This window comes from Streptopelia decaocto (assembly GCF_964273445.1).
Source record: "Streptopelia decaocto genome assembly, chromosome: 2".
Lineage (NCBI taxonomy): Eukaryota > Metazoa > Chordata > Aves > Columbiformes > Columbidae > Streptopelia > Streptopelia decaocto.
The window spans coordinates 69,787,951-69,932,129 of record NC_138655.1 but is presented as its reverse complement, the minus strand read 5'-3'; the positions used below and the strand labels follow the sequence as shown (position 1 = coordinate 69,932,129).

Below are 144,179 nucleotides of genomic sequence, written 5' to 3'. Positions count from 1 at the left end.
TCACCAGCAGCTACACCCACCGAACACACATTTTTGTGGTAGCCAGCCACAAGTCTGAAGGATTTTTCTACTGCACATGAAGACTGATTCTGCGTACCGTGATGCCATAAATGCTTGGTGGGGCTGCAGGGGAGCTTCCTGAAGCATTTAAGGTTTAAGATACCTTAATACCTGGAAAGAGACCAAGGAAGTAAAGATGGATATTACCGATACACCTAGTGCCTCCACCTTATCTCATTAAAACAGGACACCAGGAAAAAGTCTCCCAAGGGCGTTGCCCCTCATGGCCTCACCTCTGCAGACCTTTGAAGATCAGCTGCAGCCAAGACATCCTGATCCCCACTGACATCCAAAAAGCAGTAATGCATATGTAACATAAGCAGAAACTGGAGTCCTAATGCAGAACATGCAGGACAGAGACAATTTTCAGCTACCTTGTTGTTATTTCATACCTCCAGATTCAAGGCAGTTCCCCAGCCCACCTAAGCAGGATGAAGGCTCACGCTTTATCTCCCTTCTTTGTACTTCCACATGAACTGCTGGTGAATATAGACACTTGCTGAGAAGCAGAGCACAGGTCAGGAGCTCACTGGGGCTAAGCCAGGCTACCCCACACTTGGGTGATTTATTTTTTTCTGGAGTGCTTGTGGGTAGAGCTTATGTGGTCACCTGGGCCCAGCAGGAAAGGCATCAGGTTGGGAAGTTAGGAGCCCTCAGCTGCTGTCTTGGCCACACCATTGCTGCTATGCAATGAAGAGCATTGCAGTGATCCTGCACAAACAGGATCCTGTATCTGCGAGCTGGTCTCAGCACCGAGGTTAACACCATTTTTTTCACCCTTCCCTCCCTCACTAAACTCAGGGAACAAATACCTCCACCCAGAACCCATGTCCCAGCTCCCACCTGAGCTGAGAGGTTGAGATGTCCTTCCTCGCTCAGCCCAGAAGCTGAGAAAAGGTTATCCTGAGGTCACCTTTGCAGCAAGAGGCATATTTCTGAGAATGTTCGTGACCACAGAGTTCCCACCATGCTTTGCTTCTGCTGCACTGAGCCAAGAGCCTATAGATTTCCTGCTCTTAAAATACATTAATGTAATAAAAGTCAGAATTATATAGCCTGGTATTTGTGATCTACAGCCCTAGGACAAACACAACAAGAAATAAGAACATCCTGTGGCAACTAAAACAATCCAAGACTGTTGCGCAGTGGGGGGAACATTTTACCCACGATGGAGAAGAGCTATTGTGTCTATTGCAGCCAAAACAAAAGTGACACGGAAACATCTGCAATACTTTTTTCTGTTTTTCAAGTTAATAGATCAGCATTACTAATGACTGGCCTCGGCAGCTGTCCTGTCTAATTACCAGCTGTGCTTGGACATTATCATCTAATATTAATACCAGTGGAAGCCCTTATTACATTCAGTTTATCATGATGTCATATCTGGCTTCTTGCCTTTCTTATCCAAGTCTGCATAGTTAACCTAGACAAGTATCACTCCCTGCTTCCAGACTGAGCTGGCATTTTCAGAGCCTCTTTGCTGAGGATGGTTTTAAGAAAAGTATCACAAGATAAGCAAGGCACTGTAAACATACAATTAGCTTTATTCTGTCCAGAGTCTTTTTTTTTCCCATATCATCAGCACTAAATCTTTGTGCATAAGCACAACCCCAGTGACCAGCTAATGAAGCTGAATTTTAATTTGAATGTGTTTTGACCTGAAGAAAAGTGCTTTTACTGGCACTGACTGAAAGACTTAGATGAACAACCAGCAGCACTCCAGTACTGCACCTATAGCACCCAAGAGGAGTAACCCAGACAAAAGACCTTTCCCTTTCAAGCCGTGGTAGAGCCATGCCTTTCCGTCAACTTCAACAAGGAAAAAGGGGGAACATTGTCTCTTTGCACTGAAGTGAATGACCTTACCACTGCTTCTGAAGGTAAACTGAGGAGCAGTTCAATTCAGGAGAAAACTTAGCCTAAGGATTACACTATAATGTGTTTCAGGTTCTGCAGTACCAAAACATCAGGAAGAGGTGCACTGGGGCGCTAACTCAGGGTCTGTGTACTCTCCTGAGGGCAATGTAGGCTTTAAATGTCACACTGAGTCCACAGAAAATCAAAATATTGTACTAATCTCTGGGTTAAATGTGTGGCAGACAATAGGAGCTTGGTTTTTATTGCTATTGTGCTTTGGCAGCCAGATACCCAGAGGAATGCACCTGCAGGGACTAGTGGGGAGCCAGATCATGCCTTTAAGGCGGAGATGCATTTTGGCTTCCTGCTGGTATCAACTTCTAGGAAAGGTGCCCTGTTTCCACAAAGGTGGATGTAAACCAAGCATTTTCCATAGGCAATTTGGCTTGTTGTTACTGCTTATGAGGTTTTGTTTCCCCTTCTGCCAGACCACTAAGGAGATGGGCCCCACATCCCCTCAACCTTGCCACCTCAGCCCCCCTTTGTCATACTGGCAGCAGGTGCTGCAGCATCACTTCAGAAACCAGGTGCTTCTACCCCAGGGGTACAAACTGCATGATCCCACTCGGTGTAAAAGGGCCACATCAGTTGCAGAAAGTGCTTCCAGGACGGCTAATTACAGGAAATGGACCCAGGCACTGATGCTTTGCATATTAAGTATCTCTTACTGCAAGGATCTTCCCTGCTCTTCAATTAAGTAATATTCAGAGGAAGTACTGGGAACAAAGCTCCTCCATCATCATCCTTAATAGCTGGTAAAACAGTTACTTTGACCCCTTGACAATTTTGCACAACCACAAAAGCAGTGGATGCTGTCATTAGGCACAGCAAGTTGCAAAAGTCTGTATGAAAGCTTGAAGTTTCCTCATGGACATCTGCTTTGAGGTCCTTACCTCCCACGCACTCCTCAGTTGCCCTTCTTTGTGGTCATCTGCAAGAAAACCAACAATTATTCTAGTGAAAAGAACCTAACTTGCAAGCCAAAATTATGGTCATGATGCTAACACAAGGGTGTCAAACTCATTTTCACCAGGGGCCTCATTTCACTCAGGTTGCCTTCACAGGGCCAAATATAATTTTAGGTCTGTATAAATGTAGGAGTAGTTACATGTATGCAGTCCTAAAATTACATTCAGCCATCTGAAGGCAACCGTGGGGCTGATGTGGTCCCCAGTGAATATGAGTTTGACACCCCTACACAGGTCTCCTTTACTCCAGAGGAGACCAGACTCAAGTCCTGAGCCATCACACACAAATCTAATATAAATGAAAATATTGACTTTTTAGCATATCATTAAGCACAATAGCAAACCAGAATCTGAATCAGGTTACTTCAGTCTTAAAAGGGAATAAGTTACAAATGAATATTGAAGGGTCCTGTACTGAGGAGCCTTCAAAATCATAGAGTTACCGCGTGTAGGACATACATACATATGCATACATACAATGTGTAGCTGATCAACAACTGGAAGACCTTTTGCCAACTGTTCTCCTGCTATAAGTTTTGCTTTTTTCACTACCATGGGAAGGCAAGGAAGAAAGAATCTGAATTTTCAGCTAAAGCACCTGTATGTGGTTTTCCTTTTTCTCTTCAGTACAAGTGGTGTGAAATAGGGTAATTTCCGTTTCATATTACAGCCCATAAAGTCAGCCATATCCTGGGCTGCATCAAAAGAACCATGATTATCAGGTTAAGGAAGGCGCTTCTACCCCTCTACTGGGTTCTTGTAAGAGCCCACCTGGAGTACTGCATCCAGCCCTGGGGGCCCCAACATAAGAAGGACACAGACCTGTTGGAGTGAGTCCAGAGGAGAGACATAAAGATGATCAGAGGCCTGGAGCATCTCTCCCATGAGGACAGGCTGAGAGAGTTTGGGTTGTTCAGCCTGAAGAAGAGAAGGCTCCAGGGAGACCTTATAGCCACCTTCCAGTACCCAAAGTGGACCTACAAGAAAGGCGGAGAGGGACTTATTATAGGGCATGTAGTGATAGGAAAAGGTGTAATGGCATTAACCTGAAAGAGGGTAGATTTGGATGAGATATAAGGCACAAATTATTCACTATGTGGGTGGTGAGGCACTGGAATGGGTTCCCCAGGGAAGTTGTGGATGCCACATCCCTGGAAGTGTTCAAGGCCAGGCTGGATGAAGCTTTGAGCAACCTGGTCTAGTGGAAGGTGTCCCTGCCCATAGAAGGGGTTTGGAACTAGATGATCCTTAAGGTACCTTCCAACCCAAACCATTCTATGAATATTTAAACTATTTTGGTAGGGGTTTTTAAAGTGAATTAAACAATATGCAAATATACACGCCAGAAACAAGGAACAGTTGAGCACTAGGGCTAAATTAAGATCAAAGGCATATGCATCTGGATGTGCTTCTTATAACTGTTTTTTCTTGCACAGTAAGTACTAGGAACTGTGCCTATAACCTAAACAATACAGAGCATTGGAATAGTGGAAAGGAAATTGGGAAGACAAATAGAAATTGTTTGATATCAAACTTCACATTTGAGCTTTTCTTAGAAAATATAATAATCCTCTATAAAACAGAAGATATTTTCATAATATTAAATACTATTTTCTGAAGTATGGTACCTAGACAAAAATTACTGTCTGGTGGAAAAAGAAAACCAAAACTCAAATGGACTTAAATAATACAAAGTTGCTGAGTCCTCAGTCAGCACGTGGTAGTAGCTCAGAGCTCCACCATTTCCTTGCATGTGTGTCAGAGAACTTCTGACTCAGCCGCTCCAGTCTCCTTCACTTTCTCTTGCTGGTTTCCACACATCTCTGAGAGTATATCAAAATTATTTTAGTCTTATCACCTGTTGAAGCACCTTCAGGAGTTAAAAAGAAGAAAAAAAAAAATACTCCTTCCAATGAGTTACGATTTTAAGTCTGTGAGTTCAGGAGAGCAGATTTAGTGCATGGTGAAGATGATTATTTCTTTTCTTTCAGAGCAAGCAAGAGCCCCAAACATCTCTGCAATTACTTCAGACCCCATCACTGGTATTTTACATTAATTTCTGTCCATAAGATTTTTTTTCAGGTGAATGTTCTTGTTCCTGCTGGGTCCATTTTCTCAGGGCTCACGTACCTGCACCTCTGTGAGCAGCCTTGGAAAACTGCAGTGCTCCTCAGCTAGCTGCTTGCTCCCTTGGGACGCATGTGTACACCTCATGTCAACGAAGTTGTTCCCAGCCCACCTGTGAAGAGGAATTGTTATTTTCTTATTTGAATATTGAAGCAACACCAGATGAGACAACAAAATATGCCAGATGGAGAGGTCAGAACAGCACAGTCTCATTTACAGGACTCCAGACCACATCAGTTTTTTGTCTCCTTCCAGTGTACAAGTCCCAGCTGTGTCTCATTTGCTGGTGACAGAGGATGCCAGCAGTGAGAATGGGAACAAGATGCCAGGTGGGATCAGCCATTTCACCCCTCTCCACAAGCCCAGGTGATTCTGACAAAAGTCAAGGTGGCCCCAGCAGCTCTCAGGTGTTGAGGTCTGAGCCTGGGGAAAGAGCGCAGATCACTGCCTCCAAATCCTGGGGCTCTCACAGACCCTCCCTTCACTGTCCCCTCAAACCAGCGGGAAAGAAGCACCTCTCCCCGCTGAGCATTGCAGGCATCTCTTCTGCTGCCATTCACAACACCAGTCCCCCAGATTAGGCCACCACATGGAACACCAAATGAGATGATGAAAAGCAGTGTGCATGCAGCACAGCTAAAGGTCACTGCTGCATGTGAATTCACTTTTTAAAAGAATTAATTGAACAACAGTCTGACATTTAGCCTGCAAAGGGATCTTTGAAAGTTTGCTTGCAGAAGCCTGATGTTTGCAGCTTGCAGTGTTTACTGCTGGGGAGCAGAGGATCATTGTTATTCTAGAGCAAATAAAAGAAAATGGATCAAATTCAACTCAGGAGAAAAAAAAAAAAAAAAAATAAAAAAAAGCTATAGGCAAACCTTGCATTGGATTCGCTCAGCTCTTTCTCCCTGCTTTGTTTCATGGGACCAGTGAATAACATTAAGGCTGAACAAACATTTCCAACACAAAAAGTAATTTCCGCTTGCACATAATGTCTTTCCTCAGGGCTGAAGTTTCACACACCTTTTCCTACCTCAGAAATATTTTTATTAATGTTACTTGAAGGAATTAGAGTCTAAATAATGGTTAGGCAGGTTTTTTTAGGATATAGAGGAAGAAGGAATAAAGGAAAGGAAATTGTGGTGTTCTCTTCCTTACGTTGTCTTTTTAACCAGCAGCTCAGTTGCAAGTGTTTCGTCCCTCTCTTTCACAAACAGGCTGAGCTGGGTGGTCTGATCAGTATCAGTTCTGAGGGGCCAACAGACTATACCCATTCTTTCAGCTCACTTGGATTCTGCGTGCCCATGGGCCATCCACTTCCTGCTGACTATATGTATATATATATATATATATATGCTTTTAAGCTCTGGAAGGAACATGCAACAGAGTCATTATTGGTGACATTGAACACAGTGGTTGCTCACCCAGAAGCCTGTTCCACACAATATTCATTAAGTGTTTTGTCTCGCAGGGAAGCTAAAATGAGGATTTTCATTGTGGAGTTGAACCAGACTATTCTGTTTTCAAAGCATCTGACATCTGAATGGAGTGCATATCAGAGCATCTCATCCTTTAACCAGCTTTCTGTCCATTAATAAAACCAAACAAACAATACCTTTCCTCCCATCCCACAGCAATGTAGTTTCTTTAGTAGCCTTCGGTGTGGACCCTTGCCTGTTTGGAAATCCACACACATCCTCTCTTCTGGGCACCTTATCCACATCACTTAGTGACAGCCCCATGGGGCTTCGGGAGACTAGTCACGTATGGTTTCCCTTTAAAAAAGCTGTGCTGACTGCTTCCTGTGTTTATATCTACCTGCCCAGTGCTCTTACTCCTTACTAACAGCTTTACCATCTTAACATTGCTGGGAGTCAAACTCGCTGCCCTGCGATTCTCAGGATGCCCTCTAAAGTCTAATTTATAAAGGGAGTTCACAATTAGAGATTTCAACTCCCCTTTAAAGAAAAAAGGCTCTTCGTGTGCAATGATACTGATTTTAAGTTTTGGCAATGAAAATCTCAGTCTGGTGTCTGTATGTTCTTCTAGTCACAGCCAAGCCTGTGATTCTCAGCATTATAGCAACTGCAAGCAGAAGCTTAATTCTTCTTTACATATCATGTTTTGCCCAATCACCTGCTATTTCTTGAGTAACACACAGTTTAAAGGGAATCTCCTACATACACTAGCACATTCTAGCACTTGGCATTAGAATGCACATAGAGACAACACATATATCTCCCAAATCACAATATAAACCAAACATTTTGCTTGAAACAGTATACATTTTCTGACATATTTGCATAATGACATATGACTCAAAACACAATTATGATCTGCTTTCTGGATATACATGAACGTACACAGCATCATACTGCAGACCGTGTGCAATGTGAAGATACCCAAGCCAGGCTTTCAAGCTCAGCTATTGTGTAGGTATCAGAGAAAGGAACAAAGCCGGTTACTGTGTCAGGGTGGTCCCTGCAGTCACATGAGGTGGACTGGATAATTGACCTCATTAGTTTACAGCTAGCTCTGCAATTAGTGGTGCAGCCCTTATTACAGCCAAGCAGGCCAAGCTTAAGAAACAGGTAGATTTGCAGATTTATTGCAAGTGCATTTAGGTCGATTATTAAAAAAAAAAAAAAAAAGAAAATCCTTTTAATTTCCTAAAGGTACATTATGAAGCTGATTAATCTTATGGCTGGCAGGCCAGATTGGGCCTGGGACCTCTCATACATTATGGCTTTGGATCCCAGCTCCCCTGTCTACTGGCCAGAGTTATTTATGCTTGATCTCTGTTGCAAACCTGGGTACAGTACCCAGCCATCAGTCCTGGGGTCCTTCACAGCCCACTTTGTTTCTCAAGCACAGCTGCTGCACAGACATATGTGGCAAGTTTCTCAACATCCAGTACTAACATTTTGCAATTCCTTTAATCTGCACACTTCATCAGCAGAGTTCCTCATGTTTACAAGCTCTGATCAATCAAGTCAAGGCAAGTTTACCGCTGTGTGTTTCCTACAGTGAGTTGTTCTGTTGATGCCGTTTCAAATGTGAGCTGGCTGCTTTGACCACGCTTCAGCTTGGCAGAACAAAACATCATGTTGATGTTCTGGTGATCGAAGGGATTGTACAGACCTTCTTTTCCATGAGGGAGCCTCCAGGCTCCTTGCAGACAGCAGCACTGACCGCTCCAGCCCCGCACCCCATGGGAAGCGGCACGTCACTCCCTCTCTCCCTCAGCAGGGAGGATCCGCGGAATGTAACCAGCACAGACTTCCAAATGTGATGGTCTGTATCAAAGGTTACTAAAGAAACAGAGCTCACTCATGATTAGAAAAAGGGCTCTAAAAACTAAAAACAGATTAAGAGCTGGGAAGAAAAGGGCAGGCCTTAGTGGTCTGAAGTGGTTCTGAAGGCAGAGTCAAGCAGAGAGGTCTCCCAGGAATCAATGCTGAGACTGTTTCTATGCAGCATCTTTCTCAGATATGGGAGTGAACAGTGAAATAGCCATGTTTTTGCACAACAATGAGCTCCTGTTTTGTATGTCGATGGCAAAGAATTTCAGAAAGAGCTGACAGAGCCGAGCAGGCAGAAAAGTGGCAAGTGAGCTTTGGTGTTGATGTAAGCAAGGAAATGCACCTAGAGAAAAATAGTCTACCTGTGCTTACACCATGTGGAGCTCAGAAGAGGCAGTTACAACTCAGAAAAGAGATCTTGGAGTGATCATTGGCAGCCCTCAGCAATTTCTAACTCAGCATATAGAAGTAGAAAGGAACATCAACATATGTTGGGCATCATCAGGAAGAGTAATGAGAACAAGACAGAAAGGAAAGCTTTGCCACCACATAAGAAGTTGACAGCCTACATCTTGAAAATGATGTGTGGCTTGGGTCTCTGCATCTCAAGAAGAACATAGTGAAATTAAAGAAAGTACAGAGAAGGGTGACTAAATGGGACAGTACAGTTGCCCAACAAGGAGAGATAAGAAACTGGGACTCTTCAACCTGCAAAGGATAAAGCTGAGGGATATCACATAATGATATATCAATATAATGACACAATATCAAAGCTGGTGGCCATGCTACATGCCAAACCTTTGTTCAGCAGATCCCATATTGCAGGAACTAGAGGACACTCAAGGAAACTGGCTAGAAACCAGATTAAAAAATGTTAAAAACAAACAATTCCTTACACAGAAGGTAGTGAACTTCTAGGACTTGCTGCCACAGGATACTGTAGATATTGATAGTATCAGCCAGTTAAAAATGTATTCAACTCAGAGACAATGTATAAATCATTTCTGAAAGGACTGGACAAAGCTGTATTCTGTATAATTTTTATGACAGTGATTCTATATGTTGAAGAACTACGAAGGTCACAGACCAACACAAATGGCACAGCTTGCATAATCTCCTTAAACAGCACCTCCTGTTGCCATTAAAAGCTACATGAATTTTGCAATCAGCTTCAAATGAGGCGCATACCACAGAACCAGCATAAGCTCCCATATATCATGAATAGGACTTGTTGGTAACCCTGTAGCTAAAGGCTGTAACGGATTAAAATCTGCTTGGTAAAGAGGATCACTTTCAAGACCAGAAACTTTAGTGGACTGCTACAGTTTTGACTGGATAATCCAGTTCCATCATACATGGCCAGAGTGGACCTCATCAGATCCTAAGCAAAATCTGAATGCAAACATTATGACATATTGCTTACCAAAGTACAAGAAATATGTTGTTGATACTCAACTGTGCACTTCATTGTAATTGAATACTGTGAAGCTGTACATTTTTCTGTGAACAGCCTAAAGATACAGCATACTGTATGACCTTCAACTTTTAGGACAGAGACAGACAAAACAACTCATTTGTGCAAGAGCCATGAACAAACAGGGATTTGTTGGGCTGCATCAAGGTTTATCTGTGCTTTTTCTTTTCTTGATTTAGAGCACGGGTGTCAAACTCATTTTCACCAGGGGCCACATCAGCCTTGCGGTTGCCTTCAAAGGTCTGAATGTAATTTTAGGACTGCAGAAATGTAACTACTCCTACAGTTATACAGTCCTAAAATTATATTCAGGACTTTGAAGGCAACCGTAAGGCTGATGTGGCCCCTGGTGAAAATGAGTTTGACACCACTGATTTAGAGGATTGTTTGGGAGTGCAGCATAAGGACACTCTCAAGAGCAACATTCCCTTTTAAAACTATCTGCAAACTAGCCCCTAACCTCAATCTCTTTATATCACATATTTTTAAACAGTGGGAAATCTAGACTACAAGGAAAAAAATTTGCATACTCAGCTCTTCCAAAATCCCAGACCATGCGATAGCTTATTCATCTGGTTTGAGTTGACCCTCTCACAGAGAATGAGCAAGACTGAAGGAAGAGGTCATTTATGATGATTTACTAAATCTCTCCTATGCCAGTTTTCAGTAGGAAGGGTAATACTGGTCACAGAAAAGAGCCTAAATCATGCCCTGTATGTGAGCTGATAACATCAAAGATAACACACAAGGGAAACATTGACCTTTGCAACTACTGGTGAGACAGAAGTCCCAGGTTTCTGATGGGAAATGGACATCTAGCAGTGAGAGGACACCAAGAATCACCTCAGGTAAAACCTCCAAGAACCCTAAGGCAGTACCTAAGGACCATGGTGTATTATACTCTGCTCACTAAGGTGTGTCAGTCTCAGACACTTAGTAGACAATTCTGAGTCTTCTATAATTCAGTTCGGTTAATTGGAAACTACTGGCTTTGGTTTTGCTGTCCCAGAACCTGTGAGAGAGTCGCAGGAATTTTCTAGGTCTAATTTATGTGTGCTAGCCTACGATTCACCACCAGCCTATGTTGGTAAGGAGATCTAAGAGAAGGCTTGAAGGAATGCAAATGAGCATTATATCTCAAGAATCAGAGCTAAAATTACACACTTAATCCATTTATAAAGCCTGTTTCTTATTGCAACACAAATGATCACTCCCATGATTCTGCTAAACTGACTGGTGTGTCCCAGTTAAAGTCTTGTACCACCAAGTCTGTTTAGAGTCCTGTAGATTAACTTCAGTTTTGGGAGTTAGAGATAGAAATAGTTACTTCTCAGATATCTGAAACACTAATCACAGGTACTGGGTACCTGTAAAATTGTATTGATGTTTAGTTCCAGAAGCTGTAACTTTTTACCAAGACATACAGAAACCTTTTACTCCACATGAACTTATGACCTTCGAAAACAAACAAAATAAACCACCAAACCCCACAACTGCTTGCTTCCTTCCAACTTTTTTTTTTTTTTTTTTTGAATAAGTTAGTATTAATGATTGCCTGCAAACCACCTCACCTCCTTACCACAACAATGCATTTGTGTGGGAGAAATATCATCATTCCTCTTTCAGGTTCAGATTACACAAAATCCCTCTTTACTCAGCAGCCAAGATACTTTCTGAGGAATTTCTTAGGAGAATGAAAGAACAGGTCAAAACAGGTTGCTACCCAGTGCCATCCTAGATAAACCCTGATGTACATACTTACATAGAAACCTAGATAGGAAGGATCTGTTCATATAATCACGGCTTTTTGATGTGGTTGTGCATCAGGGCATCCTGAACACTCCCTATTTCAGATCATCAGAAAAGGAAAAGCTGAGCTGTAACCTTCTACTCTGATGAAAATTTGGATCCATGGGTTTTGTTGGAGGTGAAAGAGTGAGAATTCCTAAATTAAAAAAGTTACATCTGTGATAACAGACATTTTCCACCCAGAAGCCAAGAGTCTCTTCATAATTTTATAATGCTTCCTTAAACAGATTAGATCTGATTAACAACTGCTTTTTAGAAGCCTGTGTGATAACATCAACTCCTCCCAGCTTTTGGTTACCCTCTCCACTTCATTTACAAAAATATGAGTTCATGTCTGGTGCTCGCTTCTAACCTCTGCTCCCTTCTTGCTCAGACCAGACATCCCATCTGCCTTTGTGCCCTTGGAAGTGTCTGGCTGAAGGTCAGCTTTGGAACCCATCTCCTTCTTCCACCATGAAATGAGCTACCTTCAAACTTTATGAAACTTCCCATCTCTTCATCACACCATACCAGGGCAAATAGGTGTTATATGTTCTCTTCATGCAATCATATGGGTATTTTATTACTTCCAGCATGCTGTACAGTACTGCTTCAGAAGACATGAACTTAAAGCCTGGCCTGCTTAAACAAAACACAACTCAAAGTATGGCACTATACCTGCTCCCCATATGTTAACTCTTTTTCTGTTCCTACAAGTGCTGTATTTCCCTGTTTGCTAAGCTTTCTTCTCCCTTTTATGCCTCTTACCCTCTGAAGGACTTGCCCAAATACTTGGCTACACGAATGTGCACTTCCAGTCAACTACAGGAATACCTGAGCAGGGGGAAGAATTTGCAAAATGTAGATTAAGGCCTGAGGGAGGAGGACAGGAAGAACAACAGACAACAAAATTATATTTTTGCCCTATAACTTCTGTTGCCAACATTCTAAGAATCATGGAGGCTGTTTGAGTAGGAGGAAATGAAAGAAAATGTGCACATTAGCTAAACAGAAATGCACATTAACCATCACATACATTTGTACATAGAGTCTGCATGAAGCAGAGGATATGCATTTGAGACATGCTTCACTTGTGGACATGTTTGACACACATATAACTCCTACTCATGGACCTTGCCTTGCTGGAGGCAATATAATCAAGTTGTGTTTTAATAATAAAACTGTACTTTCTAAAAACCTATTGATAACTTTGAGTGTTGTTATTATTCAACACTCTTGCCATCTCTGGAGACTTTCATTTAATGTGACACCAGAGCTGAGCTCATTCTCTTCATGGGAGGCCAATATGCTTTATCTAGTTAAAAGAAGCTCTACCTCCAGGATTAAATATCTGATTTCATTAAGACTTCTGAAAGCATTTAATTACAGATTCTTCCTCTTTCCACATTCCTGCAGTTACACAATATTAAGACACCAGGTGATTCTCTCATTTGAATTTCATCCCCAACATCTTTCAGCAACTGCTTCTTGAGCTGCAAGTGTTCCTGCTAGGCCCTGGCAACAAAACCCTGATAATGGCAATGCAATGTACAACACGTCCACTTGTCTCTGACATGTAACCAGAGGCAGCAACTGCAGGTCCAGGGCTTCAGGGCACAATAAGGAGGAAAAGCCCATCCAGGTCCAGTGCCTACCTCCAATAGGCAGCACATCTTCTGAGGTTGTGATATTGTTATAATCAGTCAGGAAAGGCAGCAAAGGAAAGACTTGATTTCAGTTCAAACCAATAAACATCTGAACTTAGACACATAAGCAAAGAGAACAAACACTGAGAAACCGATACATGAACAAACCTGATTTAATCCAGGATTTTGCTTTGCCTGATTTTTGAAGGACCGTATATAACTCTGGCAAAGTTATAACACCATTCCTGACTTGGCATTAGTTACCCAGAAATAGAAAACAAAACAAAACAAAGTGATAGCAGTTCCAGGACAAGCCAAGTTTTAAGCCTACAGGCCATTCCCCTGCCTTCACTCCTGGGTGCTCTCACCTCCTGGCTCCTTATATCCCACCAACAAATGAACTGCATGGTAGGAGCTGCAAATGCCAGAGCATGGAGAAGAACAAGGGCAGCATAAATGGCATCAGAGCAATGAGGCTCATCAGGCCCTTTATTGACAGGGACTACCTAGAGAGACTGCCAGGACACCCATATTTATCCCTTGGTAATCAATTCATTTACTGCAAGTTGCACACAAACTAAAAAGAAGCTCAGAGAACACAAATTAGGACTCCAATGATGCAAATAGGTCTGTTCATCTATAAAACCCTTTATTGTTGCTAGACCCCAGAGGACCCATCAACCTCCCTCACCCTTTTTTCTCTTCAGTGTGATTATGTAAAATACAGGTCTCTTCTACAAACAGTGATGGTCTTTCAGAGCTCACCACCGTCTTAACTCAAACTTTGAGAAATTAAGTTCCTGCCTGGTATTCCTTAGGTACAATAAATCACAATTTATTAATCCATTATCTTATTGAAAAAACTTAGATCTACCTGGATAGACAACGAAAAATACCATCAAGCCTGGTGAATATATACACTCTAGACATAAAGGTCTGTGATGGGTGAGTTCCAGGTGCTGGAAGACACATGTTGATCAGAGAAGCAGCCCAGCCCACAAGCAGAGGGCTGTTTGTGTCCTGGCCTGGCTGCTGCGGTGGTGCCCAGCTGGACTCTGCAGCATTCAGCTGCTGGTCACAGCCCAGCCAGCTGGCTCTTCAAAACCATGCACCTCCCTCTGCCAGACTCGTAAAATGTCACTGCTCAAATCTACAGATGAATCAGCTACACACAGTGTTGGTTAACAGTAAAATAGCAAAGTAAGCGACAAAAAGATTATGCTCAATCTGCTCATGTGCATGTGTGTTCACTTGCACGTGCGTGGAGCAGCAATGAAACATGAAGGTGCCCATTTAATCTGTGCAACATATATAAATGGACTAATAAAGATGGCAACTAAACATAATAAATGCATTCAGTGAATACACAGCAGTTTGCCTGTTTGGATATACTTCATTTTGCAGGTCATTTATCTACACCCTTAAAATAACTTTACTTACAAGCATACAATTCCCATCAATAAATATGGACAGTGATTCATTTTTTTTTTCCTAAAGGAAAAACATAGTCCACAAAATTACTGTATAGATACATGAAAATACTTTTTGTTATTTTTATATGTGGATATAGGCATATTTCATACGTGCACAGAAGAAGATTATACTCAAAAAGTGTTCTCCAGCCATTTGCCACCATATCTACCCATTAGGCTTTAGTACACACAAAAATGGGTTTGGATCTTGCAAAATAAATCATGTCAGATGGGTTAGGAAGAGGAAGAGAATAGGAAGGGTCTGTGATGAGAAGATGAGCAGTACGACATGTTTTTGAGTTTGTGATTGATCCAGGGCTGATCTTGACCAGCCCCTCTGATACTGTCAGGACCTGAAAAGAAATCAGACAGCAGTGGACACCCAGAGCAGTGGCCCTAGAGATACCACCAGGCGGCCTGTACTTATCCTTAGATACCTCAATTCAATTTCTGCAGGTTGCGTACAGCCTAAAATGAAGCTTGGACTCCGGAAGCAGACAGTCCCAACTGCAGAGTCAAAATCCTGCAAGAGGAATTCTTGCCGAGCTTAAAACCAGTCAACCAAGCTGTGATGAGCTCCACAGGTCAAGACAGTATTACCACATGGTAGGGGGGGAAGGGGAAGCATGCAAGGGATTGCCTCATTTTTAGCAAACACACGGTGGACAGAAATGATCACCTCAAGCACTGCTGGCTAAAGGGAATTGACAATCTGTCCATAGCCTGCTGCAAGGCACTCTGAAAAGAAAATGAGATTATTAACTTTCAACTGTACACTGTTAGGCAGTTACAAGTCAGTTGCCAGAAACAACAGTATTACTTGGAAAAAGAAGTTCCAAGAACTGAAAACTTGTCAGGGAGCCCACGGTGTATTGTGAGGAGTTTGTCCTGCAAGAGGAGAAAGGAAACTGCACGCGCTTGGTGAGCGAGCCACCATCAATATTAAGAAAAATTTATTTGTAGCAGTGCTCAGGAAAACACTTCCTTGCCTTTACCAAATAAAGAAAGGGAGTACTTGCTCATTGCTGCAGCACAGAAGCAAAATTCCAAGTGTTAAAATATATGAACCCTGAAGACCTGGTTAAGACAACTACAAAATTACATTTTACAAAGCTTCACCCTGCAAATACTTTCCTGCTACGATGACCACTTGGTTTGGTTAAAAAACAACTATCAGGAAGCACAAACAGTGATGACTGGCATCTCAGCAAAGAGCCAGAGCAAAGCTCTGGCCAGAGCCAGAGCAAACACAAACCAAGGCAAATTTCATATAACAGGAACTGTATTAAGTAACAAAGCAGCGACTGACAATGGATGTTAGGTTAAACTGGTTCTAGTACAGCTGCATTTAGAGCAGATCTACAATATAACACAGGTTTCTGTAAACAAAGTGGTTTCATATCAAGAAGGGGGTGGCTGTGATGCTGAAAACTGATATCAGTTTTTATGGTTATATAAGAGGTAGATAAAACTTCATAGAAAGCTCTCTGATTTTTGATTCTAAGTTCCACCTCCACTTTCTGCAACACAAGCCCACATCTGCCGGGGACATCAATGACTGCACACAACAGTCATCATACCAGCTTGCCACTCCAGAAGAACGTGCATTGGGAGATAAGAGGTAACGCCACCCCCAGTGTCGGGGCAGAAGGACTCCAAGAGAAGCCAAGGACAGGACTCCTGCTCCCCTAAAAGGCTTCAGGCAACAGCCAAAGAAAATTAAACGAGTGCCTCAGCTCAGAAGAGTGCTACAATAAACAGATAAAGACGTTTCAGTTGCAATCTCAGGCAGCCACGCGAAGCAGCTCACAACTTATATGAACACGGATAGTAAATCCAGATGCAAGCTCAGGAGCTTGTGTTGTACAAGAGTGGTCAGCAAAGCTGGGTTTAGCTGCGAAAAGATGGATGTGCTATGAGGACCACCATCCCCAGCAGCCTGCCTACCCCTCTCCTTCAAAGCCCAGAGGTAATTTTGCTTACACCTTCCCTTTGAGTTATACAGTATTTTCTTCCTTATAAGAAAACACAGGAGACAAGGCAAGGAGGGAGAAAAGGGTCAGCTAACACATCCTGCCTGTTAGAAGCAGACAATACTGATGTACTCCCCCACCGAACCCCTCATGCAAAACCATCTGCAGTCTGATGGAAACACCACCTGACAGAACTCAGGAGGCTCACAGGGAGAAATCTGCTGCTATCAGCACAATGCAAATAGATGAAAGAAAAGTTCAGTGAAAGCACTGCTCTAACCGAGGAACAATAACGCAAGTTTATTTGGTCGCTGCAGGTCAGGCTTTTATTGGGAAGTTCGCTACTCTGTGAGTGGCTCTTGAGGCTGAAATAACCCAAAAACTCCTGTAAACGCTCTTTCATTTTAGCCAGATCTAGATGTATAATATTAAAAAAAAAAATAAATAGAAAACTCTCTAAATAAGAACAGAGCCATTGCACTCCAGATTCTTTCCATATGAAGCCTTAATTTCAAACAGATGACAATCATTATGTGAAGCAAACAAGAGTAAAAAATACTGAGTAATGGACTCTGAAATGTAATTATTTTAAACAACTTAAAAGGCAAAAAACAAACCAAACAATAAAAAAACGCACAAACAAACACAACAAACCAATAATCCACATATTTGCATTGAGGAAACAAAAGCACAAAGACTGAAGACTCTTGCATCTCAGTGCAGCCTCGAAGGCGCAGTTGGCTGGTAGCACAGCACGTGCTCTGCTCCTTCCCCCTTGCTTTTCCCCTTTGAACTCTGGTGTCATCCTAATGCGGTTCAGGAATTTTATGCAAAAAAGGCCTGATCTAACTTAAAAAGTCAAACTCATGGTCTAAACCAGTTTGGTCTCTTTAACTCCTTAGCACATGGTGCATTTATAGCCCAGAGAAACTTGTCTGGTCAACCTGTGCATCAGGCAAGAAGTCCTACTGTATCATAGTAGAAAACCTAAGGGGTTTATTTAGTCTCCACTTACAGGTCTAGAGCAGTATTTTTATTTGTAAGTTAAAAGCAGACCATGTTATTTTATCCAAATCCTCTCCTTCTCTCTCATTTCAGTATTCTCAGTTTATTAGAAATAATGAAGACTTACTTGTCTTCAGCTAAGCAATAAGAAAGATCAAGTTTAGGCTGGTTCTTGAGGTACAATAAAATATAAGCACAGAAAGGAAAATTCCCAGGAACAATCACATTTTTCATCCTGCAAAGCAGGGTGGAAATCACATAAGATTCTGCAAATTTCAGTTTTAGAACAAACAAGTCTTAGGGTTAAAGTGTAATATTTGCACGCATCCTGATCTTCAGGACTCAAAGTTCAGCCATATGTAGTTAAGCAGAAAAGCAAAGAAGCAGATTACTTTTTAAAAATCACAGGGAAGCTGTAGTTCTTGCATTCCTGACACCCTGGGAAGGAGGAAAAGACAAACAACCAAACAACCAAACCCAAACCACAACCAAAACAACAACCCACCCCACAAAACAAAAATAAACAAACAACAGCAAAAACAACCATCACAGATACTTTCAATTTACTTATCCAGACAAGCACAGGAGAGACCATTTATCAGCAGTGCAAACTAATAACTGGAGCCACTTCTACTTTTTAAATTAGTGCACTTGCTGTCTGTTGAAGCAAAATCTGCAAACTAGATAAAAGTCATGGATAACTGTCTTGAAAATTTTAACCATTGTGTTGTGAATCAAAATGTGGTGCGAATAGCCGGTTGGTTTTACACAGTCAGCTGTGGACAGTTTCAGTGGCATCTAGAAAGCTGTCTGACATGAGCTGGAAAGATTTGCTGCCTCATTCTTTGTATTCCTCCACTTTCTAGAAAGGGACTGGAGCTGAGTAATGCAGACAGAGGTAATTTCACACTTACGCCAGCATTTTAAGCCAGCTATGACAAAGTTTGACAGGACAGTTGATAATTACCATTAACCCTACAAGATCCTAAAATTTCAGATCACAGAACTTCCAGCATTATTAGGTAGAGAGGTTTTAATTCCTTTCACATGTTTTTATAGCTGCCTCTGGCCTTGCACAGTTGTGTTCATAGTAACTGATGCTCCTGGCTTTAAGAACAAAAAAGGGAATGCCAAAAAAAAAAAAACAACCCACAAAAAACCCCCAGTCCCATACAAACACTTCAGATCTGTTTAAAACAATTGCAAAATGGTTTTCTCTAAGATTTGATCACTTGCTGCCATGCAAAAGATTTTGCTTGTAATGCTCAGAAGTTTTCTGAAAGGTTTTAGTTACACAGAGAAAAACAAGACTGCTTATCTTGGGAGAAACTCACAACGCAACTCACAAGCAAAGAGGTTGCTGAAGAAAGAGACCTTGTTTCGGCTGGTCCAAGTTTGCTTTTCACGGGTACTACTAAGCTGGACAAAAACCATGCTGATGGTAACAGCCACCAGTGAGATCCCCAGCATCCTTCATAGAACGAAGCCAAAAGAAAACTTTATTTTTCCCCACCTTTAAAACATAGTCAAAAATCAAAACGCTCACAGGCAATTTTTACGCCATCCAGAACCAACACTGGCATCAGCCTGTTTTGTCTCTGCCACCAGCTTTAAGGTTGCACTTTTCGGGTTGGTTCAGCAGAAGCCACTTAGGCCAAGAGCAGCCAAACAATCCAAGGTGAACGGGGGGGTCCCTTGTGGGAGGCGGTGGGGACAGCAGGAGCTGGGCAGCCAGTGGCAGCCGCCGCACACCAGGGCCGGTGTTAGTGCTGATTTAGCTGCATCTGCCACAGCGATTCAGTCAAAAAGGCAGTCGAATGAATCCATGGATCCGATCGCCCCTCTGAACAGGGCTCCAGCTTTAGATATGGGATACTTTTGCAACGGGGAGGGAAAGCAGAGAGGAGATAATGTCAGAGAAATATACCAATGGGAGGGAAGGTTTTGAAATTTAAAGGTGTCTTTGGTCACTGGTTTGAGATCAGAAGGGGAAGGGTGGGTGGTTGCTCTGATTTGGTGAGTAAAAGCCACATGAAGCAACTGTCTGTAACAGCATAAACAGTGGGAGGCAGAATTGCGAGAATAATTACAACCAAGGAAAGTGCAGAGCAATGCAAGAGCAGCAAAACACCACACTTGCCGAACTCCTCCCCTGCCCCAAGATTACACCTCTGATATAACCACAGAGCTACATTTTTGGCATTCAAGACAAGAGTGAAGGGGGATTAAAGAAAAATTGTAAAAAATTGAAAAGGCATGTTGCAATGCCAGGAAAATGGGACTAGACCCAAAAAGGAAGAAGTCAGCTCTTTTAGCTATCATCACCTTTCAAATATTTGCCAGTTCTTCACAAATGATGTGTTGTTTATTCTTCTTTAAGGGTAAATACTTCAAAATGTTCAGCCACAGAAATTTGTGGGTTTGGTTTTAATTTTTTTTCTTTCCTTTAAAAAATGGCTTTATTTTTTTCCTTCCCTCGAACTAGATAGTCATGCTGACAGCTGTAGAATCCTACTTTGCTAGGCTTTCTCGGCAGCTCAGTGGAGATATTCAAGGTTAAACACAGTGTCTTAGATTCTCTGCTTCTCTATAACTGTACCCTCCCTTTCCACAAAAAGGGAAATCTAAGTTGTTTTTCCTTTAGCTGTTAAGCAAAGCTTCATTTTCTTTGAAAATTAATCTATTCTATGCATGAGGGGGGAAAGGGAGGATCTTTTTTGCAAAGCTGTTTTGCAAATGAAAACTGAACAGGGCATGGAGCAACTGCAATGGCCATTCTGACCCAACCAGAAGTGCTGTGCTTCAGAGAAAGTCCCCATTACTGAAATTCCAGTCCTGGGACTGGTGCTGCTTTGACCCTTGGGAAAACATTCCACCAACCTCAGCACCTCTTTCAGGTTATTCAGAAGTTCCTCCTGTGAAGCAGACACGAGTGATGCCATGAGAGTCACAAGTCATGATGAGCAAATCTTCAGAAGGATGCTTCTTCAGTTCACAGTATTTCATGTTTGAGTCTAGTTGCCATCATATTTTAAGAGCTCTGCTCTTATCTGTCCATAACCTGCCTCTGTGCCTCCCACAACATTCTGGAGCCCAGATCCCTGGCTGCATCCCAAAACAAAACTGCCCTCTGCATCTCTATGGTGGCAACATGAAGAGCTGGGCTTTCTCACTGGGCTGGTAGTTCCTCACGGAGGTGACAGGAATTAGTTACCTGCCTGTAAGAAGAACGTAAGCTCAGTCACCTGTTTCAGAGGAAGAATTCTAAAGTAATAGGTTAAAGTTTAGCTAAGACTTGTGAAGATGTCTCTTTTTCCAGTAGAGATCCAGATGCTATTTTTTGCTCTCCTAACTTAAAAGAAAAATAATTTGTCTTTCCTACTACTCAGCTATATCTATTTATCATAGGTTACTCGAACCAACAGAATGACTCCTGGGAAAGCACAGCCTGCCCCTGTGTTGACCCTTAACATTTCCCTAAACATTTACAGTGGTTGCATATACAACAAAAACTGGTTAAGAAGATACACTATCTTGTACTTTTAAAGAAAAGAAATCCTGCTTTCAGTAAGTAGAGGAGCATTTGAAATTAATCTTTGAGACATTTAGAGAAGCAACATATTCAAATATTCATTGAATTATTTTACTCTCTCCCTAACTGTAAGAAATTATCAAAACATAGCACGGTCAATAGCAGGACTGTCCTTTTTTTTGGTGGTGGTTTTTTGTTTGCTTGTTTGTTGTTGTTTTGCCAGCAAGGAAAAAGTCTGTTCCAGGCCACATTTAACCCATCGCCTTTTAATCCAACCCCCATCAAGTAGAAAATAAGCTCCTGTTCCTTCTCTCCTGCATTATATACAGCTGTATTAAATCTATTTTAGCTAGTTAACATTCCAAGTCCAGGCAGTCATCAAGCTACATCCACAGGATGCAGGAACAATCACTTCATTAGCCATTTGCAACAGCTTAGTTTTCAATAAGCTTCATGCTCTGAATAATCAAGATAGGCAGAAGTCAAGCCCCACTTCATCAGTTTTGGTTTTTTTTTTTAAAAAAAACCAAAACCACAAAAGAAACAAAAAAACCCAAACCAACCAAAAAAACCCAAAACAAATCCAAACCAACAAAAATCCCCCAAACAAAACAAGCCCCAAAACAGACAAAACCAAACCAATCAACCATACAAACAAAACACAACAAAAACCCCACAACCATACACAAGTTTGCGTGAGATTGCCTGTAACTGGAGTTCCCCAAGTTGCAGTCTACTTGCACATATGCATCTTGGTTGTACATACACCACAGTTCTATATTTCTGGTAACCACGACAGGGAAAGTAACTCTTCTGCTCTTCATATTTGGAGCACGGATGTGCCCAGCACCATCTAAGCTCCTTCACAGCCACTTGACTGGTAGCCACAAAGTAAAGATAATAAAGGCTCTTACAGAAAGGGAAAGAAGGGAGAAAAATGAGCACACAAATGAATTCATTCCAGTTCTGTGTTTTTAACTATTCTGTTATCAAAAGAATGAGGCATGGAGTCATCTATAGTGTTAACATGAAGTACCAAACACATGTGTGACTACTTATCAGAGGGTTTCTTCTCACCAACAGCAATTTCACAAACACTTTACTGACACTATGTTAGCCCCGGTTGCTCACATTATCTACTTAAGAAGCGGCAGGAAGAACACTTAACGTAACCCCAGCTGTAGTGAAGTACTTGGCAAAGGAGGCGGACACGGTGTATACACAGAGGTGACCTTTACCTTTGTCAACTAATACTACAAACAACCTGGGCTGGTCTTGTCTAAAGAACCTCATACCATTGACAAAGGCAAACCTTTCGAGGTGAGAAGTTTAGTGAAAAACCTGGGTACCTTTGTGTCACAATTAAACTGGACCTGAGATTACTACAGGAAGAAATTGAAGCTGAACTAATTTATCTCAAAAAAGCTTGGGTAAAGGTTGGTGCAGGGTACGGATGTTATTATCCATGTTTTTATCTAAAAAATCCAAAACCCACAAACCAAAACCAAACCCCCTTACAACATGCTGTCTCCAAAACTGAAGGACAGTTCCCCTTGGTCTACCAGCAATAGTAAGGACTGTAAGAACAACACTCTGAAAATCATACATAGGCATGTGCTGTGTAATTCCTTTTGCCATTGATGAGAATATCTTGCAAGGCAGAAGAAATGTAGGCTCTTGGAAGAGCCATCTCACATCCACGCCCAAGATCAAGCAAAGGAGAGTTGTTAGGCACAGTGCTCCATGGCTCTCCATTGGGGAGAAGGGACAACATCACTGAACAGCTTTGAGAGAGTGACAAGGACATTCCCACTATCACTGCAGTCCCCAACAAATCACACTGATTATTACCACATTGCCATCATTCCTCTGCCTCTAGTTCTGTCATCTCTCTGAAAAATGAAGGAAAACTTTTAAATCAGCCTTTCCGGTCCTACAGCCAGAATTGCATCTAATGGATCTTTTTCGTTTATTTTTTTCCTTTTTAATTTCCCACACATCATTGACAGGACGAGAGCAATTAATATGTCTTGTTTATGTCCAAGTCAAACACACAATTAACAGGCAGACTCAAGTGGCCCCATTTCCCGAAGAAAGTCCATTACGCATTCCTCTGATATTTCCTACACAAGATATAGGAACTGGGACCAATTAAGCCCATGCACCAGAATATTCAGAGTATGCAGTAAATGAGCCACAACCAAATCTAAGGCTCAGTACACCAGTATCATTGGTCAACTGCTTCTACACCAAAACACAACATTTTGCTGTGTTGTGGATATTTATACCAGCTGGTTGTAGTGTGGTATCAGCTACATGTAGCATCCCAGCAGATATTGATGAAACACCATGCAAAAGGCACTGCCGGTTCACTGTTCAGAATAATGTGTCCTCTTCTCCTCCTCCTCTAAGCAAATGCTTCATATGGAAGCATTTTTAACTAACTATCCCAGCAAAAATGGGTCAGAGGCTCCCACCTTACCAAGTATTAAATCAGTTCAACCACCAAAACCCAAAACATTTCACTCAGCAGCTTGTGATCTTCAAAACTAAACCACCCATCAATCCAAGCTGCTGCACACCAGGTCTGCAATCTTGAGGCACCTTTTGAGGGATTAGGTGAAGGGAGGGTGGACACTGCCAGCAGTCCATTATGTGTTGCTTGGTGGCAGGACCAGAGAGGTGCTCATAGGCAAGTGGCTTCCAACACCTACTACAAAGCAGACCAGGTGTGCTGGACTGAATTGGTAGCTCTAAAATGTCTATGTCTAAGCACAGTTGAAGAGTTCTCTCTAGTTGCTGTCCTGACGAAGCAAAAAAAAACCATCCCTTCTCTATTGACCAAGTGCTGGTGGGGGTGGGGTTTTGGGGATTTTTAGTGATGTCAGTGATTACTTAAGATCACTCCTAACATTTGTCATAAATTTGACTGCAGGAACCAACTGAGTTAATGGATTATACTCAAATGGCCTCTTAAGCTTTCATGAGGCTGAAGATCACTGATCCAATTGGACTGAAGCACCAGAGAAACAAAGCCTGTCTTAGGGGACTGACTGTGACACAATAAATAGATCCAGTCTCTGGCAAGTCCTTCGTCAGAAAAAAAAACCCCAGACCTCTGGGGTCTGGTTTCTACAAACCCCATGACTCAGAAGGAGATACAGTTTCCTTCAAGATTTGTTTCAATGCTATTACACAGGGATGAAATGCACTTTTCAAGGCAAGAATACAAGACAGAAAACTGGAAATGGCACAGAATGCCTCCTAGCGGTCCAGAACCAGGCAAAGGAAAGAGAACAATGAAGCATTTCATTGCACCAGGGACCTGACTGAGCAGACTTAAGATGGCACTGACTACAACTTATGCAGCAAACCTGACAAGCAGGGCTGGCCATGCCTTTGACAGATAACACAGCAGTAAAACAGCCTCTCAAGTGACAGGGTGTACATGCTCCTGCTGTGGGGCTGAATTTCAGTTGTAACTGGTTGAAGTGGTTTAATGTGCTTTGTCTAAACTACTTGACATAAATACGTACAAATGCACAATCCGTAATTAAATAATTCTTTGCTTTTTATTTTAGGTATTCACAAAAAGCCCAGGCCAGATCAGAAGAATGACTGGCTTTGACTACAAAGGGTGATTTTTGAGAGCTACTGCATTCAAGCAAACCATGAATATAGGCAATATGGAGTTGGTTCCTGTGGTTTTCAGCATCTGTGAATGACACAGAAAATTTTTGGGTTTGGTATTTGTCTTATTTGTCTTTTGTTCCTTCACCATATTAGTATAGCCACATCTGAATGGAATTAAATATGCAACTTGATCTCACCATCTCAAGGATGCATTTCTTTTTTCATTTCACATGGGGAGGGATTCTTTACACTGGCAATGGAAATGATGCTTTCCACTCCCAACATTTCCCTGATTTAAAATACTACAGGAAAAATTGCAAGCAAAGGGTACATTGGCATTCAACAAGCCATCGCTTACCATACCATGGCAATCATCATCTATAGTGACAGCTGTTATATCCCCGAGATCATAGAATACTTACCAGGAACTGGTCATTTGAACTGTGTCCATCTAACTGGCACGCATCTGAAACTACCACCCTACTAATCCAGTTAGCTACCTGAAAACATTTTGAGACCAAAAAGACCCATTAGAGACATGGATACCTTGATTAAACAATTCACATACATCAAAACCATGACAGAAAACAGAAGCTAGAAAATTCTTCTTGTTTTCACTGAACCTGAAACAAGGTTTCTGCTCTGAAACAAGCCAGACCTGCTCAGCAGCAGCCAAGGCAACTACAAAACTTTTTCTGAGATTCCTTGGTCTGAATATTTCCAATGCTGAAGTTGCCACAGCAAAGAAGGGCTGGGCTCCTTTCCCAGTTCCTGTGGACTGGGTATGGAGTGAACAGTTTTTCTTGGACCATGTCACAGGATAGGTGCTTTCCTTTGCCAAAGGAAAGTTTGTAGGAAAGGCATATTTCTAGAATTTAGAGGAAGCAGTAGTGAAGTATCTTAAAACACTGTTTTAATCTCCTTTCTATTAGCTGTTCACTGTCAGTATATAAACTATACATGGCCAACTGGTTAGTGTTAGAAACAGAAGTGATGTGGCAGACAGTATCTGAAGAGTAAAGATTTATGATCAACTTTGAAAAGCACAGTGAAAGGATGAGAGGCAACACACAATCTACAGGAAAGGAAATCCCAATTAGGTATTAGAACAAAAAAAATCTTCACCATGAGAGGTGACAAACAACCAGGCTCGCCAGAAGGTTGTGTCCTTCAAGATACTGAGAATTTGACTAGACGAGACCCTGAGCAATCTGACCTACCTTGGAAGTCAACCCTGTTTTTGCAGGGGTTTGGACCAGACGACCTGAAGAGGCCCATTCCAACCCAAAAGAAAGGCAGAAGTGGGAGCGTCCAAACCTTGTGACTGAACCAGTATCATTAAGTACTGAGAAAGCAAGCCAAGTTGTTTTAAGATAGCGAAATAAACAAAGCTAGGTGATTAAACAGTACATAAGGAAAGAAAGCAAAAATCTATAAATTCAACTTAATACAAAATTGAACGAATAACTACTTCTAAAAGCTAAATGTTCAGAAGACTAAAATGTCACTGAGGATCACTTCATGAGAACATTTACTTAATGCACTATGAGAATGCATAATGGATAACAGATATAATGCACACCTCTAATGTCAACATATGAACTCATCAGTACCTTAAACACCACAATCCAATCTTTGAAAGCATAAAAAAGAAGACTCGGAGAAAGGTGATAAAAATGAGACAGAACTCCATAAGAGGGAAGACCAAAAAGCTTTTTAGAAGAATCCAAAGCATGAGTAATATCAAGGTTATTTAAGAACTCCTAAAGACATCCATCTACTGAAAGAAAGATGATGCATTTAAAATTGAGAGTTCTTCTGTGTGTCTTATTAGTTACTTTAGAGGCAAGGAAACCAGAAATGATCATTTCAGATGGAGGTTACTGTCTATGCCCTGAACCGGTGCTATGACAATTACTCGGTTTATTTTCAGAAGTAGCAGCTTGTTTTAATCTCTGAGTTTGGTTTTGAGATGGAGTAGCATCACCTGGCCGAGTGGCTTGGCATGGTAAGGATCAGTTGACCCTGCATGAAATGCAAACAGAATGCTACAAATGCATTCTCCAAGATTGAAAACAAAGTGAACAACATAGTTAGTTTTCACCTCAATGTCATAATTTCTAGTCTCTAGATAACCTACTAGCTACGTGCCCAACATCTGTTACACAGAAAGTGTTATTTTTTTATTCAAAGTACTTTAATACCATATGCATCACATTCTCATAATATCGTAACTACGTTTAGTTGATTAATTTTCAGTTATTAGAGCAAGGCACAAACTTGGGAACTATTTACTTGGAGGAATTGTTAATGTAGTGAAGGAAAGCTTCGAGTAACTATTTATCAGTTAATCTTCTGAAGCATATTTGCATCTCCTTACCTTGAAGGGGAAATATAGCAGAATAAGGTTTTGCTCAGCTCTCGAATGCATTACATTACTTGAAAAAATAGAGCAAATAAGAAGCATTCTGCACAGTAAGAATTAGAAACATTATCTTACTTCTGCTAACTTGTGACAGAGATTCTCTCTGTTGCTTACAGTACATAACTCAGATTAGGACCATTGCTGTGATGAAATGCAAAGTGACTGCTAAACCCTTTTGTATAGTACTACCATAAAAATAAAGCTACTAAAATACAACTTCATTTCATACTGATAAAACAAACTGGCAGACTGAGAGAAAAACATTCACAGTTGTGTGTACACACAGATAACTGTTTTGTGCCTTCCAGTATCTAAACAGGCTCAAGAGGACCTAATTAGACCTGGCACAACCTAGTTATTCTAAGTTTGCACCATAATATGTAATACACTTCAACTCAGTTAAAAGGCACTGGTATTTCTCAATAAAAGTCTTCGTGCAAGCAAATGAGAAGAGATGGAGAACAGAACACTGTCTTTAGAGCATGCATAGGAAATTTATGCTGAACAAACTGAGCGCAGGACAGAAAAATGACAGAAAGTTTACTGATTGTCTTCAAAACACAACTACTGATCTATTTTTTTTTTTACTTACTCTGTTTGTATGTGCTATCAATGTCAAATAAGATAGCAGTGGTCCTTTTGTTTTTTTCCTTCTACATTTGATCTGAACAAAGCAGTCATAAATGCAGAGGCACTGGAGAGGAGAGTGGGATTTCTACTAGAAATTATTCATATGCCTAACAACACGGGTATGTCACACAGTAAGAAAAAGTCTTTCTCAGAACAGTTAAATCAAAATAGCCACACAGGTTCTAAAAAACGCCGACCAAAAATATAAGTATGGGAAGACAGATCAGATGGAAAGGAATTGAGTATGCCTGTAACTCTGAAAGGACAGCGTCAATGTTCCTATTCAAAGCTGAGACACAGAAGAAGTGTGCCTGTAAGTGGAGGACCACCACTGGGAGACAACAGCTAAGCAGAGACGCCAAGGAAGCTCACTTTCAGCAGGGAGCTCTGATGACAGCCACCACATTTATGGTAAGAGAAGCCAGAAGAAAACTGTGTGGGGGAAGCTATTCTGTGGCCACATTTGAAAGGTGCGTAGTACAATGGAGCATGTGAAATGCCCTTTACTAGAGGGACTGGGCATGTTTGCAGAAGCCCTATGCTGCTCACCAACATGGCACAGAAGCTGTGCTGAGATGGGCAAGCCGAGCGCAGCCCATGGCAAACAACCACCACCAGTTACCCCACATGGGATGGGCTGAGCTAAGGGGTTCTGAGCCAAACAACTTGAGGCTGCAGACAGCTCTGCAATCTGCTGCTTCCCCTCCCCACCTTCAGCAGAAGAGGGTGACTTTTGCAGGTTAAAAATCGGTAAGGGGATCGGCTGGAAATCAGATTGCTACTTTGACAACTTGATATGTGGGTTTTCAGTTGTGCGATGATTTATACTGCAGTTTTATGTGACCAACATATAAAATGACTTGTTGAATTAACAAGGGTCAAAACCATCGTAATGCTGAGACCTGTTTACAGGTTTACTTGCATTATAAGCCATGGCACTTAAGTTCTGTGAACAGGATATCACTGCAGTAAGAGTTAAAAAGTGAAAATCTATTTGGCTTTGCGTGTTCAATGATGAGCCGCACACTTATGAAATCTGAAACACTAATATAAGAAATTTTGAAAACTTACAGGACTTCTACACAGCCCTTCAGATCCTCCTGCTTTTTATTCCATAAAAGGTTACCCAGCTCTGATCCAGAGCCTCTTCGCTGGCAATGTTTTTAGACAGATGTATCTTGAGTGTGCAAAATGGTTTCTGAATTAATACATAACCTTATTTTTACACACCACATACCCCTCTGTCCCAAAAAAAGTGTTAGTTTGCTAAGATAAATTAAATCCAAACCATTACCAAAACATTGTTCACTGGTACACAGCAGAAAACTGAAAACAGTATTTTGGTGGCTAAGATGCAATGTCAGGCAACCACAAACTGTACTTCAGAAACGGTACAAAATCCAGGGGGACCACAGCGTATGTAAGGAGAAAGGAAATGTATCAATATTAAATGATGGCACTGTCACCCATCCCATCCTCTTCACTGAGCGTACCAGAGGACTAAGTCTTACCACATAACCACTAAAATAGACTGTCATCTTGACACACTTCAAGATCTTGCTAATAAATGTACCATGCCATTGCCTTCATAAATTCACTTCAACCTCAAAAGATTTGCAGGGCTATCCAAAAAGAGCGCTCAATGAAAGACAGTTAGAAATTTGGATGCTTTATCTGATAGTAACCCCACATTATCTCATCCTATGTAAAGTAGCAACATAACACTTCAATTTGTTAACATTTCCCCCACTTTGTGTATGAAAACTCTTGTCTACTGCTGCAGAAGTAACGGAGAAAACACTGACTAGAGCAACTTGGAACAGCAAATCTAAAACAGCCATAACAGCCAAATATAATTCCACACAACTTTTGCATGAGTCTAGGTTTAATTTGCTTTACAGGACAGTTGGCCAAACAATGACATTTATCATAAAAATATCCTCTTCATTAAGCAAATTTCATTTCTCTTTCCAAAAGAAAAGTTAAAGTATACTCTGAACGTTCAGTGGGTCATTTTAAAGATCAGCCCACACAGATTTTTCTTAACAAAACAAAGCAATTCAGTTAAAAAATGCAGACCGATGTAATGACATAGCCATATTGCTTTTGGCTACGTCAACTTTAAAAACCATGCCAATTTAGCTATTTTTCTTTAGGTTTTATTAGAAAAAAGCAGCAGATCAACATTACAATTCAGAGTCTAATCTAAATATGCACTTGACAATGAAGCACATCTGAATACGAAGTGAAAAAGGATTCCAGAAAACCTTCAGTTTTGCCAGTCTCCTGCAATCCAAATCATGTATCTTTTCTTCTGGCTTTCTGATGACTGAAATCAAACAAGGAACAAAAGATTTATTGCTATGAAAACAAAACCGTAGTACAGTAGTATGAGTCTTGGGCGCTACACGTATTCCATCAAGTTAACTTAATAATTTCCAAGTGTATTTAAATCTTTTGTTTGGCCATGAAAGTCCATAAGCTGACTGACCCAAGTATAAACTGAAACGGCAGGTCTGAACAGAAAAAAAGTTAGACAGCATGTTAACCTCCAGTTTTCAGACAGTAATAAAAAGATACATTTCCAACAGCCAAGAAATTAAAATGAAAAAAAATGAAAAAAGTTGATCTGACATTCAAGAGCTAAGTTTATTCTTAAGCTCATTTTGTTTGCACCCAAAATAATTTTAGACCCACCAGAAAAAAATAGCATTTATGGACTATCACACAATTGAAAAAGAGAAACATTGCATTTTGACTTGGTTATTTTCCCCCAGTGAGGTATAAAATCTACATATAAATTTGATACTCCACTATAACAAATTGTACTTTTCATAGTTCTGATTTAGTTTCCATTAAACCCTGTTTACATTTTTCCTTAAACCACAGAATTCTTATTTCACGTTACTGAATCTGGTTTCCAGCTCTCTCTTTCATTTATTTGTGGATCTATATTTAGTAGTCTGGTTACCACTAACCAGGAAAAAAAAAAAAAATTCATGGAACTTTCTTCATTACAACAGCACTTTCAGCAGAGGTTACCGATGTGCAAGCAAACTACAATGATATGCAGCTCTTCAGAGAGACTATTTCATTGATTATGTTTCCGCTGTTCAAACGTTCTCTACATTATTTGCTGGAAGAAACTCCTTCAATCTTGTAAACATCAGTGGGCGCAGTTTCACTGGTACGTGTGGTAGTTTCACATCCTTACACAGGAAGGCTGGTTCACAGCTACTGAGAAGCTGCGGGAGTTCTAACAGCTGACGAACTGTGGATTCTGCTGAGCAGAAGTTTCTTCTGTTGCTGCTTAACAGTGTAGCCAAAGTATCAGCCGAGGTAGCCCAGTCAATCCTTGCTTTTCTTTAGAACCTCTCAGAATATTTCTGGAAGGGTGACGTTGCGAAGCAGCCACTGCTGGGAGCGGCTGCCGTTGCAGTCTCTGATGCTGGGTACCTGGCTGTCCTCTTCGGTCGCTTTGTCCAGGCACTGGTTACTGTTCACATGCAACAGGGTTAATTTCTTGAAGACAAAATAAAAAAGAAATTAGTTTTACAAAAATCACCAGGCATAAGCTAACCAAAAAGCCTCTAGGGGCCATTTAAGTTCTTCCATAGGTAAACAGGAACTAGACGAGACCCCTTGGTTACCGACTCCAGATTCCAATTCTAGAGAAAACTTATATATGCCATTTGGTGATGTAGATACTAAACACATTGCTTCATTAAAAACATAACAGTCTGAACTTTCAAATGATATTCTTTATCAAGAAATATACACCATCCTTTAAATAGGACTATACAGCTAGGGATCTTTGAGGAGTCAGAAATTAAGATATACAACAAGATATACAACTTCAACTATTAGTTATAATAGTAGTTTTGATCAGATTAGAATAAACATATTGAATATGCATTCAAAAAATGCTTTTTGTCTTACTTGATGACACAAATTTGACCTTACACTATGTTCTTATAGTACTATGTTCTCTTAAAAAAAAAAAAAAAAAAAAGATGTGTACAAATTCACATATATATATTTTCCAGTACCAACTAATCTTATTTATGCAATCTTCCATACACCACTCCATCTACCTCGACACTATCCTCACAGAGAAGAGATCTTCGGAAGGTGCATTTCCTGCCACTGTACTATGGATACTCATCAGCGCATCAACTTGTCTACGGTACTGACTGGCATTACTATCAGTATTTCTTCTCTCACTCAGCAGCATAACCAGGACACTGGACTGTCTGAAAAGTGGCAGAACAGGCAGGCTTTATGTGCACACGCAGCAAAATGAAAAAAAACCAAACACAAACCAAAAAAAATCCCACCACAAACACACCCACACCAAAAATAAAATGAGCACAATCTCCTACACTCATACAGCAGCTGAAGAATGAAGGAGGCAGTTGGAACAGACTTAAGCAGACAAATAAATAAGACAAAGCTTTCCCCCCTGCTCCTTTCTTTTTCTTCCCTGGCAGACATTTTCTTAGGTGCCTCCTCACTCAACTTTGTGGGCAGGAGTTCTAGCTAAGTATTCTCTAACTTATTTTTGAGCTTTATTAGCCAGCTTTAAGTGAAGATCTGAAGATTATATCTACATTTTTCCATTGACAAAATAAAGAGAAAAATCACGTACAACCAAATTAATGGCTGAGGATTCCACATTAAAGCAATTAGGTGTCTAAAGATGCAATGTTCTTACCATTGATAAGGCAGAAATAAAATACAAAGCACTTGCTATTTGGTGAATCACTGCATGTAGTAATACTACTCATGCTATTTACTTCAGTCAGGTAAAGTAAGTATATTAAAAACAAGAATGAATGGTTCCCGAGACTCAAATTTAATAATTTCAAATAACATATAATCCTGAAATCCTTCAGCATCTTTCTTCAGTCTCCTAGTGTGCAGACATCCTAGCAGAGATTCACTGTCTTCCACATTAATTGCCATCATAATAAGAAAACAACCCACATCATTCATTCATCCTTCCTTATAGTCTTAAAGGCTGTAGGTTTCGTTAACACCTCAGCTACTAAAACCTATAGTAAGTCTATTTAGTTAGAAATACTCTTTTTTTTTTTAAATCAATGAAATTTTTTTTTAGTACCTAAATATCTACATGTTCTTGTTATAAAATAATCATTGTGATTAGACTGGCAAGATTGTGCTTCCACAAATTGTCTTGTTACTGCCTTTTGCAATAACTGATTCTAAATTAAGAAGCTTGAGAACTATTTCTTTCTAACTAGCCAAGCCATAAGTCAGAGTTCTTGACTGCATCACTCAATCACAAAATTGTGCTTCGAGCTTGCAAATCAAATTAAGGATGAACGTATCAACAGTCAATGATTTCTAGATGTGGCAGTTCAACACAGGGATTTCAAAATAAATTTGAACATTATATACAAGAAAGAGAACGATTAAAATAAAGCTGTTTTAAGCCTTAAATATACCAAGATTAGAAATGTAAAATCTTCCTTATAATTTTGGGATGCTGATTTTTTTTTAATTAAAAAACTATTTCCTTTTAGCTTTGTGCAAGGTAAGAGATCGTTAGCATTAGCTTTTACTGCCCAGTAGAACCCTGGAATACTTTTCTATTGTTGATCTCCTTGTAGCATAACATTACACTGACAGATCAACTTTCTCCAGAGAATCCAAAACACAATGAAAATATTCTTATAAAAGCTCCCCCAAAACTTACCAGGTAATTAAAACAATACATATGGCCACTGAGTGACTACACCATGAATTAATGACAGAGGGAATGCAGTCCTGACTTTTTCTCCTGTTTTGACATGTTAAATAGTGGTCCCACACTGGTATATGTTGTTCTGTAGGTTCACGTAAAAACACAAGTTGCCTCTTTTTAATGTCACGTGTCATTAGAAGACTTACCACTGGATCATATTCCCAAAGCTGATTTCCTTTTAGATGGTGGCACTTGAGCATTGTTACTGGGCCATTAAGTTTGGACACATCTAAACACAGATCATCGGTTCGAATTTCTTTGTTGGCAGTATATGAGAAAACCTAGGCAGAAAAAGAATGAGAGGAACTCAAGCAAAAACTTCAACTAAAAGATTCCTAGGATGGGGGAAAGGGGAACACTTGTCCACTAACTTTTTTTTTTTTCTCTCCCCTTCACCATGCATAGAAAGAATTTTTGGGGTTTTTCTAGGGTATAAACACTATATGGACAAGCTCTTCAGACAAAACTGCCACTTTCTAATTGCAAACTACTTCCTGCATAGAAACAGGAGGATCCCCAACACAGGTAACCTTTGATTGTTTTCTGGTATACAATCAAGAATTATTAACAAAGTAGAATGAAAAACCAGATGTAAAATAAATTCCAGAACTGACACTCAGAAAAATGTACATTAAAACCAGCTTTTCAGGTACAGGTGCCATTTTATTTTATTTTACTTTATTTTATATTACCTTATTTAATATTACTTTATTTTATATTACTTTATTTTTTTTTTTAATAATTATGCCAATCAGGAGGTCTAATCAGGACACAGTTTCAGAGAATGTACAGGAGGTGAAGCCTATCTTGTAACAGTCTTGTCCTCCCCTCCTTTCATTTTTTGCTTGGAAGCTGATCCAATATCTACTGCAATCAGGCTTCAGAAACCTATAAATGACAAACCACCAACAAATTGTCTCATGCATTTCCTCTTACAGGGATCTTCTTCAATGAGGGTTTCCCAGACTTTACAACTTCAGCATATTTTAAAGATAACTACTGAAATAATCAGAAAATTGTTCTGATGAGGTGTTCCAAATTGTTCAATACATTAAGATAATTTAAAAAAAAAAAAAGTCACCTGATTGCCACCCATTCCGTGGCAGTTAAAGATTCCAACTTTCTCATTTTCTTTTCTTGCCATGTTATCCAGACATTGATTTGTCTCCACGTTTCTTATCTGGGAGTGAAGAAGAGCACATTACAAAAGGTTGATGTTTTTAGGGGAGAGCATTGCCCATCTCAGACCACACCGGCACCTGTTCTCTCTGCTATACACCCAGAGATTATGTGAATGAAACGTGAAACATAGGAACCATACTACAATGAAAGACCACTATCTGTGACTCAAACTCCCAAGTAAGTGTTCAAGCTACCAGGTTACAGAATCATATTTGTTTCTTCACTTTTTTCTTGAGAACTTTCCATCTTGGGGACTCTTTTTGTGCAAAGACTCGTCTGCAAGAAGAACAGACACAATCGAGCCTCCAGCCCCAGCAGTCAGAAGTTTTAAAACATTGTCCTAGGCACAGTGGGTTTAATTCCTTTTGAAACCAAGGGTGAATGGGTTCCATTTCCTCACTTGAGTTACAGCCTTAAACCCTGTATTCCTATAGGGTAAGCAGGCACAAATATCAGTCTCCTGATATTCATGCAGTGGCACGAATGCCTGCTCCATTTTGTTAAAAACTTTTCTTTAAAAAACAAACAGTAAAAAGCCACCCTACAAGAGGTTCAATATGACTTGTACGGAAGAATAGGTACCTACTTATTCAGGACAGCATCATCTGTACTACTGCTGCAGTGAGTTAAGAAGTTTAAAGAAAAACAGAGAAATGCCCAGCAAGGCTTAGGAATCACTGGAATTTGCTGGTCACTGAAGAGGGTTCTGGGGGTAAAGTTCAGAGCAGTTTTTCGGTTAAGTCCTTGCTTGGCCCTGTCTTGTTTTTTTAAGTAAAAGTCTGCCCATACTCTGCACAGAGAATATTATAAAGAAAGTTATCGATAACTACACATTTCTGAAGGAGTATTTCTAAAGCCCTTTATGTGACTTTTAATACTGCAGTAAAAAGGGAAAACATTCATACTACAGTACTATATGCCAAAGTCCAGTTTTCCACCCCATTGAGAAGCCAGATGTATCGTTTTACAGATGACAGGAACACAGGTGCAAGATACCTGAACTTTGCTGGAGATAAATTGTTTGCACTAGTCAGTTGCGAATACAAACAACTTACTGTGCAACATACTTTATGTAGGCTAGATAAATACATAGCGTAAAATCTTACCTCTCCTAGAGAAAAGTAATGGCGTGGAATTTGGGAATCAGGATAAACGTTCTCCAGGTACCAGGAGAAAGGCCTACACTGGAGCTTGCGTCGTAGTCCAAGTCGTGATGATATGTCCCCATAATCAACTTTAGTAACTCCTGTAAGACCAAACAAGTTTTATTGAATGGCTGCTAGCAAACTTTATATAATTCCACTTAAAACAAAAGTGATCTGTATAATACACTTTGCACAAAAGACTTTTTCTTTAGGAAGTCATCTCTATGCAAAAATAAATTTTTTTAAAAGTATATAATTATGCTGTTTATATTCTCAGAGAGGACACATCAGTCACTACCTGTCACTTCTTTTTCCAGATAATACAAAAGATGGAATCACTGCATCTGTGCTACACATGATGATTTCTTACCTGTGGTTTGTGGAACAATTTAAATGCAATTGCTTACTAAGTTATCACAGGGGAAAGGCTGAAACTGTTATAGTCACAAATGCCGTTCTATCTCCAGTAGCAAGTGGGGTGCACATCTATGGAGCATAACATAACAGTCTCCTCCTCTGGAGTATGGAGAATTCCATTTTAATTTAATTCTGTAAGCCAGGTACCACCTGCTGGACCCTTCATCATCTAACTGCACAAAGATACAGTCAGGAAGCGGCTTTCATACAGGGAACTAATCCTTTAATAATTCAGTATTTGTTCAATATAACTGCAGCTTTTGCAGGAAGTATGTTCACCATTAGTACTGTTATCACTTTTTGTGGTATTTTACTTGCATTTTTTCTCATTTGCTCTTCATTTATCAAAGAGCTCATTCTTCCTGTACCTTCCCACTCCCTTGTGGTTGTTTTAATTCCTTCTGAAAATTAACTTGTGCAAGTCCATCCGCAAACAGGGTGAAGAAGGTGTGCATGATCAGTACACATTTTTGCCTCTACGAGAATTAAGCACTGTTGTCATTAATATTCCAATAATATTAATTAAGGGTAGGATAACTTCTTGTTTTCAGACATCACATTCTGTCCTTATTTTCCACACCACAAAGGCCAAAAGTAATACACCAAAAAAAAACCAAAACCAAGTCCAAGCAATTCCCCACACAGACCACAAATACAGCTCAATTGGCCACTACACCTATAGACCTCCAGCTGCATACAATTTTCAGAAATCCCTCCACTTTCAGGACTGTAAATTACCTCTAAAATTGTTGACCTTTTGAAATTGAGTTTGAGACATTTTTAAGTTGGCCTGCTGCGTTATTAAACCAACCTGCCAGCAGATGGTGTATTTCTACTCAATTAAGACAGATAACTGCATAATTTCAGCTAAATGTTTGTAAATATCAATAAAGACATTAGCAATTTCAATATTCTAGAAAACCCAATAGCCAGGCTTTTAAACTGCCTTTTTTTTTTTTTTTTTTTAGCTAAAGACTTTAAAAAAATATATGCTGGAGAACTATAGTGGTAAGGAAATGAAAGTAAAATAAGGTTGTTTTTTAATGAAATTCTGAGTAGGTGAATGAAATTTTAATATCTCCTGGAATAGAACCCCACAAAACTTCAAGTCTGGGCTTTCCCAGTCACAAAAGAAATGCCAAAAGCAAAAAAATACAAGAAAAACAAACAAAAATTCCACCCCAAAATACTGCCTTATCATCAGCAAAGCAAATATTTTCTCTAGACTAAAAGGAGCACTCTCTCAAGAGACGATGAAGCAAGAAGAGAAAGGCTGTACCAGCCACAGCTAAGGATGGAGTGTGTCATTATTCCATGATGAAAAAGCAGCTCATGGATGAAACAGTTATCATGCCATCCTTACAACAACCTTAATGATACTCAAAACTCGTTCATCAGTTGCTACATGGACCTTCAGAAAACAACACTGTTAAGGCTTTGTCACATCACTGAATGGCAACAAGAACTGAAGCCACAACCCTAAAGAATTAAATGCAATGTGATACTTAATAGCACACAAGCCTGCTGTTTCTTAAAGTAGTTTTAAATGTCACCACAGACAAAGAAAGAGTGCCAGCTGATTCTCCCTCTGTTACAATGAAATAAAAGGTGTGTATTATATTCCATTTAACCATTTTTAGCCTGAAAGATTTTTTTTTAAATCCTCTCTGAAGTTATGTCTGTATGAACCCATATACTGGCATGTGGACCACAGTTACCATTGTGTCTGCAGACAGACTGAACAGCAGAACTGGTTTAGTTGCCTTAAGGGTGTCCTCTAACAACGTGGAATTACTCAGTTTCCTTGCTCTCTGGTAGCTTATCTGTATCACTCAAAACCAGCTTGAGTGTCCCTATACATTTCCACTATAGAGTGCAATGTCAGTTACACATGGGGAACAGATCTTTTGGGGAAAAAAAAAAATGGAAGCTCATCAGGAAAACTGCAAAATGTAAAGTATCTCAAAAATAAAGTACATGTCTAAATCATTATTTCCTTCACAGATGGGTAAAATGTATATACACACAGTGACATATAACTTCCAGTTTTTCTGTACTTGTTTTCAAAGGCAAACACAAACAAACCAACTGACCAACAAACTCCCACAAAACAAGAATACAGAACAAAGATTAGATCAAATCTTCCTCCCAGGAGACAATTAAGCCAGACTTTACAGGTATGTGCATCATGAGGAAGACAAATCATGTCCACTAGGTGTTCTTTCAAATATTTGTCTTTGATTCATTAAAAAAAAAAGAGAATTATTTACCAGTAGTTACTACTGTTCCCTTTACTTGACCACGCAATATATTCCCTCCCACCCCCAAACCCTAATTACATTAGAGGCATGGATGTCCCTGATGATTCTGTTTATCACACAGCTTGCTGCTTTCCGTGTGACAATCACATGCGTTTTTTTCCACATGTATGCCTAAAGATGTACTCAAAAATAAATACTGATAAAGCAAAAAACCCTACATCAAATCATCTTATCACACCAAAACATACAAATCACACCAAATTGTACAAATGTAAGATTCAACTCAGCACTTGCTTGTGATATCACTATTCTTGAAGAATTTTGGTATGCAGTACCAGACAACTCTGATTAATAATATATAATGGTCTTTACTTATACCTTTACAAAAACATACATATAACGATGCATATCAGTAGAATACCCCTCCTTCAGCTTAATTTTCTTATACTTAAGCTTCCCATCAGCTATGTTGCAACAGTTCCACCATCCTCAAAATTTCAAAAGAGATGAAGATTTGGTTGTCATGTTTAATATGTGGCAATATATTTATGTTAAAATGCTTGGGGAAAAAAAAAAGGCAACATGATGTTTTTCATCATGAATATAAACTGCTCAATCATTATCAAAAGTGCAATATGAAAACTGGTTCATCTAAAACTAGTCTCGTTAAAAATCATGGAACTTGTTTTTATTTAGTATTATGAAACTAAATAAGCAATAATCATTTTAAATGAATTAGAACAGCTAAAGTATTTGCATTCCAAATTAATGTTATTAGGGAATAGTAGCTGAAAACAAGAACACATGGTATCACTCATTGGCTCGGCTACATTGCAAGATGTGGACTCAGTCCCTTCTCTGTCCTCTCTATCAACCATAAATAAAAATGTTATCCATTTCCAGTCTGTACATATTGAACCTGGACTTGCCATGCTTGTCTAGAGCCAAGTGCATGCAGCAATTATAAATGAGGCCTACTGATCCAGTTTTCAGGATAGCATGTTTATGCCTCTGCCTAGATGGTTCTTGCTCAGGTAATTCTGCAACGCTGCCTTTTCAGGACTTCTTCCTGTTCACTTAGCCCCGTTGCAACAGAAGATATCTTCCGAGGCAAGCTTTTGGTCAACAATGAAATTATTTCCATCCAAGCTAGATGAGGTTCTACTCAAGCTCATTAGAGCTGCTTTTTGGGATGTCCTTCAGCTCACTGGCTGGGAGATGAGAGGCTGCTGAATGATGAAGATGCACCCTGGACAAGAAGCAGGGGGGTGCAAGTAGGAGCTGGAAGCCAGACTCACATGCAGCATGGGGAAACCACACAGCCTCAAAGTATCCATGCTTCATCTTTAGATTAAGGATACCAACAAATTCTACCCCTGTCAGTTTCACCATTTATTAGTAGTTAGGAGAAGCTTAGGAGGAGGTAGCTGTGGTGAGCCAGCCTAATGTTTTGCAGCTGCTGGTGCAGAAAGGGGCAGCTTTTCCTTGCTCAGCCTCAGACTCCTGCTGCACCTCCTGTGCTGACAGAGGTGCTAACCTAACCAGCAGAGAGCCAGCCCACAGGGCAAACACTCCTGACAAGTTCTGCAAGTCAAATCAGTTGACAGAGATGAATAATCAACAAGTGAGGGGAGGTAAAGCCCCATCACCTGCCATGAAAAGCAAGGAACTCTCCTCACAGCAATCTCAGACTGCCACCACCAGCTTGTGAAGCCTCAGCTTGGACAATCCAGCCCTAGTATTTTAGACTAAAGAAAGTGATGAAAGGACAGCACTAGAAATAAAGAAGTGGCAGAGTCCACAGAACAGAACAACTGGAGGCAAGAATCAGATTATTCACCTGCACATGCTGGATCTGTTTTCTGAAAGCCCAAGAGGAACTGGTCTGTGAAAAAGTGCCCTGCTGTGACACCTGTGAGGAAAACTGTCAGCTGATGAAAAAAGTCTACGGCTTGTGCCATTTCTGATGTGGAGAATAGCTGTAGTGTGCAATGAGACAGGCCTGACTTTGGCTGAGCAGCACCTGCTGCAACACTTTCCTGCCCAGCCTCCATCTGCAGCTGCACCTAACCAGAGAGATGGCTTCTAAAATGCATGAAAGCTTAAAACAGACAAGTAACAATTTCTACCAGGCTGTACTTATTAAAGAAAAAAGGATTACAGGCTTACTTTTCAAGAGGGCAGTTTTCCATTTAACTACATTACATCAATAGTTGAAAGTCTCTTGAGTTCCTATCATTCAAGCAGTAAGCCTTTTTTCTTTTCCAGACAACACAGATTACATGAAGTGGGAAAGCTACCTGAGAATCTTAGGTTTGCTTTCCTGGACCAATCCCTCTGCAATTCACTATCTTAGGGGAACAGAAGAGAAAGGATATAAAGGAGGAAACAAATTTCTCGTTACCTAGGCTCAGTGATGCCTGTCAGTGTATTACCTCCTTCAAAATCCAATTTTCTCATCCATGTCAACAAGAAAAAAGCCAGGTTCAGAGAAGATTGTCTGTTTTCTTCACTCATCTCCATGCAGGCTTGCAAACCAGCATCAGCTTTAAAATTCTCACCTTGCTTCTTGCAAGAACTCGTGATGCTATCACAGTAATACTGAAAGTACACATTATACTAGCAAAAGCTTTCACAGGCTGCGTACTGTACTCTGCCACAGGGTCACTACACCATCATTCTGTAAAAACTAAACATTTACATTTTTATATTAGAAGGATACCTGGAAAAGCAGAGTATGGCTAAATGAGCCTACGTAGCAGAGATTCTCTGAGTTCCTAAGACAACTCCTCGCCGGAGAGGCTCACCAAAATTTACACTGATGTTATTTACTGTCAACAGGCAAAATCAGGATCTGCGACAGTCAGGTAAGGTTGGAGATACCAGAATAACAACATAAAGTGTGAACTTCCCAAAACAGTAATCCTTGCTAGTTAGCACCCACTGGCTCTCATAACTTAGGTGGATTTGTGGGGTGAGAGACATGAGTGGCACTGAGTACATCGATGTGTTCTTTCTCTGAACATCACAGCTAAGAATGACCTCAGTACTAACAACCCTCTTCACAGCCCCAGGGAACTCACTAATTTCAGAATAAACCAAATTATTCAGGTACTATACGATCCTATTATTGAAACATTCAATCTCTAGCTGCAAACTTCAGTGTAGTGTCAATACGGATGGGGTGCACTGAAGAGGTCATGTGCCAGTCAGCAGGTACAGATGTTCTAAGAGGAGTTTTATCATGGTGTTCAGCAATTTACATTTGTTTTTAAGAATTAGGTTATTTTTACAGCTAGGTGTTCCAGCTCCTTAATACATTTTAAAATCTAGCTTGGCATGGATGCATAAAAGCAATCTTAACCAAAAATGATTGCACCTATTTGTATACAATTTTCTGACTATCTATATATGTCACGTTTTAATTCATAATGCTTCATTAGTAAAAACCCAGGGCAATAACCATAAGCTGTTAGCTTCTGATTTCACCTAAAAAGCTTTGAGTAGTAGCAAGAACTATTTTTTTAAATTAAAAAAATCTTATACAGTCATTCAAGTAGTGCATTATCTTAAGACAAAAAACCACCACAAGTCAGCACAGTTACCTGGTCTCACAAGTATTCTGAAAACCTGTAATCTAAAATTTGACAACGTTCACCCTCATAACACATTGTATTACAGCTTTTAAATTTCAATATCAATGCAGGTTTAATAAGCAGGTCATAAGGAAATACTAGTTTTAAAGATGGAATAGCAGATGTGGCATACAGAACTACCACTCAGTATTTAAAATCAAATGTCTCTAATGTCTCAAGTATTGTATTTAGAGATGATGTCTGTTGCTACCCAAAGTTTGTCTCTCTTTGTCTTTTTAAATAACAACAACAAAAATATCCTGTAGTGGAAAGTAATAATTCAGTATTTCCCAGGCTTTCTTTTTTTTTTTTTGAAAAGTTTGAGTTCATAGGAAATTTGCTCTCATATTTTACATCCTCTTGTTTTGTTAACATCCATTTTAAGAAACATAATAAATATCATCACAGTCAAGTATATTGGCAATTTGCCCCTCTACTCTGGATAGTGAAATGCAAACTCTACCAAGCCAGAAGATGTTAAATTTGCCACTCCTACAACAAGGTTTCACTTAAATCACTTCTGATATATTCAACCTGGAATGTCTACAACACAGAAGCCAGAGGCCAAACCCTAGCACATTATGAGATGTATTTGGATGGCTAGTTTTCAAGCACTATGGCAGAGCTCTTTTACATTCCACTGAGCTTTAATTCTATTGCACAGAAAGCTCATTCATACATCATGTGTGTGGCTTTTGTTTGGTTGGTGTTGGTTTTGGTTTTTGTTTTGTTTTTTAAAGAAAAAAAGACTTCAGGGCACATGTCTGGCTAAGAAAATTATTTTTCAATTAAGACCTTTTTTGTACATCTTAAGTGAGCTTTGTCTTACAATCTTCAAAGCAATAACATTTTTATTTAAATACTCATTTTCTTCCCAAGTAGTAATAACATTTTAATTCTTAATAGGTATTTCTCATAACTGAAGCCATGCTCACCCGGGGAAATGATGTAAAAGAAGTTTTTGAATTCATCCATCCAGACTTCTGCAAGCCGCCTGTTATTTTTGTTGATGATCTGCCCTGTACCTCCTGGAAAAGTGTACGGTGTTGCTTTTCTGAACACATGCCCAACATGTGAACAAGTTACAATTTCCAAAGTGCCACCACACTGCCAGATCTGAAAGGGACAGAACAATTACTGCATAGCTTCAAAGTCATTTAAAAAACTTTAAAAATGTTAATCACTTGCTTCTGTTCAAGTTGGAGAAACAACATTTGTTGAGTTCTTGAACAAATACATACTGCATGGAAGAAAAATGTACAGCTGTTTCCTGTTCAACAGATAAAGATGCTCACAAACCCAAGTAAGGTAGCATAAGAAAGAGTATGTCAGGTCTCATAGCAACAATGCATCAGCAAGAGACTACTTTAGAGAACTGGGCAAGCTGACAGTGACGGAAAAATCTCACAAGAATCACAGGGAAGTAACAGGTGACCGATCTGTCAAAAAAAGTCCATTACAAAATAGAATCTCCATATAAAAACCAAACAAACCCAAAACAATGAAAAACAACCAACCAATCGAACACACACACACACACTTCTCAAATAAAGCTTCTAAAAATATTTTGGTTTTATTTTGGACCTCTAAAAATGACAGATTTGGAAAACTGAACTACTTCAGAAGTATCCACGTATATACTCCGAGCTGATAAGCAAAACAAATGAAAGTAGCGCTATTTGGTAGGAACAAAAGTGAGAACAACGCTGGTTAGGCCCACATCCAAATGAACACATGCAATCGTCAAGCCAGAAAACAGTAAGAAGAGAGAGTTTTTAACAGAGGTGCTCACATTTCACTGACACATTAAACCGTGCACGGATGACATCACCCTTAACTTATGCTCCCCAGTCAGCTTTTCTAACTGAACTCCTTTTAACACAGACACACACATTCATTCTTCAGAATGAGCATTCTAATCTTTTAATCAAAAGCTCTGCCAACTATTCACCGTGCACTTTTCACTGACAGATACAGTCTCTGCATATCTCCATTGGAGGAACTTGACAGGAAGCAAAGTGCCAAGAGCAACAAGAGAGGACGCTGATGCAGGCAGCAGATCTGTATTTTACAGAACTCAAGATGTGCTGCCCTGAGTAACAAAACATAAAAAAGAGAAGAGTTTTACCTACCCTGAAGGAAATTTCTAAGTTCTCTCCGCCCCAAATATCCATTCCAGCATCATATGTTCCGATTTCCTGAAAGTAATCTCTGTCTATTGAAAAAAGACCTCCTGCCATTGTAGGTGTCCTGAAGGGGAGGTAGGAAGAAAAAAAGTGGCATCAGTCACTATGAAAACATATACTTAGGTACACTTCACAGTTACACTGACAAAATGGCTTTTTATTTCTCAAGTTCCTAGCATGTTCCTGTTCAGTAGGCTTCCATCCAAATTCAGTTACCACTGATGTACTTGCTAGCTCAAAAGTTTCTAGAGATGGAAGCAGTCTGTGACAGTTCTGCTTATTTTCTCACTTCAAACTGGAGTCTGGATAGAGAAAGAGCCCCTAGAAAGCTGCTGTCACTCTTGAGAAAGACTTCTGCCTCCAATGCTGGTAACTCATAAGAAATAAACTAGTTTGTTACACAAAATCTATGCTGCTGGCAACCATTCCTGAAAAAGTTCTGGGAGGCCAAGAAGTGTCCTGCTTGCGTTCACTGTTACTGCTTCATACAAGAAAATTGTACAGTCAGGGTTACATCCACATTTTCTTCAAAAATTCCTTACTGGTATAAAAATTATAACTGCTAGTTTCTCCTAACATTAGCAACATCTCCCAAATTTCCTTTTAGTCAACAAATACGCAATAGGTAAATTATATATTAGGCTGATGATATAACTTCATAGTTCAAGTATGCAAGTGATTTACATTTTTAGCATAAATTATTTTCTAACACTAGTCTTTTTCCTGAAAGGCTTTGAACCTTTTCTGACATACACAAAATATAAGCTAGGTCACAATCTAACTAAAAATGTATGTGGCTTTTTTCCCCTAAAAAGGAAACTAGGGGGCAGAGGGAAATAAAATTAGCCATATCCTGACAAGATCTCTGGATTTCTTAAATGAAAAACAAATAAGAGTAAAGACTATACCCTCAACATTATGGTAAGTAAATATTGCCCACTTTTCAGAAGGGTAAGGCCAGAAAATTTAAGTTTTAACTTGTGTGTAACATGTAGTGTTTAACAATTGATCTGTGTTTCTCATTACCTTTGTCGTAACATCTACATGACATGCAAGTATAAATTTGCCTCCTATCCAATGCACTTTGAAGACACTGAGTTTCTGTGTGTATGCACACACACAAATATATACACACATATGCCAAAAACCAATGCATCTTGTAAAAATACGGTTTACTTTGTTGAAATAAAAGACCAAGGGTCAAAAAAAGATAAAAATAAGCTTCAGTAAAAACCATTGCATCAGCATATAAAGCAGTAAAAGCCAGTAAATTGGCAGTAATTGACATAAAAATATTTCTAAAGTGATGAGCTGATTGCTTCTTTCACAGCCACCAAAAGTTACCAGCAACCAATCCACGTAAAAGAACTTTTATGCTGTTCCTTCAAATAAGACAAAAATGATGCTACAACATGGTTCATTAATTACAAGATTAATAGAGGAAAGATACGAATAAACATCAGGTGAACATTTTTACCAATTTAATAATTTCTCACTACCTAACAGGAAGGGTTCTATCTCCTTTCCGCCGATCCATCTCCCTCTGAGGAACAGGATACCAACGAAAATTCAACTTCCAGTTGAATCCACCATAGGTCATGTCAGAACCTGCCATATATTCGAAGGTGTCATCGCTAATTACATCAATGATGGGACACACTACTGTTCTCCTAGAAAAAAGAAAGAACCAAAACCTACTAGTCAGTGTCAAAAAAGGCTTTTAGTGTTTTTATTTTTCATTTTAGTCTAACATACACAATTTAAGTTTTCAATGTAATCTCTTAACAACAGTACTTAATAGATTAATACCATGGAGCATACTCAAATTCTGTCTTGCTAATTAGGGTTAGTTCATCTAAATAAAAATTTGTTTTTCTGATGCAATTTGGCAATACAAGCTCTTTTTTCTAAATAGTATCTGCATTATTATCAGTAATAAATATTCATCCCTCTGCAGATGGAAAAAATGATCATAGGTTCTTCAAAGCTTCATAGTGATTGTAGAGAAAATAAGAGCTTTCATTTCTAGTTAAGCGGTCAAAGTAACGTGAAATTAAAACTCTGTCATTAGCTCTGTGGAAGTGTTCTTATATGCCCTTAGTACTAAGAAATGACAGTCACTGTTAATAAAGTATAACTACTGCATCAAAATTGATAGAAAGAGGCCTCCTTGTCACTGTCCTAATATTATGAATGCATATGCCCACAGCAACTAATTCTAATAATCTTAAAGACACTTAAATAACTGTCCTCAAGGAGGAAAGCTCTGTAAAAAGATTAAAGGGTTTCAACTAAATTCAAAGGACTCATTCAGTTGGGCCATTTGCAAAAATTGTAACAATTTATATATCATAGTCCCACAAAAATGTGTATTAATGGTAGCTTAAAGGTTAGTATTATGTCTTTGGACAGTTCTGAACAATGATTTTTTTATTACTTGCAGCTTTTTCACCATATAATGCTATATTTTGTAACATTAAATTTTAAAAGTTATTTTTATCTATAAACATAAGAAAACTGAGATTGTAACACTCTGTAATGCTTAATATCTAATCTATGTAATATGCTGGTCACTAACAGACTGGTGTGCAACTACAGAGTTCCTACTCAGATGTATGAATGGTTCATAAAGCAGACGATTCTCCCACTTTTTTTCTCCTCAATACAATTTCCACCACACTATCACGGATACAAGTGTTGTGAATAGTGACTTATGATAGAAATAGAAAACTATGATACTGCAGTGTAGATGAATATGACTCCAGTAATATTCTAACTTTAGAAAACACATCCCAGAAGATGAAGTCACAGCACAGACTTCCACAATAGAAATATGCTACTAAATAAAGAAATCACAATGAGAACCTGAAACACGGTAAGCCTGACAACTCTTGCTCAAAGTGTTGGTGTTACATGAGATCGGGGTTTCCATTTCTTCCTCAAGAATATCTTCCCAAATTCATGAAGGAACAGGCCAGGCTGAAGACAAAAAAACTCAAATTCCACTGTTCTCTCAACTCCATTCATGCTCAGATCTCCTGCTATTTAACACATTATCCCATGCATCCTAATACGAGCTTCATGTTAAACCAAGTTTTACTTGTTGAAAGTTCCACTGAACTACCCTTTTATCCTTATACAAACGAGAAGTACATAATTTATCCAGCCCTTCAGAAAGAAAGTATTTGCTTGTAGTCTATATTGTAATACTTGAAACATTTCTTAATAACAAAGTAAAACAACATGGACCAATAGATGGATAATTACCTGTCAGCTTTGATCCTTGCCAGCAGAGGTTCAAGCCAGCCTACTGTACATTCACAATGAGCATCTAAGAAGGTGATGACCTGGCCTTTAGAAGCAGCAGCCCCCTTTAATCTGGCTCTAATCAAACCAGAACGCTGTTCCATTCGAATCACATGAACAGGTACTTTTAACTTTTTCACGTAACTCTCCAGTGGTCTTTTCAAGAAGTCTGCAAAGAAGAATCAAAACCAGGGAAAGTGTCAGTTACATAGCTCAGGGGTTTTTTTGTTTGTTTGTTTGTTTTCTGTTTTATATGAAGAGACTTGAAACAAGAGACATTTTCTCATTTCTTTTTTAGCCTTTTCCTACTTTCTCAGTTACGTTTCCTCTGCTGCTTATTCTACACTTCACAATATGCCCTTCCACATCACCATGTGTTTCATTTGCTTGAGCAGGAAATTCTTCCTCCTTTTCATTATGGAAAACACAAAAATTGAGAGAGTGTACAATGTTTACACAGAAACCAGGTGGGATAAGCAAGTTTTTATCATGGAGTAGATGTGACACTTGCTTTCAAAAACATATGCATAAGTGCTCTTGGACATAACAGTTTTCTACCAAGAAAATGCAGAAAGTGACCCGACTAGCTGAACACAAGAAATTACTTCCTACAGGAACATAACTTACAGATGATTTCTTTACAAGCAGTTTAAAACACGATCAAATTGATTTTTCAATTGTGCTTTCTCTAGATCTGGCTAATATTTTTTTTCTATTAAATTATCACTATATCACCTAAAAACAAAGACAAAAATCAGCCATACATAAATGAATATCTGCAGCACCAACAAACCTCAGTGTAGCTGAGGAGTAAGTTATTTAAAATAGAACAGCCATAACTGACTACCATTTGCCTAAAGACTCATAATTACTTGCATTACAAAGAGCTGCCAAATTAAGAAATTTCCCATTGCCAGGCACAGTTTTTGCCCATCATAAAAAATTAGACTATGATGGATGATGCAGAAAGAAGAACTAAGAATTGAGGAAGAATGCAATTGACAGTCACAGAAACAGACTCCTGCAATAACTTGCAGATTTCAAACTTGTAAAAACAGCAAAATAGCCTTAAAACACAGCTACAGAATATATTAGATTATACACTCAAAGCACATGGGAGTTGTACTACAACAGTGCAAAGTCTGTAGTAGGATTTAGCATACGATGGTAAGTAACTCATACAAGAACAAGTGTGACACTGGAGCGGGGGGGAAGCACAGCATGAACTCTTAGTGGCTGTTTTGTAAATCTCAAGAGGCAGAGCTGACCTGAGGGTGATTACCATTCCTTAGCAGTGCTCGGATGAATGAGTTCTAATCGCCTCCTCATTTTTTTCTGCACATTGTCGGACTGTCACCAAAACCCACAGAAATAAGTTCTGACATATCTTGAAAGCTGAACTGCACTAAAAGAGCCTAAGATGTTGATAGATCCTAAATGTTTGTCTCCAGAGAAACTCAGAGCAAGCTAATTCTTATTTTGCATATTAACAGAAACTCAAATTAATAAATGTTTATTGTTACAAACCAAGTGTACATGTCTAAACATTTTGCAGGCCTTTGGGGGTTGAGCACAAACAGAGATCATTTAGCTGAGTCTGTAGCAAATATAATCTCATCTCTTTACTGTGTAGCTTTCCAAAGCCACTAATTTAAAAAAACCACACAAACAAAGTAGTATCATGGTAATTGTTATAGTTTTAATGTATATGGCTCCCATGATATATACAAAGAGGATAAACCAGTGAAGCATTTCTCTCTATGCTAAGCATCTCATGAGCCAGTCACACAAATCAGGATCTTCATCTACGCATTTAACGTGTAGCAATGATAAGCTTTTAAAGTATTTCTAACCACTCAAAGCTGAGTGAATATGGGCTGGGGTATCAGCCCCTGAATGCAGAGTTACATTAACAGGATGATAAAATTCTGCCAGAAGGAAGAGAGGAAGAATGATTTCAATAATATGGCTGCAGCCAGTCACGAATTAGCATAAACCAGGAAGTTACATTGCAGTAAGTCCTGGTCAACATACTGCATATAAAAATTTTAAGTCTTACCTACATTTTCTCTGCAAAGTATCACAAATTTCAATTGATTTTTTCAAGTACTTTTCGACTTTATTTTTTTCCTCTAAGAAACAATCACAGATATGTGCAGTGTTTTCACTATGGAGGGAATATGGTTAAGAACAGTCCTCCCATGTTTAATCACGTCCATAAAAATATTCTTATGAACTACCCCCTTGTTCCAAACTTCAGAAGGGAGTAGTCCCAGAAACAAAACATTGTGCCAGACATTCAGTAACTGTGCCCTTAAAAAATGAGTAGATCTTCAGCAAAATAAGCAAAAAGGTAAAGCTTGATGTCTCATCCCAACAAAAGAATGGAAAATAACTCGGGCATAAAGATTTCTGGTGTTCCTTTGCTACCAGCAGTTAGGGTTAAACGTTCAAATCTAAGTAGCATATTTTCTCTCTCTCCAGAGCACTGAATAGTCCTTCAATGTATGCAACATATTTTGGCCTACAAGAAATGCCAGAATCAAGCTGTAGAGATTTTCTATACAAACCTATTGATCATATTTATACTAAATCCTCTATTAAACCCTCAAATGAAAAGTTTTATGCATTACAGTCAGTTCCTTATGAGTGACTCAGGCTGATAGCTGAGTACATTTCTAGCATTGCTTCATACACTTCAAACAGAGCATAAGGTTTGATAATATTAAAAACAAACGAACAAGCAAACAAACCCAACACACAAACACTTCTACTTGGAACAATAATTCACGTATTTTCAGAGTTATAACTTTAGTTTCATTTAGCTTTTTCTGTTGGATATTCCTTTCAAACTTTTTCTGTATCAAAAGGGTGCAAAATTTTACCTAGGATTATGGACAGTTTAAAGAGCATCTTCTCTGGCAGTAGCAGAACTACGAAAGCCAAAATAACAAATGCATTGAGTTCAAGCGAAGTAGGTGCATAAGTTGAAAAATAACTTGCCAATTCTATTACGGAGTCACATTTATATGAATATAAATGAAAACTAAGTTTCAAACTTTTTCTATTAAACTACAGTAAAACATAGATTTATCACATATAAGCACACAAACATCGTTTTAAGAAGTGTGAATGCTTTTACAAGATGTTCTTGACAGGAATTTAGTTTTGGTTACATTGCTTTGATCTGTACCTGTATAACTAAGTGTATCCTGATGCAATCTGGCTACCATGCTTGTCTATTCAATGTTGACCTAGTTTTAAATACTGACAAATCCTGATCTCTCCTGTTAACTATTTTTTTTTTTTTTAAATAGTTACCAAAGTTCAATACTTAAAAACTAAACATGTTATTCTGATCAGTAACTAGAGAACGATGTTACAGATATGTCTTGTTTCTCCAAAGCTTTTCTTTTCGGTGTAAATAAGTGCGTGATATTATGCAAATTCATTCTTCTAAGAGCATGACACTAGCAGGTACAAAGAGTGCTTCAGGCAGACTGAACGCTTACTTTATTCCAATTAAATTGACTCTGATGCTAGAATTCAAAATACACTACTCAGGCTGCACAGTTTCTTTTTCTGTAAAAGTCAGCTATTTTAGCTCAACACAAACAGAATGCTTAAGTGGCACATGCTAAATCCTTCAAATTTTCAGGCATCATACCCTTTTGTTTTGTTTAATGTAAAAGCATGCTTGTTGGAACCATAACAAGTTTTTGGAAAACAAAACAAAGATTTCAGTAATTGTTGAAAATAACTACAAATAAAAGATGCCTGAGTAATACAAAATTGAGGGGTGTAATTACAAATTCCCTGTAAGGGAAAACAGCGAACACTTGATCATTTGTCTTTCTAAAAGCAAAAGCTAATCACACCTCTCATTCAATCTGGAATATATTGAGGTAGCAGCCTTGTCCTTTGCATGGGCATTCCTCCTCTGCTGCCAGAAAGTAATTGTATTTAAGGCCTCTGTCCCTTCTTCCAAATTGCACTGAAACTGGCTGAAGCAGCTGAAGTTGGCATCAGGTAGGAAAGCATAAGCAAGTGAGGGTGCCCAAGAGAGGAAAGGAATACAGACTGATACAAGTGCAAACACAACCTGAGTGCATGAGCTAGGCTTCCCTCAGAAAACAGGTTAGTCAAAGCTCAGTTTAGCTGGTATGATCTTTCTTTAGTCTACTCAGCTATTCCACAACCAGCTGTACTCTATCTAGACTGACACAGCTTGGAATAGATCAGTTAATATACTAAGGCATCATACACACATGCAACCTAAAGAAGAAACTCATTATACTTTCTACCACATTAGATGTGAAGTCCAAAAATCCACTCCTGAAGTTCTTCAGCTACAAAACTCCTGTTAATCATTATAATGGCTACTAGCTATGATCAAACTTCCTGTTAAAACCATTGTAAACCATGCACTATAATGTTACTTAGACCATATTATCTGAAATCTGGTCTCTCTCTTCATACGCAGATCTTGTTTGGACAACAATCTGCCATCTTGCTCTGAAGCTGGAATTACCATAAGCAGTAGAGCACAGATTTTACACCACTGGAATCAGAAGCATCAGGCAGAGATGTCAGGATGCTGGGTGTAAAAACCCTTCTGTGACAGAACGGTTGTCAGGCCGTGGAACAGGCTGCCCAGGGAAGTGGTGGAGTCACCATCCCTGGAGGGGTTTAAAAGGTGTTTAGACAAGGTTCTTAGGGACATGATTTAGTGCTAGATTTAGGTTAGGTTATGGTTCAACTCGATGATCCTGAGGGGCTCTTCCAACTGAAATGATTCTGTAAAGCATGAGAATTCCTGTTGATACAGGTAACAGCCACAGCTCATGGCTGCCAAGACTGTTTTGTAGCGGCCTACTAGCTATTATTCCTAGTGGAAAATTTTCCATGCAGAAATATAGAAAAAGGGTGATTCAATATAAAAATATAGAAAAGTTTTGGATGAAAAAAGCCCCATATTACCATCTCATCTCCATTTACAAACACAAGAAAAAAAATATCCCCCAAATTATGCTTTATAACCCATGCCACCGAGGAAGATCAATTAAGCAACAAGCCAAATATCAACTATTAACTGAAATGAAATATCAAGTATTATACAGAACATTATTTTTATTTCTGTGATATTATTTTGTCTATCAGTCTCATTACACATTGAAAGTTTCTGTAATACAGAATTTTCAGCTGGAGCACTTGTTATTAAAAAGCAGAATCTCTTATAGCATAGAAACTGAATTTGAACCTCCTATGAACTGAATAATCAAAATTAAACCCTCTGAACACCAAGCTTGATGGTGGCAATGACAGTAAAGTTGGATGTGTGTGAGGAACAGAGCTGTCTTTGCTATTAGCCACCAGGTGATTCAAGTATTAAATGCCCTCAAGCTTTAGGAATGTGTTAAAATTCTAAACGCACAACATGAAAGCTGTAATAGGATAAAGTCACTAGCAAACACACTCCACTGCACTGTCAACAGAAAAGTAGTCAGACAGATAAACTTACAGCAGTTTTCAGTGGAGAATGACCCACCTGTATTCCAAAATGAGCACTGCTCACTCTGCCTTCCCTTGCCTCAGCTACTGTTTTGCTGAGGACCACTAAAACAGTAGAAAGTCAGTCTCAATTTTTGAAATAAGAAGAGCAGCAAGCTAAGGCATCGACGTTATCATTACCTCTTTCACTGGCATCATCGACGAGGACGATTTCTTCCAGCATGTGTCGTGGTGACCGGTTTATCACACTATGAACAGTTCGTAGAAGTGTGCTCCAAGCCTCATTGTGAAAAACAATGACAACGCTTGTCGTGGGAAGGTTGTCTGGATACACCTTCGTTTTACACCTATAAACAAAAATAAGGCATATATTTGTAAAGGTCAAGCCTTCAGTTAGAACTGCAATTTTGAGGTTTATTTCTGGGCATCAACAGTAACATTCATAATATACCAATCATAGGCAAAGTATGACAAAGGAGCAAAAGCTACAGATTTATATTTGTATCAAAAAAACACCCTGACTTTTACATATACATTTATATATTCCATCCTACCACTAAGAAAGGAGAACCTCAATTCAATAACCTATTCTACAAATGAAAGAAACATCCACACTGCTAACACACAGAGATGACGACAGATTATTTATTTCCACTGCCCCTATTTTGTGAAGAGTAGCATCTCCAGATATACTAATCCAAGCCGCTAATTTAGGCTTGCATTCCCCCTGAGGGCAAGGGGAAAACTTTAGTACTGTAATGGAGACAGAGGGGCAACGGAGAGAGACAGACACAAGATAAGAAACGACAACCAAACTACGAAGTAAATGCAATTAAAAGTATATAATGAATAAAACCAGGTAATAACTAACAGAGATAAAGAGTTCATGTTTGGAAACAGTCAAGACTATAAGCAGGCTATCTGTAATACTGGCAAGTTAGGTATATTTCATAATACAATGTGTTTTTATTATACAAAGAGGGTTTTCTTTCTTCTCACTGTACGTATGTTGGAAGTACTATAAAGGTTCATCAAATTAAAAGATAATTATATTCACATATCGAAGTTTGAGAGGAAGACTATAGGTTTAGCTCTCTCAATAGTGTATATACAGAACATCTATGCAATGGAACTCCACATGCAGCCAACATTTTATACTCCGCAATACCTTAACGAAGGTAATATTTTCAGTATCTCCTAGTAAAATCAATATGCTGTACAAAAAGTACTCTCAGCGATTCTGAAAATATAATTCTGCTCTAAAAAATAACCATACAAATTTAAGTGTTCCCTGCACAGACCTGTTCCTCCTGCGTATTCAAAAATCACACACAGAAATTTACATAAGATTCGATGGCACTAAACCCTTTAAGAATCAAAGCTAAAGATATACGTGCAGATCTCAGACACAAGGAAACACTGAAGTGGAAAAAGTGATACATTCAATGGACCTTCATTCCAAACAACAAGTTTTTATTAGATCCCAAACTACTGAGTCAATTCATTGTAATGTAATCTGATCTAAATTCTATTAAAATACATTAACAAGTATGCATGGCTACCGTCTTAACAGCGGTGCTGTCTGAGGTTTTGAGAAGTGCATAATGCATTTCCTCCACTCTAAATACATAAGAACAAGTTTGAAGGAGCAGCCTCACAAATACAGGATTCATGGTGTCAGCATCTAATCCCACCCCAAGCAGTGACACCAGGAGCGTCAGCCAAAACCAGGCTCCCAGCATGAATATTTCATTTGCTGCATAACTTGATGAGCCAGAGCTCTTCTCAGTGAGAGTAGCTCTGACAGCACACAGTTATTTCAGCTCGGAAGTGGTGACAAAAACCCAGCGTGCGCTGAGATCCCTCAGAAGATCAGTAAATCCAGGTACAATTCAAGAAATATCTGGAAGAGCTTCTGTGGAATCATGTTTCATTTCTGAGAACTGAAGAAATGGTATCTTTGTAGCATCAGGCACCAACTTCAATATTATATTAATCTACAATTATGGCTAAATTAAATTATTCATCACACTGAAGTGAGCATCATAAATTCCTTAGGGAAAGTAGACATACATCCCTGTGCTTTTTTCATTTAATTCATGTATAAAAAAACCCATGCCAACTGGGAAAGTTTTTTCTGTGGTATCACTTAGAAAATAAAACAGCTTTTCAAAGATGCTATGATTTTCAGATGAAAAGTTCAATACACAAGCCAAATAATTTTCCCCCCATGTTTGTCACTTGTTCAGCCTATTTTGCCACTTTAAAAACAAATTCTCAGGGTTTTATTCCTTCTGCTGCACTGTTCCGTAGATCAGAAAATAAGTGTCTGATTGTAGACTGTCAGCTACAGTAGTAATGCAAATCCATCAATTGTTCCTCTACTTTTTGGCAGAATATTTGTAAAAAAGTTGAGAGAAGCCTGTTGGCAGTTCTCCGTGAAAAGCAATAACAATGTGTCATTCACCAGGAATATATTGCTGGGGTGCCCACAAGATCTACTATTGTAATATGAAATCTCTCATCTCCATTTTTTGTTGTTGTTGTTGCAGTGTTTTTTTTTGTTTTTGTTTTTTAATGGTTTTACAGAAGATTTTACTAAGCTCAAATCAATGAATCGGTATAATAAAAGCCAGCCAAGTGCTCAGGGACTACCATGTTTATAAACCATCACACTGCCCCAAGCATAGATATATCAAAACATTTGAGATCTGTCTTTGAAGAGGAAAATTTTAGCACTAAGAAGGCAGCTTACAAGATTTTTTGGGACACTTCTCCCCATTACAAGGCAATTCCACTGCCCTGTCCTGCAGAAAGTGAACATTCTCCTCTCCATAACAAGACTTGCCTGTTCTCACCCCCAGAAATCAGCCTTTTCTGGGCAACCCTGGACTGGCTTGTTTATCAATATGTAAAAAGGCTGGCACGCTGAACACGAGGGTGTTCCATAAATAAACTGGCTTGGAAATTTCTCAATGTTATTCTTAATAAAGTGTTTGGTTTGAAGTTATTCTGGAAAGATTCATTTATGCAGACAGGCTAAACGAAAGAATTAATAGCACAATATCCAATTTTTAATACTCTTTTTATCTGCCTTTTTATATACACCTTTTAGCTGTACTTGTACAAATTCTTGTGAATACATAAAAATAAAAACCTCTGTTTCTAATTTTGAAAACACTGACATACACTTCTTGCCCTCCAGGAACATATTGCTGCAGAACATAAGAAAAATAAAACAGAACAATTGACACCTGTGATCAGATCATTAGCTTTCTATGTAAACCTTGTGTTTTATCCGTACTAAAAACATTTAAATTAAGAATCCTTTTTGTCTTTCATTTGAAGACAAATTACCCCAGAAAGGGATTACTATGTAATTTAAAACACAGAATTAGTTTCAACCAACAGTTATGCAACATTAGTAGTGGAATATAACCACGAGGGGTATGACACACAGGGTATGAATTGAGGATAATTTGAATTTTAATTCACCACTAATACATTATGTTCCTTTTGTTGAATCATGCCTCAAACAGTTTTAAAATTGAGTGCATAATATTAGGAAGGCATACCATCTCCAGTAATTTAATGAAGGCTCCAAACAGCAGCTGAGAATTTCTACTTCACATGGAATGCATCATCCTTTTCTTAATCTATGGCATTCATCATGCAAACTCTTGGCTAATGTCACTCCATATATTATTTAGACTGTGGAAACTCCCCCAAAATGTCAGACACTTTAAATGCAAGCAGAGACTTACTGCCCTATTACCTAAACACACAGAAAAAGAACAGGCCAGATTGTTGAAATATGATCAGGACATAAAGCCTCATTAGTCTACATTTCTTAATGTACACATTCCAGTGCTGAAAAGAGTAATGTTCTTTATTTGATGGCAAGTCTCCCTCTCATGCACTGAAATCCCCAGCTTCAACTGCATTAGCCTTGTATTCTTCCCTAATATTTGATTTCTTCCTTTCATGTAATTAGGAAAGAAAATGCAAAATTAATTAGGAAATAAAATCAAAGTCATCCAAGATCTTTAATGCCCCAACAGATTTCAGAAAAAAACCCCTAGGTTAACAAGCTATACCTTTCAAAGTTGTTTTACAAAGTAGCCACAGGACTGTAAAGACATGACGCTGCTCCAAGCTCTGTAAGATGCTCATACACATTTTCATGGAATTTGACCTTTTTGCAATTTTACACTATATATTCAAAATACTTTGGCCTGATCCCTTATTACTACATGGTTACTCATAGGCCATTATCTCCCCAACAGCACAAGGCAGTGTAACAGATTCAAATCCTTCAGAACTTGAATTCAAGTTTAACGGACTACAAGCAAACGAAGGAGGACATATTTAGCACTGTTATACACACATGCTAGGATAAGAACAGTGACATCAAAATAAATACAAGTTGTTGTCCCTAACACCCTGTAGCCTGATTTCGAAGTTTAAAATCCATTACAAATTTTTTTTAAATTGAAGGTCAGTAGCAACTATGAGTTGGATTATACTTCTCCACTATCATGATTTTTCGTGAAGATGTTAATTGAATCTTATATAGAACCTCTGCACATTTTAGCTAGGGAGATGGTTCGAAAAAAAAATCTCAAGGAGAATTTTATTAAATGGATTATGTATAGCCACTTGAAAACTACCTGATGCTACTGCAAATGTACTTGAAGAGCCTCTGAATAAACTGCCTTCCTATTTTCTCTTTCAGCCCAGAGTACAAATAGTTCACAGGAGATATTACAAAAATAACCTAGAGGAGACATCAAGTAAGGCAATTCAGTCCAAATAAAATTAAGCTGTTAAATCTCAGAGTTTAAATGCTGCTTCAGCACCATCTGGCAAGGAAAGATGACAACTTTTCATCTTCAGCTTCCTACATCAGCACAACCACATATTCTCAAACCTCCTTGACACCTGGCAGAACTGGAAGACTCTCTCTCTTCTCATGTCAGCAAATGAATGAGAAGAAGCTTCAGTGCAGGGACAGAGGAAATCTATTAGGTCATCTTACAAGATCCTTCATTTGAATTCCTCAGAACGTTAAATTCTTTTGATAGCTATCTTTGCTCTTCTCAGTGCCCAGCTCTGAGAACAACAAGTCTCACCCACTCCAACCATCGGCAGCAGAGACACCGAGGCGCCAGGAGCTCAGGACACCGCCCTTCAGTGTCCTAATGCCACCTCCTTCTGTCTACCGCTGGGGCTTTCACAAACACCTCAAATATTACCTTGAAAAAATGCAACTGTGCAGGCATCTCATTACAGAATAGCACTTGGCATTTTATCAATACTATGAAATTGTATTCATGGATCAATTTAGTTAGAAACTATTCCTAAAACCCAAGATTGAGTGCTACATGTGTAATATCAATGTATCTTGGAAAACAAATATTTACAATGTTAGCAGTGATCTGTTTGCATATCCTTCAAATTCATGCTAAATCATTTCTGAAAGTAATGTAATAAAATGGGATTTAATATCCCGATAGCTCTTAGATACTTTTATTTCACAGGCCAAAGAATCATACCCTCAAAAAAAGTAACAAACAAGGTAGAGGTCTTGTAGGAAATCAATTATACACTACCACAATGTTTATGCAGTGAGACACAATGACAAAAATTCTCATTCACTAAGGCAAAACATAAAAAAAAAAAAATAGGTAATTTTCTAGAAACATGACATCTTATTTATAGTCTCCATTAGAAACAGATGCTCTATTTCTAAATACTACAGGGCAGATCTCGACCTCTTCTGATGCTGCCAACAGGTTATTCTCCATAGAGGAGCAATGAGAGGACAAGTAACAGAGTATTTTTTTCAAAATATAAAATTTTCAAAATGAGGCCACTCGTGCATACCTAAATACAAAAATCAATAAACTTAAATGCTACCTGAGTCACATTTGCTATACTTGATATCAATTTTATTCCCAGATTCTACCAGCCTTTCATAGGAACAAGGAATGATCAATAATTGTCAGCGGCTCAGAAACATTAACAACAGTAAAACATGTACTCAACCTTCGTTTTCTAGCCCAGTGCACACAACTCAGAGCACCCTGGTAAAGGACAGAGATGAAACACAAGCACAAGTGTCTCCTGTGCACTAAATGGATCAGTTGGGAAATCCCAGTGGAGCTCAGACCGGACCTCGTATGCGCAGTGTGATAGTCCAGAGCTGATTCGTTCTTGAAAGCCATACTAGCAACAGATTGGGGCAGGGGAGGAAACTTATTTAGTCATCTTACAAATCTAGTAAAATCTTTTCTTTTGAATGCTACAAACAGCAGTTATAACTAAAAGCTGCAGTTATAAATAAACTGTATCCCAGAACTTCAAATTTGACAAACAAATAATCCAAGTCTTGCTGAAAACCACATTAGAGCTGAAGTTTTGAGGAAATGCTACACAGCACAGCCTCTGTAATAAATCTGTTTAATATTACTGATGCAGTACAAACAGCATACTCTTCAGTATTAAACTATACTGGAACTTCTGGAAGTAAGCATCATTACCCTTAGACGTGAGAATACACATTTATTTTCTACTGAGGTTACCAAAAGTTAATGCCAGATCAATACAGAAGAAAATCAGAAAATTTGAACTCCCCTCATGAAACCTCAGGCTTTAATTATGCCTATCTGTTGAATATCACTGCAGTGTCATAAAATATCAGTACTCTGTTGTGTACCTGTCCATTTGTCAAAAGCTATAGTCTGCAGGTAACCTAATCTAACAAAGCTGAGGCAGAGCTATGCCCAATGCAAAAACTCCTCTACTTAAATCATGGATTAAAACATTTTGAAACAAGACTCAGAGTCACCCTGAAGCTGCTGAGATTGACTACATTTTCATCAGAGGATAACGCCCTGTAGCAGGGGTGGCAAAGAAAGTGTCAAAATACCACAGCAAGAACCACCAGCACTTAAGTCAAGTGGTGTGTTTCTGGTAAACACTGACTTAGTCTTTCCTGGATATGAGCAGCTGCCTCATGATATCATTACAAACAAGGATGTTAATAAACCTGCTTCCAACATAAATTTTAGCAATATTCCAAGCCCCCAAATTGAAGACAATTAAGCTGGATAAAGATCTCATTTTCACACAAGAAACAACTCAGCTGAAAGGGCTAAAAGCAATAATTATGAGAAAGATGGAATCACTGACTATCACAACATGCCAAACCACTCTGCACTACACAGACTTTGCACACAACCACAGCTTTATCTTGGGGTTGCACAAAGAGACAGCCCTGCAGATAAGGTTGTGACAAAACTTCACACTACCCCTTAAGTTGCTTCTTCCAATCAAATCAGAACAATTTGGTTTAGAAAGAGGTACTCACTTCTATAATTCCTATCACAACTGCAATTAACCTTTCTGAACTGTTTACCTGAATGCAGGCAAATCCCTTATTATTTGAGCATTTCCATTCAGCCTGCTTAATGTCTGCCTTCAATAGTATTACATAATTTACCTGACATCAAGAGTATGAAATTTTCCTTTCTTCTGATCTCAAACATTTGGATATAAGAAAGGTCGCATTATCTCATGAGTCAAGTAGAAATCTTCTTTAGACCCTGGAAACAAAATCCAAAATGGTCCTTAAAACCATTGTGGTTACAGAATTCAAGCAGAATTTCAGAAAGATAATAAGCTGCAAATAACTGTTTTCCTTATCCTGAAAGTGATCACCGGAACACGTCTTGACAGAAGTAAAACCAATTCTGTCCTCAAAGACTGAAACTGAACCTTAAGTTCTCCAGCCAAATTATTTTCCACACTTGACCTATCAATTTGAATAAAGTTCAGGATATGGCTGCTCATCCAAAACAGAAGACACTCACAACTAAAAATGAGACTGCCAAATGTTTGCGTGTATATACAGACACACACATGCATATATACATGTGTATATGTCTATATATTTTAAAAATGGTTTACAGGAAGCAACTGATTTTTAAAATTTATAGGTAATTTCTTCCAGCTGACTCACTAAGTCAACATGAACAAGAACATTTTCAAATATTGGCTCTACAGTGGCCCAGTAACAGGCTATACGCACCACAAAACCCAGATGAAAAAATATTCCTGCTTGAAAGAATTGTAAAGTCTTTAATACCTCACATGCTTTCAGACTTCCAGTGTTACATTGTTCAAAGTTACACTGCTGTCAGCAGATTTCCTTTACAGATGCCAGGTTACTTAGCAGCCTGGATTTTTAGCTTGGAACAAAACATCAAATAAACTTCTAAAGTATCTCACTACCTGTGTTGACAATTTTGCTCTTTTTTTATTATCTTTTACATCACTATGACCTGAGCTAAACAAATACCTAAAGTTCACAACGCATATCACAATTTATGGAGCTATTTAAATACCCTTGACCTTACGGGGACTTCAATATATACATTCTGTGAGAAAGTTTGCCGCCCCACTCCACCATGTTCCACTTAGTCTGGTACAACTGTGGGCTGCTGCCAAAATAATCCCACTTTTCACCATTCCAGTTTTGCCCAATCCCCTTTTTTGCACCGGATCTAGTAATCATTCAGCTGCTGGGAGTGTTTGCTGATTCAACAAAATATACATTTTTCTCCTTTTTGACGTGTAATCCTCCATCCAGTCAGGGAAGACCAAGGCCACACAATTATCAGATCAGTATCAACAGCTGTGAGAAGACGTATTTTGGCTGCAGGCCACATTTACAGCGGATTATATATAATATAATAATACTCCCCTTAGCTCTTCTCCTAAACTAAAATAATTAAAAGAGAGCACACCTTCACAAGCCTCACAGAGAAGTAAATACTTCAAGTATTTAAAAAACCAAGCAAACAAAAAATGTCACACATTTCAGCACCAAGAACATGCTCTTGCATGTGTGCCTTTACTAGTTTTACTACGAATAGTAGTAATAGTAGTACTACGAATAGTAGTACTCAAACTATTTTCCTCACACAGGGATTGTGTAAATTTTATGAATATGTCATAATATGATTCAACTGTAGTACCTTAGAGTATACAGGAAATAAATTTGTTTTGAAAAGTCAAAAATCCAGATTCCAGTGTATTCTCACATGCATATTTCAGGCTTAAAATGAAAAATACCTTTTTAAAGCACACATATGAAAAACAGATTTTAGTCCCATAACTGAAAAGCATTATGTTGTATCATATAATTAACAGTGCCTAAATCTAAATATGGTTCTTTTTAAGCAAAGAGATGACAGAATTAGTCATATGAATGATGTACTCAGACAGGAGCCCAGCATAATTGCTATAAACTCCACAACATTCATGTAAGTTCAACTTAGAATAATGGCTTTTAACCCCAGGAAAAAAAATTGTCTACTTCTTCCCAGTTGTGAAAGTAAGCTTGGCACGAGGAACTGAGAAGGGTAGTTTGATTCAACAAAAAACCCTCTTCAATGACAATTTAAACCGACCACATTAGTGTATTAGGTAAACATTAAGGTCTTAGTTACAGATCTGCAACTTACTTTTCTATTAAGTGGCTGAAGCCATGGTTTGAATGAATTTAAATCCTGTTCACTCAAATATGTATGGCCACCCAGCTAAAAACCTCTGCTTATATCCTAACAGTAGCGATACCACTCAAAACCCAACACCCCTACTTCCTGAATACAGACAGTTTGAGAAAAGGACAGTTAAAAGATCTCAAGTGTTACGCAAAACTGAGATACAGTAAGATGTCTGATACCCTTAATTCTGGCAAAATCATACCAACTAAGGAACAGAATTACAAGGAAGATCTGTTATGCCAAGTTTTACAGAATCTGTAGCCTTGGAGAAAGTCTTGCTAAGGTATCCCAAAAGCGACCCACACTCCTCCTTGCTGCAGGTCTGCTTGGGGAAGCCCATCACCTTTCTAAGGAACCACAACCTGCAATATATTACACCCTCCTAGTGTTGTATCATAAGTTCCAGTGGGAACCAGAGCTTACATGCATGACATAATTCTGTCCCAGTTATGCCTCCATTCTTTCCAGCCTGAAAGAGTGTTTTAACATGCTCTTTTCTAGCATAAAAAAAGTCAGAATTGGGTTTAAACTCTCATACCAGGGACCCAAATGTTTCCTTACATATTTTATATATTCCACAAATATTTAAATAATGAATACAGCCTGGAAGGCCTTAGAACACAGGACTCACTCTTCATTTTGCAAAGCAGCTTCCAAGGCACCTCAAACAGCATTCAGAGCAAAATCAAATCATACGACACATACAAATTTCACGCATTGAACCACACCACTTTCCAGCCTGAATACTGGTCTACGACACACAGGCCCAGCTGAACACCTATTTTAGTCATTGACACCTATTTTATTCATTGCATGCCTCATCTTCAGCAGAATCAAGGCAAGACACTAGTGTTCCTAATCACCCATCTTTTTACTCTTTGCTGTCATGTCAAGCCCACAGCTGCATATTTTCCTGGAAACTATGAATCAGCTCCCACTTCGATAACTGATTCACAGACCAGAATAAGACATGCTTACAAAAATCACTCTGTCAACAACTTAAAACCGATCTGCTACCCCCAGCTGCTCGTTCCCCCTCCAGAGGTTGTGGCACTGCCAGTTATATTAATTAGTTACACTAACATGCCCCAGTCCAGATTCGGGGAAGTATCCAGGCTAAAAATGTACTTCTTGTTTAGCTTTTTCTGTTAAGCAAATAATTTAGTTTGGATCACAAGAAGAATAAGTAGAAAAATGTTGCTGCTTACAGACTAGCAATTCAGGCATATGTCAATTATTTTAAAGGCATCTACGTGCCTTGGTAATTTTGTGCCAAATAATAAAAATAAATATAAACCTGTTAATATGACTGGGGCACAGCTCAGCAGAACACAGATTTCAACTTCTGTAGATGTCCTGAGGAGCTCTCTGAGCTGGAGAAGTACCTAGAAGTTATTAAAACAGCTCAAATTTTTGTTCATCTAGTAAGGAAACAAAATGTATTGACCAAAACATAAACATGATGCCCAGAGAGAGTCATCTGGAGATGAACCTATAAGCACCCAGCGGCAGGAGTGCAAGATGGAACACGTAACTCACGGAGGTTCTCACTGCCTTGAGGACCGAGCAGATACACAAACACACTTGGCTTCACACAGATGGTAACGGTTGGGCAGAACTAGAAATTCATGTGAAGGATAATGTACTTCAAAAGCCGCTTTCCAGTTGACAGGTTATGCCATCCCCATTAAATACACGTGGCACATTGGTCCTGGCACACCTAATTCCACCGGCCTTTCAATGATTAACTGTTAGGCCAAACTTTTACAGACTTCTGCATTTTAGAAAAACCAACATGCTAGAGAATTATAGGACTTGAAATAGCCACACCTTCCCCCCACACCACATTAAAGAAAGCAACCCACAAAACCTGTGAAGAAAATAATTACATGGTCGAACAGCTAAATGTGCCTTTGAACATATCCCACGTTTTCAAAGCCTTGACTGAAAGTGCTACTTGCAGTTATATTGCAAGCACATAAACGTGGTAATGAATGACTAGAAATCACCCATTCTTCTCCTCAAACTATTTCCACATTAGCAGGGATATAGAAAGAACAAGTTATAACAGAAGCAACCCCACTAACAAAAATGTTTCTGCCCATATGAGTATTTTGACTGATCAGATAAATAATTTTATGTATAAAACACCAGAGCATATTTACAGCTTTCAAAATTCTGAAAATGGTTACAGTGTTCTTGAAAAGTAATATTAATCCACACATACAGATTAAAATACCCTTGCACTGTAAACACAGTGCTGTTCTCAAATTCGCCAGGGAAATGTTAAAACACTTCCCAAATTCTTAATTAGCATGACCTTATACAGTACATACTGAAAAGATGACAAAAGGAGGAGGTTTTGGGGGACTATTTTTTCTGTCAAAATCTACTAAAAATGCACACAGCAAATAAATGTTAAAACTGTTGGCAGCAATTTACAAAACCAGAAAATCCAACTCTGCCCTGAGACCTTACCCTAAAATTTTATTCTAAGATTGCACTTTCTCACACACAGTATAGTGATAGTATTTGTGTCCATACAAATGGACAAAAAGAAACAAATGCAACATTACTAAATGTATAATGCATATCTTGCTGCAAAACACAATAACTGCAGAGCATAGCCAAGTGGAACACAACAAATTCCTATAGCTCACCTTGATTTTATAATTGAAATTTCATTTGTCTGCAAAAGCTTGAGCGATGCTTAGATAACGCATTTCATAGTTTTTAAGAATTACTCTATTTTTGATGAATTCAAAGTCTAGACTTCATAAAGCTTACAGGTAAGCCAATTTTTAGATCCACAAGTTTATTTTCTTATCTTTGTACTTACACTATAAAAATGGTAGAATATATACATGCAAGCTTTCCAGTACGAATGCTGATAAACCAATGATGTTACTTAGTTTCTCCCCTACTTCCAGGGCCATAATGAAAAGTTACTCAATGTTTACCTTCCACATAACCAACCGTACATATAAATTCCCCTAAGTTTTGTTAATTCCTTCCATTCAGCTCTTCCAGAGAAAAAAAAAAAAAATATATATATATATATATATACATACAGAAATCACACCAAGTTAGCATCGCAGAACTGACAAAAATCTCCTGTAAAACCTACTATTTTCCTCACAACTAAAGTAAGTTGAAAATGCTAACTACAAGTTCTCAAGTGGTGGAAGTCAGCACTTTACAGTGAAGCAATTTCTTATGCTATAGAGTATAACAGGCACAGACACTACATATGAATCTGCACGAGTACCAAGAGATCCCATTGCCAAGTTACAACCACAATCAGAGCAATAATGTCAGCGAAAAGGATACAATGCCCCTCAAAACATCTACTGGTTTTGAAAGAAAAGCCTGCAAGTTCATGATTTGCATTCTTCCACTAAATTGAGATACAGGCAAGTAGTGACCACAGTGACCATAAAAACTAATTAATGATATACCTGAAAATCAATTTAAAAGTGACATAATTCAAACTTATGAAATAATATGTTGAAAAGTATATGGCTCAATTAGTAAGAACACCAGCACTACCAGGAACTCACATGCTACATAAAATCACATTCATTACTATACATGAAGGTATAACACCTACAAACCAGCTCTTTTATCACTCATTAAAAATGAAAAGCTGTCAGAGCCTCATCTCGTTCTTCTAATATTATCTTCTGAGGTAGGAAATGAAAACAAATTAAACAGCAGCTAGGCCTTGTGTATACAGAAGCCACAGCAGAGCTGCTAAAGAAATGAGGTTTCTATAGGATCTGATTCTTGCAGAAGAATGCAGATAATTGATTAGGAAAATCTTATTTCATGAGCTTTACTTAACTTGAGAGTCCCTCTCATAAACAAGAGGGGTTGGGGGTAGGGGGAGTCATCAGCTACCGTGCCAGAGTAGCCCCAGGAGAGTAAAGCAATCTTAGTTTTATTTAAAACAAGGCTACAATTTTCTTTTTAATTACTTATGACTCAAATAGCTCTGAAAGAATCAATATTTCAGAGGCAAGATCAAAAACAAACCAGATTGGTATTAAAAAAAAATATAATGCAATCTAAATGAGGTCTTATACATTTCATTAGATAAGAAAATTTTTAAAGTATTTCTTTCTCATCATCAAATCGTTTCTATTTCATATAATGCAGAATTTTAGTCTATCTCATTAGAAGCAGTGCATGAATTTTTCAAATAAGTAATTTTTTCCCGAAATGCCAAGTCTTAAGTTAACTCCGTTTTCCTTCAACCAGATTAATTTCTATTCCCCGAACAGGCTTCATACTTGTAATCAGATTCAAAGTTAAATAACTCTGGAGAAAACTGGTTTCTACTGTTCAATCTTATTTTACAAATAAGTACTGTATGTACTGGAAATCCTCCTACGTTTTCACTTCAACAGTAATATCTTACAGAACTGAACTCTTGTTTTGGATCACTCTTTGTACAATCTTTATTTAAGTAGAGTACATTTTTAATACAACATAAAGCACTTACCCTTCTAACCTGACATCAGGTAAAGATCTGTTGAGTGCAATTATTTCACTTGCCATTAAATTAAATTGATTTATTTTAAACATTTCTTTCATTTTTTCTTGCTCCTCTTTCGGAATGACCACAGGCTTCCCCATCTCTCCAGGTCCTTCATGTGGTTTTTGTATGGGTTCTGGAACTAAGAATAAATAAAATGTTGGTAACTACTTTTACACTTGCTTTTGTTTGTTTATACTTTATTTTATACTGTAGGAGTGTTCCTAATTAAAACAGAGTTCTAAACCCAGCAGCTTCTGGAAGTGAAAACAAATCTTCATATTTGGGAGTTAAACAGAAGTAGTTCAACTCTTAGACACCACAATTCATTTGAAAAAACAGTAAAGGTTTAGATCTATTCATCATGGGTCCTAATTGTCTTTACTGTTAAAATTCCTGAACAAACGACATTTATATCCCAGATTACTCTTGCACACACAAACTTTACAGTAAAAGTTGAATTTAATCTTTACTAAAATACCTGTAAAGGAAAAATGTAACTTTACATTTATTTCCACATTTTTATTTTGACAGAATGACACATTTACAGTTTATAGATAATTTCTATTTGTTTTAGCAACATTATTTTAAGTCAACATGTTTCTGTTTAATGTTAGTACTCTAGACAGAAACAGTAATACTTGACATGTTTAAATATCAAATAACTGATCAAACTGCAGAGGGAGAGTGGGAAGGGAAAAGGAGCCCAACCCTTCAATTATCATTTTCTGTTTGGTTGTATTTTTTGTTTTGTTTTTTTAAGTGTAAAACTAAAACATAAAAAAAAACCTCTTACATTTTCTTTGAAAACTCCTGTTTAATTTTCTCCTGAATTAAATGTTTCAAATGCTCAAATACCGAATTTGAAATACATTCCTATTTATCAAATTTAGTAAAAATTTTAATTTAAAACATAGTAATTTAAGGTTTAAACAGAGGAACAGGAAGTATTTTAAAAGAAAAGCACCAAAAGCTCTCAGTAATAAGCCTAGCTTCAAATTATCTTTAATTTGCATTGAGGATAACACAGTGTAATTAAAGCTTTTGCCAAGAGCAAATAGCCATGTGAAGAATAAGAATAATTTTTTTAAAAAAGCTCAAACCTTCTATCCTTGCTGAAACACTAAGACTTAAAATATATACTAATAACTGAAACATTTTGCTAGTTTGCTTTTCGCGTTAATCGGTTACTAGCACAATGTGTTTCTTGAGAAACTTTCATTTTGAAGTACCTGAGGCAATTGCACTAGTTGTGTTAATGCAGTGACATTTAGCAGAGAAAATCCTCCCACCACAGACAAGCTTTCTTTTTACCAAATTCCCCTTGACTGCCATTTGAGCTATAGAATTCTAGAAGCTGCCAGCCAGCCATACACTTCAAACAGATAAAGTATGTCCAAGCAGATCCTGAGCAGTTTGCTGTGCATCTTTGCCACCTAAGAAAGTGTGGTTGAAGCCGCATCAAAGCTTGCTTATTCGCAATTGCATAACCTTTTAAACTAAAATTTGTGCCTTTGGGGAGGCAATCAACATAAAACTATGGTATACAATAAGGCAATTATTTGGGCTTAATTTTTATATATTCTACTTGTTTTTATTACATGAGCTGACATAACTATTTTCATTAAATGTCTAGCAATTAGTATATAGGTTGACTTAGAAAACGATTAAATGATGAGTGTTCAACATAGCTTTTAGATATTAGCATATTAGATATCTGAATATATGTTCAAAAATATTTGCCATATTTTTCAGCATTATAGAGTCAATGTCTTATCCTACCATATTTGCTATGTAGAAGAAGAAAATAATTTCTTGTTCCATTTATACTTTCAGTTGTTTCTTAACTTCAACTAGACCAGCTAAACTGAATAGCTAAATTAACTTAAAACTTATATTTCCCATTTGCAGATCTTGCTGTTAGAGGCTAGTTTAGCATATCAGTGAGTTATAAGTGGGTGTACAAATTGCACAGATTCATCAGTTGAATTTTAAATTTCATTAGCAAATATATACTACTTGACTACAAGTTTTACATAAAGAAAGTACTCCTTTGTGCAGAAAAATCCAGCAACAGCTAACTACTTGATCCACCTATGTTTTACGGAACTCACTAAATGCAAAGACAGGCAAGCTTGTGGTGCACGCACAGAGATGACTTTCCAAGAAGAATTAACCATCTTCTCTCAGGTTTCTGTTTTCCCACAAAAGCATGTAGTTTTCATATAAACACAAACCAACAACACCCTCCCAAAATGACTCACATGCATTGTTAAAAATTCAAACCACAGTGCTCTTTTGTCAGTTAACTATGAAAAACATGTTTCCTTTGAAGGGCTGTAGACATGCACTGATGACATAGTTCTAACAAACAGAAATTTCATTTACAGCTACAAGTTTCAGAGCTAAATGAATGACTTAATCACCACCTGATCCAACAGGAAATCTAGTAATGTTTTTCCAGACATTTCTTGTTTGTATCAGTAAACCATTTGTTCAAAGAGGGCTTGATCTCTTCCAGATCTTCATTAAAAATCAGGAACTCTTTATGTCTATGGACTACAACTCCTTTTTACCAGGAAATATGTCTGATGAAAACCAGATAGTTCAAAATCTAAGACCATCTAAAGGCAGAAAAAGGGATGGATTCTTCCCTGGCATGTGTTTAGGGGCCACAACAATGGTAAACTGACCAAAACAACAAGTCCAGTCATGTTTGGAGGAACTACCACAATTAAAAGCAAGCTATTTGAACAGGTAGAAGTTTAGAGAAGTATTGTCTCTTACATACACCTCAGGCTTAACAGAACAAGACTGATTTACGATGAACAGTTCCTATTTTCAAAAATTAGGTCTGTGTCATTTTTCTTAGGAATTTTTTATGCAGCTGTGAATATTCAGAAGCGAGTCACAACTTCCCAATATTCCATCTTTACAAAAGCTCAAAATTCAGAACACAGGCCTTGATTTGCACTTGACAAAAATGACTGGTCCTAGTTTAAATCTGTCATTGCCCCAAGAAAAGAGTGTAAACAGCAAGCAGCTGAAATCGCAAGACTCTTGCAATACTAGTCCTAGGTCTTAAAGTTGTTTGTTTGTTTTTTGTGTGTGTGTGTTTTTTTTGTTTTGTTGTTGTTTGTTTGTTTTTGCAGGACTTCTAATCATTCCACAAGTGGAATGCCCCTTGGAGGGAAAAAAAAAAAAAAAATAGGAAAAGGAGGAGTTTGGGAAGTTTATTTAGAAACTGCATCAAGTGCCAAATCTGGAAGTTCCTTGGCAGTCATACCTTTAAGAAGCCTCTAACTGAGAGTAAGGAAGCACTTATTTGGTCTTCGTTTAAGTCAAGACCTAAGAGCTGACATACAGGTTTCTTACAGAAATAAGACAGAGCTACACACACAAAAAAATCTTTATTAGTAAACCCAGAGTATTACCTGTTTTTTTTGTGTTTTGTTTTCTTTATTTATAGGAATAGCCCCTTTTTTGTATTGTTAAAAAAACAGCTTGAACCTTTTCTTTAAGCCTAGAAGTTGTTTACATTTACCAGTAAGTTCTATTCCAGGCTGTGAAATCTAAATTGCAATGCTGAATCCCTATCTGGAAACAGTAGTGCTCCACTAGATATTCTATGAATTTCAGAGTTGGAAAAAAACTACTTCATAACATGGATAATGCTTACTAAGGTTCGGTGATTTTTCTTCCAACTCTTAAAAAACTTTTAAACTTACAGCAACAGCCTTCCATTGTCAGCTATTACCCTTTGTGAATTTAACTGATCAACAATCAGTAATTATTAATACAAAGAGGGAAGCACCACCTAGATGTGCCACTTTTGAACCTGTGCTGGTTTGACTGAAAATGGGTTAATTTTCTTCATGCAGTTAGAAACCTTTCTTTTTCATAGCAAGCCCATTATTTGGACTTAGTTTGAGAACAAGAAGATAACACCCCAGCACAGAGTTAATGTTTTTAATTGCACTGATCTGAGAGCCTAGGACACTCTGAGCGCTCTGCCCACAGGCATGAGGCGTGGAGGAAGGGGTCATGAATGGGGCAGAGCTTGACTGACATCCAGACTGATCAATAAGAGTATTCCATCCCGTTAGTGTCGTGCTTCAGATATAAGACGAGTTCGGTCTTCCTCTCACTCTCTTGGGCACTTTCTCTTGTGGGCATTGTTTTTGTTTTGGTTTGGTTTTTTTCCGCTCTTTCTTGTCGGAGCCAGAGCAGTTCAGTCAGGGTGTTTAGTTCGGCCTTTTACCATTTTGCAGAGGTCTCTGAGCCTTTCTGCCTTTTTCCTCTCTTTTTTCTCTTTGGGATCGGCTCTGGGACCAGGTGCCATTTCCTGGGACTGGCTGCTCAGCATGTTCGTGAGGAACTGCCTTGAGTATCTTTTATTTCTGTTTTATAGATATATTTACTAGTAGTGTATTAGTATTTTGTTGTTTTATTAAACTGTGTTTATCTCAATCCAAGTTTCTCTCTTCCCTTTTGATTCTCTCCCCTATTGGGAGGGTGGGGGAGTGAGTGAGCGGCTGTCGTGGTTATATTGCTAGCTCAGGTTAAACCATGACAGAACCATTGGTAAAACAGGACAGCTGTATCTTAACAATACAACATTAGATACATAAGCTGAAGCTTGTGATTTAAGATGCTAGTATCTGATATACCAAGGAGAAAGATTTTTTTTTTCCTCAAAGGCAATTTAGAGCATGGCTCTAAGTCTTATTCTGAAGAAGAAACTCCCCCCATTTTCTGTATTAAAAATCTAAGAAAACATCCTTCATCCTTTGTGAAAGCCTAGACTGTCCAAAACTATCCTCAAAATCCTGCTGAAAATATCTGAAGACTGATTTTTCCAACTAGGCAAGAACAGCCTAAAATAAACTTACAAACTCTTCAGAAAAATTTCATTGTGTGTCCAGTAGGTTCATTAACTGCCACGGAATTCTTCCATGAATTTCAAAGAGAAGCTATATACCAGAGTGACATGGACAAAAAGGACATTAAATTCAGAACACTTACATAATTTATGCTGAATCAAGAAAATGAAATCAATTATGGAAATTAATAGGGGAAAAAAGTGATAAAGCAGATTTTGATAAAAGCTTCACAGGAAAAATAGCCTCAATGTTATCTGAGGAGATTCTAGGCATTCTGAGCGGGGGAAAAAAAGCCACTATAGACTCCAAATGGGTACACTGCTGGAACCAATGAGAATATTTAAGATCAGGCATGCAACTAGGTTAAAAGGAAGTGTCACTGTCAACTACAACTATGGTTTCTAGCAGACATATTTCAGCACAAACCCTACTACAAGTCAGCTGTAAAGAAAAAAAAATTGTACAAAACTATATACAAAGATTTTGATGGTTGGTTTGGTTTTTGGGTGGTTGGGTTTTTTTTGTTTGTTTTCTTTTGTGTTTTGTTTTGTTTTTTACAAGCCAATAAGATATGAAAAAGTTATTAAGGATTTTAATACACACACAGGTTAGGGAAAAGACAGAATGAAGACTGTACTCAGCTACCAAATTAAGTAAAAATAATGTTGCATGGGGAAAATTAAAGTACTAATCTTTAAAAACTGCAGATTTTCCCTCACCTGAAGGAACCCCCAATGCCTTTATGTGTAAAGTCATCTGAACTTTCAACATCATCAATATATGAAATCAAGTTTGATATATAAAAAAAAAATTCTGTTTGCCAGACAGCCTTAAAGAAGCCTGACAAAAGTTATAGGCTTAGTATTGCTTAAAACCTTTGTGGGAATCCAAACAGTGGATCCATCCTTCAACACCACAGTAACAGTCATCATTTTATCCTCAAGGAAACCTCCCAGCTTCTGAAGACCAAAAAAAGAAAAGACTGAGCTCCTATAGAAGACATACTTTCTATATAACCTCCATTTTTTTATCACTTTCTTTTCCACTTATTGAAAAAGAAACCCAAATTATGAAATGCAAGCAACTGAAAATTTAAATATCTTTTGCAAAGCTCAGGTAACTAAAACCTCTCTAAAATGTTTGAATGCAGTTGTGGAAGCAACAGTTTTGAGGTTCTAAGCACAGAAATTTGACATTCCTATATATTGCTCTTCTTTCTGGAGATTTATCGGCCTGGTTTTAGCCCCAACATCTCCCCAGTGTTATCCTGTAACAAAGCAACGCTGTTCTTAAAACATTTCAGAAAATTTCCCAGGCAGCTCAAACTTGTCCATACCAGATGTCAATAGGTGAAAAAGTTTTTTGTGACAGAATCCATTAATTAATCTCAAGTACAGTTGGCTGATTAGACTTAACTTTGAGCATCACAGCATAAGTTTCCTACAGCAGCAGCGAAACATACAGACACAGCCTTTCTGGTGGGAGAGACACCATACCACAAAATTAGATGTTTCACAAATGAACGGGATGTGACAGCTGCCTGCAGTTCTAAATGTCCACACTGAGACATTGCAGGGATGGGAATTCTCCATGCACCAACCCTTTCTCCCATGTGATCAACTACAATGACGTCCTTAAAACAGAGTTGGCAACATGAATGGTACGGGCTTTTAAAAAGCCACACTGCTCATAAAACTGGTTCCCAAAAACTAACATGCCAGTAACAAAACTGAAAGCTTATCTGAAGAGCTTTAGTACTGAGTAATACAGCTCTTCCTTCAAATAAAAAGTTACATACAGTTGCATGTACATATGCATGTGTACATACACACACACATACATATGCTCTGATATTTGTCACTTTTACATCCAAGTTTATTCTAGTTATTTCATAAATTTGTTTTCATTACAACATTCACTGTCCCTTATTGCTAGAGTAACTGGCCAAATTTTGGCTTAGGTTTTATTTTTTTGGTTGCTTGGTTGGTTTTTGTGGGTTTTTTTTTGTTTGTGCTTTTTTTTTTGTTAGCTGCTTTGTTTGGGAGGAGTGTTTTGGTTTGTGTGTTGTGTTCTTTTTTGGTTTGTTGTTTTTTTTTTTTCAGGGGTAGGGGAATAAGTAAGTTTGGTTGTTGGTTAGCTTTGGTTTGTTTTACCACCAAGTCTAATGAAGCTGACAGTGCCTTTGTTTCCTTACTGGTGGAAACTTAGAATATGCTTTAGATTAACATAGCTTACATTCCTGAACTGCTTGTTGCATAGTTTTATTATTTGTTTTCGTATACATCAGTGCTTAAAATTCTACACCTTAAGTAAGCATTTAAGTCTGCAACATAGAGCTCAAGCAACGTGCTTATTCCCTAGTCCTTTAAAGAAAGATTGACATTCTGCGATACCTAAATGCTGATGCAAAGTTATATTGTTGGGGAAAAAAAAATAATAAATGTTTAAAAGAAGTGCAATTTTAAATGAGCACAATTTAAAGATTACTCAGGCAGAAAACTTACCATCTCCAGCAGGCAGGCCTCGTTCTTTTATCTCATCACATCTGTTGCATTCACTGAAGTACAGCAATAGAAACATATCCAGAAGGACCCAAACCAAAGAGGTGGCAAGGACCACCTTGCAATATGCAAATTTTTTCATGGCACTTCAAGTCAAATACAAAAATAAAAAAGTATAAATAAAAATATCAACAGGTTTCTTTAATCCAGTTTGAGAGACCACGTTCTTCTATATCTGGGAAAAAAAAAAAAGAAAAAAAGTCACAAAAAGTTACCTAAGGACAGGAGCTAAAAGCAGAATTTTTAACTACATTTTAGAGGTAATGATTTATTTACTACATGCTGTATGTATCAAAATGAACGCTTTATGCACTCCAAAGAGATTTAGGGAGAAGGTTATATTAAAGCAGCATTACTCCAGTCTTTTACCATGTCAACAGTCACCATTGGAAACTTAAGTGACCAAAACAGAGTGCTCTGCTGAGCTGCTATAGAAGAGGGTATGCGTATCTAATGAAATTAAAAGGAATTCTCTGGAACCTCTGCATATCAGAATAAGCTCAATGAATGAAAAGCAGGAACATCTCAGGAAGCAAGGTATCAATCTGTGCTGCACGAAGCCCATGGCTAATTTTCCTCATGCTCCTGCTGTGTAGCACACACTGACTTCTTGGGCCCATCACTAGGAATGCTGATCTACAAATGCCTGTATTTTATATAGAAGTCCAATGGCACATTACAGCTTCGCCACAAAGGAAAATGCTTTGCTTTCAGCGAACCAAAAATAAACATCCCTTTTGGTAGGTAAACAGTAGGCAATGTGAAGAAAGTATGAACAAGTCACTGTGATCCCTTTCTAAACATTAAAAGCTAAAGGTATCAATTAACCATTTGATGCTTAAAGTACCTTTTATACTTTAATGTTTGATTACAGAGCAGACTTTCATATGTTTTTCAACATGTATACATTAACATTTTAAAACACTAACCTTTTAAATTCTCTTTTGGCCTACTCAAATTACAAGGAAATTTTACTACAAGGACTGCTTATTTCCATGACTGACAGTTGTGCAGGGTAGAATCAAGAACACCTTTGCACTTGTTTGCTTATACTACTCCATTTTTTATATATATATATTTTTTTTTTTTTCTTTCAACAACAGGTTCCTCACCAGTACTGATGTGTTTCAAAGTATTACCAAAGTATTTCCCAGTGGGAATAGTTTACTAAGTTAAAACCAGAATTACAGATATTCTTAATTACTTATTAAAAAAAAAAAAAAAAAAAAAAAAGGAAAATAAGACTTCAAAAACACACTAGAATTTTAAAACTGACACACACGTCGTTTCTCCCACATACTTTCAGCCTAAACTGAAGAATCTACTGGGAAGAACTTTAATTGTAAGATATGATTATGCAAAATACTCACAAAAGAACCCTGTATCTCTAAGACTATTCTTTCTTTAGTATTTCATCGTCATAATTTGATTCCTGTCTTCCTTCTCTCTTCTTAAGAGAAAGTACTATGATATTCCCTCTTCTGAATACATCTTACTTCTTATTAGCAGAAGAGACATTGATGTCTCCATGCATTCCTATACAATTAAGTGGCATCAGTTTGGATGGAAGAGCAACATAGGAGCCTGTAGCCACACACTTGCGCATAACTGGAAGGGTGTATGTGTATCCCTCTGCTTCTTGCATAGGTACACATCAAATGCCAAGAAAGTGCTTTGTTCAAGATGACCTCAGCTTGCATCTGTATAGTTTTTGTATACAGGGATAACTATATAAAATTAAGTACTGCATAAGTATCTGTAATTAACAACTTGATGATAAAATAGCAGATGAAATTACCACAGTGAATCATTAAGTGAGGTACGTTAAGAAAAAACCTAGGGGTAGTTTGTTTGTTTCCAATAAACACAAGGATGGTCCTGAACTCTGTATCCTGGAGTTGCACTATAAAGCGCCATAAAACCATCTGCTTGGTGATCAGCAGCAGTGAAAGAAAAATAATTTGTTACAGGCTACTAAGAGAAGAACAGAAACCAAACTATCACTATGCCATTACACAGTATCTGCCTTCTCATCTTGAGCGCTCTATGAACATTCACCCTTGTCATTTCAGAAAGAACATAGAGAGTTTAGAAAGGACAAAAAGGATAAAGACAACAAGGGATAGCTTCATTATAAGATGTGAGTGAAGACAGCAGCATTCTTCCTGGCTGGAAAAGATGTAACCTAAATCAGCCAGCAGGTTAAAAAACAAAAGGAATGTATTCCCCACAATGTGTACTTATGGAGGGGAACAGCCTACCACAGTACACCAGCAGTGCTGTAGGTCTATTCATTAGCTATTAAATACCAAGTCCTCACTCCTTCAGGCAGTCCCTGACTGTGACCACCAAGTCACTCCACGGACCACAAGGAAGTATTATTACAATTTCCCCTATTCTCTTCCCTAGATATACACTATCAACCACTGGAAGAAACAAATACTGTATACAGACAAAATTTGTCTGACACAGTACAACTGTACTTAAACTCTCCATACAATAGGTTTCTTCTTTTGTTCTAATTCAGGACACCATAGAAATGATCCGGCAAAGAATCAAGTCATACCACCACCTTCTGCTTGTACTTAAACAAGTGTTCATTTAAAAGAAAACTAAATAAATTCTTGTAGAATCATTCCAGCTGGAAGAGATGCTCAGGATCATTGAGTCGAACCATAACCTAACTTAAATTTAGCACTAAATCATGTCCCTAACAACCTCGTCTAAACGCCTTTTTTAAACACCTCCAGGGATGGTGACTCCACCACTTCCCTGGGCAGCCTGTTCTAATGCCCGACCACCCTTTCCATGAAGAATTTTTTCCTAATATCCAATCTAAACCTCTCCTGGTGCAACTTGAGGCCATTTCCTCTCATCTTATCACTTGCTACTTGGGAGAAGAGACCAACAACCTCCATGCTACAACCTCCCTTCAGGTAGTTGTAGACAGTGATCATGTCTCTCTCTTCAGCCTCCTTTTCTCCAGGCTAAACAGCCCCAGTTCCCTCAGCTGCTCCTCATCAGACTTATGCTCCAGGCCACTCACCAGCTTCATTGCCCTTTTCTGAACTCTCTCCAGCACCTCAGTGTCCTTCTTCTGATGAGGGCCCCGAAACTGTATTCATGGTGCAGCCTCACCCATACCGAGTACAGTGGCATGATCACTTCTCTGGTCCTGCTGGCCACGCTATTTCTGATACAAGCCAGGATGCTGTTGGCCTTTCTGGCCACCTGGGCACACTGCTGGCTTGTGTTCAGCCAGCTGTCAATAATCTCATATTTCTTGAAGTTCAGACCTGTGAGATATTAGGCTATAAAAGAAAGAGTAAAACACACAGGAGCACGGTACTTAGGGGTCCTCAAATTAACAAAACACCAGGAGAATTGTAATCTAGACTTTCTGTCCATAAAAATACCAACTATATCAAGTGTTTTAAAATGCACAGGCTGGCACTATATCTGCCTCTAATGAAAGAAAATTCCTTTGAGAGTTCAGTGAAATGTCAAAGAGACACTTTGTGAATGCTTTGAATCCGTTGCCAGTTCAGGGAAGTGATTAAGAGACAGCAATGCAAAAGTTCAACCCACAGTGGTTACCACCAATAAGACCCTTCCCTCTACCTTTACACAAAGGCTCTCACTCCCTTGGGCAGTTTACCGTCTCATGAATTACACTGTATTTTTACCACTGGTTTTAGGACAGCACTTCCACTGTGTGCTTACCAGCAGAATTCAGGCAGTAGAGCAGTGAAGCAAAGGGGCCTAGAAACTGCTGAAGTAACTGCCCTCTGCATACCAGTCTTGACTCAGAGCTCTGGAAGAAGACTTCACCACCCAGGGCTTGGGCTGTAAGAAACGCTAGGCACCTCTTTCTGGTGCTGCATGCGTAGTGGTGGCCTCATCCACAAGAGGGGTGCTCTGCTTGAAGCATTGGTTCTTCAGTGGAAGGGGCTGCAGGGCAAAGTGGGCAGACTGGCACACCATGAGCAACAATGAAGAGTAGTTAAATGGGTCTTCATAGAGACCTTGCAGCACCACAAACCTAAGCCCCATGAGGTGAGGAAGAAGAAACAGCTAGGCACTGCATTCAAGGAATAGGTGGATGGAGACTCCCAAGATGGGAGCTGGGTGATGGACAGGTCCAGGAAATCAGTGACTTGTGGCAACAGAAGGAAAGCCTGCAGATGTGCGTTTTCAAAACAGTTATACTGCCTGGGATGCTGCTGAAAGATTGATGAGTCTTCCCGAGTTCAGCTCTTAGACAGCCAACCCTTGGCTATCCATCCATGTATGAACTGATGATACTGCCAGGTATGAACCTGAGCACATAAGCAATGACTGCAGAGCCCAGGAGGATAGAGGGCAACAGGCATGGGACCCAGATACTGCTCTCCTTAATTGCTCCAGTGGGAGGGCAAGATTCAGGCAGGGGTGCAGACAGCCTACCAACACCTGGCTGGTGTCAAAGGCAGGCTTCTAGGACCAACAGACCTGCTTTGGGGAAAGAGGGCTGGTGAGCAAAATCTGTGTGACAAACTGAGGCAAGCGGTTTCATGAAGAGGCTCTTATACTTCTGCAAAATACACAGAAGGTAGAAGCTCAACTACTTTGGAGGAATATAAAAACATATCCTGAGCATGGAACCCTGCTGTTAAAGTTCAGAAGAAACAAGAGCAGGGAAAAAAGGGAAGAAAAAAAAAAAAAAGGCAAAGGCAACTATAAAGATTCTGGCAAAAGGAAGACTGAGAATCACACAGATCCACTGCTCAGTGGGACAGCAGACCTGGTAACAACAGGTGTGGAACAGTCTACAATACTTGGTAACTTTTTTGCCTTCCTTGTTTTACTGGTAAGGTTTACTCTTGAGTGTCCCAGATTTTAGTCTACTGGCAGAGTCTGTGGGAGTAAACATCAATGTGCAGTACAGACAGATTGAGTCAGGGACCTCTTAAGACACTCGGATGTATGCGACTCCGTGGCACCAGATGGGAGGCATCTGAGGGCGCTGAAGGAACAGACTGATCTTACTGCAGGGTCATTCTCTATCATCTCTGAAAGGTCATGGTGATCCCAAGTGTTGCATCAGGACTAGGAAAAAAACAAAACAAAACAAAACTACCATCAAGAAGGAAAAAGAGGATCTGGAGAGCCATCTGCTAGTCAGTCTCACTTCAACCCTTGTGAAGATTATGGAACAAATCCTCCAGGAACCTACAGACATACACAAAAAAAAAAAAAGGCAACTGGGAACAGACTCTCCAGATTCACCAAGGGCACATCATACTTGGCAGATTGCTTTAAGGAGAGGACTGGTTTGATGAACAAGAGGAGAACAGTGAGTGTTGTTTACCTTGGACCACCAGGCTCTATGGGTTTTGAACAGCAGTACAAAGTACAGCTGACAGACATTTACCAGTGGTGTCCTTCAGAGGTCAAAACTGGAGCTGATACTGGTTAGTCTTCACGAGAACCTGGCAGATGGACTAAATACACGCTCAGCAAAGCTGCTGGTGACACCCAGCTGGGAGTGGAACATGCAGATGATACCTCGAGACAATACCCTGGAACAGCCATGGGTGGCCAGTCCAAGGGATATCCAACAGCTACAAAAACAGGCAGGTTGAAAGCCTAAAGAAGTTCAACTAATGCAAGTACAAAGTCCTGTACTCAGCATGGAATAACTTTATTATCTGTATAGGCTGGGTGTCAACAGGATAGGAAGCTGCTCTGCAGAAAGAAACCTTTGGAGTCTGATGGCAACTTTCACATGAAACAGAAGTACATTCTTACAGCAAAGAAGGTCAGCTGCACCTATAAACAAGTCCAGTAACCACAGCAATAATACGAAAATGCATAGGTTTAATAATTGCTTCTGCTACTGAGCAAAGTAATAAAACTGAAGATTTTTGCAAAACCAGGTATTTTTTCTCCCTTCAAAATATTGGATAATAGAGAACAAAACCTGTATGCCATGGAAGTAAAAGGAGTATTAAAAACACCTTGGAAAGAGTAGAAGGCTGTAACTTATCAAGAATAAAATGAAAGGAAGAAAAATGGGTATGTTCAAGTCTTATTATTTCTGAAGGTCAAGCAATTTTTTTTTCCTCTGACAAAAATCAATGAGACACTTGACACTATAAGAAAGGTCATCTTTAAAATTACTTCTCATATAAAGTACATTGTTTCATTTTACCTCCTCTTTTACTAACACAGTTGGCATGGGAAAGAATACTTATTTTTTTCATTTTTTCATTACAACACATTCAGTCATTTTTATCTTTAGATCAATTTCATTTTTGTTTATACTAGTGATCAGTCTTCAATATGACTTCGTAACAGACTTGACAAAGGACTTCATCACTGTTATTTGGCTAAATCAGGATTCTACATCAGATGTGGCACCTAAACAGACAAAGCTGATGTAAAATTTCTCTTCCAAACCTTCAGATATAAATAGACTGAAGTTGGCACAAAGAAAGGGCTCATCAAAATCCTGACACAACATTTGCTATTTCTAAACTACTAATATCAATTTAAACCAAATGGGAAGTGATTAACTGAACAGCATCTAAAGAAAGATTGATGGCCTACATGAAATTGAATTTTCAGATTCTCAGTCTATTTAGTAATGAGGGAGAAGAAGTTGGCATACTCTAAAGTAACATATTAGGCATATGTATGGATTTTTGAGCAAATGCCTAAAAAATGAAGCAAATGCAAGCTGTCAATATAAGCATTGCTTAAAACTCCATACATCTGAACTACTAATGAGGCTTATCCAGTTGAGTATGTCTATATTTGAAAACAGAAGTGATGCCAGCACTAAACTCAGGTTTCAGAACCACTTTGCTACTCTGCTGGTGTGGTTTTTTGTGTTTTTACTGGCCCACGCTCTGCTAAACTGTTTTTAGTACTTGCTTCCAGGAAGCTCATCACCATCAGCTCTTCAGTAAATAGGTCAGTTTGATGATAAACAAAGTCTTACCTAGTTTCAATGATATAAAAAGCATTCTAATTCTAATGTTATAAAAAGCATTCTTAAAAACATTCTAATCAGAAGGTCAATCTGTGGAAAACAGGTGTATGGTATGTCATCTTCACCGAAACATAGACACATCTGGTAAACTTGACCAGGCAAAAAAATATTCAGAAGTTCGAGGATGCCAGTACTCTCTTCTGCTTGGAAGTTAACATAGAGTAGTACTCTTCATGGAGCTACACTTGTGTGACAGATTTTGAAAGGTTTCAGTATTCAAAAGGCACCTGTTCATTATAATCCAGCAACAGGAAGTTCTGAAGAAATGATGAGAGAAAACAGCTCATTCTAGTTTGAAGCAGTATGAGAACAATTCAATAAATGTAAACCTACTCTTCAGAAAAATCTGAGAAATGTGGGTCAGTAAAATCAATTTCGATTTTTCTTGCTCTGTGCAGAAAGACTACACTTTCAATTCATCAGAAGTGAATTTTCAATTCAGAAGTCAACGTTTTAAATTGACCATTTGAAAAAAACCCTATCAATTATGTTTCTAAAACTGGTAGAACTTGGAATGAAGGAAGAATAAAATAGAAACATAGGAGTAGCTAACTATACTTGAAAAGACAAGGATGAACTTAATACAGAAAAACAGAAGTTATGAGTTCCTAAAGGCTTTCCTAGAGTTAAACTAGCACGCATAAATACACTTACAAAAGTGGAAGCTCTTGTGAGACGAAAATCTGGCTCATCACAACAGAAAAGCAATGCCAACAATGGAACAACAGGTATGTACTCCACCCACGGTTTTGTCAAACTGTTTATAACTGTATGGAACTAAGTCACTGTGCACTTGAACCTCTGATTCGACTGATTTACTTACCTAAATAGTCTTTACTTAACCTTTAAACTTTTATGATTAATTCTAATTACTTCTAAGATACATAGTAAGGAAACAACATTCCCAAACTGTGTAGAAATGCTTTCAAAAGCAAGCTCTTCTTCCAGCTACTGCAAGAAAACTAAAAGACATTGTTATTTTGGTGCCTATGTTTTTCAGAAACATCTTAAAAACTGTTTCCAAAAGTTAAATGATTGTAGTTAATTTTGCAAATTAGAGTACTTAACAGTTTCTCCAATGAGTTTGTAAGCAGCATATATTATCTTGATAAAGTCTCCTCAAAACTTTCCAAGAAATCTACCAAGCATTTGGTCATCACTTTCAAGGAATTCCCACTACTTCACAATCCTTCCTGATTCTCTTCCTAATTAGCACTATTCAAATAAAAATTATAATTTGCAGATTAATAACTACTTAGTATGGACCCAACGTTAATTATCCCAGAAATATAGTTTACCCTCATTTAACAAAGATTAAATATGTGAAAAACAATTGCAGGAGGGACAAGGAAATGGAAATGATCAAACCCAAGACAAAATAAAACCAACTAAGATTACCTACTCTGGTAAAAACAGGATGGCCGGTACGATCCCTTCTGTAGGGCCCAGAAAGACCTGCCATGTGAAACTTCAAAGCATGATAGCAGACAGGTCTAGTAATTTACTACATATACTACCTGAAACAGGCATAAATGCAATTCAGAAGGACAGCAGGCCATCCAGACATGTAGTTAGTTTAATACAATAAATTATGCTAATGCTGCATTAACATAGTATACGTTAGTTCAGTAATTAATACAGTATATAGTATTTAAATACTGCAAATGTTTCTAGAACACACTGAGTAAATGATCAGAGATGTAAGTAGATCAGAAACTGAATAAGTACCAATACCACTTTCATAAAATTAGAACAGTGTAAATTTCATTCAATCTCCAACTGACTTCAAACTTACTGCTGTCAGATAGTGCAAAACATTTTAAATATAGCTCTGACATGGAAAACTTATTTAAGGTGAGATCAGAATTAATACAAAAAAAATAATGTGGAGAAACGACATGATTACAAGAAAGACTGTAAAGACTTATTGAAAAAAACTTAGTAGGCTGACAAGAATTCACCTTCGATAATGTGGCAACTATTTGCTTTAGTAATCTTGGTGCTAGATCTAGATTGGCAATCTTGAGACCTGTTGCCACTAAAAAGTAACAAGTGATAAGGTAGAAATAAAGATGGTTTTGTGAACTGGAATAACAAGATTGAGATGACACAATAGAATACGCACAATAGTATGCAATGGAGTATGTGACTTTGCTGTCAGCCGAAGAGTTTCAATAGTGCAAATGCTCAGAAGGGTGACACTCTGAGCTGCCACTGTCACCCAGTCATAGATAAAAGGCCAATAAGATTTTTGAATGAATCATTTAAGTGTTTTCCCTAGGTATAAAACCAGAAACCATTGTATGACACACCACTATGACACAAGGGAAGGGCAGAGGGAGAGCTGTGTAGTAGCAAACAAGACGTTTCAAAGCAGAACCCTGGGGATTTGTAAGAGTCCACTGCATGGGCCTGGACACAGTGATCCAAGTGATCCTTTCTACTCCCAGTCTTCCAGCCTGGAATTTATACAGGAGCAAACAACACAAAGGCCTAAATTAATTGCTTCCAGAAGCAAATGCAGATGCCAGACCTTTGTCATAAAACCCCTCCACACCAGCTCTGAGTTGGGCGGGTACGAGGGAGTTGTTTTTAAGTTGGTCTTTTAGGAGAAGAAAAAAAAAAAATCCACACTCACAGATTCCCCTAAACCCAAATTCTCCCAATAGATTGCTTTTGAAAATAAAGGATTATTTACAGAACTCCTCAAATTAAAATCTTTGAAAGGCTTTCTTATGTTACTTCTTTTCCCCAACATAGCCAATACTTTTTAGACTGACTTTAAGAAAGCCCGATCTTGCTTGAAGGAAGAAAATGCAATGGGGAAGGTTTCAAAGGACCAGATGAAAAATATTTTAATCATATAACAAAAGATCAAAACCAATTTGCTCCACAGATTTTGGATTTACATTTCTTTTTGCAACATTTTTTGCTATACATGAAGAAGAATAAATAGATCCAGGAGGGAGACGAAACATTCCCTATCAGAATACCGCTGTAAATATTACAAGAGCTCAAGAGGATAGCTAAAATTTGGGAACCAAGAATACAATAAGAGTACAAAGACTACTGCTGTCGATATATCAAGAGATGAGATTCACTTGACTCCTATTCCGTGACTTTAAAGTAGCTTTCAAATGACTGAGGCAACCATTTCATTTTTCTGTCTGTTCTCCAGGTTTAATGAAAATTATCTAAAACCAGACAGATTTATTCAGGGATCCTTCACACATTTCTGTTCTCTCAACTGCTTTGAGATTTAAAATATGCTTCTATTATGCCCAGTGAACAATCAGTATATATTATTTAATATTGCAAATCCTACACAAAAACGCCTATGCATCTTCTTACAGTACTGATTCAAATATTAGGTGTATATCATTAGTTCAATTTAATTACAACATATAACAAAATGAATACACAGATAGATACATATACATATATATATACATATAGCACCTTGAAGCTAACAGCAGTAAGTTTTTGCATAGGCATTCAGTTCTCGGGTATTACAGTAGCAGCAGGTGAGTTCAAACCACCATTATTCAAACCTTTTCCTTCTTACATTGAACAGCAGATATTGCCTCTCCTGACAACTACACAATAGGCAATCCTTTCAGGAAAGCAGATTTATAAGCCGACAGACAGTTATTTCTTTTCCCGAAAAAACTGCAGTCTTAAATTGGGCTACTGACACCTCAGATGCTGCAATGGAGCAAACATTCCTCTTCCAAGCCACAGCTACTTCACTTGCACGCTCCAGGAGGGCTACCAAGTGTACTTGACTTGGAGTAACAGGCACTGAGAGAATACAGACAGTATTTTCATCAGTGAGTACCAGAGGCAGCATGAAAACAATGAGCAATTCATGAGTGAAGAGCTTTTGTTATTAACAGCAGCAAGAGAGGATTTTAATGTCAGTGCTAGCAATGCACCAAGCTCACAAATCCCCAACGTACGATAATTAATGCCTGAAGATGCAGCAGTAAGACGTGTTTGAGCCTCTGCTATCCTTCACAGAGGCCTGCGGTGGGATTTTCTTTCGTGTTTCTTTCTGGAAGATTCACAGTTGGTGACCCAGCACTTAGCTTTTCAGTACAGCAACACTCCTGTCAACCAGCACCCCAGAGCTATAAACTGACTTGGATCTTCAATAAATCCCTGAAGAGCTGTGTGCTGGCTGGTCTTTCAATCCCAGCACTACAGGACTGGAAGAGGAAAATCCAGGTCTCGTTGGTACAGGTGTTCTAGGTGAAAATCTCAATTTCCTGAAGAAAAACAATTCTGTCGTGTGAGCTACAGATCTTGCAAGCTCACCATTACTCAGACAAAACTTTTATTTTAATTAAGTAATTTAAGCTTCCCTATAAGAGCTAAATGCTGGTTCCAAGGCTCTTCTAAGAAATAAAATCTGAACTACCCAAAATTTATATTACAAGGGGATAGTGCCACAGTAGTAGAGATTAGGCTATTACTATACTATTTGTTGTCTGCAACAAAAACCTGTAAACACTTCCACATATTTTAGATACTCAGGCTTGTGACATGATGTAACAAAGCATGAAGGCTTCCAGCCAAAAAGCAGCATCACTTGGCCTTACAAGACATATGTTCACTAAGACCAAATGCATACAGTCAGTCAAGAATTTCTAATAATCAAAAAGTCACACATTCCACAGACTAGTTTAAATCATCTGACAGGTGCAAGATGAATAAGCTATAAGCAGAACACACCAACTTACATGACTTCTTCTGAAGTTAAAATTCCTGCTGAAGATAAACAGATTTACTATTGCAAACAATCTGTTTAAAAAAATCATATGCACTAGATTAGACTATATGGAAGTAAAAACAAAGTAAGCTGTTCCGTATTCTCAATGCTCATATTTTTCATCTTCCTTTATAATGCTTCTGCATAGTCCAGAAAATCAGATTTACTTCAAATTTTTTTTTAAAGTTCTACATTAAAATGTCAAACTGCAAACTCAGTTTTTTTACCAGCTGAGACTGAAATAAAATGAATACTATCCTTATCAATAGATCACTCTTCATACAAATGTGTCAAATACCCAACAGAATTTTCTGCAGATGATACTTTCTACAGTCTGCACATGTCAACAGTTACAAACATCAGGTTGCATTTGCTTTTGAAGTATTTTGCAGAAATAAGCAGATTCTTCCTGAAAACACTGATGGATACAGACAAAGGGGTTTGGAATTTACTCTCTGCTCTGGTCTTAAGATAGAAGCGAAGAAAACTAGCAACTCAGATGTCAGTATTAAAGTATTAAAGTATCACAAATTTCAACGAGAAATTTTTGACTACTTAAAGGTCAGAAGAATTCGCCATCACCAAGTTGGTTACATATTTTTCATAGACAAAGACCTAAGCAGACTATAAACAGTCAAGTGAATAAATATTTTATAAAACCATTTTTGATATTTCCTCATATTAGGAGAAACTGTTAGATCTTGCAAGCTAAGCCTCAAATGTTTCAAAACATCCAATCTCCATAAAGCTTCTGATTATTATTTAGATATGTATCAAAGCCAAAAGTTAGAGTGGAATAAAATTGTTCATTAATTCCTCAAACACTTTTAAAGACAGCACAAAATTACATAGGCAAATAGTCATCATTAAGGATGAATCACTAATGGGCAAGAATTTGAATTAAAGAAAAACAGAACTGGCTAACTAAGAAAAAAAAAATATTATAAAGGAGATTTCTGGAAACGTAGGGCAAGTAGTAGTAAACTCCTTATGTGAGTGACTGCAGAAACCTCTAATCCTGAAAACTTTCTGTTGCAGATTAAAAATTCAGAATGGGAACTTGAATAAATACTAAATAAATACACTCAAAGAGCATTTTCTCTCTGCCTTCAATATATGTGGAAAATATTACAAAAATTAGAAGTGTTCCAGAAGAAAAGCTTTGAAAACAGTACACTTAAAGAAAAACTGATGGTATGTGCTGGGGCCACATGGTGTTTATTGTATAGAAGCTGGCTGAATTCTGCCTGTAGTAACTGCAGAACCTGCTGACAAATCGAATACAGGCAGATATCAAGTGAAAAACTGCTGAATAGGATAATGCATGTGACTGAACATGAAGACTTAAAGAATTAGGAAATATAATTTGACAAAATAAGGATGACAATCATTTAACACATGGTGGGCTATACTGTCTCCAGAAAAAAAAAAAAAAAGGTAAAGAACTCAAAGGTTTTGTTAACAAGTTTTGCTTGACACACCTTTAACAAAGATGCTGCAGATAGTGGGTTTTTTTAAAATATATATATATATATATATAAACAACAAAAACACCCACCACACACACAAAATCCCAACAACAACAAAAAAACACAACCCACCATGCCTAAGGAAACACAAAAATTCTAACCAAAAGTAGCTCAGCAGTTTTTCAAGACTAAACACTTTTTGAAATACAGAGAAAACATCAGATCTCTATCAAAAAAAGAAAAGCAACCCCCCAAAAAATCAGAATATATGTTTGCTTCTTTTTCACTAGAAAGAAAAGGCTGATCAGGTACGAAAACAAACAAAAAGGCAAACTAGCATTGCCCAATTTCATGACACCTCTATGAAAATTATTGCAATGTTTCTCACAAAAACTTGTGCCCCTTTGCTATGCAATATAGCAAATATGCTTGCTATATGCAAATATAAATTCTACACAGAAAGCAAATGGCTGTATTTATACAGACAGGCCATATAGCTATTAAGCATACAGTCACACATGAAGTTTGTTTTCACATCATAGAGCTGTCTGCTCAGCAGGTAACTTTGGCTGCTAACAACTATTTTGTATTAATATACACAGTATTGCATTAAGGATAAGATTCTTCACATCCATCTTTCATTTTCCCTCTTACTTATACTCGATTGTTTTAGATTTAGTTTTTCTTAATTCTGTCTTCCCAGATATCCCTGACAAAATAAGCTTGAGAAATGCCATGCTTTAAGTTCTTTATTTCCATAGACAACCCATATGAGTGTACATATGGTATAAAAAGAACTACTTTTCTTCAACTATCCATAAGTTTGTCCATGTAAAAATCTATTTCTAAGGCAGACAATGCTTATATTTTGGGTTCTACTTCGGAGAGATAAACCAGAAGAAAAGAATTTGGGATCATTTTCAAGACGGGACAAGGAAAGAAGAAATCGAAAGGGAGAATTTGCTACAGTATTTTGCAAACAGCCCAATACAGCAATGGCTCCATTTCCAGACTAAAGGATGGGATACTTTCTTTGTCCCCATGGCATCTTGGTCTCCAGCACTGATACTGATATTTCCACAAGACCAGAGCTTAAACTCTGGAGTTCAGACTTCGAGTGAGCTAGAGGTTTATATGCTGAAGCACCTGTGATGACTAACAATACAAGAGAATTTACAGAATTATCAGTACTGTCTACTTTGAAATGTTGAAAGGCTAATTTTGGGACATTCTCACAACAGACGTCTACTCTCCTTTTCCTTTCCACTGCACTTTTCCCTTGGATATTCAAGCAAGCAAACTCTCCTTAACTCTCAGGCAGGCAGCAACTCTGACCAATTCTGTTCTGTGCACCAGATGCACCCTCCTTCCCCCACTATTCTTACGTCTACATCTCCTAGGTTGCTAGCAAGCAAACAATAATGCAGAGACAAGCCGAAAAAGTGATCTTCTGTTGCTGCAGCAATCAAGACTATTTAAGAAAAGGAAGAGGAAAGAGGAGAAGTAATAGTTAAAACCCCACCTGTTTAAGAAATAATCAGCTACCCGTATGATTCAAAAAACCTTAAGCACACAGTATTCACCTATCCAACACATATGTCTTTCTGTAACTGTAAAAGCAGACAGTTATAAATGATGGACCTAAGCATAGGAATCGTAGTTGACCACGGACATACACCTAGCTTATTATAAGTTATCAGCAAGCAGAGCTTCCACATTCCATCAGGTGGTAGGGAAAAAACTCAATTTGACCCACCCAGGTCTTGTGCCAGTCCTAATACAAACCAATGAAACCATTTTTACAGTAGAAGTCCCCAGAAAATAAAAATACATGAAAAAGTTAGATCGGTATACCAAAAATGTCCAAAAAGCACAACTTAATAGTCATGAAAGACTGGCAGAAATTTGATGGGAAAAACAAGGCAATATATGGCCAGCCAGCAGAATAAATTTCAACTGCACAATACTACGATTATATATAGGAAAACAAAACAAAACAAAACTAAAAGGACTAAAAAGGACAAAAAATCCAGTCTCTTAATTTCTTTGTGAACAACTTTGTCCTCTCCCTCCTGCCCCAAGCTAGATGTATTAGGTAACTCTATAAAAATATTTAGAAGCCAATTTTTCAGTATTCCCAGACAAACTAAATGCTGGCTACACCTTTTCTCAGACTCATCTCCAATTCTACAGTAAATATTTTAAATATCTTCATAGTCACTCGAGTAGTACTTCCAATTAACCAAAAAAATAAAATTAATACACCAGGTAGACTTGATTTACTGAAACTTAAAAACACAAAATATGAACATTGAGCTGAAGAACATGTTGCATTTAAATCCAGCCAAGTGTGACAAAGAATATCTTAGTTTCATAGTTTTTTCAGAATGAACTTTTTTCTGCACTCGGGACACAGCATTATAAAAAGCATACCACGATTAATGAGAGAAAATACAACAAGAAGGAAAAAGGTCTACATGAAACAGCCAGATATAAATTTAAAACAGCTCTTGGGTAGCCCTATCAAGTTACTGTAATCACAGAATCACAGAATGTTAGGGATTGGAAGGGACCTCAAAAGATCATCCAGTCCAATTCCCGTGCCGGAGCAGGAACACCCAGATGAGGTTACACAGGAAGGTGTCCAGGTGGGTTTTGAATGTCTCCAGAGTAGGAGACTCCACAACCCCCCTGGGCAGCCTGTTCCAGTGCTCTGCCACCCTTACTGAGAAGAAAGTTTCTTCTCAAATTTAAGTGGAACCTCCTGTGTTCCAGTTTGAACCCATTACCCCTTGTCCTACCATTGGTTGTCACGGAGAAGAGCCTGACTCTATCCTCATGACACTCACCCTTTATATATTTGTAAACTTTAATAAGGTCACCCTTCACTCTCCTCTTCTCCAAACTAAAGAGACCCAGCTCCCTCAGCCTTTCCTCATAATGGAGATGCTCCACTCCCTTAAATTTGTGCACTGAATTCCAGTTTGGATTTCCAAAGGCAAAACATATCCACTGAGCACTTCTCCCAACTTTCAACTTCACCAAAAAATAAAAACTGACATTCGTGTTCACATTTGATCAAAAGCAGTAGTATGGAAACATAAGCTGAGTTCTATAGAAAAAAGCAATCCTGTTTTATCAACAGCTTCAAAAATACACTTCTTTAAACAAGAACAAACCTACCATGTTTTGAGCTCCTTTGTGAAAGTACTAGAAAAAAAGTAAAAACAACAAAAAACCCAATAAAACTGAAAAAAGTTTTCACTTAGATCATAGAAAGTATTTAAACGAAGTCATTTTCACAGAAAAATGCTACATTTTCAGCATTCTGTAATAAACACTTTTTCAGTGTTGCTGTATTGTATTTCTTAATTCTCTAGAAGAAAGATGGTAGATCCACTCACGTGCTAAATTTCAAGACTATACTCTCACAGCTACTGATTCCAAAAAAGGTCTTCCATCTGGTTTAACTTGTAAGTTTCCATACTAATATGAAAAAAGTTTGGCAAATTTAAATGAAATAGCCATATCAAGAGATAAGTATTGCATCAGTAAGGGAACAAAGTAAATAAAATTTAGAATTTGTTATCTGTTGCACTGTGCAGCAGTCCAGAGAAATCTGGAGCGTGATATGTAATTTAAGTCAGAAAGATTATTTATTGAAAGAGTTCATTTTTTTCCTAGTTATCGGTAAAACTATTGCTAACAATTTTCTGCATAGTTGCATAGTGAAAACAATCAGTGTAGCATTAGATATGGCAGATATGTATTAAGCATCACTAAATTACTCAAGTTCCTTCAAATACTCAGGTGTTTATTACTTTGCACCTTTTTTCCAGAAGCTGTCAGGTACTTTGTAAAAAACAGCTAATGTATTTGACACATCATTTTTTGAAGGTATGAAGCTGGTAGCGACTTAAGCTTTTTTACAATTCAAAATTCATACCTGACTACAAGCCGAAAGAGAAACAGGTGAAAAGGTTAATGTGTCAGAAAACATTAGAAAAGGGAGTATGATGGAACATTTGCAAACTCAGCTATGTGTAAATTGGAGACCACAGTAATACAATCACTTTTTAAAAATTTAAATTAAATCAGATAGCTTTAAATCCTCTTTTGTGCTTCAATTAATTTAAAATTACTTTTCAGTAAGTTTTCTGAAAGATATTCAACTTCTCTGAAGATACTAGAATCTTTACAACAGAGAGCAGATATGCCTGAGAGGCAATACTACTTGGTTAGATCATGGTTAAAGATTCACCAACACCCTACTGCATGAGTAGTGTCTACTCCATCTTCTCTCTCATTCCAACATGCCAGCCTTCCACTTTGCCAGCAAAAATTTACACACCAATGAAGAAACTCAATCAGGGAACTGATACAACTGAAGAATAACCAAAAACAATCCTGTTTCTTCAACCACACTAGTCCCCCAGTGCAGACCCAGACCAGGCAAGTATTGCACCCAACAGCGGCTACTTCCACGCAAATCTGTTCCTTTATTAAACTTACGGTAAGAGTCAACAACCACAGAAGTGGTGTCTTGGCTACAGCAAAAGAAATGTCAGTGGAGCTACAGCTTGAGATCATAAGCAGGGAAGTCCAGAAATAAAAAATTTGCTCTTTCTTTTTTTTACCCTGATTTTTTAATTCTGAGTAGTTTCAGCTATTATTTAAAGGTACTAGGCAGTAATTCTGGATCTGTTTTTCCCTCCCCCGTAAACTGATGCTTGTCCAAGCTACACTTTTTAAGCACTGAAATTAAGAGTACATGCCAGGTTAAGATCTTTTGAAGTTGACTGGAAAAGGATCCACTTAGCCCTGAACCAGGCTTTTTCCTTTGTACCTCACTGAACCTGAACTTCAAAGTTGGCCCCAATGAGTTCTTCAGAACTCAGTCTGTGAAAACTAATCTTATGAGAGGTCCTAACAGGTTTGCAGGAAAGAAAAAAAAAAAAACCAAGGCGGAAAATAAGCACAAAATGCCAATACCAAGGTTATCAAGTGGAGGATAACATGCAGCATACTAAATATTACTACAACTGAAGGGGTTAATCTTTTCTGCCAAAGGAAAAAGACTTGTACCACAGCTTTGCCCATCTGTCTCACTAAACTATGGCTCCCCATCTTCTTTCAATCAAGCTTAAAACACCAGTAGCAAGTGGGAGACGCACACAGAAAGAAAGCTTAACAAGAAATTAGTTGTTAAACCCCTCACTGTGCAGCTAGTGACTACACAGTGGTAGTTTAATAAGTCCTCTCTTGTCTGACAAGGATACTTTACGGGAACTGTGTTTACTGTAGCAACACAGAAAATAAAAAACAGGCTTTTTTTAGTTCAGCTGGATTGAAAATTGATCTGAATTCCAGCTCATCGGCCTAGATCACTCTTTTCAAGATGATATCATACTAAGAAAGTGAAGTTAAGTTTAGGAGAACCAAAAACGAGGTACTTTACCCACTTGGATATTGTATTTTTCAATACCAAGGCACAACCACAGTAGCTGATAAATTAGGCTTGTACTCATATCTAAAGGGATTCTTATGGACACCTGTTTATGAGCTGCGGACAACTGAACTGGTCCCCCAGAACCCTGAAGGAACAGAAACATATGGAATACGCAAAGACAAAGTAGTAGCATATAGGCAGACTCTAAGCACTCTTTGCTGTCAGATACATCCACAGCAGATGGACCTCATCAAAGCATAAAACTCCTGGATCACATTTTGTACTAACCTCCTCTGCAGGTTTACAGCCATCTGCAAGTCCACTAGCACTGGTGGCAAAATCCCAATATATTGCTGTAGAGCGCCTGTGGTAGGAACCATAGAGTAACAGACTGGCCTAGGCCATTCTGACATGAACGTAGAAGCAAAAGAGGTCTTCCATCCACAAGGTCTTAAGGCTGTCCTAGAAGAAGAACAGAAATTCAGATAAGTTCCAGACTCAATTCTGGCAGAGTTTGAGGTAAAGAGGAAGAGAAGGAAAGTTATCCAGCATTTAAGACTTCGAAATCCAAAATCCTATGCAAGGGAGAAGGAGCCAAAAGACTGCATCTAAAAAGAGGCAGTGAACTGAGCCTGTGAGGAAAAAAACATATGTAGGGTAGAGTGGAGAGGTGGAACAAGTCATCAAAATTTTTTAGCCTTTCAGATGATATGATTTAAGTGGGAGGACTGCCTGTCCTCTCAAATAAGCAGTTATCTATTTTTGAGTTCTATATATGTCGCCCTCTATCCAATCATGAGCACTTAGCACAAACAACAATGAATTGCTCTTGATAAGGCTAGAAAACAGCCTCCTCAACAGCACACGTTCACATGAGCAGCTCCCCAGATGATCATTCTTTCAGACTAAATTTTCCCATACATATTCTAGTTCATAGATGTAGGTTTTTTCACATTCTCTCCTCTCGCCCACAAGTTAAACATTAGTATTTATGACAGCTTTTGTAATAAAAAGGTGTTATTAAACTAAAACAGACCTGATGCTTAAGAAGTAATGATTTTTTCACTTCTAAAAAAAAGTGACACCTGAAAAACTATGCCTGAGCATTTCCAAGAGTTATATGTTAAAATTTTAGCAATATTGAATTAATTCCTTTAAATCTGTTTCTTTAGCTAGTTAATACAGCAACATCTGAAGAAAATTCTAAGCGGCTGAAAAGTAAATAAAATATCTTAGCAGATAAAAAAGCAGACTTTTTCATTTTTAATGCAACTGTAACTTGTCTACACTTAATATTTAGCCATATGTTATAAGCTTATGTGTTGTATTTGCCATATTATATATGAGCCTACTAAACTATTCAGGTTTATCGCTCTACCTGTTTAAGCTGTTAGCTTTATGTATTGTCTGTCCAGATTAAGTTATGTAAAAGGGAGGAAAAAAATAAGATGATGACACTATAACATGACAGTACAGAGGAAACACATGGTAAAGAAAGCCAAGATTGGCAGTAATAGGAAAGATGTTTGTCAACCACTTATTCTGAAACACATTATTATCTCAGTACTAAGGCAGGTGAAGTAAGTGTAATATGTGGCAGCTCCCCTTTTTTTGTAGAAAGAGAAAAGTATCTCAACTCCTAATTTTGTTCTCCATTCGAAGACAGATTACCAAAATACTCATAAAGCATATTAATGGAATAGGGATAGCAACCAGTTTTACATCCACAGAAGTGGTTTACAGTCTGAATTTTACAAGAGTAAAAGGATCTCCCAAGGCTAAGGATCTCCCACAAATAATATCAATTTTTACCAAATCCCAAAAAAATGTGACATTTCAAAGGGGTAGGAAAAATACAGATTCACAAGATGACTCAAGACATACCCAGCAGGACAACTAACATAAATTATGTGATTGTTACCTTTCTCAAAGTGTTAAAATTTAAGAGATCATGACAATTCTGAAGAGATCCAATCACCTTTATCAAAGCAAATTAGTCACATCCTTCTTCAGTAAAACTCGAGTGCTTTACGGAGGTGGAGAACACAATCCATTTTTACAGATGGGGAAACTAGTACATTTCTGGATAAGTGGCTGGCAAATCTGGGAGCAATTTTTCTTCTATCTATTCAAGAATTTTAACTAGTATCTATCTATACATCTATCTGGTTAGATGAAGTGATTACAAGTGATTATTTTGCTAATTTATATTTTTCTTCAAAGGATCCTAAAACAACAGGCTCCTTGTTCAATGTTATTCAGACACTGGACAAAAATAGCTCTTTTAAAACACACAAACAAAATGCAAACAATGAGAGCAGGACACACAGAGAATGGTCCATGTTGCCATTAGTAAGCAAGGCACATCTACCAAGGGCAGATGTTTGCTATTTTGTAGTGAACTCCCACACACTTAAAAGCTTATCATTTCCCTTGATCTTTTCTTTGGGTTACAAAATGCCAATTCAATCATTCTTTCTGCACATACCATTTTTCTAAATCACCAGCCATTACCATTACCCTCGCGAGGCAAATTAACTGTGCCTTCATCTTTCTTGAAGTACAATAGCCAAAACTTACACAGTATTTTAACCTTACAACACAGAACAGAGCAGAAAGTTCAACTCCACATATCCTCTACATTATGCCACCGTTTATTCATGCCAATACATACACACACTTCTTTCTGAAAAATGCTGCGTTGTTAACTTTCATTTTATAATTCATGGCTTGTCCTCGATCAGGGTGGGGAATGGAATGGCAGGAACAACTTAAACAGATTTTGTCCATCTTTTATTTTTATGTTATTTTGACCTAAATGTAAAGCATTTCACTTATTCTTCTAAATCACATCCTATTCTTTCAGGACGTCTTTCCAACATTCAAGACTTTTCTGAATTGTCATTCCAGCTTCGTGTACCTGTGTTTATTCCCAAACACCTAGTATCTTCGGATTTTATAATAATCTAGTATGCCATTACCCAGTTCATGAACAAGAACAATAACCTAAAAGAACTTCACAAAATCCCATACACTATGCTTTCTTTTGCTGAAGGTGAAATACTGAAAAATAAAACTCTGGCTTACTGTTAACCTGATGATTTTACACAGATCCTAAAATAGCTTTTTTTTATCTAGGCCATATTTCCTTAGCTTGCTCTGCAAGACTATCATGTGTGGCTTTCTCCAGTCCACAAGCTTCCTGTTGTAGAGGAAGTTAGATTGGCCTGATTATGCATTTCTGATCTCTACAATAAGGCTTCCAAATTTGTTCCCCTATACTACATGTTCAAAGAGAGGACTGTCTTACTTGTAACTACACCACTTCTGTATGTTTCTACTCTAGCTGGATTTTCCACTACATCCTGTCAAAAACAAAAATTAAGACACAGTATGCACATAGAACTGGTTGGTGATTTTCTCGTGGTTCCAACCCAAAACAAAAGCCATTTTAGCCAGAAACAAGCAAAAGAAATCAAGGTGAAGATGACGCACTGTGCCCTTTCTTTTCTTGATGTAACACAGAAAAAAAAAAAGCAATAATCTATGGACACTGCTGACGTAGACAGGCAAATGGGTCAGGAGAGCTAGATACCAATAACAGAACATGTAGGTAAAGAAAAACAAGAAAGCTTCTGCTGCAATAGCAGTTTTGAGTACTTAGATTAAGGGTACCAGTAGATATTACCTTTCAGTGCTCCAAAACATGTTACACTGCTACACAATCTAGGCAGAAGAGTACTTCTGCTTTAAACTGTGCATCCAAATAGCCTACAAGACTTAATAAGTTCTCACATCAACTCCAAGTATTTTACAGGATTAATGCTAGCTCAGGATGATTCTAGACAGAGATCTCCCTTGCCAATAATTTTGACTGCCCCATTTTGTACTCCATTACGAGATAAATGTTCTGTTGTCACATGCACCAGACCCTCTGCACAGTGGGTGCCCCAGCTTTTGTAAGTGGCACCTAACAACAAATAAAGGTTTTTTTTGAAAATCGCCTTTTCAGGGGAATCCAATACCCTGAGCTTTTATTTAAACCTAAACCAATTTTAGCCAGCCACTCTGATATGCTGCCCAGATTCACAGCCACAGTGTTTGTAGAGTGCAAAATATAATTGTCTCATATTCAAGTAAGTGTCTATACTGAACAGCCTCAATATTTGCATTCCCATTATTCGGAGAACTTCCTTCTGACATATTTAATGTTAATAACAGCAATCATGCAGAGCTACTTACGCACAATGAAGAACCTATTCCTTATTGTCACTCTCTACCCCACTTACCACTTCACCTCTTCCTTTTTAGTCATGCATTATCTTCCCATTTCTGTTTATTCAGTGACACACCTCCCCACACACACAAAATCACACAGCTGTCATAAAGTATGCAGCCAACTCTATTTCATCAGCTCAATTTTCCTACCAGCTCAGTCCAGTGGTATGACCCTGCACATGGTCAAAAACACCAGAGCAAGGGAGTGAACAGGAACGCATGAAAAGGACAGAAAATTATTAGCCTGTTATGAAATTCCAGAGAAAACAGATTTACAACACTGAGAAAAACACATCTGCTACCTGTTGGTCCTGAAGTGACCAAGTATATATTTTAAAAAAAACAAGCAAAACCCCAAACAAACACACACCCCCCAAAAAAAACCCCAACCCATGCGCCACCAGTTTTATTCTGTAATTCTCCATGGCTTTTTGTTATACAGAAAAACAGCAAGGAAAATAACAATTTGAATAAATCTTTCTTCATGGAGAATATCCAAAGATTTTTTTTTCCTGCATGCAATTTGTCAGAAAATAGACAATAGGTTGTTCATCAATCAAGCAACAATTCTGGCAAATACATCCATGCAAACAACACAGCAGCGCCTTCCTCTCACAGGCCTTCTGTCTTCTGGGGACACTGACTCAAACCAACACAAGCCAATACTAGCACTGTATGAAAGAGACCAAGAGTGATTGAACCCATAGGGCTTTTATTTTAAAGAAAATATTATTTTTAGAAGTCAATTGTAAAATTCTTCCTCCTCCCCTGTTCCCAAATCAAGACTACAGCAAAGCTTGTTTTCACTTCGTTTGAGAGTACTACACTGCTAGAAAGCGTAAGGAAAAAAAATAATTACCAGACAAGGTACTGCTCTCATCAGTAAAGTGTCTACTATCATATTCAGCATCATCACCAAATCTCTCTAGACTGTAAAAAATATCTTTTTCATAATTCATACTACCTACACAGAATTGCACAACCCAAAAAAAAGATAAAAGGTACCTTTCATAACCTCACAACTGTTCTCCAGAAAGACAAAAAACAGATTATTTGCAAATCAGGAGCAGAACTGTAAAGATGCTGGAAGTCTTTCTATCTATCATGATTCAAAAACATCAGTAAAGCAATCACCAAAACCAGTTTGTTTTGAAAGCACTAATGTACACCAGCCTCAAGTATGAGCACAGAGCATCAATGGGCTGGGCATGTTTGCCTTCAGAGGGACTATCAACAAAGAGTTGTGTGTTGACTGCCACGAGCTGGCAGACACGCTCTGCACCTTCTCTTCAGCCACCAGGAAACACTACCCTCATTGTTTCACAAGTATGCAAAGCAACCAGCGCAATTCGTGTGGAGGATGTGAGCCACAGTGCAAAATGCATTGGACACCTCTCTGCCCTTTCAATGGACAAAGCATTCACTATGAAGGAACACAGAAGTCAAGAAAATAAGATCAAGTGTCAACTACGAGTTTTCTGTTTGCTTCGTTTGTTTATAAAGAGTGGGTAATTTAGTTTTTCTGTAATATTTCTATTATAATAGGCTATCGAAAGTTAGACTGAGCTGTACTTCCCTCTGAAAATCTCCACCTTCCTATCCTATTCCACAACAGTTTCAAACAACAGTCTTGTTTTTTCTCCCCCTACTTGCAAGCTCTCAGGTGGGACCAGCAGCAGATGCACACCCCTGACATTACAGGTAACACATTTCCTGTTGTCACGGAGGCACCCCGAGGTTAGTTTAAGGGACAACAGGGTCCAAAACAACTTTTATTAAACCGGTGAGAAACAGGGTTTTAGCACTCCAAAAGTGACTTAAATACAGGTTCGGATATTAGTTGAGGAAAATTATTAAGGGGCAGCAACTAATACAACAGGTGGTCCACAGAGTGCATGCACGTGGCTTCACTCAAAACAATGCTGGAGCCACCCCTGAGTCCCAGAGAAGTGCACACTTGCCTGAACACGGTGTGGGATTATTTTAAAAGAGATACATGTACTCGTAGTGAGTACGGGAAGTGTACACTCCCGATTCTGCGGGGGTAAATTTATAATACACTCGCAATCCTGCGAGGGTTAATTTACTTACACGTGCAAATGTGCACGGAATATTACACGTGCTTATGTGGAAGCACGGGAGGAAAATACACTCGTGATTGTGCAAGGAAATAATTTATACACGTGCTCGTATGGAGCACGGAAAGTTACGTGTGCAAATGTGCACAGAAAGTACACGTGCAAATGTGCACGGAAAGTATAAATACACTCGAAATCCTGCGAGAAGTTTTACTCACACTCGTGGCGGCGAGGCAAGCGGAGTCTCCATCCCGGGGACGGGGGCTCTCGGCAGCAGCATCTGGCTCGTGCTCCGAGAGACCCGCGACAATGGGCAGAGTCTCGATGAGAATCCCGTTTTTATATTGGCTGATCAGATCTGACTGTAGGCATTCCAGAAGCTTCTCTGCACCCCCACACTGGCTGTGGGTGCCCCTGAAGCCTCCAAACATCCCCCACACTGGCCGCAGGTGCCCAGCGGCTCAGTGGCGCCTCGGCACTCCCTTCTCCTAATGGCCCTGGCCAGGGTGCTCTGGGGCCAAACAGAAGAAGCTGTTAGCCTCAAGTAGCAGAGAGAGAGGGAGATGTGCCTACTCCTTCCATACTGAAGGAGGGAGGGGGAGAGAGGGGGGTTTGCATTCTGCCACACCTGCATACAAAGCACTGACTTTAGACCTCACTGACAATTCTTCACCATGAGTCACATGAAGTTCAGGAGACATCAGATAATTAATTATCACTTGGTGTAACAGATTGAGTAGTCATATTCCTCAAAATATGCGAGTATGGCAACAGCCTTAAACCAAGCAGCAGCAACTAGGCAGAATCATCAACTCCCTCCAGTATACCAGCTGGCATTAACCTCAGCTACCTATACAGACACGTACATGTGCATAGGTATGCACACGAAGTGTATTTATTAATTTAGTTGTTATGAATATGACTCAATGTCCACTTTCAGAGTACTCTTCTTCACTAGAAAAAGCATAGGTGACATTAACACTGGAAAACAAACATAGTATCCCTTCAACTGAGAAAGATGAACCTTTCTGTTTAACCTGTTCTAGTCTTCCCTGCCTCATCAGGCAAAAAGTTCCCAGATCTATTGAGGAAAAAATCCCATTTAATTATGAATACAAAATAGTTAAATGCATAACTACATTAAAAAGCAATCAATCACAGCTGCCCTCATAAACATTCAGTAAAATTGCATGCCCTATGATGATCAATGCTTTCTTCAACATTGAGCAGAGACCTTCAGGAAAGCTGCCTGCTCTATTCACAGTATGATACTTGACTAACAATCTGTAATCTTTCATTTTCTGATCTGATAAAAAACAAACACACACATGCCATGATCTAGTAAATGGACTGGAGTTGGACCAAGGGTTGGACTTGATGATCTCTGAGGTCTTTTCCAACCCAGTCGATTCTGTGATGAAGTAGGAAAGCTCACAGGGGGAGGGTATGGGAGAGTGGAGTTTAGAAAAAAAATGCACCCGAGGTATGGTCATACCCAGTTTCTCCATTTCCACTGGTAATTTTTAATAGAACTATAGAGAGTGAGATGATAACTACAAATATTTCCCATTACCTCAGAAATGATCAGAGGGATGCAAAAATATTGACAGTTATGCTACTTTAACAGTGTTTAGAAAATCACAACTTCAGCCTTCCAGAGGCCAAGAAATCAAGCCTGTAAGTGGCAACAGACAACTGTGGTATAATAACATTAGAGCAACTCTGTCCTATACATAAAGGGAGCTACAGAATTCTTCTACTTCTTACCAAAGCTTTAGGCTTTTTGAAGATCAAACAGAGTATTATAGTGTGTACTATAGCATATTACTTCAAGTGAGAAAAGTGAGAGGGGGGTGTATCCAGGCAAGATCCTAGGACCTCCCATTCACAACAGGCAGTATTTGAATTAAATCAACTGGCAAATTTGTAAAAGCAAATGTCAAATTTACACAATGCTTCTCAACATTTACAAAATATCTCGATATAATATTTTCTCATGAAGATAATAAACAAAGTGCTAAGTGGTAGAAAGTCCCCAAAGTAAAACCACTACTCCACACATCTAATTATGTCTGTTTAGACAATGAGAAATTGTTTCTTCCAGCACTCTGGCATAAGAGATAGTCTACTGTCTATTCAGCTCTGTACCTTAATAGCAAAAGAAATAAAAACATTGGAGTCTTTATTCTAAACCAAATAATTTATGGCTGTATGCACAGCTTAAAAGGGTTATTTATATGTTTACTAACTTAAGAACCAAATGTAACCATTAAAAACCTCACAAATCAAATAGGAGGTATCCTCTTGCAAGATGTAATTAGCACATGTTAATCAAAGAGTAAAATAAGAAAATGGTATTCTTGTCCACAAGCTTTTATGAAGCCCTATATTATCATACATTACATTAGTCCCTTAGTATGTAATTAAAATATTAGAGACAGCTGTTTAAGAGGTGAACAAGCATATCATAACTCCAAAGTCCAAAGTAACACACTGCTTATTAGGAGGACTTTAACTCAGGGAACAGTAAGCTTACAGCACATAAAAGTAAACCTTCAGAAAAAAACACCCTAGAGCACATAAGTAACATGTAGAACCTCCCCCAGGAAAAAAAACTCTGGCCTGGGGAATCAGTTCTTTGAAAATATTAATGCTCTATTTAAAACAAAAATGTTGTGGTGAGGGAAGAAACATAGAAGTGAAGAAGGAATAGTTTGTTGCCTCCTGCCAGTTTTAAAGCATTTCAGTAAGACTGTCTGTCAGTGTCAACAGAATATGTACCCTAAAACAACAAACTGCTTGAGCAAGCATATGCCTTCATACACAAATGCTAAGTCTCCCACAGAAATTCTAGTTTCTGGTATCTTCATCTGCCTCCAGGCAAAGCTCTGCTGCTTCCAACAGTATCTGAAATTTGGCTGAGCTGACAAATTACTATCATTTCTCATTTGCAAGAGTAGGAAGATCACTTTCACCAAAAAAAAAAAAAAAAAAAAAAAAAAAAAAAAAAAAAAATTATTCTGTTCTTTTAAGTAGAAATAGGCAGGCAAACATTTTCTGGTTTCAGGTGAGATAATGGTCCCTATTTTCAGGAAGTTTTGTTTACCACAAAGGAACACAGGAAGCACAATGTTATCAAGTTTCCAAAACAATGGATTTGGTTAGTAATACCTATCCTAAATTCCTCCTTGTCCCTTTCTGTAAAATCAGTAACAGGGAGTTGAAACAGAATATCGAGAGCTATTAACACTGTCATAACACGGGTGAGGAAACTGCAACAATAAACCAATGAATTAGCTTTTCTAAAAAAAGCACTCCTGTTTTAATGCAGCCTTTGGCAATGCAGCAATCCAGCAAATAATTTTCCAAATGACACTGCAAATCCTAAGGTTTCTTCCTAGACACACTCTGTTCCACTTAGTTTACTGATGGCTGAGCCAGTCAGCTGTCTGCACAGCCTTTCTTTTTACAAGCACAAACCCAGAAGATATGTCACTATGCAGGGAACAAGGTATGCAAGGTTACATATACATCATGCCTAAAATTGAGTAGGAAAAAAAAAAAAAAATCAACTACACTAAAAATCAGCAGTGCAGCTCAAGGAATACATAATAATGTCCCCTAGTCCCTAAGCATTTGCTTCGATCCCCACACTCCTTTCTGACATCATCACATTTGGGTATAGGTTAGAGCTATTTTCTGTATTGCAGTACATTTCTGTACTAAAATTTTGCAATATATTTCATAAAACATGCCTAAAGAAGGAAAAGAATGGCCAGGAAAAGACTGTTTACTGTAGCAGCAGTGGCAAACTGGCATGCTCATGAAGCTAACCACCTAATTCATTAATTTTGAGACTGGCCATTGTTGTTAGGCTAAATCTCAACAGGCCTGTTACATGGTAATTATGCCTTCTATCTTCTCTAATTGTTTGTTTTTCTGTTATTCTGTATCAGTTTTCTATCTCAATTTAAACACCTCTTTAGCAGCTGCTGTGGACCAGGAACAGTGTGGATTACATAATAACATCATGAGGAGAAGGATTATTAATCTGATACCTGGCAGACTGCTTCAGGGTCTGAGAAACTTTCACTACTGGAAATCTCCACCAGCTATTCAGATATAAATTCAACCATTTAGCACTTGTAGTAACTGGAAAGACATCAGTTGTATGAACTCTTGCTTTCCTAAAACACCTGACTGGTTCAGGTTGAGGAATAATTCTTGTTTGAATGTTCTAGAAAGTGATGAAACAGGAATCTTCCATATAGAAACTCATCCTAGGGTACACCAAAAGTTAGGCAGCAGCAGGAAAACACTCAGATTGTTTAAGTTTCTAATCAACCCATAACAACAAAGTTACTAAAGATAAAATAGTGGAACAAGTAGGCTAAATACTTGCTATTTTGAGATAAAGGTCAGGATACAGAGAGAACTATGACTTACAGAAGAATAAAATCTGAACATTTTGAGATGAAGATGGGCTATACTACAGAACACTTCAGCAAGCACCAAAATGAAAGGCATCTTTTAAAAATACGGTTAAATAAAAAGTGATAAAAATACGAATGTACTACATTTAGTCAATCAGTATTGAATTATGCTTATTCCTTTAGAAAGATGGGAAAAAAAATCACTGGAAGTACTATCTTAAGCCACTTAACCTGAAACCTTTATCTTGACGTCAAGACAAGCAAACAGGAACCTCTCAACACTATTACACACACCTCATGACAGGCCAAAACAAGCATCCCAACTCATTCTGCTTTTAGCTCAACTGTTTGATAAAGGCACACACTTAGCAAAACACTTCTTAACGCTGGCTCATGTGGAAAGTATCAACTAACATTTTTGTATATGTTAGGAAATGTACTATGGTTTTTAAAGACTCAAATCAAATTCATCATTAGTAACTAAACTAGAGAAGCAATACCAGCTGAAAAAGTATTTCTAAGACCTTCCTCCGCAACTGAAAACTTGGGGCTTGCAATTATCTCCCCATGGGGCTCCCACCAAAACAGAAGACAAAGCGTTTTTCAAAATAACTAAGCTGGATTTCCATGGTATGATACATGAACATTTAGCTTCAAATTACTTTGATATAAAATTAATAAGAAGCAACTATAAGTAGCAGCTCAAGTGCTTCATCAGCTTCAAAAGAAGAGCAAATGCTGAGAACAGTTACTTGCTTTGCAAGCTGAAGTGTTCTACAGACCAAGTATGTTCAAACCACTGATTTGTCAGCATTGCTCTTAGATTTGCACCAAAAAAAAATTCCATGCTTCCAGAAACTAAGTTCTAAATAAACTCTAAATAAAAAAAAAAGATGTCTTAAATAAGATTCTTTCAGCAAAAGCCTTAACAACCTTCCATAGTCATTGAAAAATTATATACAGAAAGGAAAATTCAATTTGATTTTCCATACCATAGCAACAATATTCTGCTTACTCATCAAGAATTAATACGGCAAAAAAGTTTGCAAAAGACTTAAAGTTCAGTGCTATCTTCAGCATGTTTGTGAAAGAAAACTACAAGAATTTAGACAACATGTAAATTTGAGTTCTTATATGACTGTCTTGTCTGTCTGTTTTGTACTACCATGTAATTTTTTGCTCAAGACATTACATCTTATCCAAATACATCAACTCTCTTGCCTACCTCCACAAAAATCAGTCCAACATACCTCAGGGCTATAACGGTGTGCCTTATGCTGTAAATGAAATCTGATGGTATGCCTATTTTACATTTTACTGGGGTATAAGAACCCCTCCCATTTCTTACCAAAATCCCACTGATATTTTCTTGCTAAACATAGCTACCCGCTTTTGCCTGAATTGGATCAATGTCTCTACCATTTAGCACATGTTTTTCCCATTTTTCTGTTTCTATTTCCAAAAAGCACGAGCAAGCCTGAAAAGGAAACGAAGTCCTATGTCAAGAGTAAGCTTTACTCTTGCCCTAGTCAAGAGGAATGTGAAGGGAGAAGATCAAACTGATTGTTTCCTACCTGAAACTGGCTAAACAGGCTCATCATGCTAGTCAAAACTCTCACCTGCCAATACCTAGATACTCCCCAGTCAACACTTCTACATTCTCTCAATAGTTCCGGATTTGCAAACACTTTTTTTTTCTGTTCCCATCTCCTATGAGTTTTTTGGTTGCCCAACTGCTGTTTGCCTATACTTGGAGCCCGCAACACATTCCTTTAGGCAAAGCATTGACTATGAGACTCTCCAATGCCGTCTGTCGCTGCAGTAAGTCAAAAAGTTGAAAAGGGAAATGTCATTGCTTCCTTCACAATGCCCAGGGCAGTTGTTCAGGAAGTCTGGAGATCGCAGCTTTAGTTTGATCAACAGGATCTTGTACCAGAGTTCTTATTTCAAAGCTGTTCAGATGCTACCAAAATGTCTAATTCTCACCCACCTCCAACTACTTTTAATCACTAAAAGACGCTTGGTAACATCACTATGTCACCCAGTCCCAATTTTCCTCAGTCTGAAACACTAGCTCTTTGAGGCAATCTGTATCTTCTGAAACAGCCTTCAACATAGCAATGTCTGATTATCAGATACCACTTTATTTTTTTAACCAGATGTCTAGCCTTTGACCATTTACAGCTTACATACTTACTGAAATAATTACAAGCTGAGGAGCCAACAGTACAATATTTCAATATGGTGATCCTGTCATTTACTTATAATGCTTTGCAAAGAACATCAATGACCCATGAACATTACACTTAAACATTTCTTCATTCTGGTAACAGAATGGATTATATTACATGTAATTTGCAATCTTTTATTAATATGCTAAAAGAAAAACAAAAACAAACAAACAAACAAAACAACAAGAGAGCAGTCACCATTAGGCAGATCAACGGAAACACAATTCAGATACCATTAACAATAAATTTTAAAATAGTTACAATGCACCTTAAGACAACCTATATTTTTTCTTAGGATTTATTCATTTCAAAGCTTGAAGCAACAAACTCTTTTGATTGTTATTTTTTTTAATATGCCAAAAAAGTTCTTATAAAGTTAGATATTACATGTAGAAAAAAGCAGATAATTCAGGTAAAAACTGGAGTGAAAGCATAGGTGACAGTGTTAAAAATACGTCCATACTTAACACTAACATTTCACTCCTCGATAACAGTCAAGCCCTTAAAATAATCTTATTTAGCTGCAGTCATTCAAGAAAGTGAGAGAATATTATTATAAACAGTTTACTGTTATTTGTAGTATAAGGGGTCTTTTCTAACAGTTGATTAGTGTAGAACACATGTCCAAAGAAACTAGGTCACAACTAAATATCCAACAATTTAATTTGAAGAAAATCTTGGCAGACAGTTGCTTTATTAATTTTCTCAGACCACCCTTCTGTGCAAGTAGGTGCCACGGTTAAGAATAAAGCCTTAGTTTTCCCAAGGCAGTAAGGTTTAATTTTAGTGCAGAAAACATTAGCATGAAGACAGTGAACTGAGCTTCTTTCATTCCTTTTCCTCATGCTATTCAGAAAGAAAATAAAATAGGTTATCACTCTCTCTAACTACATTAGCTTATGTACTTTACATGTATGAACAATACATTAATCTTCACTTCATCTTGTCTGCAGTCTGCTCTCCTATTCTCCCCTTCGTTTTTTCAAGAGAACAAGAGATAGCATACTTATGAAACACCAACTTTATAAGCTAAGTATCTCTTCTGTGAACAGATTTCAAACTATTCCCAGTAAAAAAAAAAAAAAAAATACATTCAGTATTGAAATGTTCATATGCAAACTCTGGAAACCTTGTGTCAGGGAGAAGAAACATGACCAACTACTCATTAATGCAAGCAAAATGGTTTAACTTCCCCCAGAACTACCCTACAGCAGCAGCTGGCTACTTTTTTTATATTTTAAAAGGACCAGCTGCAGTAGGAGCAGTGGCACACTGAAAAACTATCTGAATGTTGATGCTTAGAAATAAATTACAGTCCACCTGCACACAGCCCTTGCTAAAACAAGTTATCCTGCCCTGTGAAAAGCAGAACTGATCTCCCAGGATTTCAGTCAACAGCAATAACCTCAGCACCCTGACGCTGCTGCCCCTTACAAGCTCTTCTTCATTCCTCCACTCCCAAAACCTCCATGCCCACATGATACTATTCTACCTTCCCTATGTCTCTTAATTACCAAAGCAGCAAGAGGTATCCCATGCTAGGGTTTGTTCCAAGCTTTAGGTATGCCATCTGGTCAGTCAAAAACATGGGTCATTGGGGAATCGGCAGGCTAGAAAAAGAACAGGCAACTATTTAGTTGTCTTTCTTCTTCCTCCACATCAATTTTCTCCAAACTTCTGCTAACTTAATATTTTGAGGACCTTGCCCACTGAGTCTGACTAAAAATAGCCTACAAATTTTGGGGAGTGCACACAGGGGAAGAGCAATGGAGGACTGAAGGTGAACGGAGCAGGAAGTAATACTGTGTCAAAAAGAAACTCTTCCTCTCCTGCCAAAGCAATTTTTGTTGCCTGGCTGGGACATGCATTCACATAAAAACACTATTAGCTTTTACAACAAGGACTACCACAGGGCATGATGTTCCCACTGATGTACAATGAGAACACAGACAGACTGCAGGCAGAGAACAGAACCCCAGCCAGCGCTGGTGCAGCCAGGGAAATACCCCTCACATCACTTGAAGACTGGACATTTTATCCATACCGATGCAGCCAAAGCGAGTGACTAAGTTTTTCCAAATGTCTTTCAAACTTTTTGTATATTAAAGTCTTGTCTAACAGCTACAAAAAGATGCTTATTTATAACTGGAAAGCCTTATTTTTGAAGCTGAACATAGTATTTCTCCCATAAACCTTCACTTGCAGCAGGTAACAAGTTTTTCAGACATATATGCAGTTTTTAAGATAGAAGTCCCTTAAAATTTCCCTAATCTACATAGAGCTGGCTTCATAAGCTTGGAGGTTTTGCAGTAATGTTCCTCCATAAGCATTCAAATTTTTACAAATAAACATTTTTTTCCACCACCCCTCCATCTAAAACAAATCCCTTTCACAAAAGGAAGATAATTCTTCAACAACTGTTTGCATAAGACGCGCTAAACTTTCTCCTTCTCTCTGAACAGGACTGCTCAGCCCACAACAAGTTTCATGATGCTGAGGCAGTAGCAGTTCCAGTTGCCACCAAAAGAACCAAACTAATCCCTTTTTTTCCACACCAGAGGACTCAGATTTGGAAAACTTTAAACACATTGTATGTCACTTGGGCCACTGTGTTCATTTCCTCTTCAATATGCCCAGCCATAAATAGATTTCAATTTACTTCAAAGATGCCAGTCATCACTTCTCTCAAAGTATTGTCTCCCTCTCCTGACATATCCTAGTTTACCTTTTATCTAACAGCTTAGTACATTGTTACAACACAAAGGAACTCATTTATTCAAAATACACTGAAATATCTCTGGTAAATTAAATTATGTCAAGAACTCACATGCAAAGGAAAATACAAGACCTCATGTCTTTTCTGAATACTCTCCAAGGATCAGTTAAGGTAAAATGAACATTCTCAGTAAGCTGACTTTGAGATAATTTTCTTTTTTTTTCTGAAATACTTGAGTTACACTTAAAAAAAAGGGATTGTTTTTTGAAAAAGGTTGAATTTCAGACAGCCAAGTCTCTAAGTTATGTCAAACTAGAGATCAAAAAACCCAAATTACTAGCAATTTCTGTTATTTTCTCTTATTTCAGATACATTTCTCTACTCCCATTCTTGAATCATTATCGCAGCCTTCTGAATAAAAATTGATACGCCCGACCTGTCATTACACACCCAAACAAATGGAGAAGACAAAGAAATCACAAATTATGGAAAACTGTTAAGAAGGTATGTTACAACAGTAAATGATGAGAGATATTTTAAACTAACAGCCAGCACATTACAAGTGACAGATACAGAAGCAGACACCATCTCTTCGAAAAAATCAATAAATTGTTCTCGTTTCTGCTCCATAGAAATAGACAGTACAGCTCTTCCCTGCAGACGGAAGCACTAGTGAATCATAATTTCATTAGTTTCCTCAACAAAAAATGGCTCGATTAGAAGAAAGTTGGTATCGTATATTTTTACAGCCTCGGAGTTGAAAATTTAGCTATGAGGATCCCAAGGTCAAACATTTGATTAGGAAATCAGTACCTGACTTGCATGCTATTTAAGTCTGGGCTCTTCTGCATAGAAGGGACAATAAAGAAAGCCAGCTCATTTTAAAAACTATCCCATTGTAGTTTCTTTGTTTAAAAACACGTGATATAAAGTAGTGGATTAGTGTAAACTACTGGCTATAACTCTGTGCTGTTCAACTGTAGTGCATACAACATGAACTAGGCTATAAAAAAAAAATAAAAGGCACTGTTTTCCTGGTAGAAGCTGAGTTGTTTTATTAAGTTTTAGACAAAGAGGAAAATGTGGTTTAAAGGAGTTCTTAGATATCTTTCAAATACACACAACACTCAAGAAGAATAGAAAAGCCATTGTTTCAGCCCTAAGAAGTTCTTGCTGTATTTGGGAAAGCACAATTTTTTTGGGGAAAAAAGGGACAGTCATGATAGCCTAAAGCTGCAAAAGAAAGCTTTGATATAATCCAAAGCAAGAAAATTACATATTATTGTACTTCTGTGAATCAAATCACAGCTGAGATTGGGACAATTGGTTTCTTGCACGCAGCAGATTTCAAGCATTAAGTGGTTGCAGAAGAGTGATTAGTTTTCCTGGACATGCAAAGACAAAAGATGTGATTTGACAACTCTGCAAAACCCAAAAGGAACTAGAAGGAACCAGAACAAAGGAAACTTCTAGAAATGAAGGACTTGGTTTCTGGGTTTTATAGGGCTTCTTTTTTAAAGAACTAATTAAATTCAATATGTAAGATTACTTGGTTTATTTTGGGTATTGGGTACCTTACATTTTTTAAGTTAACTATTGCAGATATAAAGTTGTTATGATTTAGAACTGCAGTGCAAGATTAGATATGTAGCCTGACAAGCATGTTTTGATAGAGAAAAAAGTTTTATGTTGGGTTTGCATACACAAAGTGGTTTAGCCAGTTCTGGTTACTCACTAGACTCCCAGAATTGTTCATAATGTTTTATAAACACTTTCTCTTTCTAAGAGATGACACCATAGCAGAATAATGAGAATAATATTATGAAATAGTACTTTAATGCATAATACAAAAAAAAAAAAAAAAGCTTTCAACAACTCTACCATACACCTTTTGAATATATATACACGTTAAGATTTTTCAGATGCTTTTGTCAGAGTAACTTTGATTCTGCTGTATCCCAACTACATTTTTACAAGAGTTGATGAATTGTTTAATATTCACTGCAGGAGTGTGCCAGCGCTACTGGACAGTCACGGTACAGAATGCTACCTGATTCTTTAACATTTTGTACAAAGTAGTATATTTCAACAACATACACATTATTTTAGACTTGATAAAATATTAATGCAGCTCCTAGCAATTCAATGTATCTCTTCACAGCTGAGCATCAAATACAGATTTTAGAGCTTGTAAAACCTGTAACAAATATTAGTTTTTCTAAAGCTATACTACCAATACTTTTTAAGCTCTCAGTACATCACAGGTATTTTCAAGGTTATATTATTGACCATTTCCTTCCGGAACTCTGCACAGCTGGAGCAGTCCTTAATGCTGATACTCCAAAAACATTTTATTCCCATGTAAATATCTTATTCCAATGTTCCTAAACCCCCTGATGTCATAGATTAAAACAGATTTGAAGCAGAAAAAAACCAAAAACAAACCTAAAAAAACCCACACCACACACGATATTTTCATTTTTGATGAGTATGCCATGTAACACAGCAGCAGCTGCCCTATTCCATTCTGCTTTAGCAAGAAACTTGAGCTTTTACAAAGAATAAAGAATTCCTGTGCATCCTTCCTGTCACATTATTTTCCCTGCTCACTTCAGTACCCAGTAGAATTTGAAGAAAAGGGACCACTACACAGCTTGGAGTTGTTTTCCCACAGCTATCTTAGACCACACTTGCAAAACATTACCAGTCTGTTCTTTAAAGAGGACAGATACTTAGATTAATGCTAAGTCTCAAGCAAATGCAAGTTTAACTTACTGGACTTTCCTATCCTATCTGTAACCCATTCTATACACAAACAGCAGTGGAGCAAGGCATAAGTCATAAGAAGAACCTCAAGGCCTTTCAAAGTCTCTGAGAAGATACAAAGCATATGGACGTTTTCAACTACATTAAGGCTCCTCCTGAAGGTGGTACTGTGCTTTTCTACTCCCTAAAGTTACTGAACTGAATGACTTTGTATTTTTCATGCTGTTTCTGAAACTTAAAGTTCAGGAAAATAAACCACAAAATCAAATATTTTAAAATGTCTGCCTGAAAATGGACTTCAATTTTATAACTTCTCTTTGTAGACAGAGGGCCTTAGGGGTACATATAATTTTTTTTTGAAATATGTATTTCAAATAGGTGTATTTAAACTGTAGTACCTCTGCTGCACTTTATGAATCCTAGTATTTGTATTACGAGTGTACTTGTTGGCACTGTCTTCAGAATTTGAAACTGAAAACAAAATAGGTTTCCTAAACTATTACTAATTTAAGTACCTTTATTTCTTAAACTTCTGATCAGTGAGGCATGAAGAAAAAGTGCAGGAGTATACTGGAAGGGGGAGAAACAAAGTCACACACTGCCTGCAGGGGTGGGGTTTTTTTGGCTACTCTAAGTATACCTGTTATTCCAAGTATTTCTTTGGAACAGCACTGCTCTGGTATGCTGTCTTCAACCATTTTCCAAATGTAAAGATAGCAGACACTCACTTCACACACATGATACTACAGACAGAGTTTAAAACTGCAAAGCTGTCTTTAAAGAAAATTAAAAAAAGAAAGGGTTTCTGTGGAAATACATCCTTAACTTCTTTACAACAGTCATTAACTCACAAACTGGACATTCAAAGTAGCATTCCAATCAGCAGAAACTGAAGTAATTTCTTACAGGAGGACTGTCTGGAGACAATAGTCAAAGCTGAATTTTGCATCTAGAATTAGGATTCATCTTCTGTGTTTGAAAAGTATATCAATCCCAATTACCCTGAGTACACAATGAACTGAAAATTAAATAAATCCATTAGCTTAACCTTAACATAAACGAGTCCTTAAAGATACTTTAAAAACGCCCCATCAGTGAATGTTCTCTCTTCGATGTCTTTAATGCAGAAACATCATGAACAGGATATGCACATAAGAGGCCAGGTTGTTGTTAATGCTAAATTATTCATAATGGTAATCAAACTGATGAATGTCACACTGAGTGATAGCACAACTCCAACCAATCCTACTTCTTCATGTATAGCTCATTTCCACTTGGGCCATCTGAAGATTCAGAAGCCTACTGTAGTTGTGGGTTGGTTTTGCTGTTTGCAATACCTAGCATAGTTGGGAACTGACCACATGAAACTTCATATTCTTGTCATCCACTTTTGGCTGGGGTGAGAGATAGCTTTATGCTTGTTCTTAGTTCTTCCTCATCCTGGCCACTCTAGTCAAACTCATTTGACAACACTGTTGTGGGGACATCTGCCTAAGACCTCTTTCTCTTTATGGAGGTCCATGGTCAATTGATGTATTTTTCATTCTGCTTTTCAATCAGCTTCTGCATTCAGATATTTAATGAGCGCTTCAAAATCTCTCTACACAGTAACAACTGATTCCAACTCACTACCAATATTCCCATCCCTGGTTTGTTCCTCACAGAACCCTGAGAAAAACAAACACACACAACACCTTGTTTCCCTCTCCCTAGAAGAATCCTGGCATTATCACTTCCCTTCTAATTTTTAGTGCAATTCTGGTTATCATTCACAATTTGCACTAAAGCATTGCTAGCATACATAGTGTAGGTTTAAATGGCATGGAAAAAGATAACGATGACTCGTAGCTATAGAAAAATAAACAGATCCGGATTCAAGTTCTTCAGGCTCTTTTGGCCTTCATCATGTCGTGGTTGCAAAATGAGGCTAGCATTCCTGTCTCCCGTAGAACAACTTCATGTGAGATAGTTAAGCACTGTGATATGATCGTAATTCCTGTGGCTGACAGGAAGCACCAGCTGAAGCTCTGGAGTCTATCCTAATGCACTGTCAAAAAGTATGACATACCCTCTTGCTGGCCTATAACAAGTTTTCACAGGAAACTTGGATGTCGAATATCATCCCAATTCAATTGTTCCACATAACTGGGATGACAAATTTTGTCACATGACTTCACTTACACATCAGGAATTCTCTTAGTGAAGAAATATTTGAACTCAACATGAAAATAGTGCCATAGCCCACTACAAAGAAATGCTATTTGTACAAGAAGTGGCAAGATTTTATCCACAGTAAGAAATTCCACCAAAACAAAACAAACAAAAAACCCAAACAAACAAACTACAAAAAAACCCAACCACCTGGAGATTCTCAGCTTAACCAATATCAGCACTAGTGAAAATAAAGCAGATTTTCCAAAACATTTCCAATATTACACTGGCTTAAAATTGACAGGACAAAGTTTCAAAAAGCAGGACTAGCCTTATGGAATGAAAGAGCAGTTCACACGTTCTGCCTCCAAAGGATGCTAACGCTCTTGCAGAAAAATGCAAAAGATAAACCAGTTCAGTAAGTTTTCTGCCTGAGTAAAGTTTCTGAAAGTTGATACCAGCATGGCACAAGAGGGGAAAAAGAAAAGTATGAAAACAGATCCCTCTTTAATTAGGAATGAATTTTGCAGCAGCTGTACATCAGCTGGTACCACAGTCTAAACTTACACAGCAGCAAGCTGCTACTGCTTTATACCGCTATTCACTAGCACTAGCTTCTCACAGGAGAACACACACTAACGCCTTAAGGACCATCAAATTATGCAGAATAGTAGTGCACAGCACAAACAGTGCTCAATAGCCCTACCTATATATCTCTTCTAAATGCTCGAAAAGATCTGATAATAAAGGAAAAATACACCAGCTGAATCTATCAATGAGAGTTGCAGTAGTCATTCAACACTGATTACAGTAAAAAGGCACCATTACAAACCTCTGACTCTCAAGGATAACTTTTTAGTTTCACAGAAATGAAGCTGACCACTCCAACACCAAAATCAAATACCTTGGCAAAAAAAGTTCTGAAGCCACTTCACAACCAAGTACCCTATCATACTTACCTACCACTTAAAGGCAGAAGAGAAGATTAAAAAGTTGGATTTCTTTATTTTTAATGATTGAAAATAAAGACTTGGATAACAAGCAAGGGTGGTAAGTGATATCAAGAGACAATCTGTGACAACCACCTTGCCAAGGATACCTTTTCTTAACTGACCAAGTCTCCAAGCACATTTGTTTCCACTGACAACTAAGGTTGTAACAACTAAACAGACCTTTCCATGTTGAGTGCTTGGTTCCGTCTGCCCTTCAACCAAAGACACAAGGAGTCAAAATCATATTTCCTACAAGAAACTGCAACCCACCACTGAGTAACCTGCATAGTCTAGGGCTTTAGAATTCTAATTATTTCTCCTTACTGGATTATAACCAGACCTTTATGTGAACGTGACCATAAAAATGCCTCAATGGGTTGGGAGTTACTACAACAGTACATGCACAAGATATTTATGCAGCACTCAAAGTCACAAGCTTCTAATTTAGCCAAAAGTAAATGCCCTTTAAGAATCTTGATATTTCATAGTGGAAAACCATATTCGAGCAATCAAAAAGTGAATAATAGAGCAGTTAGCCAGCTCTTTAATACATTAGCTAAAAGTATATCAATTCCATTGATTTTTATGATGGGCTGATTTCACATAATGGACTAGGGCTGCTAGAAACGCTGTAAAAGGAAAAAAAATGCTTTGCCAGAATTAGTGGAAGATGGTGTCAAAATGCTTTTACAACAAGCATATAGTTAAAACATTTTATTTGGAGATGTTAAATTTAGAATACTACTGTCAAGAATAGATTTGTTCCTAAAAGTTGAGTAAAAGCCATGGTTACAACACTGCAGATATATTTTGCAGATTTCAGTTATATTTTGCTTTAAATATTTTGTTTTATTGGTAGCTAAGAAACACAAAGCTTGCATTATGAATACCTAGTCAAACTTCAACACAGCAAAAGGCTAACAGCAGGATGCTTTGAGGATCCATACAGCAAGCAACATTTAAAGGCACTAATTAATGATCTAGAAAATAAAGTAGAAAAGTGAACAGTTATGTAGGTTAGTCAAGTACAGAAGACCAAAAAATGTAACCAACTGGGAGCTAATCAACCACGATGTACAGGTAACACAATGGCAGATAAAATACAATATTAATAAATGCAGAAGTAGTGTCACTGAAAGCTAAAGACAGAATTATGAGTATAGCCAGCAACCTTCTAAATTAAGTAGACCTAGTATAAACAAGAGGATTACAAGCATCCCTGTGGAACTCAGGGAAGATATCTGTTCAATGTGAGAGCATAGCTGTTGAAAATTAAAAGTATCAGGATTCAAAAGCAGCAGTGGCAAACACAAGCAAAACTGTGGTATCGTCATATAAAAGTAGTGCTTCTTTGTTAACAATTACCTCAAAAAGGCTGCTGCAGTATTAGACAGAGTGTGTGAAAAAACATGTATAAAGAGATTGTACGAATTGTTACAATTGTAAATTGTATAAAGATATTACTGCTAATACAAAGTATCACAAAGTAGGATATGAAAAAATACATAGCTATAAGTAGACTAAACAATGAAAACTGAAGGGAAATAATTTACATTTCAAAAAAATAAGATACTGCTCAGTGAAAGTGGGAAGCATATAGTTCAGAGGTATGCTTTCTCAATACAATGCATAATTAAATACTAATTTCTAGTGCATCTTTATTATAAAGAATCTGCTCATAGCCAAAGAAGGACAGAAAACTGGACTGGGATGAGGAACATCACATTTAAGGATCCAAGTCTACTTCTATGAAATATTGTTGTAAGACTCATACCATAACAAAAATATTCAACATCTGCTGCCTGTAACCTTTCTTTTATCTGCCACAAGCTATTCATCTAGATGAACTCCAGCTAAGTTCCACTGCCACAATTTCAATGCGAAAATCACCATGTTGGCCCAGCAAGGGGAGGAGACACATACCCAAAGTACCACCCCTTCCAAACAGACTTTAAAAATCAAAATCCTGAAGAGCAACCCTAGAATGCAAAACATGCACTATAGCTTGGCCTAACGGACAGAACTACAGACTTCCAGACTTTGGTTAATAATTTAAGAGAAATAAAATAACTCCAAAATTCTTGATAAAGTGTTTGGTTTATAAGTAGGAAACAGCACCATTCTCAAAAGCACCACTCCAACTGCTAAAAAGTGTTTTAATGAATCTTACAAAAAAAAAAAAAAAATTTCAATTTGTAAGCCAGTCCTTGTAAGCACTGAAAGTTCCCAACACAGGTCAACTTACATCTAGAGAGGGTTCCTGAACTTCCATGTAGAAGACACCTAAAGAAAGAGACTGGGGAGGACTGCAGAGCCAAAGAACATACCATTTAGGACCTGTGAATCAAACTTTTGTCTCAGGTGGACAGTCTGAGACTTACAATGTGCACTAAAAAAAAAAAAAAAAAAAGTGCCACAAACCAAAACACCACACACCAAAAAAAACCACAAAACAAACCACTAAAAATATAAAATGCAAACTCTCTGAAGAATCTCATGTCTCTTGAACTAAACATAATGTAAATTGCATTCAAGTGATTTAAGTATTTGGAAGTATCCTATTTTTAGATGAGTGTCCCTGGAGCTACTTTTTGTTCTCATCTCAAAAGACAAGCAGCATGCTCTTTCTCTGATAGAAGAAATAATAATACCTAATAAGTTTACAACTAATATATATTTTACCAACATGTATGCAACAAAGAAAGGACAGCAGGGTACTATTCTGCTAAAGCAGCAATCTGGCATTGAAATTCATTCTAAATTACCTCTGTTCTTTCTCTGTATAGCTTATTCCTGAACTCATTTGTACAAATCCAGTTTGAGATGATGAGTGGGGTGGGGGGTGGAATTTTTGTGTAAAAGTGAAACAGTACCACCTCACCACTAGGATATGCAAAGACTGTCACATGGTATTTTTAAAACATTTCCATTACTTTCAGGAGTGTCTTTGAATTGCCCTATTCCTACAGAAACAAGTTATACGAGGAGTAAGGTATCCTCATTCACGTAGCTTACAATTCTGAAAAGCCAGGCAGCATCCAATACCAGTCCAAGTGTTATCACTATCACCTTAATCTCAAGGGCGGCTTGCATGTAGTGTCCTTGCCAGGTATCGTTTGTATAATTTTTCTGAAGATGACCATGCTGCCACAATCTGCATATTGACAATCATTTGAGGAACCTTCAGCTCTGATGTTCATTCACATTTTACAGATAAGGTGAGTCTGATAAAACGTAGAAAATTCACATTCCAAGTGCTAGCAATACCACTTAAAAAGACCAACATCACAGGAGGACACAGACAAAATTCCAAGTCACAGAAAACGATGAAGCTGGCACTAGAAAGTTAAATGCTTTCTCCAATATAAGCAATCCTCTGTATTTACAAGAAAAACGAGATCTGTGGTGTTCCAAGTGTTCAGAGGAGCATGATCTTCACTGCCTTTACAAAGGAGTCAAGTTGAGAGTAGCAGTGTATAAAATACATGGTTAGTTACATAGTTTTGGTTTGAACAGCTGTTGGCTATGTTCATTTACAGTTCATGTAGTGCCAACATCATCTATACAGACAGAAGAGGCTGGTTTCACTCCTGTTCATCACCATAAAAGTTATTTCTCTCAGCAGCTGCTGCACAAAAATCAGTTTCTATTTCAGTATCTCACCCTGCAAGTTCACGAAGTGGCGGGTTCTAAAGACTGCTAAACACAAGTACGACCTAAAGAAACTTGGCCGTACTTAATGATAAACGGGGTTGTGGGGAGGGGGGTGGGGAAGGACAGATGAACGACACTCACTTCTGCTTTCTTGGAGTGGAAGGAGGTGGTAACCCTGTTAACACGGGTAAAGTCATATGAGAACTAAATTGCTTTAGGCAACTACTTGGACTGAGAGCCCCAGTTTTCCCGAACCTCTTCAGCTTTATGAATTAAAAGGGAATAAAATGAGGCTGAACCGGATTCCAGCAGATAAAAGTCTAAAATATTAGTCACATGTTACATAATGACCATTAACTGATCGAACTCGGAGTGACAGCGGTGCAGCGGCAGGCCCGGGGATGCTGCCCCGCTGCTCCCCCCCTGTGGACACCGAGCAGCCTGGGAGCAGCAACAGGACGTCTCCAGAGCTTCCCCCGCCCGCCCCTTTCCCCGGCACGGAGCAACTCGGGGAGCCGCTGCCAGGCAGCTCGCAAGGCTGCGTGTGCCCGTTCCCCCCGCCCCGACCCTCCCCGGCGGCTGCCCCCCGAGCGGCACCGCGGCGGGGCCGCCCCACGGGAGGAAGCGGCGATCGGCCGAAGCGGCGGCTGCCCCGCCGGTGGCCGGAGGGGGGAGAAGCCCGGCGCTGCCTGAACTCAGTGCTTCCCTTTCCCCGAGCCCCAGCGCGGGGGGGAAGCGGAACCCGAGGCGCTCGGAGCCCGCACTCACCTCGGCCCTCTCTGTCGCCGCGGGGCGGCCGGCGGTTGGGGGGAAGCACCGGGCGCCGCCGGCCCCGCCGCGCCTGTCACCGGGCGCCCGGGTAGGAGAGTCCCGCAGGGTAGATCCTCGGGGCGGCGGCGAGGACGAGCCGCGCACCGCCCGCTCGTCGCGGCGGCCGCTGCCTCGCACCAAGTTGAGGCGCGGCCGCCGTTGCCGTCACGCAGCCGGGCTGCCGGCGGCTGCCGCTACAGCCGCGGGGAACCGGCGCCTCCGCTCGCCGCCTCGCTCCGCGGCCGGGGAACGAGCGCCGCGCCGCCACGGCCGCCTCGGCCCCCCTCTTCCTGCGGCTGCCGGGAGCCGCGCTCCGGGCGCAGCGGCGCGGTCACACGGAGCCCCGCGGAGGAACCGCCGCTGCCTTCCTCAGCGCCTCGGAGCCCGCAGCTGCAGCCCCGCGGCAGCGCCCGCTCCGCATGCCCCGGCCTCCGCGCAACAACCGCCGCCGGCGGCGGCGCCCCCGCTCTCCCGCGCTCGCCTCTGCCGCCCGAGCGCTCCTCAGCGCCGCGCCTCCATCACCGGCGCGGGGGCGGCGGCGGCGCGGGAGGTTGGGGGGAGGGGGCGGGCGCAGGGAAAGGGGCGGTGACCGCCCCGGCGCGCGGACACGTCCCCCGCGCGCCCGCGCCCCCTGGGCGGAGCCCGCGCGCCTCGTCCCACCCCGCCGCTACCCCGGATGTGCGCGGGGTGCGCGCGTCCACCGGCTCCGGGTGGGGGGCGGTTGGAGCCGGTGCTGCCTCTCCCGGTACAGCAGAGCTCCGGGCGCCTGTCCCCTCGGTACCCGTCTGGCTCACGGGGGGCTGCTCGTTTTGGCTGCTTCCAGTCAAACGCGAGCGCCGCTGGGCTGCGCCCCCCACACCAGCCCGGTGACTGGGGTGGGGTGTGCGACGCCTGGGCTTCCTGTATGGCCCTGCGGGCTCTTAACGCGTGGCTGCGAGCAGGGGTCGCGGCTCTGTGTGGCCTTACGGGGTCTGCAGTCAGTTTTCAGGTGCGGTGTTTTCCTGTGTCATCCCTGCTGCGCTGGCATCTGCCACACCCCCAGTGACATAGGCCATAAAAGTAGGTCTGGTCCACGAGGACAAACAAAAATTGCATGACTGACCAAACTCCTCTTCCTACACCTTTTGATGGGGTGCTGGCAGCAGCAGTTCCCAGCTCCTTGATGGGCCATGGCTTGCTTTGGCATGGCTTGTGTATTGGCAACACTGTGTGCTGGCAATGATTTGAGGAACCATGGTTGAAGCATTTAATGTTTATAAATATATAAAGGGTGAGTGTCAGGACAATGGAGCCAGGCTCTTCTCGGTGACAACCAATGATAAGACAAGGGGCAATGGGTACAAACTGGAACACAGGAGGTTCCACTTAAATTTGAGAAGAAACTTCCCAGTGAGGGTGCCAGAGCACTGGAACAGGCTGCCCAGGGAGGTTGTGGAGTCTCCTTCTCTGGAGACATTCAAAACCTGCCTGGACTCCTTCCTGTGTAACCTCATCTAGGTGTTCCTGCTCCGGCAGCGGGATTGGACTGGATGATCTTTTGAGGTCCTTTCCAATCCCTGACATTCTGTGACTCTGTGTGAAAGAAATGTTGCATTGGGTCATTAGGCTGTAACAAACCTCTTAGCAGTGGCCGCTGAGCAAAGCAGCAGGCCATGGGTATTGGGTCCGTTGCAGCATCAAAATGTTAGACATGCGCTCTGTAACAATGCCTGTGTACTAAGACTGTTTAATGCAGCTAGAAGATTACTTCAACCCCCCCCCCCAATTTATTTTGACACTTGAATTCTGGGAAGTGTTTTATCTTTCCCTACTCCTAAATCCAGCTTTTTAAAGTTTATAGATCAAAGTTTGTATGCCCTCTTTAAAAAGTATAACTAGCAAAGTTTCAGTGAAGAAAACACTGAGTTTCCTTGATGAGCAGATCTTAGTCTCTGAAAAGATATATAACTTTAAAGAGGTGTTTGTTTACAGAACCCCCAAAACATGCTGTACTCATTATAAACATATTTAACAAGTTCCTTGGCAGAAACCCGATATTCTAAATAGAATTTAAACAGGAAAGCAAAGTTAGGTGAGTGCTGAACACTGCCATACTGATGCCCCACAATTTTGTGGGGAATTTTGCTTGTGCTTCCATTTATGTCTCTCTTAAAAGATCTCTCCATTCAGGCAGACTGGTTCTAGTCCTTTACCTACCACACACTTGCAGCTGCCATTAGCCCTGTGGTATTTTATTTTGTCTAAGACTTTTTTTTTTTTTATTCTCTTTGCCACATATGCAGGTGCTACTCACTCTCACCTCCCTTGAAAGCAACTCAGGCCTTTCTTAAAGGCACTTAGTTTTCCCAACCATTCATTTGGGATACTTTTTCTTCAGGTAAAACTGCTGAGTTCAGAATCCTTCTGTGGCCCCACAGAGCTGTTGAGGGTGAGCACTTAGTTTGCTGGGTAGAGAGCATACAGAATCCTGTTCTCTCTGCACATTGATGTATGCTTATTTTGACAGCTGTATACTTGTCTACTTTTGCAAGTGTTAAAGAAGATATTTCAGGCGCAGCCTCTGTAAGCAGGAGCGGGCAGGCAGCAGCTCAGTGGTTACACTTGGACTCCAGTTGCCTGTTCTCCCCTCAGCTGGGGACAACCAAAATTGGGTGACGGATTCCTGAGGAGAGGAGACATCTAGCCAGGGTAAGCTGACTAAAAGTGGCGTTGACTAATGTTGACTGAATTGGTTTGAATAAAAAAAGCATTTTGAAAAATGCTTAAAACTGTAGTCAGGTGATAGAGTAAACATACATATAAAAATACCAAGGTAGCCAATGCATAAACAGCAGGACAAGGAGGCATTCTTCACCCAGTGCAGGACTCGTCCATATGTTCACCTTCGATGAGCTGAATGGGATTCCTTGTGTGCTTAAACAACTTAAATGTCTGTGTTGCTCAGCTGATACATTCATCAGGGATCATGTACTATGAGAGGTGGCTTCCCTGTGAGAGGCAATGCACACCACTGCAAGAACCATTTAGCATTTATAAGCTGGGGATTGAATACGTGTGTGTTTATACACAGGCAGATAATATAAGAAGCATGGGGTTTTCTCGTGCCAAAAAATGAGCATCTTCATTTTATGCTAAAACATTTTATCAAGAATGATCTGTTTTATGTAAGCAGTTTACCATATGCAAGGAGCTTAACGTGTTTTGCTATGATTGATGATGCTCTAGGATATATCTCAAATCCCTCTGGTGGAATGGCTTTATGACACCTCAATTATCTATTCTATTGCATTGCAACTGTGTCCAGGAAACTTACTTAACACAAACGTTATCAATTCCATGAAAAAGAAGTCAGCATGAGATATCTAGATGCAGCCAAAGACACTTTAAGAAGTTATACGAATTCACTAAACCATGTAAATAAAAAGATGTAATTTTGGAGTAAGTGAACATTCAAAAATGTAGTCTGTAATTTAAAGACTGGGTTTATGGTGTTTGTATTAAGAAAAGTATATCGAGATTCAGGTTTATGGATTGTGGAACACTACTAAGTCAACTTTGTAAAATTATTATTGCAGTGATCTTTTAAAATATGTGTATCTTCAAGTCATGAGAACAAATAAATAAATTTTAAAAATCTTTGTGATGGTTTGTAATTATAGTCAATGTATAGTCAATACTGTCCTCCTGATTTCATGAGACTCAAATTATCGTAACATACATACTGCAGAATGCCTAAAGGGAAAGAAAAGAAAAAAAAAAAAAAAAAAGAGTATTTTTCTTTCTTTGGTTACATGTTTGTCCAAACTGTGCCACTCCTCTGATGTGCCCAGAACCCCACAAAATACCAGGTCTGGGGCAAGTGGCTGGTACACTGCAGAGAAGGCACTAATGGGCACAGTAGCCTGCATAGGTCTCCATCCTACACATGGCCCACCTACAGCGTGGGGAGGCGAACTGACCAAGGCAAATCCCAAAGGCACCAGGCTCAGGGCAGATGAGGAACTGAAGCCCAGGCTACCTGCAAGGTAAACAGAGGCACCAGGGGCCAGTTCCCACAGACAGGGTACACGTAACCGTAATTCACGTCAGCAGCACAGCTTAGTGTTGTGAGGACAAGAGCCAGGAGCAGCCTTGCCAAAGAATCCTCGCAGAACGGGGATTAAAATGTTCCCCAGCTGAAGCAGGTCACTGTGTCAGGGTTTGGCAATTTGCTGCGCTGGAATCTGAAGCAGCATCCAATTTGCACCGAATGCAAACAAGCAGTACCTTAATGGAGGTCATTTTACACTCATTCAGTGTTTAAATGGTGTTTTTAAAAGAAAACCTTAGAAATAAAAAGTATATTTAGCCAGATACAATCCACTTTCTAAAAAGAAATATGTAAATACCGTCTTCATGTCAACGTTAGGGAAGTGTTTGTCCCACCAGAGCTAATTGCCAATGAAGAAATTGGTGCTTATTGTTGAGGTTGTTACAAAGGGCGCATAAACTAACTTTATTATAGCAAATGTTGAACCGTATTTGCATTATTTCCATCACATTGTCTTTGTTTTACAAGCTGGCTGCAATAGCTGTTCTTGGAAGGTCTCCAACAAAGCATTCTCTTTGGGGCTACTAACTGCAAATAAGATTAAAGCTTTAATATGTCTGGTAATCAGTTTTCTTTTAAAGAGTACAATTTGATTTCTTATGGTCAACTGGGATCCCACATATCCTCATCTCTTCTGTTTTTCAACTTGCTGCTCTCAATAACCCAAAAAGGCAATTTGCCAACAGATGTCCTTTCACCACTTCTCCTGAATTAGCATGTCACATGAGAGGTAGTCACACACGGCTTCTACTCCAGAATCCAAGACTTCTGTCTATTAAATGCAACTTCTTTTTTTGTTTGTTTGGGTTTTTTTGTTTTTTTCCCTCCAGCCTGGGCAAGAACAAAACGCTTTATGTCCTCCTTTGTTCTGTTGACATGCAGTGAATAAAGATGGGTAATTCTTGTTTACTCAAACCAAGCCAACATGAGCAGGTAAGCTCTGTGTTCCTCATATGTGCCACTGATTTGCTGCAAGAAAGCTGTGGCTGTACTGGGTGATTTTTTCTTGATAACAACAAAAATACCCTTTTGGGCAAATGGCATGTAAGAAAGAGCACCACAAGAATATGTCTGTCTTTCATCAACCCAATCCCACCCCTCCAGCTAATCAGATCTTGCCTCACTTGTAATGGTGGGAGGAGGGAACAGCTGGGATCTGTACTGTTGCCCTGGAGGGGATGGGAGAGGACCTTCTCATGTCCCAGGGTACAGGGGCCTCAGCACTCTCACATCCCATGGACACTCCCAGAGCCCACGAGTGCACGGCTCTTGTGCACTGTGCTCCTTTGCTGGGGAGACGGAAGAGAGAGAACAGGTCTCCTTCACCCCATTCCTGCCTCTGTGTTGGACTGCAAGTAGGATGCTGTCCTGCATCTGAGGAGAAAGTTAAGGACAGAAAAACAGTAAGACTGGACTGGCAAAACTGTACTGGGTAAGCCTAGCCTTACATGTATCATTTGAGTTTGACAACCTAATCATTATTGAACCATTTGCTATCACATGCAAGCCAAATAGCAGCCCCACTGTGCTGCTGACATCTATGCTGCGACATTTTACCACCAAAGGGTCAGGAGTTGCAGGAGACCATGAATCATTATGGAAAGCGTTTGGTTAAAAGAGAATGCTGTTGGCATCCCTTGCACTTCCTTTTTCTTCAGTATTCTTAAAATTCATCTTAACCAACACTATACTTTTCCTACTGAGCCTACTGGAGCAAACCACCAGAGGCTAACATTTTCAGAGCGTTAGTTTCTCATCGGGCACTAGTTTCTCAAATCCCAGTCCTTAATTTTTACTTCTGTTAACTCTCCTATTGAAAACAAGCTTTAGGACAACATCAGAGCATATCCGTATATTCATTATTTCAGTTGTCAGAGGTCCAAGATGATTTAAACCAAGTTTGCCAAAGGAGGAGGTTACTTCTAGATATAAACATTTCAAAGAATGTAAGTACCAGTTTTCAAAACGTTGTTAAAAGGCTTTGGCAGGTATGAATGTGCTTCTACTTCCATGTACATTAAACCTGGAGCATATTCATCATTCTTACACAGCCTGTTGTTATTCCGTATGTCATAATGTGTTTTGATACTTATTTTTAAGTTCTGTCACAGCAACGACATGTTTCAATATGTTACAAAACACTTAATTCAGCGAGAATATCCACAACTACAAAACATGGATGTTTAAACCATGAAAGAAAAATAACTATTACACTTCATTCAAATATCCATGTGACCGAAAGGACTGATGATTTATCACAAGCAGCTCTAGCCTTTACAAAGTGAAAGTGACTGGTCCTATTCTGGAAGAAATATGAATAAGCCTTCTCCCAAGAAAAATAGAAATGGCCTGAGGGCAACATAAAGGTATAGTAAACCTCTAAAAGATGAAGTCTCTATTTTATTTTTACCAGAGTAGCTTTATGTTCTGGAGAAACAAGGACAAGATATAATTTTATGTAGCCATTTGGAAGTTCATAAGCCTGGTTAAAGCAACTTTCCTCCAGAAGTTTTAAAAACAATGGTAAAACTAGCAACCACTATGTTTGCCTGATATATTGTCATGTCTACATGACAGTAAGGCCTGTCTAACACTATTCGTTCTCCCTGCAGATGGGATCCCAGTGTTCCTATTTCAGCAGGATGTTTTTGTCACTGACTTAAAAACAATAAGTGATTAAAGTGAGAGCAGATATTGAATGTTTTCACATAAAAGCCTGTCACAGATTTCTCACCCAGATGCTTCCATGTATACTTCACTATTTACCATCACTGTTAACACAGTGGGTCAGCAATATAAATTTTTGCCAAATGTGAAACAAGGCAATTTCATAGAGGATGTCGGAGGCCACTTGGAAACCAATTGTTTGAAGAAGGAGGTATCTTCTGAATAGGGACTGTATAAGTGGCACTCGAGGGTTTCAACTTCATACCTTGATGGCTTCTACAATAAATAGGCTCTGTTTATCATATACAGAAGAGGAAGTGGGCTTCCCACAGACAGCTCTGCAAAATGAAGGTACTGTCTGCTCCACATATCATAGATTAACCACAACAAAAAGGCTGAATTCATCAGTCTAGAGAGATGCTACATCACTAAATTATGCCTTCAGTGACAACTGAATAGTTCATTTGCCTTCAGCAGGTTTCTAGTGGAGGCAGTGATTGGAACTTAATAAACAGTTGTGTTAGAAAAGCACTATTTGTTAAATATATGGCTTTTGAAGCACAGCAACAAAAGAAAGCAGGAACATTTCTTTTTAGTTACAAGCATCAGAAGAAATTACTGGCAGGTAAAGGATGTGGACTGATATGGTAAAATACATTACTTACCACTCACTTTTCAGGTAGGACAAGCCCTTAATAAGTATTTGGTAGGTTTTCCCCTGTTAGTCTGGCATTCCTACAGTAAAGTGTGCACTGATTAGCATTTCCACATGTAATTTCCAGTCAAAGGACTCCACCCATAATCTAGATTCCAGTTTTATTGCCCAATTAAGGTTTTAAAATGGTCAACACCCACTGCAATTCAATGATTTAATTACATTTACCGTTTACCCAAATTACATTGTAATTGAGCTACGCCTGCACAAATGATTGGTTTGGGTCAGACCAAAGGTCTGTCTAGCTTCAGCTCCTCACTCTGACGTCCCGTCCCCCAAAGTGGGTATACAGGAAAAGATTACAAGGGCTACTGCAAACACATGGTGGCACCTGTCCAACTTCCACCTGAACTTGGGCTTAGTTTCTCTTTTCAATACAAAGGTGATTTGCAGTTCACTTATCTTCTACAACTTGCAGAAGTCTGCAGAGGCAATAATGCTGAAGATCATCCTCAGTTACCTCTCCCCGTAAGAACATGCTTAATTTAAATGCGATGCTTAATTGCTGCAGGTCAGCTTTGGAGACATGAGCTGCTGGCAAAAGCAAAAGGCAAGTATCAGCTCTATGTCTTAATTCAGTTTCTCCTTTATGATCTGGCCCGGACATACTTTCTCTGGGGTTTTGATTTCTGGAACCAGTGGACAACATCTGTGTGAGGTCAAATAATTTATCCAAAGTATAAATTTATCACAAGTATAGTCACTCAGACTTCTTTGTTAACAAATTTCAAGTATTAGGAAATTGTCTAACATTCTTACAGCTCCATTCTTATTCTTAAATCCTTCTAACCCACAGTCTCTAAGTATATGCAAGTATAAAATATTTTACCCAGGATACATTTGAGTAATGAGGGCATTCAAACAAGTTTTCATCTGTCTTACTCTGTAGCAATGATCTTTGATATTACTACATTCACTGCCTTTCTTCCAGGGATGCACTGATTTTAGACAAGGTGGTTAAAATCATTCCATCTGGAACTGTTTTAATGCTTACTGCCTGATTCCTAAATCCTGCACTGGAACTGAGAACACCGTGGCTGAGCATGAGCCCAGCAGAGAGAGATTACAGAAGAAAAATCCAGCACCTCAAGGTAGTACTTGGCAGCTGCTGTTTCTGCCCTAGAGCTACAGCAGCTGCTGCAGCCAGAGCAGCACGGCTTGGAATGGACAAAATAAGGAAGCTCTACCTGAACTGTTGATCTAGTTCTTCTTCCCACCTTGTGGCTTGCCTGCATTTTTTAACTCTTCCTTTGCACCATGCAAATAATTCTACCTGGTGAGTAACGTCATGGACCCAGGATAAAGACTCTTTTCATCCCTATTACACAGAAACCTTCCCTCCCTTACCCCCAGCCCCACCCCAGTATTATATTGTTAAATTAAAAATAAGCTGCATTGGTTTTTGGATATATGCTCAGAAATCCTAACAGAGATGGATAGCACAGAAAGATTATTTCATCAAATGTAACAAGCACAGAGACTGTGCAAGCAACGAGCTATACACTTAGAAGGAGATGAGAAAAAATTGGAGCATACAGTCTAGAACCAGCATAGCAGCATTAAAGTAAATTAATGTATTTCATTTTGTATGAATCTATTTTAATATATTTTTTTTCCTCCAGTCTCTTCTAAAAAAAGTTTTAACTCTCCAGAGTGCCATTTCTGAGATGGTTTCTCACAATGCAAAAGGGAAAAGCCTGCGAGCTTTCTCATGTTATCGAGCAGCAGATGTGCGTGAGCAGAGATCTCAGTAAGTATTTCAGCAAGCTTCGATAAACCGCTTAATACAATGCCCAAATATCACAAGTCCCAGTGGGATCTTGAAGCCTGCTATGGAAAAGAGACAATGGAATAAAGTCAAAGTGCAAGAACGTGAAGTTTCCTTTTCAAACCTTTGTGTGAACCCATCAGTCTGACAAAGTCAACAGCAAGATGCAGCAGTGGCAGTGGGCATGGAAGGTAATAGTACCTGTTTGGGGTTATAAACTGCATTCCAGTTGACCCATACTAATTCTGAGGCATTTCCACACCATCTTGGCTAATCACTTCCATCGGAGTCAAGAGTAAGCACAATATCATCATTTCCAAAATACTGTTTTAAAGTTCACCTTTGCAGCTAAACAAAGTCTTGCTCTTTGTCTAGTTATCTGAATGTACACAAGAGCTGATGATTATTAAATAGTAGTAACACTGGCATGTTGGTTAGTACCAGTCTTAGGTAAGTGAACATGTATGTCCACATTTTTTTTTTTTACCTGAGGTTCTCACAGCTTTTGCTGATGCAGCTGTCTTGGTCTCATTCTTGCCAGGCAAATGGCCACCTTGACTCCAAGGCCCGGAGACACCACACTGAATCCAAACTAAACTTGTGACCCTGTCATGCAAGTAAGGTTACTCCTGCTTTTTGGGAGGCAAACTGGGGCCTTGGCTGAGGCTGCAAAGCAAGTCAGTGACATAGTGCCAAAAGGATTAAAGGTCTTACATCCTCTCCCATTCCTGTGCTTCATTATTAAGTCATGCACCTATTTAGTTACATGCATCTCACTTCAGCATATCACTGTTTAGCAGAGTTTTAAAAGTTGCTTTATGCTTTAAAATATTCTTCTTCAGATAAAGCGAAGGCTTTGGAGAAAGAGAAAAGTGATTTCTTCAAAGATACACTCCTGCCTTGCAAATAGGTGTTAAATCTCTCTAGCTGAAAGACTATTTATGGTCCGCATAGTTATTTTTTCAGCACATGCATAGCCCAGAACACAGTAAGTTATTCTCCCTGAAAATTCCTTTCATTACTCTCAGACTGTTAAACATCACCTAGTGGCAAATTGGTAACTGATGTCTGTTGCCTGCAACTGATTTGTATGCTTATTTCTTCTGTTGCAAATGGGGTCTTACTTTTTGTGTCTACATAGAACTAAACATGTAAATATTTTAGGATGCAGGGAATAAATTATGCTTGCTTATTTGCTTTTCTAAACCTGTATTTACTTTTTAAAAACAGCTTTTTGTATTGCAAACAATACTCATTCACGCAGTTACACATCCTCTGGTATTGCCTCAGCTGCAAAACAATTTTCTAGCCAGCCTTTGATGTGGAACTTCAGCCATGTGTGCAGCCAACTTCTGCCAATAGCCACCCTCTCTGACTTTGCAAAGGAGTGACCTTTTGAAGTTAACACTGTTTTATTTGTTCAGTATCACAACTCCAACTAGTTGAAGAGTATCAGTATGATCTGAGGCCTCTGAAAGCAAAAGGTTTAATCAGAGCCCCTCATTCAGTCTTTGGGAGTATTCTCCAGAAAGACAATACAGGCTTCAAATTGATTTCTTGCAGGACCTCTGAGCAGCTGCTGTAAAGAATAAGGAGATGGCATCGATACGAGTCCCATCAGGAGAATCGCTTTAACCTGAAGAATGCTGGAATTTCCAAAAGCTGAACAGCAATAAAAGCAATTACCTGAAAACACAGGCAATGTTTTAATGGTTTTCTTGTTGCCTTATCTTCCTGGCTTTTGGAGTTCGTTCCTCTTAGTTCCAACAGTAAAGCCAGCACCTGCCGTTTGCTTTTGTCTCCTCGGTTAAGCAAGTTACATTGTTGGCAAAGTTGCACTTTTGCCATGGTGGCCCAGGCCCTTAATCTAAACAGTACTGTCTGTAATGAATCAAATAACCTTCAAAGAATTTCTCTTGCATATGGCACAGTTATTTACTTCCATATCATTCAGGCTTTTTAGGTGGGAGGGCTGCACTACTACTAACACCCAGTGTTGAACCTCTTGGTCACATATTCAAACAGAGGAAATACCTGCCTTTCTAAATTTCTTCTAGCTATGCTGTCAATCAATCAATCACAGTTTATATTTCTATTAAATGGGCATATTTTCCTTCTCTCATGTGTCTAATATATTTTTTGTTTGGGCTCTCATAATTGCTGACCTTACTACATTCCAAATAACAGGCCCTGATGTACTAAATGGCGCCTTTATTAGGATTGTTTTTCTAGCTGTGCTTCCCTGAGAATTTGATCAAATTTTTAAATGAATACAGATACAGAGGTGAAGAAAAGAAATGTGCAAAATTTATTATTTTTCTGTTTGGAAACTAGTTTTCCTGCTGTACTAGACAGATGGAGAGGAAAAAGATGGTACTTAATGAGGTGGGACATATTGTATTTCTTGACAGCACTGCTGGGCCAGAATACCATTTTTTAACATGACAACCAATGCAGTGGATATGCCTTTCAAACAGCTTTCAAGTGAAAACCAATACACACATCAACTAATCTCACCTAATTTTCTCATAGCAATGATAAACTAGTTTGGTTTTATTGCCTATATTTGTATTTATTACTGCTCCATCTTCTTCCCATTTCCTACCTCTCTCCTTTTTCTCGAAAGAGAAAATAAACAGATGCTAGCAAATAACCCTGAAGACAAAAATACCTAAAAAACAAGCATATTTTCCTATTAATTGTTTCAAATGCTAAGGGAATACGCTCATGCACTGTAAGCCTCATGCAGAGCTCTGATCAGCGTGGGACATTGTTTTACACCACCAGAATAGAAATGCTGTTCTAACTGAATCAAAAAACTTACAAAGTTTACAGACTTACAAAGTTTAGAAATTCTTTGTTGGCAAGGTTGAATTGTCCTCTGCTCTGAAAGTAAAGATTGAAACCATCTGGGGAAAAAAAAAAAACAACAACAAAAAAGTGTCAATTATCTAAAATGAGCTTGTGCATTACGTATAGCTTATTAATAAATATATAGTCAGACCACATCAATTCCACTGAGCAAATCCAGCCTGCAGGAAGCTCATTTTAGGCATGTGATTTGGGAAGCATGCAGAAGAAAAGCCTCATCCAGAGCTGGTGCAGTCAGCTGGAAGAATGCTGCTGGCTGGAATGGATTTCAGAGGACCCCAGCGGCTAACAGTCGGACACCTTTGGACGTCAGCATCGGAATTAACAAAAGCTGTGGTTTTCTACACTTATTCCCAGCTACAGAGAAACCAGAGTTGCCTTGACCATCAGTGTTCATCAGCAGGTTGGAGTGTTTAATATCTGAGGCCTACAATCCTTTCTCTCTCAAAAATCCCAATGGCTGTAAGACTCCTTTTCCAACTAAGGCCAAATCAGACAGCCCCTGCAGCAATACTCAAAAATGTAGCTTCTGAAATTTCACAAAGCCAACTCAGATACTTCAAACGTAATTTTGAATAATTCTAATTTAATCATTGTCCTTTGCTTCAGAGTTTTTGTGCTTATTGTTTGAATTATCATTTTCAAGCCAAAACCTAAAAGCATTTTGCTGTAAGTAACAGTAGATGTTAATGTAAAAGCTAATGGAGATTGTGCTTAGCACTGAATAAGGCACAAAGAAAAATAAGACCCCAAAGTATTTACCATCTAAGGGCTCATTAAATTCAGTGGGACTACTTCCAAGACTAAATGAACACTTCTGGGCCAAGTTATTTGTGAGATCGGTTTCATTTTGCAGACATAAGATACAAAATTGCCCCCTGAGACTGGGAGAATAATTCTGCATAACAGGAAGCGTGTACTCACTCTTACTATACTTAATAGCAAAACTTTAACGATAGTACGAGAGCCCTCTGGAGTGCTTTTTACATACACTCACTCACATGCACACTTCCACGCATGTGTATAGAAGTTTTTTATATATATATATGTATGTATATATGTGTGTGTGTCTACATATGTGACTTCCAATTACGCTACAAAATAAAATCTCTCTATATTTTTATATATATATATGTATATATATATATATAAATCTATCATTGCTATATAGCGTATATTGTAATACATGAATACATAACCTAACAAAGCAAGGGAGTGGTTACAAGACAGAAAGTCCTTCACACAGGTTGCAACTTCATTCTCATATTATGACATTAGAGGTGCCAATTCCAGCTTTAGAGTCACATAACTTTCTTATGTGCATAAAGTAACTCCTCTTTTTGTGGAGGAATTCTAGCTCCTGCTATGGTCAGTGGAGAGTTTTCCTCTGTCTCCAGGAGGAATCAGCCCAGGCCTTGCTTCATCCAAACAGAAATAATTCAGACAAGACTATGGTGTCCTTGCAGATGCAGGAGTTTGGTCTAGTAATTATGTATTTTAAAGCACTAGATAAGTCATAATCACCAATAAAGGAAAACCAAACCAAACCAAAAAAGCCCACAAAACAAAACACAAACAAACTCCCAAACAGATGAAAAAAGCCCCCCATAAATAAACACCCACCCCCCCCCCCCCCCGCCCCCCCGCCAACCTATTTCTTACATGGAGTGTTTCAGATGTAGCAAAATTCCCTCTTTCAAACCTATGGTACAGTTTTAAACAATCAGTTCAAGCTTTATGAAAGTGGGAAAGTGGACACTGACCACTGCTTTGGGATTAGGTGGGTTAACAGCCTTGCAAAACATAAGGAATTAAATCTAAAAATTAGAAGAGATTATGACCTCCAGGAAAACCCCTGCATCTCACCAAGCTGTTCAAAATAGCTCCTGGTATTAATACTGAGCTCTTATCAGGTTTGGTTTTTCGTTTGTTTTAACATTAAATTGGGATTTATGCAAACATTCCTAAAATAGGATGAACCCATTATATCTTTTTAAGTAGGAGATTGAAAAATGCCTACACGCCTACAAAATCATCATTGCTCCATCAGTTCAAATTGCATCCTATATTGCTCTCATTTAATCAAAAGCCAGTCCTCAGTTATTAAAAAGAACTTGCTTCTTGACATTAGCTAATATCAACATTAAAAATATAAACAAAAAAATTAATACCTCATACAAAAATCAAGGCAAGTGTGAAAAGGAAAAATGTTTTTAATATAATCAGAGTAGACTCCTTTCTCCAAGAAATAAGAAAAATATTGGCAATATTTTCAACAAGCATTGGCAGAGTGCACATTAAGGAAATCATTTAAGATTTCATCATGTTAAAAATAAGATAGCATCAATATTTTAGATTTTGTAACATCTGTTTACAGTCAAGATTTTTTTCTGAAGTACTATAAATTGGCAATTGTTTATCTACAGTAATGGACTCAATTACTGTTTCCCCAGATTATGCAATGAGCATATTCAGTAACTGAGATAATTAAGCAATAAACATATACTTTGAGCTACAGCAAAGCTTTGCCAGCATTAATTCTGCCAAATCAGAAGACATGCACACATTGCAATGTCATTTATTTGCACTTCATTTTTCAGTACTTTGTCCTTCACTGTTCACTTCTGTAATGCTAATGTTCTGTTGCTTTGAAAATAATTAAAATTATGGTCTGACCACGTGTGTGACCTTCAACACTACACAGGAACAATACGTGTCAGACAATGAGGTTATGCAGCATTAGATAAACCACTACATGCAAACTTTCACACATTATAAATGTCAATATGCTAATCAAATTTTGAAAGACATGTTTTGATTGCATGGAGATGTGGACACTACAAGCTTACATTATAGATATTTCGTTTTTTTCAATGTCTACTTCAAAATCTCTGTTTAAACACCACCATTTGTCCCCAGCCTTTAAATCTGTCAGGAATTCCAGGAGTTTTTCATGCCTATTTTTGTAGGCCCAACACTGAAACTGCTGATGGTTACCTCTGAAGGCCTAAACCTCCTTAACTTTACTAAAGTCCGTGGGAGAACAAAAACGCTTCACACCATCAAACTTGCATTATCTAACCTCTCTTAGAACTCGCTAATTGGGAGAGACAGAATGTCACTGCAGATTAATGCACCTTCTTTCACTTTGAGCACCTGAGTTGAATCTAATCTGCACAAAAGTGACTAAAAATCAATCTAATCTGACAGTGGTGGAATTATTAGGTATAATTATATGCATTTGCAGATCCTTAGCTGGAGAAGATGGATTCCTTGGAACCTTTCAGGAGAGGAATTTAAATGGTATTTGTAGCTAAAAGAAAAAATATAATGCAGAAAACATTTGCTTTCAATCATGAAAGATGAAAAGTGATAAAGTCAATATCTTCTGTTCATATCAGCCCTTAATATTTGCTACAGGAAACAACACACCCCCCCGCCAGAACTGCGTTGGAGGAAGGAAGGAACTGGGGGAAGGGAAAAACCTTGAAAAGTACTCAGATGCACCATTTTTAATTACACAAAAATGCGCATTACATTTTTAATGATGGGCTCCTCTCCGTTAAAGGAGCAGGGATATTAGCTTGCTCATACAATGAAATAATTAGCAAAATTCCTTGTTTGCGTACAGCTATATATATACATCTAATGCAAGCAAGTAAACTCAGCTCTTCTGCCAAACTCAGAGCAAAGGACATGACCAGGGGAGCACAACCCTGACCTGAGGCTACCCGTTCTTCTTCCTTTCACCTTTCACTCAAGTTTGCTGAGCCGTATTCAACCACAAATTAGGAAATAAAAAGGACACTACAACAGGCTGACACACATTTTTTGTCAATAATCTCAGCAATAACACTAAACAGTGCTGAAAAATAATATAGTTTTTCTTTTAAATACTAATCATGTCTATTGAAAATCTTCAAATGCATTTGCAAAACGTTTTACTGTATAATATGACGTACTCAACAGCACACTGTTAGCGACATTCTTCATCAAAATCTTTCTTCAAGCAGTAAAATTCATCCATTTATAATTCCAGTATTATAAAAATAAAGACAGAAAGTCTATGCATCCAAACTAGGGACATAATACTGTGCTTAAACTAACAAATTTGTATTTGGTGAAAAACATAGTTTCTTATGTGAAAGAGAATCATGTTGTTTGCTACTACTGTCATATTTTTATGTCTGTGACCACACAGACACTGGAAATCCAGTTGATACAATCTATATGGATTTCCAGAAATCTTAAGGAACCTAAGCACATACCAAAAAATAATGAAGGTTCTTGGACAGAGTAAGAACTTGTCAAAAAATAGGACATAATTACCTGAAAGAGTTGGGGAAATAAATAGTCCTCAAAGAGGTCTGTCCTGGGACTGTGCTGCTCATTGTATTAATAAGCAAGCTAGAACGGGGTGTAGTAAGGTGGCAAAAGCTGCTGATGCTACTTCATTATTTAGGGTAGTGAAGGTGAGGGTTCATAATGAAGAACTACACACAGACCTTATGTGACTTAGTAATTAGTCAATAAAACAGCACAGGAAATTCAATATAGATAAATGTAAAATGATACACAGGAGAATAAAGCTGTCCAAATTTCACGTACACAATGAGTCGACCAGTATTACTCAGGAAGAGAGACCCTGAGATCATGACAGACAGATTATGGAAACATAAGCTTAGTGCTCAACAGCAGTGAAAAAAAGAAAAACCATTATTGGAAGAGGAACTGACAACAGAACTGAAAATATCTCTTTGCAACCTATGGAGCTCATGCATCTTAAATACTGTGTGCAGTTTGTGCCACCCTCTCAAAACAATATACAGTAGAACTGAAAATGTTCAAAACAAGGTAGCAAGGAGAATCCAAGTATCATCTTCCATAGGAAAAATATCTAAGTAAGTTAGAACTCTTGGGTCTAAAACCAGAAATGTTTAAGTCTGAATAACATAAAGGTCTATAAAGTCTTTAGTGGCAATGGAGAGGGTGGGTCTTTAATGTCTCTCCAAAATAAGAGCCAAAAAGCACCAACTGAAGCTAGAAGAGAGGCAGGGTCCAAACCAAGAGAAATAAGTGGGTCTTCACACATGTGACTCAGCTGCAAGAACTTCTGTTTGTGGGATACTGTGAACACTAACAGCTCAGGCTTGTTCAAGGAGCACCAGATGAATTCATAGAACTGGAATCTACAAAGAGCTACTAAAAACACAGAAACCATCTGCAGAACAAGTGTCATCCTGTGTAGTTGCCCTGTTTGTACAGTCTTCTCTGCACATCTGCTTTCAGCTCCCACCAAGGTCGGTGTACTGGGTTAAACAGTCTGACCCCGTATGGCCAGCCTCACATTCTCACTTCTCTGCATGAAAGCACATGCCTTTTATGAATAATGATGGAATTGACTGAATCACAGAAAACAGAACTGGAAAAATTCTTGAGAGGTCATCTACTCTACTCTCATGTCTTTTGGTAGAATCACTTGTGCATGATCTTTTGTGGTAGATGTCTAACCTGTTTTTCAAAACCTTCAAAAGCAAGCTATTCTAGTGTGAAGCTGGCCCTCTCTAAAAAAAGCTTTTTGTGATATAACCTGAATCTTCCTTACTGAAAAAAAAACCATAAACCAACCGAAAAAGCATGACCACCCACCCCCAAATACCAAAATTCCTCTACATATTAATATTACCCACCTAAGTGCATTGCAGAAAGTAACAAAACAGATTATTCCAGTAGGGTCATTACTAGTAAAAAAAACCCTGTGTGGAGTATGGTTAGTATATAAAAAATGGCCTATACTGCTCAGGAAATTGAGTTCATCTACAATGGTCACAGAGAACAGTTCTTTCTTTCCTGCAGAAATCTCCTCCAGCCCCCTCTTCCTTCTTATGCCACACACATAACCCAACATTTCACTCACTCTTCCCAGATCACGCTTCCTAGACCTCAGAGCATCCCCTTTTTCCCTTCAAGAAAGCCAGGAAAGATTTGGAGAGTTTAGAAGCATGATGCCCAAAGCCAGACACAGCATTCACACTGAGCCCAGCCAAAGCTTTGACAAGGGGAAGGATCACAGCACGTGCCTCGCAGGCTTTCTGCGACGTCTGTATCCCAGGGCACCATGATTCTGCCGATCCACACTCAGCTCATACCTCACGCAGGCTCTACAAAGCCTTCTTCTGCAACTCTTACTCATTTTTACACCAGCTCGTGATTTATGTTGTTCCAATCATTTTCATTTTTCATTTCTTTTCTGTTCTGTCTTTCAGAACACTTTTTTTCCCCAAGAAGAGATGATCTTTGGGCAGAATATCACAAAAATTGCATTAGTGTGAAGCAGTATTAATCTGCTTCTCCTGGTCATCTCACATGGTCCCTACAGATTTCCCAGAGTCAACTCACCAGACTCTTAAAGATCACTGGCTGTAAAAATAATTTATGAATTTGTGCTTGTCTGTGCTGATTTATTTATATATAAAAATTTAACAAACAAAAATACACCACTTCTGCAAATTTAGTTAGGGGTTTTGTTTTTGTTTTTGTTTTTTTTTTTCCATCCCATCATCTGGTTTGCACACTAGCAACTCAGCAGAGACTCCTACAGTCGTTGGCTAAGACAGTGGGTATAGTCTGACTAGTTCAGCACCCACCAGAGTGGTTTACCTAGCACCTGAATTCATAGTTTGCATTTGGGAAAAAAAAAGTGTCACTGACAAATAACCATAAAGTGAAGACATTATCAAGCAGGTGTCACATATTGGCTGCATTCTGCATCTTCATATTTTATTCTTGTTTTTTGTTGTTTTTTTTTGTTTGTTTTTCATTGAGAAAATAATACTGAACAAAGCAGATAACACTTGCAGATGGCCTACTAACAATTAGGGATACAGTTAGCAATATTACCTTCTTTAAATTTATATCCTAACTGCAATAAAAATACCACAGCCCTAATCTACAAGCAAGTGCAAAAATCACTATAGAACTAAAAGTGCTATAGCACCAGAACACTTGCTCTAACAAGCAGACAGGCATGAGCTAATCCCTGTGAGCTATTTATTCAGTGACTTCAACTCCTCTTCTGTTAATGAATTCAATGGGACATTTTTATTTCTGTGAATTTATTCTTTATTTAGAAGTAATAATAAATTAATTATATGACCATGCTAAGTCTCCAGATTGCTCACAAACTATTTGCCATTCCACCAAGATCTTAAGTTCATAAATCAGATTACTTACTCAGCTAATCCACATTTTTTCAGTCTACAAACGTACAGCATTTTCAAGGTGGTTACTGCATTAAAGATTATGCAAATGAGTAGCATGACATTTTTATCTTTCTCAGCTGAGCATTTCAGAAATCAAGATCTTGTTCACATGAATAACTGCAGAAAACATTAATCAGAATCTGAATGCAAACTAAATGGGGACACTCTAACACATTTTCACTTTCAAAAAGATAAGATTAAATCTAATATGAAAAATTAATTCCTAAATCTTTTGAGACAGTGGGTAAATATGTTAAATACTGCGTAATAAATAATTACCCTGGATACATAGAATTCCATTAACTACACAGCAGCATTTCTTCCTTTCACAGTGTACGCAAACAGAATAACGTTTAAAGTCAAAGTCAAATATTACATGCCATAGTTTTTTTCCAGTGTAGAACTCTATTTTATCATAGTGAAATCTGTATTTAACCTCAACTTTTGGGTTAGATTTCTCTCATCTACGCAATATTTTGGTTAAACTTGCCAGGCAGAGTATGCATACAATTTCTGGTAAGTCCACACTCCAGACAACAGTACTGATAAACAGCAAGTGTGCTGTCAACATAACTTTACTGAGTCAGTAGCAAAAAATTCAAATAAAGTATAACTAAAATGCAAACAGAACAGCACTTTGACTCTTCTCTTACTGCTCATTTCTGATGTGTCAAATTCATCACATTTTAAAATAAACTTTGAAAAGGAAAGGCTACTAGGAAAATGGCACAAAAGGCATTTCTAAAGACCCTGCTTCTCTTTTTGTGTTATGAAGAATATAGCAATGGCTTTGTCAAAACTTCTAACAGGAAGATTGCATTGAAAGTTAGATATTTGATGTGTGCAGTAAAAAAGCCTTTAATATTACAAAAGTAGTCTCCTTAATCCAAAGTTCAAATACCTATTTTAAAGGCATTTGGCATTATATTTAAAGAAAGCTAGTGCAGTGCCTGCAGCTGCAAATTGCAGGGAACAAATGCAAATCACAAGAGTTCACACTGCAGGCTCTGAAAAGTCATCAAAGCCTCCAAATACTTTTAAAGAATAATGTACAAAATACCACCAGACCTCACAAACTACCCTGCAGGAATCTATCGGTTTTCACTTGATAAGAGTGGTGAAGCTAAGAACTTTAATCTTTTCTTTTTCCAGAGAATGGCACCCAGTAGACACATACACAACTAACCATGAGAAAAAAAAGTTGTGTTTTTTTGTTGTTGTTGTTGTTGTTGTTTGTGTGTGTGTGTGTGTGTGTTTGGGGTTTTTTGTTCTTGTTGTGGTTTTTTTTTTGTTGTTGTTGCTGTTGGTTTTTTTTTTAATAAAACTTAAGTCTTTTTAAAGAGTAAACACTTAAAAATCATAGCACATATTGCATCTGTGCAACACTGCTAAAGATGGATAAATGAACAGAAAAGTTGCCTGATACTGTACAGGAAATTGTAATGGTACAAATTACTATGTAACCATTATTAGAAGATACTTTTCAAATGACACAACTTGCTACATTGAGTTCATCCTACCATCTAGCAAAAAAGTTATCCCTATTTTGTACATATGAAAACAAATACAGAAAGAGGTTATGTAATAATTTTAAAACTTTCAGTTTAATTCAGTGGCATACAGAAGGATTATGTGTATTCTCTCACATCATTTTAGATACCTAACAATTTTATAAACTGCAATATGGCCAATGAGTGAAGCCACAGACAATTTCATTTTTAACCCCTCGTTTTTCTGATAGTAGAGAATTAAGAATAGTAGGAATGTTGGAAGCTAAACAACCAGGTGGGATGTAAATTAGGTACTGGGAGAGATTCAGTTTCAAAGCTTGGAGCAGAATAAATTCATAGTTGTGGAGACCAGGTTTTTCCTTTTGATGGAGCAGAAGAGTACCAATGCATTTGGACTGAAAGCATCCAAGGCATTTGCTCCTCCACAGCCTGAACATGGCAGTCGAACGGCATCCCATCACAGCCAGCTGCTCTGCTGGGTCAGGTCACCAGCACGGGTAGCAAGGGAGCTTGCACAACTCCCTGCTCACTGGGAAGCAGCTCCTGGGGCAGGGAGCAGCTCTGACCAAGCGTGTGCTGCCCCAACCATTTCTGCCTATGGATCTTCTCCATCAGCTTTCCCTGCACCTCCAGATACATATTACTGACATTCACAATGGGAGGCCATTCTTCTCCAGCTCAGGTTGCTCCTTGCTGTCCCGGTTGTGATGTCACACATCATAGCAGAGCCCCCTGCATGGGAGGGACCAGCCAGGACCCCTGTGACTCACAGACGCAGCTGCGCAGGGGCAGAGCACAGCTGCTGGGGTCCTCACTCTCTCTGCTCTGCTTTGCTTTATCCTAACTCATGCTAAAGATCCTTCCCCTGGTTTTCCAAACATTTTCTTCTCTTATCACTTTCTTCCTCCATTAAGAAAAAATTATTTAAATTATCCTAGTCATGAGGCACCCAATACGCCTCAACTGGAGTAATCCCCTCTGCATAATGAGAAAACTGTCATTAGTTGTCAATTTCCATAAAATCAAAGGGAGGAAAACAAACAACCAAACAACAACAAAACAAAACCTCACAAACCTGGGATAGGATCCTGAGCTATTCTTCCCTAATTCAGGAGACTCCAGAGTCCTTATGCATTTTTCCTCACATACTGTCTACAAAAGTACAAGGAACCTTTCCAGTTCACTGAGACTTAGTACTAACAGGCAAGTGGGAAACTGCTCACATCAAAGAGCACGTACAATTATTGCTGAGCTGTATTTAATTTTCTAATTATTGAGGTAGCATATAAAAAAATAGACCTTGCAGTACTAGTGAGTAGAAGGGTATTCACCTCGAGCCAGGTTCAAAATGAACAGCAGGAAGAGCCACGTCACACCAAGCCAGACTAGCAACTGCAATTTGCACTTCTTCAGGCGAGCCCTCGTCTATACCACAAACCAAAAAGGAACCTAGTTAGATACATATTGCACTTGTTCACCAGACCAACACCTCTTCATTTTCAGCAGGGCTGGATCTGGACAGCCACTCAAGGAGTGGAGAGAAGGCAGCTTTGAAACTCCACAGCCCTTCCCACATCCTAATTCTATTACTCATCCCCCGTGGACACTCTCAATGTTTACATTTCCATTATTGCTCTTTTCCAGTGATTTGTAGGCCTCCTGGGATCGTAAAGCATTTGGTACAGTGTAAAATTGCATTGTACTTAATATTGCTGCAATACCCATGGGACTTGTGATTTTGTTTTTAGTAAACCAATTGATAAAAATGGCTACAGAAAAGAAAATGCTTAAGTGCTATTTAAAAACTTCCACTGAAGCAGCACGTTAATTCACTACATGATTCACATGCAACATCTACTCTGCAGTGGGTTTAAGGTGCTTCTCTCGATAAAAACATTCCTGTGATAAGGTATGCTTGCTTTCTAGTTGGGCATGGCTGGGAGCTGAGGACACAGCATGTGCATGGGAGATAGGACCCAGCACTGGGAACAAAAAAAGGCTGACTAAGGCAAGATCAAAGCTTTGAGCACACAGCAAAGCAGATTGGCTTTTTCAGGGGACACAACTCCCCTGCAATTCCCAGGGGCCACTACTGCTAATTTCAAACTCAGGTCACCATCTTGAGCATGCAACAGGAGGCTGTCATTTGAAGTGAGAAGAAACACATACTGCATAGCACACGTCAGCTTGAACGATCACTGAGGGCAAACGCAATCGTGTTTACCAGCCGGCCCTGCAGTGCCGCTGGCAGCCTGCATGCTCAGGCAGAATGACAGCAACTCCAGTTGGGAAGGAGAAGATGAGGCTTGGATACTTGTACAAGACTTTGCTTATGCCCCTGGAAAGCAAATCTTGTCCTGCTTTTCTGCTACATACACAGGTATCTGGAACACAGCCTGGAAGCCCAGGCTTTTGTCCTCAACTTTCTTCCAGGGTGCTTTCAAAGCTTTTGTTTTACACAGCACTGCCTGGCACCCCCACTGTGACCAAGCTCAGTCCTCATTATGGCACCATCTATAAACGTGACCTAATTTTTATGCCTGAATTCCAACTTCTTGGACCTCTGCCTCTCTGCAAGGCCTGCCCTGAGGCAGGATCTCCTATAGCTGCAGCTAGAAGCCTGGTAGTTGCACATTGTACAGAGGTAGCTCAAACAAATATGGTGATAAGTTGACCAGTATGCTGACTGCAGGTGCATGCAAGCATAAAGAAGCTAAAGAGTTTTATCAGCCACCAACCAACTTGAAAACTGTCTGCAATCCCATCCATATTACCACCTACCAGTTCTCTGGGGTAGGGTATGAAACAGCACAGACAGTAACAAGACTGTAAAACACTCTGGAGCACAGTCCAAATCACCACAAGCCTATTCTGATACATTGCTCTGGTGCAAAATTACTCCAGATTCCAATGCAGCAAAGACTGTTGGACCAGTTCCCTAGCCATGTCAACACAGGGTGGATGCAATCAAATCTGTAACAGTATGAATTACCCAGAAAGACACTTACTATCAGTTACCTGTAGTCATATTCTGAAAAACCTTAATGACAACTATAATTACCTAAAACTTGTATGTAAAAAATATTATACAGGGTGGACAATAACACAGAACACATATCAGTAGCCTTCTCAGAGCTCATGATCTTAGAGCTGAAGGGAGCAATTAAAACCAGATGCATGTTTTATCACAGCAACTGGAAAAAGCTGACACATTAGAGACTTACAGACCCTTCTCATGGTCTGAAAGCATTTTGCCTTACCTCATTTTGGGCACGCTTAAGATAGGACTTGCCTGCATACACAGCACTGTCCTCCAGTGCTCACACTGTGCATGGGCTAGGTCTCTCTCTCAAACTACAGCCTGTATTCACAGAATCACAGAATGGTTGGGGTTGGAAGGGACCTCTGGACATCACCTAGTCCAACCCACCTGCTAAAGCAGGTTCACATAGAGCAGGTTGCGTAGGATCACTCCGGGTGAGTTTTGAATGTCTCCAGAGAAGGAGACTCCACAACCTCTCTGGGCAGCCTGTTCCAGTGTTCTGA

At 38.7% G+C, this 144,179-nt stretch overlaps 1 protein-coding gene across 3 annotated transcripts; it reads right to left on the bottom strand.

The window, feature by feature from the left end:
- Positions 1-29,890: 29,890 nt before the first annotated feature.
- On the bottom strand, positions 29,891-120,311 carry GALNT1 (polypeptide N-acetylgalactosaminyltransferase 1). Of its 3 annotated transcripts, none has more exons than XM_082046927.1 (13): positions 119,708-120,311; positions 93,929-94,102; positions 74,859-75,090; positions 67,439-67,613; positions 53,543-53,709; positions 47,813-48,020; positions 46,045-46,215; positions 44,492-44,609; positions 43,295-43,475; positions 36,008-36,147; positions 34,801-34,899; positions 33,866-34,000; positions 29,891-31,474 (listed from the first exon to the last, which is right to left on the bottom strand). In XM_082046927.1, the coding sequence occupies exons 3-13, from the start codon at positions 74,995-74,997 to the stop codon at positions 31,328-31,330; spliced, it is 1,680 nt and encodes a 559-aa protein (XP_081903053.1). In that variant the 5' UTR covers positions 74,998-75,090; positions 93,929-94,102; positions 119,708-120,311; the 3' UTR covers positions 29,891-31,327. The 3 variants fall into 3 exon arrangements, with proteins under 3 accessions (XP_081903053.1, XP_081903054.1, XP_081903055.1); XM_082046928.1 differs by having other exon boundaries at positions 93,929-94,097; XM_082046929.1 differs by lacking the exon at positions 93,929-94,102.
- Positions 120,312-144,179: the final 23,868 nt, after the last annotated feature.

Bases quoted from the DNA above. Each gene is read 5' to 3' on its own strand.
- GALNT1 (XM_082046927.1), bottom strand. From the start codon at position 74,997: ATGAAAAAATTTGCATATTGCAAGGTGGTCCTTGCCACCTCTTTGGTT. The intron at 46,216-47,812 runs GTAATTATCCAT...TCTTTTTTCTAG, and splicing joins GCAAGGATCAAAGCTGACAG to GAGAACAGTAGTGTGTCCCA. The intron at 44,610-46,044 runs GTAGTGAGAAAT...CCTCCCCTTCAG, and splicing joins GATAGAACCCTTCCTGTTAG to GACACCTACAATGGCAGGAG.